We start from the raw sequence: 144,179 nt of genomic DNA on the forward strand, positions 1-144,179 counted from the left end.
GACTGAAATATGCAGTTGCATATGCACTTATGCATTTGCATTTGACCCAGGCTCTAATAATCAGTAAAGCGTTCTGGCGTCGAAAGGACGGATTCAATTATAGCCATACATTTGGAGGCAGTGGAAAATTCTCTTGTACCGTTTAATTTCTCATAGCTGAATATTTATAACGTTGTAGCGTCCGTTTCTCACTCGGGTGAGACTTTTTACGGCGGGATCGGCTCGCATTCACGCCTCGAAGTGGGGAAACCACATAAAATAAACTTCGGCCGACCATTATTGTGCCACCACCAATTTCATCACGATGTACACTCGACCGCACAGCGGAAGCCAACCCTGCGTATTCCAGTAGTACGAAACTAAAAAAACTGTGCATATACTGTAGAAATGTCCTCTCCACTTGTCAATACAAGATTCATCGAAAAACTGGTTATTTGTGGAGATGAAGATTACAGGGAAGAAAATTCATCACTGCCCCCACGGGGACTCGAATCCCGGTCCCTCGCTTTCCGGAAGAGTGCTCTACCATCTAAGCTATGGAAGCAGATAGTATCTCAACCTTGGAGCGACAAGCGAGAGTCCGGGGTTCGGGACCGGGCAGTGATGAATTTTCTTCCTTGTAATCTCCATCTCCACAAATAACCAGTCTTTCGATGAATCTTGTATTGACAAGTGGAGAGGACATTTCTATATGCATGTGGCCATCTAGTTGGCCTATGCCATTTCACGAGCTATTAGTTGATTGTTGACGCCGTCCATGTACGGTGCCTTTCAACATATATATATACGCTCCAAGGTTGAAATATTCTATCTGCTTCTATAACTTAGGGGGCGTTCAAGTATAACGTAAGCAAATTTTTTGCCATTTTTGACCCCCTCCCCCACCCTGTCAGCAAAATATCGTCATCAGCTCTACCCCCTCTGAATCCTAACTCATATTTTCAGAAAGGGTGGTTGATGACGTAACCATTATCCAAACCCCCCCCCTCCCCCCTTGTCATCAAAAGTCAGCAAATCGGAACCCCCCTCCCCATCGATGATGACGTAATACTTGAACGGCCCCTTAGATGGCAGAGCACTCGTCCGGCAAGCGATAGACCAAAGTTCGAGTCCCCGTGGGGGCAGTGATGAATTTTCTTCCTTGTTATCTTCTTCCCCACAAATAACCAGTCTTTCCATGAATCTTGTACTAAACAAACTGCAGGAACGTCACGTCACGTCTATAGTCAGCAGATGGTAGATTCATGATATGGTGCCTGCCACTATGTACATTATTCCCGGACGTCTAGTAACCCCTGAATTTTTTTATTATTTCCATTAATTCTGAAATTTTTCATTATTTGGATTGATTCTGAATTTCTTTTCATATTTCGATTAATTCTGAATTTTCATTTTTTTCGATTATTTCTGAATTTTCATTTTTTTTCGATTATTTCTGAATTTTCATTTTTTTTCGATTAATTCTGAATTTTCATTTTTTTCGATTAATTCTGAATTTTCATTTCTTTCGATTAATTCTGAATTTTCATTTTTTTTTCGATTAATTCTGAATTTTCATTTTTTTTTTCGATTAATTCTGAATTTTCATTTTTTTCGATTAATTCTGAATTTTCATTTTTTTCGATTAATTCTGAATTTTCATTTTTTTTTTTATTAATTCTGAATTGTTTTAATTTTTTGATTATATATATCTGAATGTTTTCCATTTCTTCCATTATGAATTTTTTCCATTATTTTATTCAGAATTGTTTTAATTTTTTTGAACAATTCGTCAGATTGTCCCCCGATCAGGCGCAATTCATCTCACAGATTATGTAGGAAATAACGATCAATATCATTATACAGTATATATTTCTTTATATACACAGTTCTTTACAGTACCTATATTTCTTATTCAGACAATGATAAATCAAGGAGGCTGAGAGACATAGGTATACGAATTATTGCTGTTCTACGCAAAGAAATACTGCAGAAAACTTTGAAGATTCGGAAATCAAGAAATACTCGAGAAATCAGTTGCAACTCATCTACCAGATTAACGTGCCTCTCACAGAGACCAACGCTGGAGAAGAAAAAACCGCGGTTACCCTTGTGTGTGTGTGTGTGGATGGAAGTCGGAAAGCTACTAGAGGCCCCACCCTTTTCTCTGTAACCCCCGCTCTTTGGCACGGGAAAAATAAATGGGTTACTTCATCTCATCGCACAGATTAGATGCGCCCGACCGAAGGTTAATCATACCAAATCAGAGACTCTCGGAAACTTTCAGTACATTACAAAACAAAAGAATTCTTCGGAAGGATATACACCAATCAACCCACTCTCTTAATTAAAATCCTAATGAACTTATCTCTCTTTCTCTCAGACATAACAATCGATCCTTCCTCTTCCTGTTGCAAACAATACCGAAAACGTCTTTATCATTCATCACGCCGAATAAATCAATGAAACGCGCTAGAGAACGGGGGGAAAAAAAAATATTCCGCCATTTTTTTTTTTTAATCTAATCTAACAAACTAACATTAAAAAAAAGAAAAAAAATAGTGGTCAAAGGCGTCAACACTCACGACTTTCACCAGAATCCAGTCTGGTTCGAACATTGTGGTCATTACTCGCTCTCTGGTGGTGGAGGCGCGCGTACGCCTCGTACCCGTTAGATCGCTCTGAAGGATGAGTGTGGGAGTGTTCCTCGTACACGTAACAATGTAAGGTAGATTGAATTGAAAAAAAAAAACTTTTTTTCTTTACATTCTCGGATATTATCTAGCAGAGGGGACCCACAGAAATACATTATCAAAAGCATGAATGAATTCGATCAAAAGGATCTCGGATAATGAATCGTGACCAAAAAAAACAGCAGAAAACACAGAATATCGCCTCAAGAGAAGGAACTTAATACCGTATTTTTCTCTGTATGTGGATAATAAATGATACAATCACACACAGGAAATTGAACTCGAATGAGAGAGAAAAAAAGAGGGCTTTTTTGTGACCTAATTATATTTTAACCCTAAGGACGTAATAATGAGTAGTTTTGGACTCTGGAAATGAATCGAATCTTGTATATCGGTGGACATTAACAAAGAGCGATGGTCTCGCCCACCGTACACGAAATCATCAAAAAGAACTGTTTCCTGTCCGATGTAGTCCTATTTCGGTCCCAAGGTTCAGTTTACTGTATCCTCCGTTTTGTTTCTTTTCTTCAAGTATATCTCGTTGTGTTGAGATCTGTTCCATGAGAGGTTATGGTGTCCCTTTGTGTTATAGAGGTTAGAATTATATTCAGTAATGCCTTCGATTTTGTATGTGAAGTGTCCTTGAAGTCGATGCGTGAAGAATATAATGTAGAGCTCTTTGCTTTCCTGATGGCGAGACCATTACCGTGGTATCCTTCAAGGTACTGTTCTGGTTCCAATTCTCTATAATGGTGATGGGCAAACAACGGCTCGCGGCCCGGATGCAACCAGCTTAGCTGTTCTATCTTTGCAAGAGGGATGAAGGCTATCGTAGCTGGTGTCATGATGAGAAGATAGACCCCCCGAGCTAAGAAGCCGTGGTCGAGTACGATCAGAATTTCCACATGTTTCGTCCACTTTTGCTGGGTAAATCTTCAGTCGTGGAATCGCTGTCTTTCGCTGTCCTATACCATTAATGGCAAACTACGGCCCGCTTAGAGGTACTATCCGGCCCGCCATCGATATAATAGTATAGGAATTTTCAATTTTTCACTTTTTTAAAACAATTCATTTAAGGGGATGATCCCTTTTTTACAAAGAGAAAAATATAGTTGCGGAAATTTAAATAGAAATTGATTTAAAAACTTTCGCATATGAAAAAAAAATGAAAAAATTTGCTTTTAAAAATATGTATAAAATTGTTAAAATATACTTACTATATTTATTTTCTTCACAGTTTTTTAAAGGACAGCTTATTGTCTCATTTGCAATGAAACCGTGCCAGTCTTCCAAGTATACGGCACATTCCGCCACTCATATTTATAAACATAAAATTCCAATTACCGTATCCTGTATAGCCGCCATGCAGGGAAACAGCGAGAGAGGGAGACCATCCCGCCGGGAATACCCGTATTTTCCAGCATGTCGGGAAATACGAGTCACAGATTCTGGAAAATTTTTAAATACTACATCTTTATTTTAAAAATCCACTCTATTCTCTTAACGAATGTTGTGATCCTTATTGAACCTCGCTTTTCTCGGCATGTCGGGAACAGACCAGACCCCAATATCCAAAAAGCTGATGTCCCTCGAGTTTTACGCCATGCCGTATAATGCGAGGGGAATTCGGTATGAATCAATGTATGGATATATCCGGCACATCAAAATTTTTTTCTTTTTGTTTTTTGGTACGAGAGCTTTCCATGAAGTTTCTACAATCAGGGTCGCAACGAAATGCTCTGTCAGCAGGGACAAGCACCTATTTTGGCACCCCCTTGTAATGTTGAAGGAGAGGTTGAAGGGTGAAATTTGCTTTACCCTGTGGTCCAACGCCCGGGGCACCGGAAATTGAACCGGGGATACCAAATCCAGTCAGATCTGTACTGAGTAGGATGGCGTCGTCCGGTTTACGAATTTACCTCAGCACACTTAGGATTGTGGGACGCGGGGGGGGGGGGGAATCAGATGCATTACCCTATCTTCCATGTTCAATAATTTTTTTTTTGTCATGAAAAAAAAAACAGGGTAGCATTCAGGTAAAACATTCCGGGTACCTCATCTGCAGTGCCGTCTTAACGCATGGAAGAGAATTGGGGGGGGGGGGGCCCTCTGAAAAACGAGTGATAGTTGAGTTTTTCAATAATTTTCCAGGTAGGGCCTCAGCAAAATCACTTGGCACGGGGGCCCATGGTGCTCTGAAGACGGCCCTGCACATCCGCTCAATATAACTCCTCAGAAAAAAAAAAAAAAATCCTCCTCTGGATATTTCAATGCTTGCCAACTAAAGTGAACCGCGCCATAGGTAAGTGGTTAAACTGCAATCATAACACGGATGGTGCTTTCTAGTGTTGCGTCCATGAGAATTATCACACATTAGGATAGATTTTAAAATCTCATGCACTAGAAATCTATTGCCCCGAATTATTTCGTAATAGTATCGACCTACAATGATTAATGACTGTGGACTTTTTTTCCAAGGGAAAATCAATTGTGGTGGCCATAAAGGTTGCCACTCGGGTCTGAAACAATGGCGGCAAAGTCAAGTATGATTCTCATAATGGAGCAGATCATTAGGAGAGAGGATGTAATTATAAATGTTCTCTCTCTCATTCATCCGCTTTTTTTCCCTTTTCCTCCACCTGAGACATTTCGATGTAGGAATTCCTGACCTGAATTCACTCTAATGAATATTCCGACGCATTTTACCGCATACGCACGATGGAATCCCACAAAAAAAAAAAGCAGTTCATTAAAGGATTCCTGACAGATCCTGGTTACATTAGCTTCATAATGAGACGTTAGTGGGGGGGTTGTCCATCAATTTATTCATCTGTCCATTTACTGCCGCTTCTTTCGTTCCGCGTGATGTTTGACGTAACCTGTGCTGGCATCTAGCGTCGTATTTGGAAAGTGTCGGATCATTTCCTCCCTCTCTGTTGGATTCTATATTTAAAAAAATTACAAAATATATATCCTTTTTGATATAAATTTGCAAGCAAATATTTATAGTAATATTTTTCTTTGTGAAAAATTAATGAAATATGAATAATGCCCAGAGGCGTATTTACAGGAGGGGGCTCTAAGAGGGCTACTGCGCGGGGTGGGAATTTCTGCAACAAATTTGAAGAATGAGAGATAAAAAAAATGAGAGCAGAATGCGAGACGAGAAGGGCATCAAAACCATTAATTAGAGAGCGAGGGATCAGATCCGGGAGCGACCAAAAGAGTGATCTACAGAGTGTGCAGGCATGTAGAGGGATCAAAAGAGCGATCGAGAGAGCATACTAGCATGCGAGAAACCAAAACAGTGTGCATGCACGTAAGATTACCAAAGGAGGGGCCAGGTCAGTGAGTGACCGAAAACGTGGCCAAGAGAGTGTGTAAAGGCTCCCGAGTGGTAAGATGCTCGTCTACTACCGTTGAAGGTTTCCGTCGGGTCCCAAGTTTTAACATGGGAAAGAATATGAATGTAAAATAATGCAAGATATTTTCCCCTCACAAGCTTGAGGAGATCACCGTTAGATGACGCCTTCATTTCCAGCCCAACTAGTTAATGGCAGTGAATTGCAATACAGCGATACGGCTGGAGTTGATGTTTGGTGAAATAGAAAGTGTGTAAGCGGGAGAGGCCATATGGCCCCCTTGCGGTCCTGGGATATTCTAGGAGGCCACAGGAGAAAATCAGAAGAAAGGTGGTCCACGACAGGTGGTGAAGGGAGTCATAGAGAGCTGTGAAGAGAAAAGCTTTAAAAGTGAAACATGGTTGAAAAATGTTACTACTTTCAGAATTCCTCAGATCCGTCCATAGAACCAGGGGCATCTTAACCCTTGGGTCTATGTGAACATGACCAGGGTCTTTATGTCTATAATGGAGGGAGAGGGACTATATGGGATCTGGTACTATATGATTCTCATATGTAAGAACAGCTTACATGTGAAAATCATGGTGCCAAATCTAGTACCAGCTTAGTATGAAGGGCCGCCAGAGCAACGGTTGATGTGTGGGAGGTCGATTTATTGTGCATGTTCGTTGGATCGTCCCGTATTTTACACAGACCCATTTTTACCATATAATTTGACTCATGGGAGAGATAATAATCCATCATTTGAATCTGTGCTAGCCAGGATTCTAGAGATTGGCCCGATTTATTAAAATTCCATTCATAATAAAAAAAATAGAAAGTATCTCACTCTTGGATGAGGGTAGGGGGGGGGGGCCCTGGATAGGACAGGGGAACCACGAGAAAAAAATGTGATCCGTCGGGGGCAATGAGCTGAAAAAGGTTAAGAAACACTGACCTAGTGAATGAGAAAACGAAAGAGAGGCTTAAAAACAGGCATATTATAGATAAATATATATAACCGCTCACAACCCCGGACTGACGCAAAGCAACTTATTGCCGTTACCTCAAAAGAGGCAGAGTTGTGTCGGAAAAGTGAGCAGAGATTGATAGTGGTGGCTCCCTTTGCCCCGTGCTCGCAACTATCGAATCACTCGCGTTTTTCTCCCGATGAAGACAGCCATCAACTCGATGTAACGTACAAGTCTGAAAATGGATAGCTGAACTCAATGGCCAGGGAAAAAAATTCGCGTGAGCCCAGTGGCACATAAGGGCCGGAGACCGCAGCTTGGGATTTCAAAGGAAGTGAGGAGAAGACTTGTGGGGCAAGTAAGAAGATGAAGTTGGCACGTTGAGGTGGAAGATTCGAATGATCTAAACAGGGTCGCAACTGGGGGGGGGGGGGGGGGGGAGAGAGAGCAGGTGGGTCTCGTGCCCCGGGCGCTGGATCAGAGGTGCGCAAATTCTCAATTATCATATCTTACCTTCAACATTAGAAGGGGCCGGATGACCAAACGTCTAATGGTGGCACGGATCTAAATACACAATACATGAAAAATATATACAGTCGAATCCCGTTTTAACGAATACCGTTATAGCGAAAATCTCGTTTTAACGAACACTTTTCTAATCCATCAGATAAGTTTATATCGGAACAAAGCAAAAAGCCTGGAATTCCTTTATAACGAAGTAATTGCTCCGGTCTCTTGGAGTTCGTTAAAACGGGATTCGACTGTATAACGCCTCCACTGTGACGGGAAACAAGGAAACAAAGCTTCCGTCCACAGTGCTGAGCAGTTTTGCTTCACTTTCTATATATATATATATATATATAGAAAGTGAAGCAAAACTGCTCAGCACTGTGGCCAGGGAAACACCATATATATATAATATATATATATATATATATATACACTGCTCAAAACAATTAGGGGAGCAAGCAAAAATGAAGAGAACCGTGCGAGACAGCCACGTATTGGCATACAATGGATAGTACACGCGTATCAATGCGCAATACAAAAAAAAGACGTAAAAAAATTTGGAATTAAGCTTTAATTCTTTGGAAATATGGAAAAAACATGAAAAGATGATTTAGGGCAACAATTTGGTTACATGTAAACGATAAAAAAAAGTACTGTTTAGACATGATGCGTGAGTTTTAATAGGGCGTGTGGTCTCCTCGAACAGCTAAGACTGCTGCACACCTGTTTGCCATGGATGCGATGAGGTTATCGATCAGACTTTGGGAAATACTGTTCCACTCCTCAAGAAGTGCAATCTGCAAGTCTCGGACAGTAACAGGCGGCCTTGGTCGCGCAGCAATGCGTCGTCCCAAACATGCTCGATTGGATTCAGGTCAGGAGAGCATGCTGGCCATTCCATACGCTGTATTGTTTCAGCTTCAAGCATATTCTCCACCAGACGAGCTCTATGCGGTCGGGCATTATCATCCTGGAAAACAAAGGAATCTCCAATGGCTCCAGCGTAAGGGATGACATCAGGTCGCAGTATCTCGTCTGCATACCTACGGGCCGTCAAAGTGTCATTCCGAATGATATGCAGGTCCGTACGTCCGCCTATGCTGATTCCACCCCATACCATCCAACCAGCTCGTCTGTATTGTGACCTTTCACGAACGAATGCGGGGTTATTTCGAGTGCCCCTGTCCCTCCATACCAGAACACGTCGGGTGTCACACTCCAGACTGAATCGGGACTCGTCTGTAAACAGCACTTGGCTCCAATCATGTTGCTCCCAATCTCAATGTTCAGCAGCCCATCTTCTTCGGGCCGCACGGTGGCGTGGGGTCAACGGAATGCAGACCATTGGCCTACGTGCACAGAGCCGTCCCTCATGAAGACGATTATGTACTGTTTGGCTGGACACCCTTCGTCCTGTTGCCAAGAGCAACCGTCTTTGCAGCTGCGTAGCATTCTCTGTTCTGTTTCGACGGGCTGTTAACCGTATATACCGGTCATCAGTTGCTGTAGTGGCGCGTGGCCGACCTTGCCCTGGTCGACGTCTAACATTTCCTGTTTCTTGGAATCGATTCCACAGCCTTGCAACAACACTTCTGGCACGTCCGCGACACTACGTTGTGTTTGCCCGGATTCCAGTCTGCCTATAACACGCCATGCCATGGATTCCGGTAAATCACGTTGTTGAGACATCCTCAAGTCTTGTCTCAAAAAAAATACTGCGCAATCGAATTTCACAGTTACGGCAGTAAAACAGACGTTTCTGCAACATCCCGATTTCTGCCCGTTAATTGAGCAACTTTGATTTGCATATGAAGTTTTCTTCTTCCGTTTCCTGCTAGTCTTTAAATTATGGATGATTCATTTTATGTTACTTATCGGTATACATCTTTGCGTAATTTTGTTAAAACCATGTGCTCCCCTAATTGTTTTGAGCATGAGCAGTGTATATATATATATATATATATATGGTGCGGACTATAGCCGAGAGGGTGACAAATTCTCGAAGAATCAGTGTTAAAAAAAAAACTAGCATAGAATGGGGTAAAGAGGGGCGGAAAAAAAAATTCCCCAAGTCCACAGGCGGCGAAACCATAAATCCGCCCCTGTGGCAGCGCCCTGCGCTGTTATGTGCAATCGTTAACTATCGAAGGTCATAGTAACATATCTTGCATTACACCCAGTGAGTACAGTCGCTATATTTCATAGAGAATAAGAGATACTCCAAATAGCGGCACCGAAAAGTCTGAAAAGGTTGCCAGAACTGATAGTTATCTGTAAAACTGTTTCAAAAGCGTCAGTGGAGGGAAGAAACAACGGGTTAACGCAAATGTGCTTTGAATTAGAACGTAAAATGAATCTCCATATTCATAGTGAGAATTATTGTGGAGATAGTGATTAATTACTGAATGGAACAAAATTAAATTACACGAATGGTAAGTAATGTTGAGACAGACTCTTTCCATAATTTATTTTATGAATTTTGTTTAGATTTGAAGTAGTTTACAATTTGGAGGTTTATGATCGGTCCTACGCAGGACCTATTGTTACACGTGAGAAGCTACGTGGTGATTGGCCTCGGTACGCCACCAGGATCGAAAAATTCACACCTTGGCGAAAATTTTTGGCGGTTTTTTCGCCAAACTGGTTCGTGTGCATGCCTTTTTATGCTATGGAAGTCATCTTCAACGGGTAACATGCAGAAAAGACAATAATTTTGGCGATGCTCTGCCAGCACTTGGCAAACGAATAGAAGCTCCAAACACCATGGCCCTCTGCCTGGCGAAAATTCTGCTTTTTTGGCAATTCTTCGCTAAAAATAGATCCATTCAATTTATTCTATTTCCTAAATATTGTTACGAAAATTATGTAAACAGTCCTTATTTATCATTTATCATGTCTTTTTTTTTTCGCTAGTAAATAGCCATTAGCGCATTTCTCTGTAAATCTCACAAAATTCACAACAAACTTGGCACGTTTGGCGATAGCACCGAAAAGTTGGCAACGTCATGACGCCGAAGGAAATGACGGAATCTCACGAGAATATGGCAAAACTAAACTGACCATATTTCCTCGAGAGAAATACGGGAAATTGGGATTCCAGGTACGGGAAAATACAGGACATCGCCAGTTATCGCCAAGAACAACGCCAAAAGTGCACAAAGTTGCCAAATATTGTGAAATTGAGGAAAAATCTCAATGGCGGGAAACGAAGCGTTACTGCTAATTGCATGCTGTGGATCAAAATGAATTCCATGAAATAAAACGTTCAACAAGACAAATGTGGAAGATTTAAATGTTTTTATATATAGGTGTATAATTATCATAATATAATTTATAAGTTGAAAAATAATTTCAGTCTTTGACTTCAATGAAGAATAAAGATCCAAGTATTGTCCATCATGTAAAAAACGGGAAAAACCGGAAAAACCACTTTTGCCAAAAAGTTGGGACGACCAGAAAAAGATAGAAAACCGGGACTGTCCCGGGAAATACGGGACGAATGGCCACCCTAGGTAAAACTCTCTCAAACCTTTTTTCGTCTGCATTCAATCACCGCCACAGCAGATGATCTATCTATAAGGAGTTTTTATGATGCGAGATCTCTTGTATGTGAGAGAAGCCGCTATCTCTGTTCAGCGAGTTTCGTCACATCACTGCTTGTGAATACGAGCAAACAGCTGTTCTGTACAATAAATCTGTGTTATCCTTGAAACTGATTCGTGCTTTGCCATCTCGAGTGCTTGTGAGTGAGAGATTATCCGGAACAAAAACTACATCTATTATAACAAAAAATAGATCTCTCTTTGTCGGCGGTACGGCGCAACGCACTTTGGGGGGGGGGGGATACTGTATATGTGTGTCCACGTCCACTTTACAGCCTTTATTCTAGTGGCTATACGGATTTCGTAGTCCTAGAGTCTAGGGTAACCATGCGTCCCGTATTTCACGAGACTGTCCCGGTTTTTTGGCCGTCCCGACTTTTTAGTGTCCCGGTTTTTCCCGTTTTTTACACGAAGCTTACTTGAATTTTTATTCTTTATTAAAGTCACAAAATTAAATTATTTTCCCCACTCAAATTATATTATGATAATAAATAAGAATATTAATCTCTCACATTTTTTTTGGTGAACGTTTTATTTCGTGGAGTTTATTTAAATTCACTGCAATTTGCAGTAATGCTTTATTTCCCGTATTTCTTCCGAGAAAATATGGTCAGCCTACCCTAGACTCTATATTATTACGTGGTGTTTCGACTGACCATATTCCCTTCAGAAAAATGCAAGAAATTGAGCTTCGAAATATTGGACATTGCCAATTACCGCCAAAAATTATGCCAAAAGTAAGTAAAGTCGCCAACTCATGCTAAAATAAGACAAGCCGCCAATCGTGGAAAACAAACGCCACTTCATATTTCAGAGAATTAAAAAACAAAATGAAAATAACAAATGTTTGAGATGAATATTCCTGTTTGTAGTCGTAATTATCGTAATGCAATTTCTGAGTTAGAAAGATAATTTTAATCGTTGATTTGAAGAATTAGTCAAGTTGGCTTCGTTGAAAACACGTGAGAGACATAGGGTGACCATACGTCCCGTATTTTCCGGGACAGTACCGGTATTTTCTGTTATTTTGGTCGTCCCGACTTTTTGGCAAAAGTGTCCCGGTTTTTCCCATATTTTACACAAAGCCTACTTGAATATTTACTCTTTATTGAAGTCAAAGATTGAAATTATTTTTCAACTCATAAATTATTTTATGATGATTACAACTATAAAAGAAAATATTAATCTCCCACATTCGTCTTGGTGAACGTTTTTCTTCGTGGAATTCATTTTAATCCACTTCAATTCGCAGTAGTGGTTCATTTCTCGCCATTTTGATTTTCCGAATTTCAACAATATTTGGCAACTTTGTTCGGCTTTGGCGTCATTTTTGTGCGATAATTGGCGATGTCCCGTATTTCTCTCGAGAAAATATGGTCACCCTAGAGAGACAGGGATATTTTTTAAAAATAGTCGGCACGGTCGAAAAAACAAAAAAAACCGGGACAGTCGCGAGAAATACGGGACGTATAGGCACTTGTAGTTCTGCCAGAATATAAATTTTTTTGTTTCTGCTGCCATCTAGTGAAGAAATAGACAACTGATTATAATGTCTATCAGGAAACTCCTTACAACTATAACCACGGGGAAAAAAAATTGTAAAATAGCAGTTTACGTTTGGATTAAGCACTTTTATTTCCGAGAAATTTTTATCTCTGACTCCCCCCCCCCCCCCCGCTGTTCTTCCATGAATAAATTAAATGTACAGTATTTCTCAAAGCACTCCAGAAAAGACAGATTGTGATTGAAAGCGTTCAGAAGCGCCATCTGTTATCGAAATTCTGAAACTCTACTAACAATGTCATCCTACTCATAATTCTACAAGAATGCTGCCCTTTTAGTATTATTAGCCGGAAAAGTATTTCACCTCGTACCAAATATTTCAGGACTAAACAACATCACTGGAATCAATGATACTGCTGAAATAATGGGATGGAATTAACTGCACTTCATTCTGTGGATCGGGGGGGGGGGGGCAACTTCTCACTGCGCAAAAGGCCAATGCAATGGTGGGCCGCACCAGCGGCAACACTCTCTCTCCGGCGTATCAGGCGCGCCTGAAATTACTCGGAAAAACTCACCGATAAGTAATTTGTGCCCGCCATAAGTAATATGGTGGGAGGTACATATACTTACACTTCCGGCACAACTCACTAGGTAGTAAATTGCCAATGGCGATAGAACTGAGTTGTGCTCGGTTTGAAAAAAAAAAAAGTGAACAAGATACCACTCTCCGTTTGATCATTCTTGTCGCACCACGGTCATTTTCTTCACACGAGGGCTAATTAGACCGGGACCTACAATTTATTGCCGGTTCCGAACGGCAGGCTTGTTCTTTTTTTTTTTTTAATACTCATCGAGAGGTCGGTGCGCTAACCCCTCGATGGGGGGGGGGGGACTCCCTCCGGTAGCAATCTTTTTCTGTGATCATGTCGCCGTTTCTGTTGTACCAGAACCAGAAGTTTAAAGCCCGTGATTGGCTCTATTTCGAGCCATAAGCGGGCATAAGGGCCGGGGGCCCCATGCGAATCCGTTTCTGTCGTACCCTTGTGTCAGGAAAGTTTTCTGACAAGGACGAACTGGGTCCCGAACTCGCGACACCTCTGAACACCCTTTGGTACTTTAGGCGAGTATGTTATCGGCCGGGGCTACCGCGCCCCATCTCGCCGTAAAAAGGGCATAATGCTGTAAATATGGAAAGGAAGCAATTGGATTTAACTCAAAAATAAAAGAAAGGACAAAATATACCCCTTTTCCTTTTTTTTTTATTACAATCGCATTCAAATTGGCACAAAAATATTCTTCTTTCAAAAAAATATTCCAGTGTTTAGAAATTTCACTCACTTTCTTGTCTGATTCCTGACTTTCCCTGACTACATTTTTTTTTCCTGACTTACCAAGTTGTAGGAACCCTGACATCACCACGTCCATATGATTACATAGAACCAGATTTGTGCAATACGTGTTTTCTTATTACTTGTGTTACCATTCTTGGAACAGAATATCGGTATTTCGGTTAGAGAAAGTGTTAACCTATGCCTCGACGTTATGTCGAAATTTAGTGATGGCGCTGCTTCTCTGTTTTCCACAAAAAAGCGTCCCTTTCTTGTTCAATGGCACAATATGAACTCGAACATGACATATATGAACCGATATGGCAGATTTTTTGCTCTTTGGAATTATTAAGGTCTGTGTAGCCTATATAGTCGGTTGTAATTTCCAGGTGTCATTGTGAGTTGGCATCTGCTTCGAGAAAGGTTTCGTCACTGTGAGTCATGGCCTCCATATCCTGGAGCGGGGGGGGGGGGGGGGGGTCCCCGTTGTGAGTATAACACCAAATACGCATTCAGCTACAAATACAGAGGCCACGAGAAAAAAACTTGCCCAACGAGGTTGGCGGAAAGAAATACCCATAACAAATACAACGTCACAACAGGCAAATTGCCCAACGAGGTGACTGACTTAAGAACATCATGGATCCCCGAGCCCCCTACCTACTACTGCAACACCACACATGCACCACTCGACCACCACAGCGGCTTTAAGAGAAATACGTGTGCGTATATACGAAAAGGCAGTGTGAGAGAGATGAGAACACGACTGCCAATTACTATCGTCACTAGAAATAATGAATGCAAATAGTCCGTTTATCAGGTCTGCTGCGGAAAATGACGGCTTAAATAATGATACGAAAATCAATTCATTACACAGTAATTGTGCCGAGTCGCGGGCCGCACAAAATCACCTCACGGGCCAGCTGCTGGTCACCCCGGTCTGGATCATACCCGCTTTAAAACGGATACTTTCCACTAAGTGACCCTTTTAAGGCGGATTACTAAATCCAGCGGAGTTTCCGCAACGAATAATTATCGTTATCACTAGTCGTTAATTAATTGTGACATAATAAACTCGAAATTGTTAATTAATTTACCGCGCGTGGTCTCGGCCCGCCTCGCGCTATAGTCAAGACCAGAAACGTCCGCAATAATTCCATATAATCGAATCGATAGCTATATCGGAAAGAATTACACAAAATATTAATTAAATCGGATAGGGGATTCTCAAACTTTTTCCACCCGCGGCGCCCCAGTTCCCCATTCAATGCTTCTCCGCGAGCTCCATCGGCTCCCCAGAGCTGTTTGACAAAGAATATTTCCGAAAAACCTTTTCCAGGGGCGTTGCGCAGCGCCTCTGTCAAAGGTTTGGAGGCGCACAGTTTGAGAACCAACCCACCTGACTTTAATGGTTGTTTTTAAGCTCGTGACTGCGATTAATATTTCTGGAATTTGGATAAACCTTGATGAAGAATGCTCAACCGGCAAACGGCAACCTATATCACTAAATCAATTAATGCGTAAAACACGAGCTAAAAATATATTGTGCTCACTGTTCAGTTTATTATCATGTACATTCATAGCGAAGTTCATTATAGAGTGTCAGTCAGTGGTGGTCACTATGTGTGTTCTCGAGGCGACCTTCGAAGAGCACACAAAGCCAATTAGGGTGTGGCACAATGAATTTCTTAGATATTTATTTGCATCAAATCAAAGTTTTCATCGTCATGGTGGGGGAGGGTCACGAGCCCCCCCCCCCCATGCCTACGAGCCCGCGTACGCCCCTGAATCCAATATGTGTAGACGAAATTTTGCTGGAAAAGGGAGATCAGAAATAGCTAAACATTTGCTGACATAATACTTGAATGGCCACTAATCACTAATAATGGAAAGTTTGGAGGGTGGGGGACAGCGCTAAATAATGCAGGTAAAACGGTTTACCCACATTTAACGCTGGTTTCTTGAATTTCTTTTGAATTTGAATATCTCAGTGGATATTGCACTTAAAAACGTGGATTTTTTTTTTTTTTTTTTTTGTTGGCATCAGGAGAGACAGGGCAACAATTTTGTAATTGGGTTCCTGAGCCCGTATAAAAAAGGTTAACAATTTTGTTTTGATAAGTATACGAGTCCATAAATATCTGAGTCCAACACGTTATTCGGTTACTTTTTCTAATTGAAAAATTATGCCTCCAGAACAGTGGTTTTCAACCTTTAGAAGCCCGCGGCCCGGCAGAACTACATTTTTAGCGGAAGGCCCAGTCATAAACTCGACTAACGGGAAATAAATGGAGGAAAAATGAAATGATTAATAGCCCGGCATCAGGCCCCCAGCCTGGCGGTTGAGGAAACATTGCTCTAGGATCAACGGCTCACCAGTAAAATACCATAGGCCCTGTTGCCAATGCAAATTTTTAGCCATTTTTGACCCCCCCCCCCTTGTCAGCAAAATTTCGTCAGCACTGTCCCGTACCTCCTAACGCATATTGGTGGGACCAGAAACGTACGGAAGGGGGGTATAGGGGGCCCAGACAATAAAAAAAAATTTAAAAAAATCAAAATTTCGAAAGAAAATACCTTTATATATGTTATTATAGTTAATTTCTGTTAATTTCAATGCTATTTGAAGAACTCAAAATTTCTCTTCCTAAAATTCATTGCGACCCACCCTTTAAGCCATTTAATGATAAATCCTAGGCCCGCGGACCAAATGTGGCCCGGAAGGTTATCTTATGTGGCTTGCCCCCGAAACATAATTTTGTAAACATGAACCAAGTTCACATTTACAAATCGGTTAAATGACCCGTGGAACATTTTCAGATCACTGAAGTAGGCCTCAAATATCACTTCACATTCAAAGATCGCTTAGGTAACCCGCGACACAGTTCCAGACTTAAACGATCCGTGGCACATTTAGAGCTCTCTTGAGTGACACGTGGCGCAGTTTTAGAGCACTTAAGCGGCCCCCCCCCCCAGTGCGGTTCTACATCACCCCGGAACATTCCCAGATAACTTGAGTGATCCGTGGCACAGGTACGGATCACTTGAGTGATGCGTGGCACAGTTCCAGAGCACTTAAGCGGCCCGGACACATTTCCAGAGCACTTGAAGGATCCGCGGAAACATTTAGAGATCACTAAAGTGTCTCTGTAGGGGACTTATCAATAGGGAGAATGTTAGTTCGGGTGCCCAATAACTGTCGAAAGGCTTTTTTTCCGTTTTTGGCGCACTGAATAAGATGTCATTAAGAATATTTCACATCTTCATAAAGGGTGGTAGATGACGTAAGCATCATCCAACGCCCCCGTCATTAAAAGTCAGCAAATCGGAACCCCCCCCCTCCCCACCATCGATGCTGACGTAATACATGAATGACACCCTATCTTAATTTCGATTCCACTCGTATTATCTGCATTGTACAGGGTGTTTGTAATTGAATTGACAGTACTCAGAGTCATCTGCAGCTCGATGAAACAAACGGAATGATATCAAACTTGGTGGTCCGGGGGGGGGGGGTGGTAATGAGGACATGGAAAGAAGGATTCGGCGATAAAAATTTTAATCCCAAATGTCGCCGAAAGGGGAGATTGTGGCGTTGCGCACCGTTGTGCGGTCGTGTGGGCATCGTCCTAAACCAGTGGTTCTAAACCTTTTTGACCAACTTGCACCCGCAGCCCAATTTCCCAGCACCACCTTCATTGTGTGTGCAGTGTCTATTTGTTAGAAAATTTTGTTCTTTACAATTAATTATTTACCTCAATTATCCACTAATTAGTTGTTATAAATTCTATACTCAAGATATTATTGCAAAATTAATTTTTGAAGGAAAAATACACACAGGTATATTACATCAATTAGGTCTTCAAAGGTTATATCCCCTAGAGGGGCAGAGCGGGGGCCACGGTTGGTCTGGAGGTCTTCAAAAGTCAAAGGGGGAGGGCAGGGCCGTTACTACGATTTTTGCCGCCCGGGGCAAACATAATTTTGCCCCCCTCCTCCACAACTTTAAAATTCGATCATTTTATAACGGTGTTCTTTGTTCTCACTTAAAATTTCCGCCCCCTAAATTATGCCGCTCGGAGCAGTTGCCCCCCCCCCCCAGTTCCGGCACTGAGGGGTGGGGGGGACAAAAAACACACACTCAATATGTATGTATATATATCTGTATGCATATATATATGTCATTTATAGTGTATTTTGTACAGCCGGGGGGAAACAATCGTCGCCCCCCCCACACCCAAAATGACGGGCCTGTCGATCTAGGCTACCGCGAACCACTCACATTCAAGACATTTCTGGTTTTTGTGTTTCCTTATCAGCAAAACTGATGTAAACCAAGGCTTGACAAATCTATTTCTCGATATACTCTCGCGGCATGTGGAAAAATTTTCAGCAAGCATGTTGTTTTTTTTCCAACTCCATGTCCGACGCGAACTAGCATATAAATATTCATTCGGACATGCTGCATTACTTAAGTCGGGCATGTAAAATCAAGGTAGGTGGTAGCAAATGCTGTCTTCTCTAGTGTTTTGGAAATTTCTAACTGAGCGCAAACAGAATTTTTCGAAATCAGAATTTTGAAATTCAGTTGGATATGTAAACTGCTCGCATCTCAGTAAAATCATCTATTAAATTGCCATCGTTCATGCAGGGTGTTCTGATAATGGACCGACAAACTCAGAGGGTTGTCAGTAGGCATCAAGAGGAACAAAAAAAATTGCAATGGAACGTGGTGTCGCAAAATACGCCGAGAGGGTGAAAATCGCGAAAAACGCATGTAGGCTCTGAGTCCAGAGGAGACGAAAGATGGATGTCCGTTGATCGCTGAATGCATTCATGGGTGCGCTCACCATAAAAAATTGAATTTTTTCCCCCATCATTTTAATTTTCCTGAATTAAACATTTTATCGTCATCTCGCACCCCGAGAATGCTGGGCCTCACCCCCGGTAAAGAACCACTGTCCTAGACTCTCATCGTGAGGATCCAGCAACGACAGGTCTAAACCATTTCCGATAAAACTGATCTAAAGACACCGTTGGAGTTTATTCATAGCCCGAGTAATTCGATATAAGTCCTGAGATATGAGTAGCGTTTAGAGTACAACCCGAACAATTCTCGCAACGTGACGTTATACTTCTCGAGTTTTGTGCGTATAGCCCATAGACTAAAGATATAAGATATATACAGGCATGCCGTAAAGAATTGTTCAACCATATGCAGACACCTGTTTTTCAAAGTAGGTGTTAATCGTAAAGCCATATGTAGACACCTGTCTTTTTTTCAAAGAATCATGAAGCCATATGCAGACACCTGTCTTTTTTTTAAACAATCATGAAGCCATATGCAGACACCTGTCTTTTTTTTCAAACAATCATGAAGCCATATGCAGACACCTGTCTTTTTTTTAAAGAATCATAAAACCATATGCAGACACCTGTCTTTTTTTTTAAAGAATCATAAAACCATAGGCAGACACCTGTCTTTTTTTTAAAGAATCATGAAACCATATGCACACACCTGTCTTTTTTTTAAAGAATCATGAAGCCATATGCAGACACCTGTCTTTTTTTAAAGAATCATGAAACCATATGCAGACACCTGTCTTTTTTTTAAACAATCATGAAGCCATATGCAGACACCTGTCTTTATTTTCTAAAGAATCATAAAACCATATGCAGACACCTGTCTTTTTTTTTAAAGAATCATAAAACCATATGCAGACACCTGTCTTTTTTTAAAGAATCATGAAACCATATGCAGACACCTGTCTTTTTTTTCAAACAATCATGAAGCCATATGCAGACACCTGTCTTTATTTTTTAAAGAATCATGAAACCATATGCAGACACCTGTCTTTTTTTCAAACAATCATGAAGCCATATGCAGACACCTGTCTTTTTTTTCAAACAATCATGAAGCCATATGCAGACACCTGTCTTTTTTTTAAAGAATCATAAAACCATATGCAGACACCTGTCTTTTTTTTAAAGAATCATAAAACCATATGCAGACACCTGTCTTTTATTTTAAAGAATCATAAAACCATATGCAGACACCTGTCTTTTATTTTAAAGAATCATAAAACCATATGCAGACACCTGTCTTTTTTTAAAGAATCATGAAGCCATATGCAGACACCTGTCTTTTTTTTCAAACAATCATGAAGCCATATGCAGACACCTGTCTTTTTTTTCAAACAATCATGAAGCCATATGCAGACACCTGTCTTTTTTTTCAAAGAATCATGAAGCCATATGCAGACACCTGTCTTTTTTTTTAAAGAATCATAAAACCATAGGCAGACACCTGTCTTTTTTTTAAAGAATCATGAAACCATATGCACACACCTGTCTTTTTTTTAAAGAATCATGAAGCCATATGCAGACACCTGTCTTTTTTTTAAAAAATCATGAAGCCATATGCAGACACCTGTCTTTTTTTTAAAGAATCATAAAACCATATGCAGACACCTGTCTTTTTTTAAAGAATCATGAAACCATATGCAGACACCTGTCTTTTTTTTAAACAATCATGAAGCCATATGCAGACACCTGTCTTTTTTTTCAAACAATCATGAAGCCATATGCAGACACCTGTCTTTTTTTTAAAGAATCATAAAACCATATGCAGACACCTGTCTTTTTTTTTAAAGAATCATAAAACCATAGGCAGACACCTGTCTTTTTTTTAAAGAATCATGAAACCATATGCACACACCTGTCTTTTTTTTAAAGAATCATGAAGCCATATGCAGACACCTGTCTTTTTTTTTAAAAATCATGAAGCCATATGCAGACACCTGTCTTTTTTTTAAAGAATCATAAAACCATATGCAGACACCTGTCTTTTTTTTTAAAGAATCATGAAACCATATGCAGACACCTGTCTTTTTTTTAAACAATCATGAAGCCATATGCAGACACCTGTCTTTTTTTTAAAGAATCATAAAACGATATGCAGACACCTGTCTTTTTTTAAAGAATCATGAAACCATATGCAGACACCTGTCTTTTTTTTAAACAATCATGAAACCATATGCAGACACCTGTCTTTTTTTTAAACAATCATGAAGCCATATGCAGACACCTGTCTTTTTTTTAAAGAATCATAAAACGATATGCAGACACCTGTCTTTTTTTTAAAGAATCATGAAACCATATGCAGACACCTGTCTTTTTTTTCAAACAATCATGAAGCCATATGCAGACACCTGTCTTTTTTTTAAAGAATCATAAAACCATATGCAGACACCTGTCTTTTTTTTTAAAGAATCATAAAACCATAGGCAGACACCTGTCTTTTTTTTAAAGAATCATGAAACCATATGCACACACCTGTCTTTTTTTTAAAGAATCATGAAGCCATATGCAGACACCTGTCTTTTTTTTAAAAAATCATGAAGCCATATGCAGACACCTGTCTTTTTTTTAAAGAATCATAAAACCATATGCAGACACCTGTCTTTTTTTTTAAAGAATCATAAAACCATATGCAGAGACCTGTCTTTTTTTAAAGAATCATGAAGCCATATACAGACACCTATCGTTTTTTAAAGAATCATGAAGCCATATGAAGACTCGTATTTATGGCGTCAGAGATACGCGAGAATCCCGAGACTGAATTCATCGGTGACAGAAGCCAGCACAGCTCAGCCCAAGGCCACATCACGTCCGACTGAGTCACTGCTGTCCTCACAACAAATTCCCAAAACATTTGATACGTATTAATAAAATACCGACCACACGTTTTTTTCTTCTCCTCGTCAACCAATAAATATCAGTTTGGACGATTACAGCTCATCACCATAGTCTCTTTAGCTTTATGAAACAAATGAAAAGAAAAACATTGGATGAAGGCCAAGGCTTTGGTACATTTGGTATCGGAGTTTATGCTGGGAGAAAAAAAAAATAGACAAATCCCGCCCAAACGGTCCGACCTCCAAACAAACAAAAAAATAGACTAGTATTGTGTGTGTGTGAGCTGTCCAAACAAGAAAGAAACCAGTGGGCAGCAGCAACAACAATTCCTTCCGCAATGAAGTCACTTCCACATAAGGTAAAGTGATTTCTTTTTGTTTGTTTCTTACATGAGTATGAATGGGACAGCGGCCTACTTGAACTGGGTGAAGTTACCACATCCGGGGATCGCACACAAATAACGGTGTTTCATTCATAAAATGAACCTATCAATCCAGCCGCTTATCAGATGTTCACCCGTTATCAGTTGCTTGATGTTGAAGTGTCTCAAGTACCTGAATTGACTACTATTCACGTATAAAGAGTGGGGGGGGGGGGGCAACCGCAAATGAAAGAAAGGAATTTCCAGAAAAACCTTACAAAAATAGAAATTATATTTTGAGTAACCAAGTATCATAGAAATCCCATCGGAACTATAACAGAGCTCCCGATTCTCGCCTCCCCCAGTGTAATCCCAACATTTCCTAGAGTCAAGTGGAGGCCTCATTCAGGGATGGCAAGGGCCAGTGCTTAAAACTTGACTTAGTCTCAACCAAGTTAGATGACGTCGAGGGGGACCAGAAAGGATGAACACTCAAGTTCTTATATATGCAGAATCCTCACAGATATGGAGCTGTTTTGCATTCCCACACTGCTTTTCGGGTCGAACTCTACTCCGATAAATATCCCTTTATTTTTAGGATGATGAGAAGTTGTAAGAATCCAACTCTAGCCTTTTCACATACGGTTCCTTAATCACACGTGATCTCCAGAAAAAGTCGAAAAGCATGAATCGAACCAATAGTTAGACTTGGTTTAAATACAAATACAAAGGTCAAAACAGGCAAATTGCCCAACGAATCGGCTGAAAAAAGTTGCCCATAAAAAATATGGATGTCAAATATTACCAAAGGGGTCATTCAAGTGTTACGTCACATCGATGGGAGGGGGGTTTCCGATTTGTTGACTTTTGATGACAAGGGGGGGGGGTAGGGGGGTTTGGATAATGCTTACGTCATCAACCACCCTTTATGAAAATATGAAATATTTTTAATGCCATCTTACTCGGTGCGCCAAAAACGAGAAAAATCTTCCGCTAGTCCGTGGGCACCTGAACTAACATTCTCCCTACTACTACTTAACCGAACATGTACCTCGTACACATTCCTTTTCGGAATTTCTAACGAATCGGCACATGCCGGGATGCGTGTTCTGAGTGTATGCTTGGCCCTAACGTATTTATGTTGTTGAGTTGCGCTTGTTTCGTGTTCATGCTGCCTTCTGGCTTTCATTTCTGAAGTAAGGATGTAAATGCTCGAATTTTGATGTTTTGTGAGTATCGTGTTGTAGGCCTGCCTGCTCTCTGCGGAGAGACTTTTTCAAACGGGAGATCGGCTCACATTCGTGCCTTGAAGCTGGAAAACCGCAGAAAACCAACTTCAGCCGACCACCACTGTGCCAAACACATCAACCCAATATAACAGCATAATATCACGAGAGAGAAAAAAAAATAATACGGTAATTATAATACTGTATAATGTGCCCATGGAAACGAGATTATGGTTCTCTTAATTTAAAGTACGGATAGCTTCTAGAATTATTCCCACTATGTTTATCGTACTTCTTTTCGAACGTATCAATTGTGTTGGAATTCACGACCAAAAGAGGTAAGCTATTCCATTTATCGACAACCAACCCCCTATTAGAGAGGAAACTCCCTGCGACACCACAACCTGGCATTGCCCTTTACCAATCGATACTTCTGCCCTCTTTTCGAAGCAGTTGCTTGACGGTATATTAATAACTAGAGCCCCCCGCCCCCGGATTACATGCACTAAAAAAGTGGCAAAATATGCTCTAAAAATATGCAAATATGCACTTAAAAATGTAAAAATATTCACTTAAAAATGCAAAAATAAGCACTTAAAATACAAAATGTGCACTGAAAATTCCAAAATATGCATTAAACACCCCAGAATATGCATTAGAAATTTATAAAAAAATTTATGTAAATTGGAAAATTATAAAAAAAACATTGAGTAAGCTTAAATAAACCTTTCAAAAATATGCACTTTTACTGAAAATTCTTTGATTTTATGCATTTATGTGCATTAATGCTAAAAAAGGCCGAAATATGCAAATGCATATGCACATATGCATTTGCATGTAATCCGGACTCTATTAATTAACTCATGGTCCATCCTGTCCATCCCGTTGAAAAATTTGAGCACCTCGATCATATTCCCCCCACTATCGTATCACCCACTAGTTCGCTCTTTCCTCATAATACTAAACACTCTGCCACTCATTCACTAACTACTGCATCATTTACTGACTCGCTCACTTATTGGCTCACTGACTCGCGTAAAACTGTTGTCGGCGAATTTTCTTAACAATGATTTGCACTGCGGTCAATTGTTGTCGGTGATTTTTTTTCCGTAAACCGCTTAGTCCATGCGAGAAATCATTGTTTTTTCTAGAAGTTGCCAACACGGGAACTCAAAATGAACACGCGCGTCGTAAATATGGACCTGTTCCCTCAAGAAGGCGCGCGTCTTATCTTGGGGCCAGTTTGAAGACACGTGAAGAAATTGAAAGAGAGAAATATTTCGGGGCCTCGTTTTCTTTTCTCTTTTCGCCCACACGTGACAAAGAGAGACGTTGTTGTTGTCGTCGTCGTTTTCTTGTGGTCGTGCTGATGGTGGTGGTCGCTCACACACAAACGTCGATACCCGTACAAATTAAGTGAAGGCTGGTTTAAAAAAAAGGAACGTCGGTCATCGTCTCAAGTGATGGAAGGCCGTGCCAGTCCTCAAGAGAGAGTCGACCGCCTGTTCGGTGACCGTAAGAAGTACTTCATATTCTGTGAGGGCAGCCTCTTCTTACACAAACACGAACAGACCGAAACGGTGAGTGAGTGACTCTATGTATAACTCTTCCCGCTTTCCTTACCAGTTTAATGAGCTGATTGAATCCAGCTTTGGAGGACCCGGATATGAATTGGGGGCGTGGGGGCGGAGGGCTCTGGGCAAAGCAGGAATCGGGAGGGAGGAAAAAATTTTGACCCGCCAAACTGGGGGGGGGGGGGTCGGACGCTAATCCCTTCTTAAGAGCATTATGAGTCCGTGAGGGAAATTTTTTCCGAGCCCTCCCCTGCTCAACCATAGGCGGATACGGGATAAGGATAGGGCGATTGCTTCCCTCCACTATTGCTCGTTCGAGGCGCCTGTATCCGCTTATTCCGCTCATCTGGCTTGGAATGCCTGCCTACGAATTTGCATTATTACTCTCGAAATTTTTAAAATCGGATCCTATTTTCATGAAGCCTCCTTCGGTACTAAAGCCCCCCCCCCCCGGTCGTGTCCGGGTGGACCCGTGAGTTAAGATGGCCCTGCCCTGTTCATATATTCTTCTTGCCACACGAGTAAATCAGGCCCAGATATTTAACGGGCACTACGATTCTTTCAATACCACGGTACTGACCGTCCTAAAATGATTATTTCCCCGATGTGCAGAGGCGTCTACATGAAATGAACATTGGGGGCCGGCTCAAAATCGACATTCCTCCCGTATATAACGGGATTCAAGCCATTGGCGCCGGAACCTAGGGGCTAAGACCATTTAAGCCCCCCCCCCCCAATACATTTTGCAGGGGGAGGGGCTGAACCCTACCAATAATTTCTGAAAAAACAGTGCAATGTGCACCCTCCCCCAGATCAATTTTTTCTCTTTTTTGACGCAAAATTTTCTTTTTAAATTAAAATATTGGAAGAAATGTTGTTATAATGAATATTGTTATAACGAATTGTTCATTTCTCAATGCTACTTGAAAGCTAAGGACTCAATTTTCTTTTTAAGAAATTCATTGCGACCCACACACCAAACCATACATGCTAAACCCATGGACCGCGAGCCGAATGTGGCCCACCACCTCAAACATAATCTTGTGAAGACGAACTAAGCGGTACATTTACAGACCGCTTAACTGACCCGTGGCGCAATTCTGGATCACTCGAGTAGGCCCACGGCGCACATTCACAGATCGCTTAAGTGACCTGTGGCACATTTACAGAACGCTTAAGCGGTCCGTGCCATATTTAGAGATCCGTCACGCGACAGGCGGTTTTAGAACACTTAAGCTGCCCGTGTATAGCTCTTCATCGCTCAAGTTACCCGCGGCACGTTCCCAGATTACTTAAGTAATCCGCGACATAATTAGTGACGCGCGGAGCAGTTCCAGAGCACTTAAGCGGCCCGCGACACATTTGCAGAACACTCGCGTGGCCCAGATATATTTTCCAGATCACTTTAAGTATCCGCTGAAGTGGCTCTATAGAACAGTGTTTCTCAACCGCCGGGCCCTGCCTTCATTCATACCGGCCCGCGATTTTGATTGGCCGTTTCATTTCTCCTTATTCATTCATTTTCCGCTGGTCGTGTATTTCACCAGGCCTTCGACTCACAAAAATGAATGAAACCGGGCCGCGGGCTCGAAAAGGTTGAGAACCACTGCTATAGAAGACTTATAGGGGGAATATTAGTTCAGGTTCCCACAAAGTAGGGAAAGGTTTCAGGGTTCTCTCGTTTTTTTAAGCACACACAGTAAAGATGTCATTAAGAATATTTGACGAAAAAAAGTTGACCACTTCGAGAACTGGCCGGCCCAGTTAATCCGACCATTGTCCAAAATTCAGGCTTTGTCGGCCCTTATATATATGGGTTCCTACTATTCGGGGTCATCACCACGTTGGCGTATTTTTTTTGTGACAATTATGATCATTTATAATTAGCCATAGCTAACCATAATAATTAGGGTTAACTACAGCAACCCTAAAAGTCATAGGAATCTGAATATCGATATCTTATTGATCCATGTATAGGGATGTACATTGTCGGCGTATGCCTGAATTTCGGACATTGGCCAGATCAACTGGACCAGCCAGTTCGTGAAGTGGCCACCTTCGGGATTTGGCAATAATATACATATAGTATTCTAAGTGTTGTGAGGTCTGTTACTCGCTCAGGCAAGATGTTTTTCATTTTGAAAATTTGTGGAAGAGCCTATAGGCGGCCCCACTGGGCCACCTCCTGTGGAAAATACGGGACAGTACCAATCATCGCCAAAAATTATGCTGAAAGTAAGCAAAAGTTGCCAACTATCGCTGAAATTAACAGAAAAGTTGCCAATCGCGGGAAATGGAACGCAAAAAGAAAAACCATGACAAATTATTAGATAAATATTCTTATTCATAGTCGTAATTATCATTATACAGTTATAACGACTCCCGTTATAACGACTCCACGGTATAGCAACCGTTCCCGTAAGTAAGTAATACAACGACCGGTAGGGAAAGTTCCAAATGTTTTCACATAAAATATATCCTATATGTATAAATTTCGATATAACGACCACCTAATATAGCGTCTGTTGGCTGTTTTCAACGAAGGATGGGGGTCGTTATATCGAGCGTCGACTGTATAATTTTTGAGTTGGGAAGATAATTTTAGTCGTTGATTTGAAGAATGGGAAGTTAAGTTGCTTCTTTGAAAATTCGTGATAAACCGGGACATTTTTGCAAAAAAGCCGGGACAAACAACCGGGACTGTCCAGCACCTCCTAGAGATAGAAGACCTCCGCACGGGTTACCAAGTTCATCTGCAACGTCATTAAGACTGCCTAGCAAGTTTGCCACATTTTGAACCACAGCATCCTATTTCGTTTCTTCTTATTCTGGCGTAGAATCTCTTCCTGGTTGGCTCACAAATACCACATGCTGATTGGATGTGGGACATAGAAATCGCCAATTCTGAGTCCAATTTTTTTTTTTAAGCACAACGATCATACAACTTTACCGCACACCAACTCCAATCATATATCGTCATTCCGCAATTTCCAACCAGTGGAGCTGGGTGGGAAACGAAGACTCCATCCATCGGTGGTCGCCCCAGGCTAGCACCTCCTACAGATAGAAGACCGCTGCACGGGTTGCCATAAACATCATTCAGACTACCTAGCAAGTTTGCCACATTTTGAAACACAGCATCCTATTTCGTTTCTTCTTATTTTGGCGTAGAATCTTCCTGATTGGCTCACAAAATCGCGTAGTGATTGGATGTGGGGCATAGAAATCGCGAATTCTGAGCCCGATCATTTCTTTTCCTCACAACGATGATACTGGCACGAGAAGGAAAATTTTTTCCCCTGAATATTCTCAGGGAAAATGGACTACATACTGACATCAGAAGCAGAGTGCGGAGGCCTTCTATCTCTAGGAGGTGCTGCCTAGGCTCGGTGGGTAAAGAACTTGAACTTAAGTAAAGAACTTGCTTCTGACGTTCTATGCCCGCATTCGAACCCATGGACCTAGATGGTAACCTTAGTAGTGGAAGACGAGCATCTTACCACTGCGCCACTCGGGCGCACTCAACGATGATACTGGCACGAGCAGCGGAATTTCTCCCCTGAATATTCTGAGGGGAAGATGGACTACTTGCTGACGTCACGAACGGCATGCGGAGGCCTTCTAAGAACGACGTGCGGGTTCTTCATCTTCATCCAATGCATAAATACACGCTTTGAGACGAGTTCGTGCCCGATGGGTCGTTTACGGCCTTCGTCAAATTTCTATGTGAAAGAACATGTCGAATTTTTCTTTTAAAAATAAAGACATGAATTTGTGGTATTCTTGACATTCCTGCTCATTATATGCAGCAAATAATATGAATCAGATTTTGCTGGGAAGAAAAAAAGAGCCTCGGGCACTGGAAGGAATTATTTCAGAATTCGTAGGAATCGGAATTAATGCAAAAAACGTTTTCTAGAATTTTCAATAATCGGAATTAATGCACAAGAATTTTTTCCCCCCTCAGAATTTGCGGAAACCGGAATTAGTGCAAGTTACTTCACAATTTGCAAAAATCTAAATAAATACAAAAAATTATTTCAGAATAAATGTCAAAATTAATTTCAGAATAAATGTCAAAATTAATTTCAGAATAAATGTCAAAATTAATTTCAGAATAAATGTCAAAATTTCAGAATAAATGTCAAAATTAATTTCAGAATAAATGTCAAAATTAATTTCAGAATAAATGTCAAAATTAATTTCAGAATAAATGTCAAAATTAATTTCAGAATAAATGTCAAAATTAATTTCAGAATAAATGTCAAAATTAATTTCAGAATAAATGTCAAAATTAATTTCAGAATAAATGTCAAAATTTCAGAATAAATGTCAAAATTAATTTCAGAATAAATGTCAAAATTTCAGAATAAATGTCAAAATTAATTTCAGAATAAATGTCAAAATTAATTTCAGAATAAATGTCAAAATTAATTTCAGAATAAATGTCAAAATTAATTTCAGAATGAATAGAAGAAATAATTTCAGAATGAATAAAAGAAATAATTTTCAGAATTAATAGGAGAAATAATTTTCAGAATCAATATGAGAAATAATTTGAGAATTAATAAACAAAATAATTTCAGAATTTATGAGAGAAATAATTTTAAAATCAATAAATTAAATGATTTCAGAATTAAGAAGAGAAATAATCTCAGAACCTCTGGGAAATGAAATGGTTCCTAGAATTAATGAAAATTTGAAGAGATAATTTGTAAATCAACGCGAGATATAATTTCTGAATTTTTAAAAATCAGAATGAGCGCATTTATGCATTAATGAAAGGAATAATTTTGGAATCAAAAGTGAACGAAGTTTTTCAATATGTAGGGGGGAGGGGGTCTCCCTGCTCGACTCAGGGCAGGCCCCCCCACGTCTTAAGAGTATCATGGCCCCCCGGGCCAAGTGGTTTTTCGGAGTCACTATCTGGTAAATCCTAGAAAATTTCAACCGGATCTGATTTTTGTGGGGCCCCTTTTCCTCTTGAGGGCCCCGGAGCCGTGACCGGGTAGGCGCCCATGCGTTAAGGTGGCACTGGGCACGGACTCTCTTGGCCCACCCATTGAGACGCCACTGCATGCACCACTGCGACCGCAAACAGCTTGTTGCTGTTCTCTTTCTCGAAGTCGACGATTATTACTGCGTGCTCGAGTTTTCCGCGTGTTCGAAATCGGTGAGCAAAAGGGTAATAATTTATTATGATATGCACCTGCTCATACATTGCTCAAAGCCGGCAGCCCTTAAACGGCCTTGAGGCCGCTCGGAGCTGAATACAGAAGGCATTTCTGCGGCGTGTGTGAGGTGTGTTTGTTGTGGTCAAGGCCGCGATCTTCTTCTTTCTTTTTCATTCTTTCCAAGTTTGAGCTTTCACTGCGTTGTAACCAATGCATCGAGAGATATTTCTCATCGGCCCCGGCCCGGTCGATGCTGCTTATTAAAAACACGGATAATGTTATGGTTGGGTATTGTTATCGCTTTCCCGAAAAACGGAGCAAACCAATATCATAACGTAGAGGAAATTTCCTTTATGCTTATCGGGACATCGGATAATGTTATCATTTTTTTTCCGTCGAAAGTTTTGTTTTCCCCAATGCATTATGAAGCTAAGAGGTTTAACCATACTTATTTTTCCCCCCTGTAAGTTATCGTTATCACGCCGCAAAATTGATGTAGAAGGCTCTAGAACAGAGAGGTCTTCAACCTTTTCTATTCGCGAGCACTGCCTGTACCGTACCCCCGTCATCAAAAGAAGAGCACCACCTACGGCAAGTTTAACATACGATTGCACGAAATTAGGATGATTTCAATCCTTGAATATAATTTGTACAAGGTGCTAAATTGGAATGCTCTTCAAGTGCTCGCGAGCACGAAATCGGACAGGAGCATCGGGCACTCTGGGGATTTTAGGGAGCACCGTGATGGTCGCGAACAACGGGTTGAAGATGCCTCTGCTCTAGAACAGTGGTTCTCAACCTTTGCGAGCCCGCGGCCTGGTTTCATTCACTTTTGTGAGTTGAAAGCTCAGTCAAACACACGACCTGAACAGAAAATGAATGAGGAAAAAAAAAAAGAAACGGCTATAATCACTCGCGGCCCGATATGAATGAAGTCAGGGCCCGGTAACGGGGCCGTGGCCCAGCGTTTGAGAAACACTGCTCTAGAAGGTGTTCTCTCCTCCCTCACGTCTTGACAAACATTTCTGTCGTAATCAATCAGTCCGTAGTGTGATATGCGCGCTCTGATCCATGTACGTGTGGACCTGCTTTGGCAACGGGCTTCCTATAGTGAATCCAGAATTCAGTTCTTGGCCACTTTCTTTCAATTGACCGGATTCAAATTTCTTTTTCCGAGAGACCTTTCCCAAGGGATCAAATGTATAAACGTATTGTACATTTAAGAAAGGATCCTAATTCGTGATATGTATTACACCTGGTCACAAGGGGCAAGCATGCATTTTGGCGCCCCCTGTGATACTGGAAGAGAGGTTAATTGACCACCCCTTTGATCCGGCTCTCAGGCCCGCCTGCTTCGCCAAGTTGGGTCCCGATTGTAAGTAATACGTAAAATAAATACAGGGAACACAGTAATGCGATTAAATATGATTATATGCATAAGCAGATATCACATAAGGGGCCATTCAAGTATTACGTAAGCAGATTTTCAGCCATTTTTGACCTCCCCCCCCCCTTTTGAACAAAACAAGGACCCCCATCCCCCCGTCAGCAGCTTAGAATATTTCATATCTTCAAAAAGGGGTGGTTGATGACGTAAGCAATCTTCAAACCCCCTCCCTTGTCATCCAAAGTCAGCAAATCCGAAGCACCCCCCCCCCCCGCCGATGCTGACGTAATACTTGAATGACCCCTTAATGGCATCTTACATGCCATATTACTCTTAATGCATCTTACTTGGCGTTCGAAAACAGGAAAAGCCTTTCCCTAGTTTTGTGGGCACTTCTCCCTATTGATGCGTGCTCTATAACTATCGAGCCTCTTCAGTGGTCTCTAAATGTTCCGCGGATCCTTCAAGTGATCTAGAAGTGTGTCGGTCGCGAGCCGCTCAAGTGCTCTGGAACTGTGTCGCGGATTACTTACGTGATCTGCGAATGTGCCACGGGTCACTTAAGCCGTCTGTAAATGTGTTACTTAGTTAATTTTTAATGTGATAACCACAAGTGTCCTTCATGCCGCTATTCTAGCTAGGGTGCTAGGCGGGACGATACGAATGGTTTCATAATAACCATTACACACGTAGTTTATATTAAATATATATTCTTTTCTTTTTTTTAAATATAAATATAACCAGCCAGATCGAGTCAACCAAAACACCAAGACCGAAGCTGATCCTTAGCTAAGGCTCTCTCCAGACAATCCCCCATTTAAATAGATTTAATAGATTTAATTAGAAATAGAGGGCCTCCGTACGGAGGCCCTCTATTTCTAGGTGTGCTAGTCGTACTCGTCAAGAACCCTTATCGGACGCATAGGTATCGGAACCTGGCATTTAGCCCACCCACCTCCCCCCACAATAATTTTTTACGGGTGCTGAGAATTCCCAATAATTCATGAATATACAATGCAACGCATGCCCCCCCCCCCCCCCACAACCTGCTCGGAATTACAAATATACGGGATGTCTGGCAGCCCTATTCTGATTCATCCAGTAGGTTCCTTTGCCATAATCTAATGTGGACTTTACACTTGCGAATATAATGCAGGGAGGATAAAAACTCCGTAGAGACTTTAGGAATGAATATAAACCGGAAAAATAACCAAAATAAAAAACGGTTTGCAGGGTTAGCATCGCAAGGTCACTGGAATTTTTTAAGACAGGAAAAAAACAGCCGATAGATGGCTCTGACGTACAAAGAAAAGATACGTAAATAACGAACAGAACGCCTCCAAATCGTTTATTACAGCAGTATGTGTTCCACATGATTACCACCACTGGGGATAACACATTGCAGGTGAGTCAAAAATCCAGCACCGGCAGAGTGCAGTAGGTCCACATACACGGCTTACAACGGTGAACTAATTGTGGATTAGGAGCGAAGTTCTTATAACCGTCTCATTTACATATTTCCACCGAAGTCAATCCTACCATCGCCACCTACCGGCTGTTTTTTGTTATTTTTTTCCCTGTCTTAAAAAAATTCCCGTGAACTAGCGATGCTAACCCTGCAAATCGTTTTTCATTTCGGTTATTTTTCCGGTTTTTATTCATTTTTGAAGTTTCTACGGACTTTTTGCCCACTCTGTATGACGTTGTGACGGCTAAGCGTCGCTGAAGAATTTTGAAAAATGCTTTCTTGGTGGGCCGACAGATGGCGTTTATACCTCACAGGTTTCAAGACCAGTTCACACTGCGGTTGATGGCGTCACTAGAGACGATCACCAAGACGATTTCATTTTGTGACAATATGACTTATTCGTAGTTTCCCCGAACGCGGCACTTTGTTCGTTGAAGAAAAACCGCGCAAATCAAATGCAGTCAAAAAAAAGAGTTGTTTTCTTCTTATTCATTAATTTATTCGTTTTCCTAGAACTTGATTAATCTAATTAAGCAACACCAGATCCCTCTGGCGGCAAAATATGAAAAACAAAACAAAACAGAAAAGCCCCGACAAAGTCGTGATTGTATTCCATCGGATATAATTGCGTTCAGACAGAAATAAATCTCACGATTTTTTTTACCCCTGATTTCCATGTTGCCACATTTTGGCGATTTCTCGCCAAAAACAACGAAAATAAAAATGTTGTGTTTATCTCAATCAATGACCGATTATAAGGAAAATGAGAGGGATCAGAGAGACATTAGCTGGATTGCGGCTGAAACAGGGCTCGTCCAATGGGTCGGTGTCATTTACTTTTCCTGAATTCACGTTTCCCCCCCCCCTTCTGGCTTTTTTTCCCAAATTTCTCTCCCCTCCCCCCCCCCTCCCCACGCTCTTTTCAGAGTTTCTGTCCTTAAAAGTCATTCGATTAATTTCTTCCCATTCGCCATTTTCTATGAATTTCTTCTCTCTGCGCTTTTCTGAATTTTTTCCCCTCGTCCACTCCTGAATTTTATTCTCTTTCCGTCCCACGTCTCTTCCTCAATTTAGTTTTTTGGCCTACGTCTCCTCCAGAATTTCTCCCTTTTTTCCAATTTTCCCCTCGGAATTTTCTTCGTTTTTTTGCCCACGTCCCCTCCCGCATTTCTTCCCTTCGGCCCCATTTTCTTCTCCTGAATTTATTTCCCCCCTCCTCTTGTGATTTTTCTTTTCGAAGTGAAACTTCTATAGTGACGTAAGAGTGAAAGTTTGTAAGGGAAAGGAAACCATCACAAAAAGTGGAAAACGCTTTCTTTTTCTGCATAACCCATTCCGTAGGACAGCAGTCGGCAAACCGCGGCTCACAAGTCACATGCGGCTCTTTGGCCCCTTGAGTGTGGCTCTTCCACAAAATACATACATGTTCCTCTCAGAACATGGGGGGGAGGGGCATGAAATGTTTCCATACTAAGGAACGCAACCTCTACCCTGCCAGACCATACAAGACGATGCTCCTGGGCCACCACTTCTCATGACGGCTCTCCCGAGGCCTCCTGTCTCCATCCAACATCTGTCAACACTACTAGAAGCGATCCACCGGGGTGGCACACATCTGAAGACGATGCTCCTGGACCACCACATCTTAAGACGACGCTCCTGGGCCATGAAGACTCTCCCGTGGCCACCTCTATCCATCTGCATCCAACATCGGTCATCGCTGCTGAAGTAATCCACCGGGGGCGACCATCCGTCTTAATTCTAGGTTTTTTTTACGTGCCGTAACTGGCAATATATTTGTGATAATTTTCAAATGTTTCATCCACAATAAAAATATTATGTAAATGGTGGTTAATATGCGTTTACAATAGTCGTGCGAACCGTAATATTTGATTAAGCGGGGGGGGAAAAGTTGATATTCAATTAAGCGGGGAACCTTCAACACTGTCTTTATGGGCGAAATTTAGGTTGCAGAGGATTTTATCCGTTATCCAATTAAGCGGGACGGACTGTGCTTGAAAGTGATTCTATTTCATTCGATATTTGATTGCGCAAAGAAAAACCGGGACAAAAAGGCGTCCCTAGAGAAAGGCTCCCCGAAAAAACCGGGACTACCCTAACTCTACTCATGGTCTCTACTCTGACCCCCTTGATAATTTTTCCTGGCTCTTTCTCGCCATTGAGTTTCCCGAAATTCTAACTCCTCCCACGCACCCCGCCATTCTCTATAAACTTCCTTGTCCCGTTTTTTTTTACAAATCTCTGCTCCCCCTTAAGAATCCTTAAAATTTTCAATAATTTACGCCAAGGCGTTAAAAATACTCGCCAGAGTGTGTTGTCGTAGAATAATAATAATTCCAAGTTAACCTAAAACGTGTAAAAATGCGGTTTTTATTTTGTTGTAAATAGGGGGGTGCAGCGCGTTTGGACTCTTTCAAAAGTCGTGACCATGCCTTTAAAACACCATAATATAGCCAACCCTATTTTACCTCTCTCTGTCTGCAGCTGTTATAACACTATTTATCCCCATTCTTCTTGACCATATAGAGTCCATAAAAATCTGTGTATTTGCTTGGCTGGGATACAATTACGCAACGCCAAGGGGGGAAAAAAATATATTTGGCGCGGTTTTAGGGGGGGAAGCTCATTAAATAAACAACCTTGGCGATTTTTATTTTATTTATTTTACTTTTATATTCATTTCGTCATTATTTCCTCTATTTTATTATTATTCGGTGTGTGTGTGTTTTCTCTCTCCTCTCTCTCTCTCTCTCTGAAGGCGGTTTATTTCTTCTCTTCCGCGTTTACGAGTGTCACTTTCGTAGCGTTAACATTGAGGAATCACTGTGTCTGTACAAGCGACGGATGACTGTACCAAATGTGACTCGAGTAATGCCGGATAGTGACTAGTATGTAAAGCTTTGACGCAAGCCGACCTGCCGCCACGAGAATGTCCCTTGTCTGATGTGACACTGCTTTTATTACCTACCAGAGAAGTGCCGGCTGGTGGTGAGTGATGTCTCGTTTTGCTTACCCGACTCACTGTGCTGTCCACTTCAGGCTGTGCCCGATCAAGGACACTACCTCGTCGCCGTTGCATTTCGACGACCTGGCCTCTAGTGTGAGTACTTGTGCCAGTTCTCTGACACGAAGGTGTGACTATTTCTATCTGTCGCTTAACGATAAATGCGGAGCAACCCCGATGTAACGATTCTTTCGAAGAAGTCCCTGTACGTATCGAATTGGCGTGAGTCATTTCAATGATTCCTTTTCTTCATTAATGAATCCGATTGCTGGTCGCGTGTGATTTGTTAAATCGGGGTTCGACTGTATTTATGAAATATGAGTAATCATTCTCCCAAACTTTTTGTTCCATCTCGCCCCGTTCATCAGAAATTTTTTCCTCTCATCGCCCCCAAACTCAAGTGAAACCCATAGGATCCTATGTTAAATCAGTAGATTCCATCGCCCACCAGGGGGCGATATTGCCCACTTTGGGAAAAACTGGTTTAGAGCAGTGGTTCTCAACCTTTTTTTGCCCATGGCCCCCCTTTCAACCATTTCTCATTCCTGTGGCCCCCTTTGAACATGAATAATTTTCTACCCCCCCCCCCCCCGTTTTCCCATTAGAAGATAGTTATTCAAAAATTGTCTGAAGTATAAATATTTTTGAATTTAATTTGATTAATTTTTAATTTATGAAAATAACGAAAATGCAAAATAAACATAATAGAATACAGTAAAAAAATAGAATAAATTATTTTCAATCAATGTAAACTCTGCGCTTGAAGACGGCAGAATGTCATCAAGTTTCTGCACTGGATGAAATTTGTATTATTTCCAAATTAGTTTTTTTTTTTGTGTGTATATAATTATGGTTTCATTGAGAAATGTCAGTTGTAGCTTCCAAAATACGCATTCTTATAATGATAAAAATCGTAAAAAGTGGTAGCAAGCAGTTTTGTTAATTTTATTCTCTTCATGAGGATAAAAGTAGCCACACAAATATGAATCACAATTGAAAAGTTCAACCTTCCACATCGTTTTCAACAATAATACATGTATCAACGATATAGGTTCGTGTTGTAGCCCTACTATGAATTTAAAAAAATGAACTCTCTCTCTAAAATACGTGTGAAAATTTTTTAAATATTTGTTTGAACCATTCCTTCCATAGAAATCATGTAATCAGTGACAAAACTGTTAGTGTGAACATAATGATTCGTTATCAGGACTTCAAGCCCATCGGAAAATATAAATAATCAGATTTTCAAGTAAGAAAATTATCAGTATAATGTTGACTTCAATTTCGATACGGTGAAAATCTGATATTTCGTTGGATGACAAGTTGCCTTCAAGTGGCTTTTTTGGTTCATAATGTGGCCGCTCTCTCGCAGGCGAACGAAGCAACGTGCGAGTTGGCTTAAACACAACACAATATTTTTCACATAATAGTCCGTACTATATTTAATATACAAGGCGCATAGGTAACGGGGCATATGGCATTTTACTGGAGAACCATTGGTCCTAGTGGCATACTTCCAGTTGGAAAAAGTACTCGAATAATGTGTAGTACTCAGATATTTGATTCATGTTGCCAGGGGTTACATAGTTATTAAAATAAAAATGTTAACTTTTTATGCGGACACCCTGTGCCTCAAAACCCAATTGGAAAGTTGTTTCCCGGTCTCCCACAAAAAAATTCAACGTGTCCAAGTTCAAATTTTCACTGAGATATTCGAAGAAAGTTGGAAAAAAACAGCATTAAATGAGGAAAATTTTCGAATTCGCATATCTCGGTGAACATTGTACTTAGAAACGGGAAATTATCTTAGTTGGCATCGGGAAAGACAAAACAACAACTTCTTTGGCACACAGGGACGGTATATAAAAAGTTTTTTTTTTATATATTTTATAACTATACAACCCTTTACAACATGAATGACATATCTGAGTTGGACACGTACGTGATTTGGATACTTTTTCTACTTGGGTATGTCTCTAAGACTAACGGCCCGCCAGTAAAGTACCATACGCCCTGTTACCTATGCAGCCTCCATATACACGTAAAAAAATAGTTTGCGACGAAATACAGTCAACTCTCATTTTAACGAATACCATTATAACACGGGGGAAAAATATCGCTTTAACGAAAACTTTTCTAATCCTCCGGATAAGTTTACATAGGAACAATATAAAAATCTGGAATTCGTTTGTAACGAAATTTCGTTATTACGAAGTGATTTCTCGGGTCTCTTGGAGTTCCGGTCTAGTGGGGTTTGACTGTATTTCCCCCCAAAAAAAAATCTGACATTTTTGCAGTAAAGTAATTGAACTTCAGCAATTTGATGTGAAAGCAGTCCTTTTTATAATGATTATGTCCTTTTTACTTTTATAAATTTAGGAAGGAAACAAAAGAAAGAAAGGGGTTGGGAGAAAAAAAAGAAAAATGGCCAAAAAGGGGCTCGGTTGTGGGTAAATGCCTTGAAATTCCACTTCTGCGCTCAGTTTTATGACAAAATTTGGCATTTATGAGACGTTTGACTACGGACGCGAGATTAATCTCTATATATATAGCTTTCAATATTAAAATATTTCATTTATACGAAGCACAATTTCAATTATTTGACATTTTCATTTTGACTCGAACTCCAAATCTTTGGCATTTAGACATTTCCAACTATCAAATCCACGTAGTTTTTGCAGATTGTGAAAACGCGTCGCTGAATTGGTTTTGTTGGCGTATTATCAAAACTAAAAAACCATAAATTTTAGGTTGACAGCTACAAAGAGACGCATTGAGCGGGTTACGGACATTTCAAAATGAAGACTTACGTGAGAATTTATTGCACATCAGCAGATGCAGTGAGTCTGTAATAAACGGATTTAAATTGCTTTAAATGAAGTGTTGTCATATACGCCCTTTTAGAATTTTTTTTTTCTAATGTCCACAACATTGTTCTTACAGGATAGGAAAACTGCATTGAGATTATTTGGGATGTTGCAGGCCAGTAGTAGGCCAGCAGCAGGCTTAAGTAGTAGGGCAGTTAAAAGGAAGCATTACAGTATCGATTAAAAAACTTAAAGATGTGTAGAGGAAGTCCCAATACAGGGGTGGCTTGAGCTTACCTGCCGCTCGGGTGCGAAGCCTCATGTGCCGCCCTTAATGCCGACCCTGCCAGGAGACTGATAGGGCTTTGATGAAGGGCACCTGGAGATAAACCTGATTTTTTTTTTCCAGAAGAAAGCCGCACATCATTGTTTACCGTGCAAAATGTGCGTGACCATACATCCCGCTTTTGAAGTAGAATTTCTATGGTTTTTTGTTTCCTAGAATTATTTTACCATTCTTAATAATGCCAGATAACTTGATGCTTGAAAGAGCACTTATTTTTGTGAGCCATCATCACTTATCCTGTAAAATTGATATTTAATGGGGTAATTTTTATTACGAAAAGTTTTTCATAGTTGTTTCTGGTATTTCGGGGGCCGGACAAGTGAAAACCAAATTTTTCCTTTGCCTTCATTTGACTATTGTGGAACAAATTCTGAGTGAGGGTATGGGCCCCTAGGCTGGGATATTTTCCAGGCCCCCTCCCAGTCAGATTTCTCACGGCCCCTTCTATAGTTAATTTATAGCCTGACAAAGCCAAAAAATTATAGAATTGTCCAGGACTCTTGTGGGGGCCATAACTGAGGGAAACAAAATGCACACATGCCCCTTGTAATAGAGTACAGGGGCGGCGCTTGGCCATGCGACCCATTGCGGACACACGGGGTACCGCTCAAGAGGATGCTAAATCCGGGGTGAATGGATTCATTGGCCGAAAGAAACCAAACTCGGCTCTGGAGGGGCACAAAATCCGAAATGAAAGACCGAAAAAACTTTTTTGTTAGGAATCGTTTGGATAAATTGTGAGGGAGGGGCATGACCTTCCAAGGATAGGGCTGTAAAGGGTAGGCCCGAGACTATAAATTCTTATAACTTTTCTTTTTCACTCTATAAATTAACTGTAGTAGGGGCCCCACGAAAGATTCCAGCTTTGGGGCCCTGACGGAGGAGGTAGGAGCTATGGAGGGAGCAATAGGTAGGAGGCGCAAAAAAGAAGTCCCACACGGGTACAGATTTTGTCTCGCGCCGCCCAGATATCTTACATTCTTGTTTCTGGTACTACGGTCAGAGACCTTGTCTATTTTCTCAACGTTTCCGTTGTCGAGGTACAGTATGACTCAAAAGCTTGATGTCATGTGAATTTTTACTGTGTTAAATTTTGGGGCCTTGAGTAAAAAGTCTACGCTGCTGCCCCTTACAACCTGCCGCCCGGGTGTGCCGCACCCCTTGCACCCTCGCTTCAGCCGCCCCTGTCACAATATATTATCACAGCAATGTAGTTTAAAAAAATTAAATTTCGCGGGTATTTTTTCTCATGTATGATTCGGTCTCTTGGAGTTCGTTATAACTGAATTCGACTTTAAATCTTTTCAGCAGAAGCAACGGATTGGCACCCCCTCAAAATTCATAAAAAAAATACCCCAGAGCAATCACTCTTTATTCGATTTTTATAAATATATTCCCCATCAGACCTCTCAGTGCTGGCTGAAGATAACTTTCTGCTAAATTAGATGGTTATTCGTCTGTAATTGTATGAAAACGATGGGTTTTTTACAAGCTTTCATTTTACACCCATCTACTTGGATTACATTTACTACCAGCACTCAAAAGAATGCCAATGAATGGTCAAAAAATCTTTGTTTTCTTTATGGCAGCCCTCTTTGAATGAAAAGTCTTCGAACACACACAATTTTCTGTCTTTATAGTTATTCCATTTTGCTTAAACCTCTTCTATAGTTTGTGTCAGGACCTACTATCACCTCCAAGTCGTAAAACCACCGAGATTACATGAACCAATTTTTTTTTTATTTCCTTCTTCCTCATGTTAATGTTACTTGAATGGGGAAAAATTATGAAAAAGATATTCTATGCATTTGTTTGAAATTAATTTCACAAATTTCTTCACGGCCCCCGCATCAGTAGCCGTGGCTCCCATTTTGCAAGATTTTCATCCGTGCCCCCCCCCCCCCCTGGAATATCCTAGGGCCCCCGGTTGAGAACCACTGGTTTAGAGCATACGTGAATTTTTCGCAAAGCAAAAATTTCCCAACCAGAAATTTCTCTCATCTATTCGCAAAAATAAAAATCTTCGAGTTAGTTAAATTTTTTCACAAAAAAAAAATTAATGATAATAATAATAATAATAATAATAATGATGATGATGGTGGTGGTGGAAAATTTTGCGTTCATCCAAAACAAAAGAGAATTCCAAATCCCAAAATTTGCAGCATGGGCGGCTGACATCTTACTCACTTACTTACCGAACGCGGCCAGGCTCTGTCGCTTACGCAATTTAAGCACATTGCTCCGAAGGGTATGACCCGTGAGTGAAAAATTTTATTCATTCCCCCCCCCCCTCAATTTACAAATAGCATAAATATACACAGATAGAGGTGCATAAAATCAAGCACATTTGCAAAAATCATATGAATCATCGTGACATGCGCAGATGAGTCGACTAATAATAATAAAAAAAATTAAGATAGTGCACAAAATTCTTTGGGTCGCGGGGGGGGGGGGGGTATTTATAGTGTGATCCCGGCCTAAAGAGTAGTGAGACCCCCCTTAAAGGAATCCTATGACAGTAATCAACGCGTCATTCCGCAGAACTTGTACTAGTCAAGAATCGGAGTCCTCAGCAACAAAGAGCTGCCGTTTCTGAACCTCAGTCTGGCCGATCATCGTCTAGGACAGAGGTCTTGTCGCGAGCACTGCCTATACTCATCACCAAAAGAAGAGCACCCTTACGGCAAATTTGACGAACGAATGCACGAAATAAGGATGACTTCAATAATTGAAAGAAATTTGCTCGAGGTGTTTAATTGGAACGTTGTTCGCGTGCTCGCCAGCACGAAATCGGATACGAACATCGAGCACTGTGAGTGATTCCGGGAGCACCGTGGTGCTCGCGAGGCAATGGGTGAAGATGCCTGGTCTAGGCTCTACAGCAATGGTGCTAGGTCTTCCCCCCCCCCCTCACCGCCTAGGCCCAATCCTTTCTCCGGGTTATTTATCCCGAAATTTCGCCAGTCTTATAAACTGAATGTTGTTGAAATAAAAAATCCTGAAAAATGACCATAACAAAAATTGCCAAAAAATTCGAGAAAATGCCTTAAAAACTAAAAGAAAAATTCCCCAGAAAATGTGATTAACATAACAAAACAAATTTCTTTGGAATCTAAGCCAGTAATTATATTGACTACCACTACCAAACCACACATGCACTGCGTCCATATTCCTCAACTTCTAACGAATTGGTACATGTTGAAATGTGCGTGCCCATGTTGTGTACCTAACATACTGTTTGTTTCTGCGTAATGCTTGTTATGCGTAGTCTGCTGCCATCTGACATCAAATTTTCAAACTATAAGGGAATTGTATATTAAGGATTTTACCGTTGTAGGCATGTTGCTCTCTGTGGCGAGACTTTTTAAATTGGAGATCAGCTCGCATTCGCGCCTCGAAGTTGGGAACCGCAGAAAACCACCTTCAGGCGACGGTGGGGTTCGAACCCGGCGAGTCTGTCACTTTCTTTCTTTCAAACCGAGCACAACTCAGGTCTATCACTGTCTATGGGCGATTTACTACCTAGTGAGTTGTGCCGGAAGTGTAACTGTGTGTGTACCTAACAGTACACGTGAGTGCGTACGTAGTGTTGTGTTTGGTTTTTTTTTCAGTGCCGCCATCTATATTTCAGAAGTGAAGTGAGCGATGTGTTATGATTGAATTACATTTGTACTGTTTGTAGGCCTGTTGTTCTCTGTGGCGAGACTTTTTTAAGGGGAGATCAGCTCGCATTCGCTCCTCGAGGTCTGGTGACGAAATTTTGCTGACAAGCGGGGGATGGGGGTCAGAGTTTTGCTGACAGGGGGGGGGGGTCAAAAATGGTTAAAAATTTGCTTACGAAATACTTGAACTGCCCCAAAAGTATAACAAAATGGAGGAAAAAGGAAGTTTGGCAATCCATTCCTTATCTAGAGCTTCTGATGGGTGATTTCTCGGTAGTGAAATTCCTTTGCATGCTGGCAAGAGGCGGCGTAATGTAGCTTGGTTTCAATCTCTCCACAGCTGCCATGGTTGTTGGGGATTGATTTAAGCCTTCTTCGACTGGCGGAGAACGAGCCGTGACCCGTTACAAATTTAATTACCTTTCCAGGCCAGTTATAGTTTCGGTCTTGATAGGAATTACTTTGTGGGGAGATCTGCCAGATGCCTCTGGGGCACTGCGTCCGAGTGGCGCCGTGGTAAGATGCTCGCCTTCCACTATGATTACCGTTAAGGTCCATGGGTTCGAAGCCGGGCATAGAACGTTAGAAGCAAGTTCTTTACCTGCCGAATATGGGGCGACCACCGATGGATGGAGCCTTCATTTCCCAGCCAACTCCTCTGGTTGAAAATTGCCGTATGGCGATATATGACCGGAGTTGGTGTGCGGTAAAGTAGGTGCCTCTGGGTCGTCCCACTTAGCTTGTCAGTCGAGGAGTATCTCACTGCTGTGTCTGGATTTTGCGGTGGGAGTTTCCTCTTTGGTGACTTCTTTTGCACAGCGATCAGCATCTTCATTGCTCCACAGGCCCCTCCGCGAGCTTTGACCCAGGAGAAGTCCATGTTAAGGTGTCCGAGAATCAATTGCTCAATCTTTCGGGAAGTCTGGTGCCTTGTAATCGGGTTCAGGATGGCCATTATTCCTGAGAGGCTGCCTTCGTGATGTGGGTCGGGACTTGCAGAGCCTTGTGGCCTCCCTAGTTGCTTCGAGGCTAACAATAAGCTCGGCTTGATAGACAGAGATCTTCGAGCGCAGTTTCGCTTCCGGGCTGACAGCTGCTAGTCGTCTGTTTATACGGTATTTAAGCGCATACGCAGGAGGAGGCGGATACATTGCGTTGTGTGTATTCTAGGGCTGGATAAATCGAAAAAAAATCTAGGGGCCAGAAAAAAATTTTTTGCCGCCAAAAACAATGTTTAAAATAAAAAAATGTCTAAAATAGTGATTCTTTTGACTTTTGCACAGTGACCCTCTTTCATGTTGGCAGATATGCAGCTATAAATTCCGATCATTTTGTGCTGCTTTCAGCCTGCAATTTAGTAACTACACAAAAAAAAAAATTTAGGTGCCGATACCAATTTTTTGGCGCCTGGAATCCGTCCAGTCCTGGCGTATTCGTTAATTATTGGGACTCAATAGCCTGAACCCCTGGGTTCGATCGAAAATTGGAAGAGGTAGCTTAGAGAGACGAGTCTAGTTTCCGACCATATCACGCCATTAAGAAATCGGGGATATGGCAACAACAAAAACACGGAGCCATGAATCCTGCGAGCAAAGTTTGAACCTTATAAAGTCACGGTGACGCGAAAATCAGCAAAACTTGAAATCACAAAAAAGAATTTATTAACTTCCGATTCTAACAGAAAAAAATATACCCCTAAAATATAAAGTTCTGATTCAGACACTAAATTTCTATGTAGATTGTTATATTACGCACAGCACCTAGTTATTGTTGCAATCTAACCAGCGCCAAACTTTGGCCTCACACTCCAAAAACAAAACCAAACGTGACATTGAGGTGTCAAAACAAACAAAGGGAAGTAATGGACGAGGAGAACGAGAGGAAAAAAATATGGCGTAAAAATTTTGATGTGATACGTGAATGAGTTGAGCAGTTGTTGTTGGTCGTAATAACAATTCCGATGCGTCCTGATGGGCTATAAGGAAAAACAGAAGATTCATGCACATAACTCCGAGATGAATTTACATTGTTATCGCTCATTTCAGAATACTCGGAACAATGTAAGGTTACCCAGAATACGGCTATCTGAAATAAGTGTTGCTTTACGATCTTAACTTTCGGGTAAATGGCGTTGATTCAATCAAAGTTGTACGGTGTGTACCACCGAAAATGTCCGGAAAGAATGTACGTTACTGTATTCATGGCCCCCACATCCTGGAGTAAGGCCCTTAGGCTGGAATCTTTTGCGCCCCCCAACCCCCCCACCAGACTTTCACGGGCCCCTTTATGATGGATATATAGCGTGAAAAAACGAAATAATAATGGAAATCGTACCGGGGCCCCAGGGCTGGAGCCTTGCCAGCCCACCCCTTGTGGGGGCCATGGCTGTATTGTACGGTACAATTTGATAATTCAAATAAAATATGCAGAATAGTCAACCTCTCAACAATGACCATTACGGGAAAATCTATTCTGCAATATGAAATTGGCAGGTTTCATTTCGAGGAGGGGGGGGCCATTGATGAATCTAATTTTTTTACTTGTTGCTTCAACATTGAAAAATTGCAATAACGGAAGCCCGAGATAAATCCAGTCTGAGCCCCCCCCCCTCCCCTAAAAATCTGTAAATTGTGTCCCGGGTTTTTGGTTGGTGGCGCCCTGGATTTTATTTGTTGGTAAAGTGAATACAAATGAAAATTTTTCGCGGCCCTCACAGGAAGGGATGCCCGACAAGCCTCCAGGTCGGGGGCCCCCCACGTGGAAGTTGACAGGTTTCATTCCCGCGGGGGGGGGGGGGCGGCTGAATGAATCTCCATTTTTTTTGTTGCTGTTGTTTCAAACTGTAAAATTTGCAACAGGGTAAATCCGAGGTAAATTCGGTCTGGGGCCCTACTGAAATTCTGCGAATTGGGTCCCGGGTTATTGGTTGGGGATTCTGGATGCCCTCGCGTGAGGGGGGGGGGATTGCAACAAATCTGCATTCTGGGGGACCCCCCTTCCTCCCATGCAGAAGTTGGCTCACTTCTGGGGGGGGGGGATTTCTTGATGAATCACATTGGTTTTCTGTTGCTTTAATATTGTAAAATTCTTCAGTAAGCTCGTACTTTCACATGCAATTTTTCATAGCACTCTGGGACGAAATGAACAAGATACGATATGAGTGGAAGGGGGAAGGGGGTTGGCTGCCAAAGTGGCACGAGGGCTGTGCCCCCCCTCCCCCAGTATAACATAGAAAATTTCAATTTTCATAACGCCGCCAATAAAAGGAAATGCCGCCAAAAATGAAATTCACGGCCTTCTCTAATATATTACCGGGAAAATTTTGCACCCTAACGATTTAATGAGAATTTGGCGAGATATTGGAGAATGAAACACTTTATTATTTTTCAGTTTCTCACGTGTTAAAATAACTGTTTCAAGAAATTTCATTACACTCCCAAAAAAAAAAAAAAATAGCAGTAAATCAAGAATTTCGATCGCTGATATCTCGGTGGAATTTACATTCAGTTGTGATTAGTTTCATTGGTCGAATAGTTTCACGTCGCGAAAACTTGTCTAACCCTTTTGAGTGGTACAGCAGAAATAACTTGGTAAAATGCCATATCTTCTCTAATATAAATTAGGCTTTCTTTCCATTTTAAGCGGGTGCAAACTAAGGCAGGGGTTTGCGACTGGTGTTCCGTTGGAGCTTTGTTGGGGTTCCGCGGAATCACAAACGTCACGGAACCCCCTTGAAATTCCCAGAATCCGGAGAGCTTTGAAAAAAAAAAAAACCTTTTTGTTACTGATACTCTCGTAAAGCTATTCTTTATTTCAAATGTGTCGTTTAAAACAAATCAAGACCACTTGAATGAGTAAACAACTTAGGAAACAAACACGAATACAAGGCCCAAAACAGGCAAAATTCCCAACGAGGTGGCTGAGAAAAAAATGCCCATAACAAATAAGGATGTCATATATTTCAAAAATACAGCAACCCAATTAAAAATGCAATTAACACAAATTATAAACAATATATATACATGATAAAATATTATACAATGCCCATAAGAATACTTATGGTTGTCGACTCAATTCTTTGATTCTGCAATTTTCATCAATTTTGGAATCATTTCCTTCATGGTTTTTTTTTTATCCCGCATTAATTCTGAATTTCCGTCTAATCTGGGACCATGTCATTAATTCTGAACTTCCATCTAATCTGGGACCATGTCATTAATTCTGAATTTCCGTCTAATCTGGGACCATGTCATTAATTCTGAACTTCCATCTAATCTGGGACCATGTCATTAATTCTGAATTTCCGTCTAATCTGGGACTCTTTAGTTAATTCAGAATTGTCGTCAATTATGAGATTATTTTTTCTGCTAATAGTTATGATTCCCGTCGATTCTGGAGAATCATTTCTCTGAGTAATCAAATCTCTTAATTTTTTACCAAAATATTTAATGCACGAAATAATTATTTTTTTTTCATGTAACAGAAAGAAAATGGCATAAAATCAAAACAAATTGCTATTTTAATATCAGGAAACATATAAAAAAATTCAATTTGCGTATTTTTGCTCCAGTAATATTTTCTGGAGTGATTTGGAGGGGTTTTTTTGTGGAGAAAACAGGGAAAAAATAGATTACAGTATTCTAAGTTAGATCATTATTATTATTTTTCAAAAACAATAGACGATATAGTACTTCACTAGATTATGTTAACACATCATCGCAAGCGGGGGGGGGGGGGAAGCTGATCTGACTCCGGGAAGACCAGGGCAATGAAGCGTGTGTCTACTGGTACTTCAAGGAACTTCCATTTCCGTCATATTTTACTGCATATTCGGTAGATGGAGTAGATAGTGCAACCACAGAGCCAAAAATCCTTTTCTGAGTTCCTCCCACATCAGGAAAATGATCCACTATGGCGATGGAGGTGTCTTGGTCTGGACAGGCATCATGTTGGACGGCCGCACACCCCTCCGTGTGTTTGGCAGAGTGCCCGTGACTGCTAGGAGGTATAGAGAGGAGATCTTAGAGCCCTATGTTCGACTTTTCAGGGACGCAGTTGGCCCTCGCTTCCTGTTCATGAACCACCACGCTCGTCCACGTCGGGCTCACTTGGTCAACGATTACGAAAGTGAGGATATTTGGCGTATGGATTGGCCAGCCGGATCTCCTGACCTAAACCCTATAGATCAGTGACTCCCAACGTGGGCGCTAACGCACCCTTGGGGGCGATGGGAAGTTCCGGGGGGGGGCGGTAGAAGCTACGGGTATAACATAGGATCCTGTGGGTTAGATTGCGTTGGGGGCGATGGGAGAAAAGAATTTCTGAGGGTTTTCGAAAGCAATAGACGATATAGTACTTCACTAGATGATGTTAACACATCATCGCAAGGGGGGGGGGGAGCTGAGCTGACTCCGGGAAGACCAGGGGGTCGGAGACCAGGTCGAAGAGGGTTTTCGTTGATGAGATAAAAAAGGTTGGGAGACTATGCTATAGAACATGTCTGGGGCGCTCTTGGGAGGGCAATCGCATCTCGCCATTCCCCCCTCCGAGAACCATCCCGGAACTGGAAACTGCATTGCTTCAGGAGTTGGACCGATTGCCACAGGGACTCCACAACGACCTCGTGTCCAGTATGCCGTCGCGCTTTGTGCGACCCTGTCTGACTGTGAGAGGGGACCGTACCCCCATATTAGACTCATTTTCCGTTCGATTTCGCAATGTGGATTTTGGACATTCCTGCAATGATGAGCTGTACTGACAATCATGCGTGCGTACTATAGGCTGAAACACACTACACTGACGTGACGTGACGTGACTCCACGTAATTTCAGACACGTTGTGAATTCTAATTCGCGAAAATTCTGTGACGTTCAATTTATATGACGTTTGAATCCCCTCGTCACAGAATTTCCACGAATCAGAATTTACAACGTCTCTGAAATTACGTGGAGTCACGTCACGTCAGTGTAGTGTGTGTGTGTGTTCAGTATATAACTGTGTATTCGTACCAAATTTCATTAAAAATCTGTCCACTAGTTTTTTTTTTTTTTCAGAAATTCGACATAATGTGCTAATTCCCTTAATTTTGCACACGAGTGTAAAACAGTAGAGGGTTTCTTTTAATTCCTGTTGAACATTTTTGGCGAAACACCCCGTATATTAAACACGAATTTATTTTCTGTTTGGATGCATTGCATATTTAATGCACGCCTTCCTCTTCACGTAATCGAGAAGTTTTACGCATAACAGGAAAAACTTGCAAGTTTTGAAAGGAAAAAGCCGTTTTGAGATGCATCAACAAACGAGTTTTTCGTGAAGTCGGCTGTGATCGTGATCTCTAAAAATACCTCTAACCTAATTGCGATTTCATACATTACATGAAGCTTGATTCTTGAATTATACACTGGAAAAAAAGTACGTAACAAATAATTATCTCTATAGTGCATTTTTTATTTGAATATAATTATATTTCATCCAGAGAATCACGTAACACAAAGAACGTATTGATGTCATAAATAAATTACTTTCACCGTACGGCAGGTGTTTCCGCCGCGAACAGTTTAACATCATTGAGATTATGTATCAGTAAAGCTGCCCTTAGGGGCCGTTCAAGTATTTCGTCAGCGAATTTGTATAGCTAATTTTTTAGCGATCCCCCCCCCACCCCGTCAGCAAAATTTGACGCATATTGGGATCAAAGGCGTACCTGGGATGCGCCCCTTTTCCCAGGTGATCAAAAATTTGTTATTCCGATGTAAAAAATATTGAAAAAAATTTTTTTTAATATTGAAGAAATACCTTGATATACGTGTTATTGTAATCAATTTCTGTTAATTTCAATGCTATTTGAAGGTTTAGAACTCAAAATTTCTCTAAGAAATTCATTGCGACCCACCCTCTAAGCCATAGTTTCCCAACCTTTTTTTGTCCCATCGCCCCCATCTTCACAAATTTTTCCTCCCAGCGCCCCCCAACGCAATCTAACCCATAGAATCTTATGCTATGCCCGTAGCTTCTACCACCCCTCCCCCAACGCAATCTAACCCATAGAATCCTATGCTATACTCGTAGCTAATACCGCCCCCCAACGCAATCTAACCCATAGAATCCTATGCTATACCCGTAGCTTCTACCGCCCCCAGGAACATTCCATCGCTCCCAGGAGGCGTTAACGCCCACGTTAGAAATCACTGCTCTAAGCCATATATGCTAAATCCCAGACCCGCCGGCTCAGTATGGCGCTCAGGGTTATCTGATGTGGCCCGCCACCTCAAATCTACTTTTGTAAAAATGAACTGAGAGACACATTTTTGCTGATCGCTTAAGTGACCTGTGGCACAATTCCAGATCGTTCAAGCTGCCCGTTGCACATTCAAAGAGGAGTTAAGCGACCAGCGGCACATTTAAAGATCACTCGAGTGACCCGCGACGCAGTTCCAGAAACATTTAAACAGTCTCCATGGCACATATACAGATCCCTTAAATTACGTGCGGCGCAGTTTTTGAAGTTGTTCTGCATCACACAAGTTACCCACGGCCCATTTCCATTACTTAAGTCACCCGCGGCACAAATACGTACCACTTGAGTGACGCGCTCGGCACGATTCCGGAGAATTAAAGCTGTCCGCGACACATTTCTAGAGCACTTTATCTTTAACAAATTCATTGTGACCCACTCTCTAAGCCATATAATGATAAATCACATAAAGGCCCTTGGCCCGAGGACCAAATACGGCCCTGGGGGTTATCTGATGAGGCCCCTGCCCTCCTCAAACCTAATTTTGTAAAAAATTAACTAAGCGGCACATTTACAGATCGCTTAATTGTCCCGTGGTACAATTCCAGAGCATTTAAGCGGCCCGTGGCACATTTTCAGATCACTCAAATGACCCGGGACACAGTTCCAGAACACTTAAGCGATCCGTGACACATTTAGAGATCCCTTGAGTGACATGTGAAGTAGTTTTAGAGCACTTAAGTGGTCACCCCAGTGCGGTTCTACATCACTCAAGTTACCCGCGGAACATTCTCAGATTGTTTCAGTGTGTGTGTGATCCGCGGCATATAATGACGGATCACTTGAGTGATTCGTGTCACAGTTCCAGAACACTTAAGCGGCCCGGACAAATTTCCAGATCACTTGGATCCGCGAAATATTTAGAGATCACTAAAGTGGCTCTGCGGGGCACTTATCAATAGGGGGGAATCCTACTTGAAGTGCCCACAAACTATCGATTTTATCTAGACATATCGAATCTATTTAGACTAGGATTCGCGGAAAACTTGAGAATCACCAAAGTGTCTGTATATATATATATATAGAGGGCTTTATCAATAAAGGGAATGTCAGTTCGGGTGCCCGCAAATTGCGGAAAGGTTTTTCTCGATTTTGGCGCACTCAGTGAAGATGCCATTAAAGACTATTTCATATTTTTATATAAAGGGTGGTTGATGACGTAAGCATCACATCCAAACCTCGCCTCCCGTGATCGAAAATTCAGCAAACCCCCACCCCCTTCCTCTGCTATCGGTGCGGGGGTAATACTTGAATGACCCCTTACCAGACGCATGACTATAAAGTCCGCTTCGGGTTAACTTTGCGGTGAAGAGGAAGCTACGAGGGAACCGCATCACTCGTTGCTATGACAACGAAAGCCTCTTAACCAATGTATCGATGCGCGGCCTCGGTAAGGTGTGGCTGATTCTCGCCAATCTCGCAGGAAAAATATTTTTTACGTGTAACGTAATGCTTGTAGAAAAAATTGCAGTCAGTCAGTAACATTTAGCTAATGAAACAAAAAATCATTGTCGATACTTTCAGAAATTATAGTGCGGTTTTTGAAATCGTTTTTTTTATTGAAAAGTATCTTAATCTGTAAGTATTATCTAATCTATAAGTATTATCTAATCTATAAGTATCTTAATCTACAAGTATCTTAATCTATAAGTATCTTAATCTGTAAGTATTATCTAATCTATAAGTATTATCTAATCTATAAGTATCTTAATCTGTAAGTGTTATCTAATCTATAAGTATCTTAATCTACAAGTATCTTAATCTATAAGTATCTTAAAAGTATCTTAATCTCCTCCTATTAACCCGGTTTTCACGTTTGAATTTGGGAATAGCCCCAAATAATAATAATGATAAGGCAAAATTTAGAATTCTTTTACTCACTTTTCTTGCCGAAATTTCCGTCGCTCACCCACCCGGACGCATATACGTCGATGCCACTTGTTATCACTACAGTTTTAGTCATTTTTTACGGATTCCCATGCTATGGAATCCTCACTTGAAGTTGTAGAACTATCGGATTCTCTATTACTTATTAATTGTTGTTGCTCCAACATGTGTTCCATCTGCAATCCAAAATTCCTCTTCTTTTTCAATTATTGTCAAAAAGAACGGAGAACGTTTTAGCGTAGGGTGACCATACGTCCCGTATTTCCCGGGACAGTCCCGGTATTTTCTCTTTTTTTGGCCGTCCCGGCTTTTTGGCAAAAGTGTCCCGGTTTTTCACGTATTTCACACGACACCTACTTGAATTTTTATTCTTTATTGAGATCTTTATTTCTCTGATTGACATTATTTTTCAACTCATAAATTATTTTATGATAGTTACAACTATATATGGGATATTAATCTCCCACATTTGCTTTGGTAAACTTTTTTTTTCATGGAATACATTTTAATCCACTGCAATTTGCAGTAATGCATCATTTCCCGCCATTGTGATTTTTCCGTTATTTCAACAATATTTGGCAACTTTGTTTGGTTTTGGCATCATTTTTGGCGATAATTGGCGATGTCCCGTATTTGGAATTCCGATGTCCCGTATTTCTTTCGAGGAAATATGGTCAGCCTATTTTAGCGTGTCTATCTCTGGTGAAAAGAAAGATACAACTGTCACAGGAGGAAAAAATACACTGCAAGCCTAAACCATTGTGGGTCTCTCTCTCTCTCTTGCTTATTTATATTTATCTGGAGAGACACTGAAGGGGCATCTGGAGGAAGAGCCTCTGCTGTGGGGGAGAAGATGGCGTTGGTGTGGGTGAAAAATAGACATTACTTATGTCAACACCCTCCGCTATCGGCTATTGGAATTCAGAAACCACCCCTATCCCACGAACACGGCAAGAAATAGATAATTTAAAAAAAAGGGGGGGGTGCCTGGAACCGTAACCTACACCCATAAAGAGAGCCTCTCACAACGGTATCGGCACTGTCGTGAAAGAGGGACTTTTCCTGTAATCTGTGAGTTCGTTATATCTGAATTCGTTGGAGGTTACTTTCGGGAGAAAAAAAAACCTGATTGAATATTCGTCTGGGTGTGTAGGCCTATAACTACATGCAAAACTGAATGGAAAAGTGTATTGGAAAATTCAACAAAATGACGAAATAATATATATATATATATAACCAAAAAAAAAAGCACGGCAGTGATATTGGCGGGGTAAATTTCTTGGAAATCGCGCCAAAATGTTCTTCAGCTCGACATGGGTTTTTGATAATGGTAACCAATATTTTTCTAATTTAATAATTTTAAACGAATATACATTGGTTCAAAACGGTATTTTTTCAGTATCTTTTTCGAAATCATAAAAAAATTTGAAATATTCTATATAAATGATCATCAGAAACCTCCGATGTATGGGAACTATATTTTGCGGCGAAGGAATACACTCTCTATCTTTCTCTTCACTGCAAAGTTAACCTGAAACAAACTATAGGTCCGTCTCAACAATTTCGGGGCACCAAAAAATATGTTTGGCACCCAATTTTATATGTACTGTGGGGGAGACGAATCTGCATCCATTATTTACGAAAATACAAGAATGATGAGTAAGTAATATGCCCATACTAAAAATTCTAAACGCACTATTCAATGACAATTAACATCAAAATTGATGAAAATTCATCACTGAAGGTAATTCTAAACTGATGAGGCACTTCTCGAAAACAATGAAAATTTTAGAATGGTGGAAAAGATATATTTTCTTCTCAGAGTCGATAAAAACTCAGAATTAATCAAAGTAACAGCTCCAAAATTGATGAAAATTTATAATTAACGGAGGGAAAAAATTTAGAATTGATAGAAATTTTGAATTTTCTAATTAAAGAAATAATTTTAGAATTTATCAGAGAAATACTTGCAGCATTTATGAAAGTTCGGAATTATAAACTGAAGATCCAAAAAAACTAGTACAGGCATGCGTATGCAAATAAAGAGATATGGAACCAATCAGAGTACGGCGCTGCGGTCGGCAACGCCTATATAACACAACAAGTGTCTGGCTTAGTTGTTAGATCGATTACTGCTGCTACAATGGCAGGTTATCGAGATTTAAGTGAGTTTGAACGTGGTGTTATAGTCGGCGCACGAGAGATGGGACATAGCATCTCCGAGGTAGCGATGAAATTTGGATTTTCAAGTACGACCATTTCACGAGTGTACCGTGAAAATCGGGGATCCGGTAAAAAATTGAATCTACGACATCGCTGCGGCCGGAAAAAGATCATGCAAAAACGGGACTGACGAGAATCAGTAAACGTGACAGACGTGCAACCCTTCGGCAAATTTCAATGCTGGGCCATCAACAAGTGTCAGCGTGCGAACCATTCAACGAAACATCATCGATATGGGCTTTTGGAGCCGACTCGTGTACCCTTGATGACTGCACGACACAAAGCTTTATGCCTCGCCTGGGCCCGACAACACCGACATTGGACCGTTGAGGACTGGAAACACGTTGGCTGGTCTGACGAGTCTCGATTCCAATTGCTTCGAGCTGATGGACGTGTACGGGTATGGAGACAACCTCATGAATCCATGGACCCTACATGTGAACAGGGGACTGTTCAAGCTGGTGGAGGCTCTGTGATGGTATGGGGCGTGTGCAGTTTGCGTGATATGGGACCCCTGATACGTCTAGATACGACTCGGCCAGGTGACAGGTACGTAAGCATCCTGTCTGATCACCTGCACCCATTCATGTCCATTGTGCATTCCGACAGACTTGGGCAATTTCAGCACGACAATGCGACACCCCACACGTCCAGAATTGCTACAAAGTGGCTCCAGGAACACTCTTCTGACTTTAGACACTTCCGCTGGCCACCTAAATCCCCAGACATGAACATTATTGAACATATCTTGGATGCCTTGCAACGTGCTGTTCAGAAGAGAGATCTCCACCCCCCCTCTTACTCGTACGGATTTATGGACAGCCCTGCAGGATTCATGGTGTCAGTTACCTCCAGCACTACTTCAGACATTAGTCGAGTCCATGCCACGTCGTGTTGCGGCACTTCTGCGTGCTCGCGGGGGCCCTACACGATATTAGGCAGGTGCACCAGTTTTTTTGGCTCTTCAGTGTATATAGAGGTAGAAAAAAAATTCGGAATTGATGGAAATTCAGCATTAATGAAAGAAATAATTCCAGATGGTGGGAATAATTCCAGAATTAATAAAATAATTCCAGAATTCATGAAAGAAATAATTCCAGAATTCATGAAAGAAATAATTCCAGAATTCATGAAAGAAATAATTCCAGAATTCATGAAAGAAATAATTCCAGAATTCATGAAAGAAATAATTCCAGAATTCATGAAAGAAATAATTCCAGAATTCATGAAAGAAATAATTCCAAAATTGGTGAGAATTCAGAATCTTTAAGGAAGAGAAAATTTCAGAATTGATGAAAATTCAGAATTAATGAAAGAAATAATTTCAGAATTAGTGGAAGATATTAATTTCAGAATTAATGGAAGATATTAATTCCAGAATTAATGGAAGATATTAATTCCAGAATTAATGGAAGATATTAATTCCAGAATTAATGGAAGATATTAATTCCAGAATTAATGGAAGATATTAATTCCAGAATTAATGGAAGATATTAATTCCAGAATTAATGGAAGATATTAATTCCAGAATTAATGGAAGATATTAATTCCAGAATTAATGGAAGATATTAATTCCAGAATTAATTAAATAAGTCCAGAATTAATGAAAGAAATAATTCCAGAATTAATGAAAGAAATAATTCCAGAATTAATGAAAGAAATAATTCCAGAATTAATGAAAGAAATAATTCCAGAATTAATGAAAGAAATAATTCCAGAATTGGTGAGAATTCAGAATTTTTAAGGAAGAGAAAATTTCGGAATCGATGAAAATTCAAAATTAATGAAAGAAATCATTTCAGAATTTACGGTAGAAAATTTACAGAAATGATAGAATTCCAGAATCGATGAAAATTCACAACTAACGGTAGTAAAAATTTCAGAATTGATGAAAGAAATAATTCCAGAATCGGTGAGAATTCAGAATTTAACGAAGAGAAATTTTCAGAATTGATGAAAATTCAGAATTAATGAAAGAAATAATTTCAGAATGGATGGTAGGGAAAATTTCAGAATTGATGGAATTTCAGAATTGATGGAATTTCAGAATTAATGAAATAATTACATAATGAATGAAATAATTACATAATTAAATAATCCCATAATTAATTAAATAATCCCATAATTAATTAAATAATCCCATAATTAATTAAATAATCCCATAATTAATGAAATAATTCCAGAATTGGTGAGAATTCAGAATTTAAGGAAGAGAAAATATCAGAATTGATGAAAATTCAGAATTAAAGAAATAATTCTAGAATTGATAAAAGAAATAATTCCAGAATTAATGAAAGAAATAATTCCAGAATTAATGAAAGAAATAATTCCAGAATTAATGAAAGAAATAATTCCAGAATTAATGAAAGAAATAATTCCAGAATTAATGAAAGAAATAATTCCATAATTAATGAAAGAAATAATTCCATAATTAATGAAAGAAATAATTCCATAATTGGTGAGAATTTAGAATTTAAGGAAGAGAAAATGTGAGAATTGATGAAAATTCCTGGAATCTCAAGGGCGTAGCGAGGAGGGGGGGGGGGAGGGGGACTTCGGGGTCTGGTCCCTCCGAAATGTGACGAAATGATCGTAAAAAAAGGGGAAAAGATGGCCAAATCTATCGTTCTTTCGCTTTGGTTCCCTCCCCCCCCACCGAACGAGATTTCTGGCTACGCCACTGCTTGGAATTAATGCAAAAAGTAATACTGTATAAGAATTTACGAAAGCCTTCAATAATTTACCGTGAGTGCGGGGCGCGGTGTGGCCGCACCTGTCGTGCACGCATAAGGGCGGCCCGTATTCAAGTAATAATTATTATCTGTATTGTAGATGGTTTTTTTCCCTCGTGGGATCCGTCCATCTTCGAGTCTGACTTTCCTCAAGAGATGGCGCTTTGAGTAATGGGATTTTCTACAATTCAATCGTCTATCGGTTAAAGATGTAAAAAAAAACTACAAAAAATTCAAATTTTCGCAAAAATGTTTATTCTCCACGTGTTAGAAAAATGAACCTCATATTTTGCAATTAACCAATGGGAAGTTTTTTTTTGTTTTTTTTTTTAAATTTTGAATTCAGATTTTTGAAATTTATACATTTTTCAAGCTTTAAAAATTCATAAAATTCCATAATCAGACATTCAAAGTCCATTTATCATTAACGGAGTTCAATTGAGATTCATTGATTCTTCCTTTTGAATTATATCCTTTCCTTCATTTTTATGCTGTCTTTTCCCACCTTTTCTCCAATTTTCGTATTCGAACATCTCGGCGAATATTCCACCCAAAAACATGGGACTGTTCTTCGTTTTCCTCAGGAGAGACAGGGCACCAACTTTCTAATTTGAAGTTAGATGACGGTGTGACCGTATAAAAATTTAGACTTTGTATTTTCTTACAAACACACTGTACTTCACTCTCAAAACTGGTACAGGGTAATGAACGCCTTTTGAGCATTTTTTTAAATCGAAATTGTACCTCTATGACGGACGGTTGATGAGATAAAGGCCGCACTTACAGGACACCCTGTACTCATGATTACTGGATATTTGAATAAAAGATTTGAGAAGTTTCAAAACTACTTTATACATGTTTATTTTCAGACTACTTTTCCCTAAATTATACCTTTTTCGGCTCTTTTCGTGATTTTTTCTGCATATCTTTTCCCTTCATAATATATAAATATTATTTCAAATGCTAACCTTCCATAATATAAATATAGAACAGGATCTAAGGAGAAATATAAAAACGATTCTTTTTGGCATATTTTCCTCGAGAAGTAATGCCCAAAAATAGATAATTTCCGAAACATTTTGAAAATATCTTATTGATGATGATGATAAGCTCGATTTTTTTCATTCACTCATCTCCACAGAGCAAATAATATGTGTACTTTAGATCAAAATTGATCTTCGAAACAAACTTATAATTGTATCGTGTGAATCCCGATAGTCCTCTTTAAGGGAGAAAAATAGCATGTACTTATATATATATTATGGTTTCAGTCGAATTATAGGGCGGTATATTTTAAACTATTATTACCATGATTATGAGACTATCTCCTAAAACGCTTCACTGACAGCGCGGTGCTAAAAGTTTTCACTTGGCTTTTTTATCTCCATTATTGAGGAAAAAACATTTTGTTTTTCCCAAAATTATAATGGATTTCACTGCATTTTAAAGGAGAAAAAAAATTAAGTCATTTTCTCAGATGGCGTGTATAGAATTTGAAAGTATGTATATTATATGAAATCATAGTTATATGGGGAGGTATAATCCTTTTTTTTTTAGATTATTTCGGTACTGGACAAAAGTTAATAGATATCACGCCGAATTTCTATAAATAGACTGGTATTTTGCGTTATATACTGCAAAAAATGTGGAAAAACTACTGATTTTAAGTATGCAATATTAATAATTTAATAGTTATACAGATTCTGATTTCGAATTTTTTGGCTAATTCTAAATTGTACTCATGAAAGTGTAGTTTGAGGGCTACAGTTTAAGAAACCTAGCTTTTATGCAGTGTTATAAACTTTAAGAACTTTTAGCGAGAAGCTATCCATTCTTAGAATAAGACAACCATAATATTCTTTATGGGCATTGTATAATATTTTATCATGTGTATATACGGGGTGATTATAAAAAAACTATCCCGAGATATGGGCCCCTAACTATCATACCATTCACAGAAACTGAATGAAATTTTGGCATAAGGTATTTTGAGGTATGCGCTCAAGAATGATATGGAAAACAACAGTGTCACTCTAACAGTTACGGTTACAGTGAGAAAATTTCGAAAACATCAAATGGCAACACCAAGTTTTTTGTATTGGAATGCGATCTCCATACTGAAAAACACTAAATAGCGTTGGAATGGCACCTGTAGCACGAAAATCCCCGGAGCTAGGCAAGGAAAAAGGACTTTGCTGTGCACCAGAGCATTAATGTTCGTTTCATTCGTCACACCGTTTCTTCGATCCCAGCCTGATCAGTCCTCCACAAGGTCATGTGGAAAACACAATAAAATGCTTTATTTTATGCCGCTTCTCTGTCCTTATTGGTTGTCCTCACTTTTAGCCTATCTACCGCCGGTGATTTTCATGCTACAGTTGCCGTTCGAACGCTATTTAGGGTTTTTCACAATGGAGATCACATTCCAATACAAAAAACTTGGTGTTGCCATTTGATATTTTCTCACTGTAACCGTAACTGTTAGAGTGACACTGTTGTTTTCCATATCATTCTTGAGCGCATACATCAAAATACCTTATGCCAAAATTTCATTCAGTTTCTGTGAATGGTATGATAGTTAGGGGCCCATATGTCGGGATAGTTTTTTTATAATCACCCTGTATATATTGTTTATAATTTTTGTTAATTGCATTTTTAATTGGGTTGCTGTATTTTTTGAAATATATGACATCCATATTTTTATGGGCATCTTTTTCTCAGCCACATCGTTGGGCATTTTGCCTGTTGTGGCGTTGTATTTGTATTTAAAATTAAAAAAGTAAAATATTGTTGTAAAAAAAGTGCAGAAAACTGAATCAATTGAATTGCAATTTCAATTTCCCTGTTCAGTGTAAGATATACTACCACCTAAAACAAAATAGATAAATAAGTAAAATTAAAAATTTATAGAAACAAATAATTGAAAATCGAAAAAGGGAAAGGTTAAATTAACAGCACAAAAATATGAATTTTTAAAAATGAAAGAGATAAATTTTAATGAAATATAAATGACACAAAAAATTTAAAAAATAATAAAGATAAATAAAACGAAAAACAACAAAGATAAGTAAAACGATAAACAATGAAGATAGATAAAACGAAAAACAATAAAGATTAGTAAAACGAAAAATAATAAAGATAAATAAAACGAAAAATAATAAAGATAAATAAAACGAAAAATAATAAAGATAAATAAAACGAAAAATAATAAAGATAAATAAAACGAAAAATAATAAAGATAAATAAAACGGAAAACAACAAAGATAAGTAAAACGATGAAGATAGATAAAACAAAAACCAATAAAGATAAATAAAACGGAAAACAATAAAGATAAGTAAAACGAAAAATAATAAAGATAAGTAAAACGAAAAATAATAAAGATAAATAAAACGAAAAATAATAAAGATAAATAAAACGAAAAATAAAGATAAATAAAACGGAAAACAATAAAGATAAGTAAAACGAAAAATAATAAAGATAAATAAAATAAAAATAGGGAAAATTAAATGATGAAATTGAAAAAAATATATATATAATGATAAAAATGAAAAAAGAAATAAATAAAAAAATTAGAGAAAAAATTATAGCTGTTATCTTCAGTTGAAAAAATAAAAAGTTGATGAAAGAAAATTTCATTTTAGAAATGTTGCAAGGAAAAATTTTTAAAAATGAGACTAATTTACAGTATGGAAAAAAATTGCAATTAAAAGAAGATGAAAATCTTGAAAAAAAAAATACTAAATCGATAAACTGCTAATAATGAAACTTTTGCATATTTTTCATATTATGCACAAAAAAAAAATGTCATGATTGTTGAAATTGGACTTGGAAGGGGGAATCTAAATTACAAATTTTTATACTGTATCGGCGCGAATGGCGAAAATTACATATTTCTTTTATTGTACAACAACCAGTATGGGATCATCATAACCCTCTGTTATTGGTTTCGATTCAATCAATAAAGAAAGTTTTAATTTCTATTATTGTTGTCAATAGCCTACATGTTTTTAATAAACTGAATTGAAAATTGAAAACAAGGACGGCAGAGAAAAAAAATTAATTGAAAAACAGACTAAATAGAATAAAAAAAAACCAATAAAATTAGGAAAGAGCACAACTTTATAAGAGACTAGCTGATACCCGGCGACGTTTCCCGCCTTGTAAAAAATGTATATATGTATAGCTTATTAATTATTTCTTAATCAAAATATTTCTACATTAAGTAAGAAAAAATTACTTTCATTTTTAAACATTTCAATTAAAAACTTCAGACAATTGCTTGTGGCTACACAATATTTTTGTTTGTCCATCTGGTGTGTAGATGTACAAATTTTTAGGATTACCAACACGCGAACAGGCGACGAAAAGCTGTCCGTGTGAAAAACAGGGCTCAAGTAAGTTGATACCTGCCACTGCTAACAACTGGCTTTGCGCTTTGTTGATTGTCATGGCAAAAGTTAAATGAATCGGGAACTGTAATCGCTTGAAAGTGAATTTCATTTCTTCAGTGATAATTGGGATACGTGGAATGTGAACGTGTCTTCTCCTCCGGAACATCCAGTTAGAATCGTTGCTTCAATGATGTAAGTGTGCAATTTCTTCACGCAGAGTCTGTTGCCATTGCAGAGTATCGGTGTCTCCAAATTTCTTAAAAGCAGGTTGATACCGGTTGAACTCACATGTTGGTGGATAATGATAACTTTTTGACTTCGTACCAGAGTGTTAGCTTTGTGCCAGAGTTTTTTAAATTGAAACTATACCTATACGATGGGCGGTTGATAAGATAAAGGCCGCATTATCACTTACAGGCCACCCTGTATATAGGCTAGCTGAAATACCCGGCACTTCCCGGATTTTCTTCAATTACTGGGAGGACTGGAAAAGTGACAAACCGTTATAAAGGAATAAACTGTTATAATAACAGAATTGAAGGTGTGACAAACCCCATTGTAAAGGCATATACTCACGTCTGAAACGCATTGTTGGGAACCACGGTAACCAAAGTAAACGTTCCGAAAGTGATTGTCGAGGCCCCAAAACCATTGTTGCCCGACAGTTTTTCGCCCATTTCGGGCATTTACCCAGCTCTGACGAACTTTTAAAGTAGCCTACGGTTCAATCCCGGTCCTGTTTGGTATATATGCAAAATCTGGCGACGATCGGTCTAAAACTGTAGATTTGTATAAAGAGCATACATACATACATACATACATACATACATACATACATACTTTCACATTTATATATAAGATAATAAAAAAATGGCAGAAAGGGGAGAAAAATATTTCTCCGAATTCATTTATGCACCGGCTGAGAAATTTCTGATTGTAATGTTATGAATGGATGGATGGAAATCAATTTTCTTCGATCAGTTACTCATGCATGCCTGTATGCAATTCATATTCCATCGAAAAATTCAATAATCGAATTTCAATCCATATAGATATTATGACAACAGAGCGTTTCGGGCTGTTTCTATTATTAAATAGAGCAATGATAAAAGATGAGTTTTTTTTTTTGGGTCGACCTCAAAGACCTTTACAAGAATTTGTTTTTCTGTTCAACGTAATTGTTACCAGTGAGGTAAATTAAACCTACTTTTTGCGCTAATTTTGGTTACCAGTTTTGTTGATCAACACTCGCATGCTCATGATGAGGTCAATTTAAGTGGGTTGGTGCATGATCTCGGCTTCTCATGCCTTCCTATGGGAAAAATCTCGTTTTTTCCTTTAAGAAAAATTTAAAAATTTAAAAAATTTCTATACATTGACTCTAGGCAATCAACTTTTTTTTTTCTCAAATAGTATTGATATTTTTAGACAATTTAACACGAGCATTTAGGATTCTAATTGTTGGTTATTTTTTTCTTGAATTTTAACTTCAACAACATTCAAATTTCTCAAAAATCCCCAAAATTTACCCATTTTTTGTAATAAATTTTTTTTTAAATAATTTTAATAAAAAAAATCCTTGTGTTAAAGTGTGTATCATTATAATGTTGAAAGCCATGCAAAGTTCCAAGACATTTGAATGAGCGGTGCTCGAAAAAAATATTCCTTATCTAACAAAAAACTTAGTTTTGAGAAAAGAGCATTTTAGTGGAAAATATTAGCGCATGCGTAATGCCCGCCAGCAATTTATATACTAAAATACATTAAAAATATTTCTATAGTACAGATAGAACAAAAATACTTAAACACCATTAGACGCAGAAAATTTCATAGCATTTAAAAATTGGAAAATGTGTTTTTCGAAAAAATAGCGTGCACCCGCCAACTGCACAGCTCGAATTTTATTAGCAAAGTATAATTGGACGGCTTTTACATGAAAAGAAACCAAGTGCGCCATTAAATCAAAACTGAGAGAAAAATCTATTTAAAGTTATCTTCGATTCAATTATCTCTTCAGTTTCGTAGTTGGTTCGAGTGCACACAGACGGCATCACAGCCTATAGGTCACTTGGTTTCATTTAGATAAAAAAAATCCTACCTCTTTCAATAGCTCAGATGTCTCGGTATATCTCAAAAATATTAAAAATGGCACTGGGTTCCTTTTATAATTATAAAAGCCGTCCAATTCTAGGGATACTTTTGTGTCTTAAAATTCTCTCGGGGGTTTTCCTATCATCTTTTATATTATATATATATATTTTTTAATTTTTAAATATGGGTTATTTCACATTTTTTCATTGTGAAGAGTAATGGAAATTGTATTTTTATGTCTTTTTTTTTTTATCATTTATCGACAATATTTGATAGATACTGTGCTTTCAACAAGTTAATGCAAAAATATTGATTCAAAATCCTTGAAAAATGGGCATAAATTACTTTTTGAGTTGGTTCTTATTTTTTGTATTTTTAGTAAATTCGAAGAATTTGTTTTAATTACAAATACTGATTAAATTAAGTTTTTATTTTTCTGATGAATTTTATTAGTTTGAACATAAAATTTATATCATCGTTTTTATTATTATTATTGGTAGCTTTTATATACAGACAAAAATCTAATTGGGGGCAAAAATGACTTTCTTGGACTTTTATGGAATTTTTTGATTGTTTTCGGCACCCAAGGCCTCTTTGTCTTAATGATCATTTACCTGCCGATCTTTTGCTCTAACACTCACATACTCTCCTCGGCACCCATAGCCGCGCTAAGGAGTGAATAATAGCTGCTAACACCTCTCTTGGTGGATCCCCGCTCGCAACCCCGGACTGATGCAAAGCACCTTACTTCCATTACATCAAAAGAGGCAGAGTTGTGTCGGAAAAGTTAGCAAAGATTTATAGTGGTGGCTCCCTTGCTCGCAAGTTTCTAATTACTCGCGTCGTTCTCCCCATGAAGACCGCCATCAAATCAATGCAACATACAAGCCATTTGACAAAAATGGATAGCTGAACCCAATGACTGGGGAGAAAAATTGCACGTGCGCCCAGTGGCACATAAGGGCTGCAGACCGCAGTCTGGGATTTCAAAAGACGTGTGGGCAAGTAAAAAAGGAAGTATGCATGTTGAAGCGGGAGAGATTTGAGAATGGTCTAAATACACAATGTATATAAAATATATATACAGCGCCTCCACTGTGACGGGAAACGGAGAACCAAAGCCTCCGTCCACAGTGCTGGGCAGTTTTGTTCCCCCTTTCCTTTTACGGAATATGCAATATCTGATCAGACGGGTATCTTTATGCCCGAATCTGGATCAGACGTGCATCTGTTCAAGTTTCGACGACTCTATCACAACCGTAACGCTCTGTCCAAGTCTCGATCAAACAGACGTGCATCTTTCTGAAAAGTCTCGATCAGACAAGTGCGTATCGTTCTTCCCAAGTCTCGATCAAACAGACGTGCATCTTTCTACCAAGTCTCGATCAGACAAGTGCGTATCGTTCTTCCCAAGTCTCGATCAAACAGACGTGCATCTTTCTGCCAAGTCTCGATCAGACAAGTGCGTATCGTTCTTCCCAAGTCTCGATCTTTCCAAGTCTCGATCAAACAGACGTGCATCTTTCTGCCAATTCTCGATCAGACAAGTGCGTATCGTTCTTCCCAAGTCTCGATCGTACTAATGTGTGTCACCCGGAAGCCGTGACATACATTTTGAGGATCCTCTTCTTCGCGACATTGCTTCGTCCTGATATTGGATGTCAAATTTTTCAAATATTCCTGCACCATGTTTTCCTGTTGATGAACAAGGCGGTGCGTCGATTGCGAAATATGAGAGAGCATTTGCTCCGAAGTTAGACCGATTCGTTCGTTAGGCAATTTTGAAAGCATTCTTTATTTTCATTAATTAAAAGTAATTCTAACACAATCGAAGATCCTTTAACGCCAACCGTAATTGGGAATTGACGAGTGTCTTACTTCGGTGCTAAAGGAGGCGATGTGAAAATTGTTATCGAAAAATATTTTTAGGATAAAATTACACAAAAAATGTTTAGAAGTTACGTGATAAAATTGAGTTTTTTAGGCTAGTATGTTAATGAACATCGGAAACAGGTACGAACGTGGGAAAATTGTAAAAAGTATTTCTCTTTCAAAGTCTGAGTTCCCTCATACACTTTCCCAACGTCTACCCCGGAGCTATTTTTCTACGTTTTAGTGACACGTAACAAAATGTTTCACAAGGGTAAAAAAAATACTACGTAATGGGAACATAGAAATGCAGCAAAAAACATCTCTTTTTACTTCATTATTATGTTGTTTTTTTCTCCCATTCTCTTCAGGAGACAGATAGATAGATCGCAATGGAGGAAACATCCATCATCTCTCTGTGAAATTCTGCTCTGGATTTGTCAGAGCGTGCAATCGCTGAAACGCCGTGAATTACTATATATATTGGGAGTGGAAAAATGGCCGGCCAGCCATCCATGAAGGTTAAAAGCCCTGTTAAAAGACCTAAAATTATGATGATAATAAAACACCGAAACTAGTTAAACAACTTTCTTTTGGAGATAGACTTTGGTCGCACGTTTGTTTGGCTTTCAAAAATACGCACTTATATCTTTTGTTATAATATTGCATACTCTGCATTGATATTCTTCTCTTTCAAATGTCGTTTCAAAACTTAACAATGTAAATGGCGAGGAGTTATTATGTAATTAGGGCACTTCCATTACGGACCTGCAGTGGTTGTGTATATTCGAAGAGCGGAACTGTTCAACATTATGGCCGGTATAAAATTATACATTGTGTCTTACAAACTCTTTAAATGGTAGGAAATTGGTGCATTGGGGGATTCGTTTATGCACCGAATGTGATTTTGAATCATTTCAATCGTTTTATGGGTATTAAGTTGTCTCCCGAAGCAAAATCGTGTTTCAAAAGAAACCATCAAATACTATACACTATCCTATTGAACTCTATATTCGACGGAAATGGTAAATGAAACGAATTGAGAAATGAAGGATCGACCACACCATCTCACTTAATTGTTCAGGATAGACGTGCATCATTCTGTTCAAGTGTTCGATCAGACGAACGTGCACCATTATGTTCACGTCTCGATCATACGGACGTGTACCATTCCAAGTTTCGAAGGCTCGGTCAGATACTCATCATTCTCTCCCAAAGTCTTGAAAATCGATCCGACGCGCATCCATGTTTCCGAATCTCGATCTCGGACGGACGTGCATCATTCTGTCCCAGTCTCGATAAGAAGGACGTGTATCAATCTGTCCAAATCCCGATCAGATAGACGTGTATCGTTCTGTCTTGAAGAATCGATCCGACACTAACCATTATCTCTCTCTCTCTCTGTCTTGATTGGACTCGATTGGACTATCATTCTTGTGTGTACGAATCTGATCAGCATTGCATTATTCTGTCTAACTGTCTTGAAGACTCAATCAGACGTGCATCATCCTGTTCAAGTCTTGATCAGACATACATGCATCATTCTCTCTGAGTCACGAAAAACGCTTTATAAGTAATTAAAATTTCGAACAGTTTAATGGATATTGTTCAACGCATTTCAAAGATTTGGTCTCGTTTTCCGCGTTGATATGGGAAACGTGGGTGTGTTTTGGTGGAACTGGTTTAGCTTTGTAAAATTCGCCAAGCCCATGACCGACATAATACATCCGCCTAATAACCGACAGACCTTGAAAATAAGCCTATAGTTAGTAGCATATCCTCTTATTGTGCTTTGTTTGTAATCTGTTTTTCCCTGCTGAACGAGAGGGATCCTTCAGTCGACGGCAATAATGATGTCATTGAACATCGCACAATGTCATTTCCAGCCGTAGGTGGTAGCTCCTGTCGCCGGGAGTTTTATAGAATTAATTAACATCATTTTTTGTGACTCGATTCTAAATACAGTGAGATATTACAAAAAGTGAGATTGGAATGTCTCGTTCCATTATTGGCTCTGGGATTCTGGCGAAATTAGTTATAGACCAAAAAAGGAATTTCGCTTGAAAACAATTTAAATTCATCGATAACAAGCTGTCTCAACAAATAAGACGTCATGTTGAACATCATCATCTACACGGCTTTTTCCTACCAAATATGATTTTTTTAGTAGATTAAACAAGTGCAAAATCATTCTGAGCCGAGTAGCTCCTGTCACCCGAAGTTTCATCAAAAGGACAATTAATTAGTTAACATCATTTTTTGTGACTCGATGCTACGCGCATCCATGCTTCCGAATCTCGATCCCACGTGCATCATTCTGTCCCAGTCTCGATAAGAAGGACGTGCATCATTTTGTCCCAGTCTCGATAAGACGGACGTGCATCAATCTGTCCAAGTCCCGATCAGATAGACGTGCATCATTCTGTCTTGAAGGATAATGTTGTAATGTTGATTCTCAGAAAGTTTGCAAGTTCACGAACTACAGGAATGGTAGAATAATTCTTCTAGTCAAGTAGGCCTAGATGTTTTCGTGACATCGGAGCCCGAATCTTCAATAGAAAGTCGCAGCTCTCTGAGTAGAATATCCGGCATTCATGTACAGGGTGATTCCGAATTCATGGGAAAAAAACTTTGAGGTGTGATAGAACACTCGTATCATCTGTCGCAGCCCAAGCGATGAACCGCTGAAGGTGCTGTCGCTGTACGCATTAAGCGCTAGTTTTCCCCACTTAGCGTCATTTCTATGGTGGATTGCACAGAAGGGATGGTTCGTTTTACGAATCGTGGAAGCGCAAAGACTGTACGCGAGGAATTCTTTTCGGACAAGGCGCGTACTAGATTGTAAACCCTTGGGGGGATTTCTCCGGTGTCTGTGCGAAACGGGCGGTTTTGTCAGCGACATGCAGGATACAGGGTGAGCCAAAGAGGGCGAAGACACTCACTACAAGAAGCCCATTTCTTGCAGACACTGTAGCAATCTCAAAAAAGAGTGTTTCGTTCGGGAAAAAAAATACTTGTAGTATATTTTGAGCTTCCAGAGGATTCCCGTCCACAACACTCTACATGAAATGAATATATGTGACTGTTGATCTCTTCTGTGCAATCTACATACAGGGTGTCCTGGAAGAGCTAATGCGGCCTTTATCTCATCAACCGTCCGTCATATAGGTATGATTCCAATTTAAAAAATGCTCAAATAGTGTTCAAAAATTACCCGGAACAGGCTTTGAGAGTAAAAATACAGTGTGTAACAGGCGTTAAATGCGGAAAACCCGTTTTGCCCGCATTTAACGCTGTTCTTTCCCAAATTTTTCCTCCGTTGAGAGTGAAAATACAAATACAACGCCACAACAGGCAAAATGCCCAACGAGGTGGCTGGGACCATACTGTGTGTAACAGCGTTAAATGCATAAAATCCGTTTTGCCCGCATTTAACGCTGTTCTTTCCCAAATTTCTTCTGTTTTTTTTCGAATATTACACTTATAAACATGAATTTTTTTTTTTTTTTTTTTTTTGGCATCAGTAGAGACAGGACAACAAGACCGTATAAAAAATGTAGGCTGTTTTATTTTGTTGCACACTGTATTTTCACTCTCAAAGCCATTTTACGTTCTTAATTATGTCAAACTTCTCGATTCATATTCCAGCTGGTGTAATTCATCATTACTGACATTTATATCCTGTAAAGAGGAAGTATAACGAGGCGACTTTTATCTCAGAAGTTATTTTTAAAGGGGCATTTCTAGTGCACTCTACAGACTGGACGCCGAATTCTTAATTTCCCTTCATTTGACCATTCCAGAAAAATCACTTGATTAGGCCATCAAATCGCACACTTGACCTAAATTTTTGTTTCCTGATATATTTCTGAACCAAGTTCTGTATTTTCCCTCAAGTCTACTCAACATCTGTATCGACTCAAAGATATGGCTCAAAGGCATGATCTCACGTGCAGAGGTGTATTTACGGGGGGGGGGGGGACATGGTGGGCTATGGCCCATGACGGCAAATTTGAGAAATGAGTGGTCAAGAAAATTAGTATAAGGGGGGAGAAGGGCGCAGAAATTTTAAAAACCATAAATCCGTCTCCTCCCAGAGAACAAAGGACTAGGTTGGTCAGCAACCAAACGAGTGGCCTAGAGTTTGCGAGCATGTCAGTGACCAAGCGAGTGATCTAGGGAGTTTTGCAAACCCGTGAGTGGCCAAAACAGTGTGCATGACCAAAAAATGACATTAAAAACAATGTTAATGAAATAAATTAAATAATAATACAAATAAATTAAAAAATGACATTAAAAACAATGGACCATGTCTGTGAGCGACAAAAAAAAAGTGACCAGGTGAGAAGAGGGAAACAGTGACGAAAAAAAAGTTACCAGCAAACAGAGGAACGTTTACAGGCTCAGCGGGCGGAGATAAGCCCCCCCCCCCCCCTCAGCGTCAAAGAATGACTCGACTGATCTAATGTATATATGAACTGACATCATCATCATCGTATCCCCCCCCCCCTCCAGACTTCCAAGTCTATCACCACCTATGGCCCACAGTCAGCTAGCTCAACCATAAAATCCGCCTCTGATCATGTAAATGTTTAGTACTGGAAGTGTTAAAAAAAATGTTGGTGCCCAGGGAGCTGCCGCCCCTTGCATTTCGCCTAAGTCCCCCCCCCCCCCGCCAAGAAGGATTTAAGGGGGATCGCCTGGCAGTCGAGTGGTTAGGGAACTAGCCTCTCATTGTGCAGGTGTGGGTTCCAATCCCGGTTCGGGAGTATGGATGTTTACTAACACTAACAAATTCCCTGGACGGATCATGCTGATCCCTTGGGAATACGTGAGAGTGGATCACGTTATTATTTTCTTTTTTTGAAACAAAATTATTCGGCTCACACACGAGTGCATGCTGCATGTTCGTCCATGACGTCCGCTCGTCGTCTTACGGCTTTTGAAAACTTCTATAGATCGCAGTACAGAATTCATTTCCGGGAAACGAATATTTCTGGTATAGAGTCTGTATCGCGACGTCGTATTCAGATTGAAATTTCCTGATGGGAATATCAGATTTTTTCCGATGATAGAGGACAGGACACACGCATACAAGCAAACAAGCAAAATGAATAATCGAGGAAACGAGAAGCGACCCGTGAGAGAATGAAGATTAGCTCCACAGAGGCTGACTTTTTCCCTATTTTTGTGAAAAATAAAATGAGTTTTTCATCCACAAGCTTTAAGGATGGTAAAGAAGAGAGAAGCTTTTTATACATCCACAATCCACACAAGCGTGACTTGGAATCATCCAACCTAATGGCCCCTTTTTCTTTCTTTTTCCACCGAATGAGAAAAAAAAAAAAGGGCCACCATCATCACTACCACCGTAGTGAACGAACCGGCTTGTCACTCTCGCTCTCGTAAAGTTACCACGCACCGAACATCAATCGCTCTGCAATGGTTACGCACGCGATGCCTAGTGCCCTCCTCTGGCGAAAGTAGACGGCCCGTCATCAATAGCCCATAGGGACGTGGATGACAAAAAACGTGAGGTTCCAACCCGATTTGTTCATACGAATATGAGAGAAGAGAGCTGAAGTGCCGCGCAAATCTTAACGTGATACAAGATCGCAATACAAGGATGTCTACATAGCCGTATAGAGTTTGGTCTGGACGATTTTCTACTGACTTATGTGTTCGGATATTTACGTCCATGTGACGTAGCGAAGTCTTTTTTGAAGCTTAAGCGCCGCTCAAATCTTAACATGATATGAACATTGCAACACTAGGATGTCTACATAGCCGTATAGAGTTTGGTCTTTACGATTTTCTCTACTGACTTATGTGTTCGGATATTTACGTCCATGTGACGTAGCGAAGGTTTTCTTTGAAGGATCGTATTTGAAAAGGATTCTTGGGCAAACGAAAACATCATGTTCGTCCCGTGCTGCGGACAACAGTACTACACGTGGCAGCACGCGAACTGCTGGACGTTACCGATGCCATCTAGTGCCGTCGCCGGTTCGTGTCCCGTTCACGATGCGACCGTGCGTAAGTCCAAGGAGAAATTCCAGGCGGGATCTGGTGATAAGTTTTCTCCGAAAAAGGCTTGCAGGGTGAGGCTAAGACAGATAGGGATATTAGAATGGCGATCCGTTTTTCCGCCTTGTTTCAAGAAATTGAATCACGAGAGGATTATTCACGGACTGTGTATGTTTCTCTTTTTTCTTTAGCTGAGTTCGAGCAACTTGAGTTCGAGCCCGGGGAGCAGCAGCGGCGACCACGGCGACGGCGTCCAGCACAAGCAGAATTTCGTGCCCGTGACGACACTCGAGGATGAGTTGGCCGTTCGGACGGTGGAATTCCATCCATCTGGGGAGTATTACGCCGTCGGATCGAATAGCAAATCTCTACGCATTTGCGCTTACCCAAATTGGCTTAAAGAGCTCAGGTGAGTTGAACACGTCGTGTCTCGTTTATTGGAGTCGTAGTCTAATAACCTAATAGCAATGTCTTGGCCATAATTGATTTTCATTTCCGCGTGATGTCGTATATTGGGGGGGTTTGTGTGTGTCATAATTTGCGCAACGTAAAAATTTTATTCGACGCCACAGCAAAGTCTCTGGTCTCTTTTAGTACATACAGGGTGTCCTGTAAGTGCTGATGCGGTCTTTATCTCATCAACCACCTGTCGTGGAGGTAAGTTTAAAAAATGCTCAAAAAGTAGAGCTGGGAATCGATCAAAATTTTTAACTGGTTAATCACAAAATTGTAATCGATTAATCGAATATTTTCAAATGTAATTTATTACTTTATGAAAAAAAACATTTATTGATGCCCAAAAAATATATTTTATTCATTTCACTCACCTAATTCACTAGATGTAAACTAATTTAGGAATATATTAAACAATTAAAGCAATTAAGGCTGCACGCTTGAAATAATGCTGAACATTTTTGTCAGATTTTTTGGAATTTCTTCAATTGCAATTTTGTACATCCCGCATTATAAGAAAACGTACATTATACAAACAAAGAAAATCCATTCAAGGGATAGTTGTTGATCCAGGCTAGTGAACACAATTATTGTTGAGTTAATTTTCAATCACGAAAAGAAAATAATAATAGTAAATCTTCACTATGATTTGGCCTGCTTCTTCTAAGAAAGTTAGCTGGATTGTGAATTCCTGACGAGGTGGTCAGAACATTCCACGGTCTACTGTCACATAGGGTTCACCGTGTGTGAGTTACGAGCATTACCTCCAGCGAAAGGCAGGTTCCCAGTGGAGTGGTTCAGGGTTCAGTCCGACTCTGTTTACCCCGTTCACATACGATATATTACCCAAGCGGTATCACTAATACCCACATTACAATATGCAGATGATGTAAAGCTGTTTGCCACAGATGAAAATATAATGGGCTTACAAAATGCATGCCATCAGATTCTTCAGTGGAAGCTCACGAAACAATCTACCGATCTCTACTTCAAAGTGTGGATCACTGCATCTGGGCAGACATGCTGACCGTGACCACTTTCGGATAGGCACAAAGAACCTTTACAGCAATTTAATATCTGCTCAGATTTTGAGCATATTAATCAACGGTTCTCTGGATTTTGCCGATCATTATAGGGAAATGGTTTGCAGGGCTGATACAACTGCATATTTGCTAGGTACGGCCTACCGTAGATGTGACTCATTCACCCTAGTACATGCTTTCCATGTACGTGTCCGGCCCACCGGTCAGGAGCACATATAAAAGCAGACATAAATGCTCTTAGAAAAGCTCCAAAGATCTTTTACAAAACGATTGCCAGGCCTGGGCAGACTGTACTACTCTGAGAAGCTTGGAGTTATTGGTCTACATTCCCTAGAAGGGCGTAGAATTGTTTCCGACTTGGAAATGTGTTATAAAATGGCCCATAACATGTTATATTTACCATCTGGCGTCCCATTTTTTGTCATCACTGACCGCCGGGTTAACCCGCGGAGAGACAACCGTATCAAATACAGATCCCGAGGGCCAGAGGAGGCTGCTTCAGATGCAGATCAGCCAGAATATGGAATAGACTACCATCACACCATCTACCTTTTTTTTTTTTTTAAAATCGGTCATAGTCCCATGTTTCGAAACAATTTTTAATATCTTCATACTGCTAGTTTCTTTCTCTAGAAATTCCTTCCAAATAGTAGAAAAGGCAAAAAATTTTGGTTTTGTCTTCTAGGCCTGGGCGCACTCCAGTTAGACACGACAACTTTACACACGCTTAGTCATGGTCGATTTTTTATTTTTTTATTTTGTGTCACAGTGTATTTTCACTCTCAAAACTGGTACAGGGTAAATTTTGAACGCCTTTCGAGCATTTTTTTAAGTCCCTGGGGGTGGGCTGACAAGGCTCCAGCCCTGGGGCTCGGGAGAATTTTAATCATTTTTTTTGTTTTTTCACGCTATAAATTCATCATAAACGGGGGGGGGGGACGCGTAAAAAATTCCAGCCTAGGGGCCCTGCTTCAGGATGTGGGGGCCCATGCGAAGTGGAGGAAGTGAGTGATTTTTTAATCCAACGCATACTTGATTTTTGTATAATCCAGGGACGGGAAACTTCTCAACTTATGACAGGATTCATTTCCCTTGTAATTTTTTAATCCGATTTCTGAGCGTTTTATTTTTTTAATGCCCCCGCAGACCGGATCACGAAGCCAGAGAACCGAGCATACTGTTCAAGAAGCAAAAGCAGCACAAGGGATCCATCTACTGCCTGGCCTGGAATGCTACCGGCGACTTGTTGGCGACTGGATCAAACGACAAGACCATCAAACTGATGAAATTCAATCCGTCCACTTTCCACATAGAAGGTATGCGAAGTGATTACATGATTTCTTACGACACACAACGTGATTTGTTTTTTCTTCATCTTACGATGGATCCCATTACTACTTAGCATTAGTGATCTTGACATTGGCGTGGATTGCTCTAACGTTGTCCGGAAAGTTAACCGAAAATAATTCACAGCCAGGAAAATTCACCGACCAACAATTCACCGAATGGAAAAATTCCTTCCATTGGAAAATTATTTCACCGACATCAGAGTTCGACACGAGTAAGTGGATCATCGAGGGTAGCAAGTGAACGAGTGAACAAATGATTGCGCGAGTGAGTGAGAGTGAATGAATGATAAGCGAAACCAGCCTGTCACTAGAGCAAGCTCACTCTTGCTTGCTCATTCAGTCAATATCGCTCATTCACTCACTGGGTTACTCATTATATCACTCACTCACTATGTCACTTACTCTGTTACTCCCTGACTATGTAGCTCATTGTCACTCGGCCACTCGTTACATCCTTCAGTTCACCACTGGGTCGCTCATCATAACACTCACCAACTCTAATCACCGTGTGTGTCTCTCACTCACTGACTTACCGTATCATATACTGAATCACGGACTAGGTCATTCCTCTCTCACTCACCAACTCACGTCGAACTGTTGTCGGTGAATTTTCCGTAAATCTTACTCTAACACTCTTTTTACTCCTTATTGCACTAGTCTTGACTTTTCTAGGCCAGTGCCTCTCATTACACACGTGATTAGGGCTGTGGAATGTGACACTTTTACGACTTGTTTAGTTATTAAGTTATCCATTTCGTGTTTATTTATTAATTCTTAAAGTACAACTGTTTTTCATCAGAAAACTTTTTATTTGACTTTGATGGCAGGTATACATTATATGACAGATATAATATAAGAACGTGCATCACCATACTTAACCAGAGGCGCCGACATGAAGAAAACTTTGGAGGGCGGATCGAAAGTTGCTGGTCGTCCCGTATATATGGGACTCAAGGGCGTATGCAGGAGTGTTAGGGTGCATTGCATTGGGTTTCCCCCCCCCCAGAAATTATTGGGAAGGTTAGGGCTCAGCCCTCTTACAAAATGTATGCACCTATGTACTCAACGGATTCCCAGATATTTTACCTTCATCATCACACGTATTCGTGAGTAATAGAGGCACAAATGATGGCATATTCTGTGAGAAAATGCTGTTTTCGTCATGTTCCTAGAATTTCTGAAAATATGTTAATACCGCGCTAGAGCTGCATTATGACGCTGTGGAAAAGAACAATTGAACGTGACGTCGTTAAATATGCCTCATACAATTCTTAAAGATTTACATTGACTTTTTTTTGCGTTTGCACCCGTGCCAATTTCAGCTCTTTATTTCCACGAGTAGCATTGAGTGGTACTAAGTAGTCCAGTATCACATCACAGACCCTACAAATATTCAATCGTTACTCTTCGCTCACAATACGAAATATGAATGGCATCACTAATTTCAGTCACTGTGCGTTCGTGTGAGCATCGTGCTGGATTCTCATCGTATGAGGATCCGGGTGCTAACCCTTGTTGTCGGCACACTGATGGTCGGCTGTGAAGTTGGTTTACCTCCGGATTCCCAACTTCAAGGCGAGAATGCGAGCCAGTCGCCCGTTCGAGAAAGTCTCTCCGCGAAGAGCAGACTTACACAACACGATACTTACATATCATAAAAATTCGAGCATTTACCATCTTCACTCCAAAATATACAAGACGGATGGTGGCACCAGCAAGAACACGAGACAATCACGACTCTGACAACATGAATACGCTGGGAGCCACACGTACCCCCGGAACCGACACCCTTCCGGTCATAAGTAGGCGAGAGTCACACGATTGGTGTGTACCAATATAGTAGGCGGATATATACAGAAGGGGGGGGGTGTCATCGCCCTATCCCTTCTGTATTCGCCTACTATGACCGGAAGTGTGTGCCCAATTGTCTGATGCCACCGTTCAACGAAAAATTTGTATTATTGTCATAGCTATCATCATCGTAGCTAAGTCATCGTATAGCCAGTTTCCTGTACACGTCTTGTAATTACAACTGATCAGACAAAAGATACTTTAAAGGTTTTCAAAAACAGTTGCGTAATTAATTCTTTTCCAAACAGATACAGCTATGCCCTTAACGATGCACGGAGGTACAGTGAGGGACATGTGCTTTATGGAGGACCTCAGCAACCGCTCAAATCTCCTGATCAGCGGCGGCTCCGGAGACAACAAAATCTACGTCACGGACTGCGAAACGGCGATGCCGTTCCAAGCGCTGACTGGACACACGGGTAAGGTGACAGTTCTGTTGTATGGCTGCACTACACGTCAGTTGTGATGTTTCATATCCGATGTGCATCCATATACGTTACTCAAATTCGGAAACAATTTTCTTAATATTTTACGCAGGTCAGATTCTATCCTTGTACACCTGGGGAGGAGTGATGTTCGTGAGCAGCTCTCAGGACAGGACCGTGCGCTTCTGGGACATGAGGACCCGAGGTTGCGTAAACCTCATACCAGCTAAGCCAGCTGGTGCCGGTGGACCTGGTGAGACAAATCTTTTGGATTTTCAAGCCATGAGGACTTAAACATGCAGCCAAAGTAACCATTGGCGCACGCAAAGGTGGATGGGGGAGGGGATTATAATCACCCCCACCTCCGACCCGAGCTTATGTTATTCTGCAGGAAAAAACGTAGAACACCCTCACCTGAGAAAATCCTGCTTACGTCTATGCAAGTAATATAGTATTAATTCTTCAATATGTTTACATTGAAAGAACGCAGGTGTTCGGGGGATATGATCGAAGGGTTTAAAATTTTCAATTGGATGGATAGGATGGACCGTTAATAACGCCGTAAATCAACTGCTTCGACAAGGGGACACCAGTATTAAGGGAGAATTCCAGGTTGTGGTGCCGCAGGGAATTTTCTCTAATAGGGTTGTTAATAACTGCAATAGTTAATTACGTTTAAAAAGAAATACGATAAACACATGTTGTGCGGTAAATCGAGAAGCTATCCATACTTAGAATAAGACAGCCACTCCTTAATATTTTTCATGGGCAGAGTGTATTATATATTTTACTTGCTATAATACCTGGCGCTGTGCCCGGGGATACATTGAAGAAACAATGAGGCTTTGCGGATCACGTGATATCTCCCTTTTTCTTTGATGGACATACAAACCGTGTCCAAGTTAACCAATATGGCGACTTCCTGCGCGAATCATTAAATAAAGAAATCTAGATTCAAAGACGTTAGAAATGAATATTTTTCCTTTTTTAAAGGGTCGTTAGGCATTTCGATCCGCTTCGCCCCGAACTTCAAGTTATCCATCTGCCTATTTCTACTTCAAAAAATGCTTAATCAAAGCTGTGGAATTTCTTCGATGTACTTTACGGACCCATAATTTTAAAACATCCTAATATTACAAACCTGTTTAACCGATCCTAAATATTACCAACTAGGTAATGAAACGTTACAGCAGTTGGATACATGCGTGGATTTAGGTTTTGCAATGAGCAGCATTCGGGATTTCACTGATCATTATCATGGCATAGTCTGCAAAGCTAATAGAATTTCATATATGTTATGTACGGCATACCGTAAGTGTGATGCGCTGTCATATGCTTTCTGTGTGTACGTTCGCCCGACTCTGGAGTTCTGTTCGCAAGTATGGAGCCCTTACAAAATCAAGGACATAAAGCTCCTCGAAAAGCCACAGAGGTCGTTTACTAAACGAATACCTGGCATGAGCGGCCTATCTTATTGCCAGAGACTTCAATTTCTGGGGTTACACTCGCTAGAATGGCGTAGAATCGCTGCAGATTTGAAGATGTGCTACAAACTAGTCCACCAAATTGTTTATCTACCATCGAGAGAGCCTTTCTTTGAGATCATAGACAGGCGAGTTAACCTACGTAGGCATCGCTTCCAAATAAGAATACCAATGGCTAGAAGGGATTGCTTTTTCCACGGATATTGATGCCGTGTGGCGAGAATATGGTACAGTCTTCCATCAGAACTTGTATGCGCCCCCTACGCAAGATTTGCTTCCGCTATTGAAGATTTCGACTCGACTCCGTATGCGAAGTGCTTCCCGTTCTGACTATTATTATTATTATTTTCTTCCAGTATAAGTGCATTTCATGCCTTCTGGGGTTATTGTAAATAAATAAATTATATACAGGGTGATTATAAAAAAACTATCCCGACATATGGGCCCCTAACTATCATACCATTCACAGAAACTGAATGAAATTTTGGCATAAGGTATTTTGATGTATGCGCTCAAGAATGATATGGAAAACAACGGTGTCACTCTAACAGTTACGGTTACAGTGAGAATAATCAAATGGCAACACCAAGTTTTTTGTATTGGAATGTGATCTCCATTGTGAAAACCCCTAAATAGCGTTCGAACGGCAACTGTAGCATGAAAATCACCGGCGGTAGATAGGCTAAAAGTGAGGACAACCAATAAGGACAGAGAAGCAGCATAAAATAAAGCATTTTATTGTGTTTCACAAATTTTCCACATGACTTTGTGGAGGACTAATCAGGCTGGGATCTCAGCCGAAGAAACGGTGTGACGAAGGAAACGAACACACGGCAAAGTTCTTTTTACTTTCCTAGCTCCGGGGATTTTCGTGCTACAGGTGCCATTCCAACGCTATTTAGTGTTTTTCAGTATGGAGATCGCATTCCAATACAAAAAACTTGGTGTTGCCATTTGACATTTTCAAAATTTTCTCACTGTAACCGTAACTGTTAGAGTGACACTGTTGTTTTCCATATCATTCTTGAGCTGTGAATGGTATGATAGTTAGGGGGCCCATATGTCGGGATAGTTTTTTTATAATCACCCCGTACATGAATTTTTATGCAGTTGAATATCAAAAGACAATACGGAGACATTAATTTTCATGCTTGAGAAGATATAAATAAAAAGCTGAAACCAATGTTATTTCATGTTTATCCAACCCAAAAAAATAGGTCCGGCTAATTATGTACTTCATATTTAATCTCCTGGGCTTCGTATCTCTCTAAGCGAACTCAATACTTCAAAAATCGAGAATTCGATACAATTACGAAATAAGAAATCTAAATTTTTATTCGCCCCCCCCTTCTCTAACTTCCAATTAAAAAAGTTGTTGCCCTGTCTCTCCTGATGCCAAAAAAAAAAGTTTCCAATGGAAATATTCACAGATATTCGAATTCAAAATAAAAATGGAAAAGATGGAAAAGAACAGCGTTAAATGCGGAAAAACCATTTCATCCGCATTTAACGCTGTTCTTTCCTAAATTTCATACGTTCTTCGAATATCTATGAATATTTCCCTTGGAGACTTGGAGAGACAGGGCAACAACTTTTTTTAATTGGAAGTTAGAGAACGGGAAAGGGGGAATAAAAATTTAGATTTCTTATTTCGTGACACACTATACCGTAAAACCTCTCTTTTGCGGACACCGTCGGGCAAAAAGTTTGTCCGTGAAAGAGGGGCGGCCGTTAATCGGGGGGGGATTTGAAATACATAATTTTATTATACACGGGATAATTATTTCATGGCCGTTAAAGAGGGGTAACCGCATCCGAGGGGGGTGTCTCTTGCCCTCGTTAAGAGGCGTTTTACTGTATTTTCAATGTCAAAACTGGTACAGGGAATTTTCGGACGCCTGTTGCGCATTTTTCTAATTGGAATCTTACCTCTACGACGAACGGTTGATGAGATAAAGACCGTGCTAGCACTTACGGGACACCCTGTATGGTTTTTGTAATTGTATTTTTAATTGGGTTGCTGCATTTCAGAAATATATGGCATCCATATTTGTTATGGGCATCTTTTTCAGCCACCTCGTTGGGCATTTCGCCTGTTGTGGCATTGTATTTGTATTATATTGATATAATTTTTTTCTGCTCAAAAAGCTATCGACCTACTAATCATATTCTCGTATTTCAGGAAGCGCTGTCGCATCGATTTGCGTCGACCCTTCCGGGCGACTTCTGGTCGCCGGTCAAGAAGACTCTTCGTGTCTCCTCTACGACATGAGAGGCAATCGAGTTCTGCAGACATTCAAATGCCATACAGCTGACGTGCGCAGTGTCAGGCTGTCACCGAAGGCCTTTTATCTGCTCACTGGCTCCTACGACTGCAAAGTCTCGCTGACAAACCTCCAAGGTAATATAGTACTCGGACGGTGCACTTACAGGGCACCCTGTACATCTGTAACTGTAAGACCAGTCGACGACCAGGCTCTGTCCCTAATGGGTTATAAGCCTTTCACCCCGAGGGGTTGGGCCACGCTGGAACCCTGTACATCTGGCCCTTCTCGTACTATTCGGGTGGGCTTTGTGACTGATGAGATGGGGAGAAACGGGTTGGGTTTCTGCACCTAATATGGCGTTCTGGACTTCCGTGGGAGTCTTGACTAGTTTCCGACATGAACGCTATAAGTCTGAGATTCCCGTTAGAAAGTTGATGTTGGGGGAGAGGGGTTCTCAAGGTAGCAAGCAACATCGCATATTGCAAAGGCTGTCCACAATGAATCAATCTGTATTTGTGGAACAGAACATCGTGAATGCAAACTCCGAGCTCATACGTCCTTGGCTGTGTGGGTGATGAAATAGCCACCGCATTTATAGCATTCTTTGCATTGTAAAATCTCAAGCAGGGAAGCGAGACCTGGGCGGCCGGACCGCAAAACGGGATAAAAATGTTTTGATTACATTTTGACTTCAGCTTCTTAGCAAAGCAATACCTTAAAATTCAGTTCAAGATAGAGAACCTCTAAAACTAACCTAAAAGGTCGAGGGCCTGGGTAGATAATCAGTTTTCTAGCCCTGAGAGCCCCAAATCTTCGAGTGCCTGGGGGCTCACTTGCAATTTTATCACTGGGAAGCGGACACACTTTGTCCATATTTATTGGCAAAAGACATTTTTTATGACTACGAAGGAGTTTTACTGTCGTTCTCGTTCACCAGAGTACCCATGGACACCTTGGAGTATCGGAAAACCCCGGTTCAGAGGGGCCGAATTTTTTTTTTTGCACCGGGCCGCAAAATACTTAGACCCGTCCCTGTCTGTACATCCCTGAAATGTGAAAAAGAAAAACGACTGACTAATAAGTTTTTTGCCCTATCACCCTCGAAATACCAATTTTTGTTTTTTTTCCAAAAGAAATTTCTGGCAACATCCCCTGAGTACATCGATATTGGGAGAAACTGGTGAGGACTTGAATACACAGAGGGACACAGGGGCGTCGGAAATGTTTCGAACCTGTGGGTGCTCGTCTTGAGCTTTATATTGGAAATTACGATTTCTCAATAAATTCTGGGGGTGCTCAGACCCGTGCCACAAATTACCGTGGGTGCTCGAGCACCCACAGCACCTCCGGCGCCACTGGAGGGACATACAAAGTGATTTATAATTACGTGAGAGTGTGTGCAACGCAAAAAAAATTCTACAAAAACGACAATAATTTCGTTTCCATTTGCATCAACTTTTGACATGTGTATCTCACCAGTCCAATTTTTCCTATTCCAGGTGACTTGACACAAGAATTACCGAGCGTGACCGTCGCCGAGCATTCCGACAAGGTGATCCAAGCGCGATGGCATCCGAAAGAGTTCACTTTCATCACCACCAGTGCCGACAAGACGGCGACCCTATGGGCCCTGCCGGCTACGTAGAATCGTAGGAAACGCTTCGCGTTGTTTCATATGCATACCATTGATGATTTTACTGTCAAAACGCATGAAAATAGATCGCTGGATTCATCACGCCCGTCTCTATCCTCTTACTTTTTCTCTCGAGTACACTTTTGATCACAATCTCGTCCGCACTGGATAACTCAACCGGCCGGATGATTGAATTAGAACGCTAATACTAGATGGAAATGTGAGGTTTATGCTGCGTTTCTACTTGAGCCTGCTTTCGTAGCGAACAGACACATTTAGAGCTAGTACTCCATCGAATTACTGCATTGCCTTCTTGTAGAGTCGCTGTAATCCATAGACTTGTACCATATAGAGCATACTTCCAATTTTGTATATACAAAATAAAAACAAAAAAACAATGTTTTATTTCTTTGAAGTACTAAATGCAACTAACACCGGACAAACAAATTTTGACAAAATTTCTACGTCCGAACCAAAAAAAAAAAGTCATTTTTCCAGCAAATTTGGTGTGCTGAACCAGCGCGATAGAAGGCCTCAGCAGTCTGCTCGTGACGTCAGCAAGTAGTCCATTTCCCCTCAGAATAAAAAAATTCCCTGCTCGTGCCAGTATCATCGAAAGAAATTTATGGCAGGGCCTATCTGTTTGCAGACATCTGCTGCCTTCAAAGCGGGAACCCTTGGGGAGCCCATATGGAGAGAAAGACGAGTTCGTATGTCTTGTGTGGAAATGTATGTATGTCAGTTGGAGGAAAGTTTTGACAAGTCCGGGAAAAAAAGGTTTTTGAAATTCAAAATTATTTAAAGGGTTTAAACTCGACATGTTCTTCCGAGCCGGTTAATATTATTAAATATTAATTGATTTGGGCAGAGGAAAAACAGTATCATATCGTTGGGCGGAAATGATCGGACTCAGAATTGGCGATTTCTATGCCCTGCATCCAACCACCATACGATTTTTGCAAGCTAATCAGGAAGATTCTACGCCAAAATAAGAAACGAAATAGGATGCTGTGGTTCAAAACGTGGTAAACTTGCTAGGGTAGTCTTGATGACGTTACAGATGAACTTGGCAACCCGTGCGGAGGCAATCTATCTCCAAGGGGCGCTATCTGAACACTAATTCACCGCACGAATTAAAAAAAATCTGCGTGAGAATCTCGCGCGATAGAAGTGAAACTTCTAGGTTTGACATGACTAGATTCACCTCAACTTAATTTTAATTACTTAAAATTGAATTTAGACAATTTAAATAAGATTGATCTTGTTGACCACATATTTTTCTTAAACTTGTGACTCACTTGATCTTATTCACCCGTTAAACCCCAAGACAGAATCCGCCCCGTAGAATTCTAACGAGTTGCGTCATATGGAATCGTAATTAAACGTTAATGAAGTTAGTTTCCCAGCGTCAAAGATTGAGTCGGCTGATCTAACGTATATATGAATTGACATCATCATCATCAAGCCCCCAGACTTCCAAGTCCATATATCTCTGCCTATGTAATTAACTAATAAATTATGTATCTATGTTCAAGTCAGAAAAGACCAGCAGCTGTAATTTTGCGAAATGGTGGTGAGTGTTCAAGTCTGACCAATGCAGCTCCCATTTTTGGCCAAGACTTTCTCGTATAGAGCGCAAGACAAGGCTTATTAATTATGCGTATAATTACGGTGACCATACGTCCCGTATTTACTTCCCGGGACAGTCCGTTTTTTACGTGACGCCTACTTGGATTTTTATTCTTTACTAAAGTCAAATATTGAAATTATTTTTCAACCCATAAATTATATTATAATTACAACTATAAATAACATTAATCTCCCACATTTGTCTTGGTGAACGTTGTTTTTCAATTTTTTTTTTTTCGTTGTTTTTTGCAATTCATTTTAATCCACTGCAATTTGCAGTAATGCTTCATAACGTTTTGCCGTAATTTCAGCAATATTTGGGAACTTTGTTCACCTTTGGCGTCATTCTTGGTGATGTTCGTATTTCTCTCAAGGAAATATGGCCAGCTTACATATAATACGCTTTGGCGCAAGAACAAAATCCATCTACTTTTTTTGCATGTGTAAGCGCCATCTATTACTTTCGGAAGAAATGAAAATAAATTCACTTTTGCAGTTGCACTTATTGCTATTAGATGGCGCTCAAAACTTCAAAAAAAAAGGATAATTTTTTTTCATAGCACAATTCCAGTATCCTCCAAAGCATAGTGCAAAATTACAAGATCTACTATAAATAAGTCAAGGTGAGATAGATGGTTTTACTGTGCTGTCCATCCTTTTTTAAAGGGATTTTTTTTTTCACATTTTGGTGTTCAATACCAGTGTAATTGCTTTTAACAAATGCATCACTTTTACTTTTATTTCTAACTCTTTGCTCAACTTTGTAAATATTTTTTATGCCTCTTTGCATGCCCTAAAAATACAGAAGACAATTGAATGCTATTGGGTAGCATCATAATCACCAAACCTAGAATAGGCCTACATATCCAACTGCTTTGTAATGAAAACTAATGTTTCACCTATACACAAAATGTGGACTTCAATTTTGAATGAGGGGATGTTATTTACTGTCCAAGACCATGTGAAGTAATAAATACAACATTTTTCTACCATCCGGACAGAAGTTTTTGATGACCCTTAAAAAAAGCAAATGGAAAATTAATAAACTAAATTGGTCCAAATACACCCCTAAAATAACCTTAAAAACAATACAATTTATGCTTTGACAGAATCATTAAATGCAATCTACACCATTTGCAATATATCGATGATTCCTTGCTCAATTACACAAATTTTGTTCATAGAGGATTTGGTAAAAAAGTAAGACATTTTACCGAAAAGTAACGAGTGAAAGCCCTGCAGAATATGTGTTTTGTTTCTACAGGTAGATCTCATTAAGATAAAACCAATTATGCTCCTCTGGTTTTTGTGTACAAAACATTTTTTAATAATTCATATATATATTACGTTTTGTTGATCAATTTTATGACTATTGTAAGAAAAATTATAACAATCTACTTTTATCATCCTGCCATTAACTGTTTTATACTGTAACATATTTTTGCCAAACTTCCAATACCAGCATTAACAAAAATGATAGCCTTTCTTTCCAAGGGACTTTGGTCATTCTGATAGGTGTCATAATCTACAGGATTTCTTTTGGGACATGCTGAAGGAGGGAGATCTATTGACTATAAGTCATGCACTTTCATAACTAAATTGTTTTACGCTTTATATCTCGAGAAGCTTGAAATGCAAATAAAAACCAATGGTGCACTTGACAGGCATTTCAAGGCAAATCCAATATTACCCCGGTTTTCATAATTCTCCCAAAGTTTGCAACTAGAAAAGTTATCTCGAAAGGTTTGCATTGCATATAGATGACGTTGGTATCATGTTAACAATTTTTAACGACAAATCTGATGATACCAATTTAATTATGGCATTACCTACCATGTGATGCAAGGCACAAAGAACATATTCACATCAAAACTTGTGGCCGGGTCACTAACACAGCCTACACCATTTTATTTTCATATTTCCAGCAATGTCAAAACATGAAGATATGTTTCTCAACCTCAAGACTTATTGAATAGCTCAGTGGTTCTCGAACCTTTGTCACCCACGGCTCCCTTGGCCAATTCACAGTTCAGACCTACTAACCTTCACAAGGTAAAAATCCTGTAACTTCCGATAGGCACCCCCTTTACTCAAGCCAAGAGTGGGGATGCAGGTGCATCTAATTTCCTAGGTGTTGGACTAAAGCTAAATTTTTGCTAAATTCTTCCTTCGACCCAGACACCTTCAACCTTGCACACAGTACCCTATATCTGAACTTTTAATAAAGCCTGTGGGACACTACACTAATCATGTGCTGTTAAAAGTTCAGCAGGCAATGTGTTGACAATCCCTGCTTTAACCCAGGGCCATCTTAAGAGTATCATTGGTACCTGGGCTAAGTGGTTTTTCTGAGGCCCTCACTGGCAAATATACACACTCACTATCGGAAATTTCAACTAGATATTTTTGTGAGGGCCAACCCCCCTCCTCTTCACTTGAGGTATCAAGCAAAGAAGGCACTGCTTTAACCACTTCTTGAGAATTATACAAGAAAAAGAAAGATGAACGCTCGCCTCGGTTGGAAGAGAACCTAATTGTAGTTCTAGGGCAGATAATATGTTCTGAAGCCATGACAACTCTTGCTCTACGGCTCCCTACATTCCAATATTGTACAGCAGTGGTCCACAATCTTTAGATTCCGGGAAGCAAGCATACTTGCAATTTTTTCATGCACAATTTTCCGAATAAGATGGCGTTTTTATTCCATAAACAATAGTACAGTGGTTTGATAGTTATTCTTGGGTGCCAATAGACACTAGGGGATTGGGAAAAACCTGTTCCAGAGAGGACCACAAAATACCTAGGCCCGTCCATCTGCAATGATATTTTTTGAAGATATTTTGAAGCCACTATAAAACAATATTTTGCTCCATATATATATTCTGCTTCTCTATTAAATTTATTTTTAAACTCCTCACCAATTTTTGTCACTTCAAGGGCGTTCAATAACATCAGTATACTACATCACCTACAATTGGAAGGGGTTTATGAAGTTCTTCACTGATTATATTTTGATATTCCAGGATCAGCGAAATATTTGATTACACCCTGATCCGAGTAAAAAAATTGTTTTGGGCGAATGTACAACAATTTATTGTTTGCGTTTTATTTGGCTAACCACATTTGCGATTTGGCACAATATCAATAGGGAGAGACAACGCCAGCTATATTTTTTTTTTGTCCCTTTGAATAAAATTTTAATATAGTTTCAAAACTATCCTACACTTCAAAATAATTAGCCGTGGCAAGTAAATATTAGCTCAGAATTTCTAAATCCTTTTGTGGATTTCCTGCAGCGCGGTAAAGTTTGTGCTCTCTCAAGTCTGAGTTTTCACAGTACTTTCTCTCATACCCATCGTGTTCGGACGGTTTCTCTTTTGTGTGCACTCCAATGCGACTCTTTAAATATTGATTCCGCAGGAACTTTTTATCACACACAAATATCACTCTCAAATGGTTTTTCTCCACTATGGACACTTCTGTAATGATCATTGAATGATTTAGATTGAGCAAACTTCTTATCGCAAACATTGCATTGATACAGCGTTTCCCCGGTGTGGATACGTTTGTGATTAATCAAACCGGACATTCGTGTAACCCTTTTACCGCAAATATCACATTTGTGTGGTTTTTCTCCAGTGTGGACTATTTTGTGCCTACTCAAGTCTGAGCTCTTTGTGAACTTTTTGTTGCAAACGTCGCACTCGTATGGTTTTTCTCCGGTGTGAGTTCTCATGTGCCGCTTGAGATCTTGCTTTCGTAGCAAATTTCTGCCACAGACATCACACTCGAATGTTATCTCTGCTTTGTGGACTGTCATGTGACTCTTCAAATCTTGCTTTCGAAGAAACTTTGTACCACAAACATGACATTCGAATGGCATTTCTCCGCTGTGGACACTCTCACGTTTGATTAGTGTTGAGATTTCGGAAATATTTGCACTAGCATCATACTTATATGATTTTTCTCCATCATGGGTACTTTTGTGATGATTGTTTAATGAGGCGAAATGTGTAAACTTTCCACCGCAAATATCACACTCATACGGTCTCTCTCCGGTGTGAGTCCTGATGTGACTCTTTAAATTAGACTTATGTGGAAAACGTTTACTGCAAAAGTCACACTGGTATGGTTTTTCTCCAGTATGCATTCTCAAGTGACTCTTGAAGTTGTTGCTTTGTGAAAACCTTCTACCACAAATATCACACGTGTATGGTTTTTCCCCAGTGTGGATTCGTACATGCCTTTGTAAGCAAGGAAACATTTTAAACCTTTTGCTACAAACACCGCACTCATATGGCTCTTCTCCAGAGTGAATCCGATTGTGAACAACCAAAGAAATACGCCTTGTAAAACTTTTCCCACATGTATCGCATTCAAATGGTTTCACTCCGGTTTTTTTCTGTGAGTTCGACAGTGAACTTTGAGGAGACATGATCACTTTCGAGAATTGTATGTCTAATGTATTCTCGACAATTTTCTTCAAAGAGATACCAGTGTTGTTGATGCTGCTTAGGTAACTATTTATCCACGCTAAGCCTATGCGTCTTACAGTATTATAATAATTTCCAATGGAACCCTCACATTTACGTATCGCTTCAAAAAAGCATTGTCCTAAACCGCATTGAATTACTTAGAGAATGTACAGACCTAAAATAAGTCGTATATTGTTTACACATTCACAAGATTGGTTGGCTTCCTTCCATTCTATGCTTCTCAAAGTGATTGCTCTGATGCGGCACGATGGGAACCTGTTAGGAAAAATACTAATATCAATATAACTGATGATAACAGCAGAAATATTATGTACGATACATTAAAAGTTACAATTTACCAGACATGGTAAAGCAAAAAAATGTTTCGAAGATGTGCAATCTGAAACCATTCTACAGTCGCTAATATAAAGCATGTGGCTCTAGTACTTTATTTCAGCCTATATTTGAGTACTAAAACATATCGGTTAACTTAAAAATGTGAAGCTTCATATATCTTACTCCCAAAGCCGGAAACTGGCTAGTTGACCCAGCCAATATTCAAAATTTTGTGGAATTTCAGACATTATAGGGAAGATATATAGAGTGTCAGAGACCATCCAAACTCTGCAGAGCCAGATTCCTTGCTTGGAATACATAAAAAATGCCCAAAGAACTGTACCTGCATGACCCATAGTTTGAGAAAAAGGCGGAAGTAAAGTATGATGTCATATCCAGACAGTGCTATACCAAACAACAGCTTGGCATCATTCCACAGCAAGTGCATGCATGCCTCGATATGCACTATATGTGGATATTTTGAACATCTTCCTATGTAAACATATGCAAATACCGATGTTCATATTTCCAATAAAGTTTTTTTTTTCCTTGCACCAGAAACTATGGGTCGTACAGGAACAGTTCTTTGGACATTTATGTATTCCAAGTGAGGAATCTGGCAGAGCAAAGTTTGGGCGGTCTTGATGGGACACCCTGTATATAGCTGGAAATATCTATAATAATCAATGTCTTAAGATATCAATACTCCAATTTCTTTGATTAGGATTGACATTGATAAGCATAATTGACGCACTTACTTCAGAAATCACATAACCGACAAAAAATTTGAAATTGAGTTAATACTGGTATTTTGTAGTTAATTGATAGATGCGTCACGTATCAAGGGTGCACGTGTGTGTAGAGCCAGTAGAGAAATAGGCTTTATAAGCGTGCGTAAGTTAAGACGCATTTCGTTCGCTAGCACACCTCGGCGAATTTCTTGGTGCTATTTTGCTGTAATTGGTTAATTTCAAATTGTAACAGTAAAAATGAGTAACCAACAACGTTTAGATGATGGAATGAAGTGGCGAATTGTGGGGAGGCTAGAAGCAGGCCAATCTCAAGTCCAGATTTGTAGAGAGTTCAATTTAACGCCCAGCGTCGTGTGTAACTTATGGAAACAGTTCCAGGATCCATCGAGAGAAAGCCTGGGCAAGGTCGTCCAAGAGCAGCGACGGCCAGAGAAGATCACCATTTGTCGATTATAGCGAGGCGTAACAGGAGTGCTACAGCTTCTCAGCTCTCTCATGACTTGTATGCAGCCACAGGAACCCATGTATCAAGGATGACTGTTTCCAAAAGACTTCATGAGAGAGGGTTGTTTGCAAGAAGACCTGCTGTTTGCGTCCCGCTCACTTCTACGGACAGGAGAATCCGTTTATCATGGTGCAGAGAGCATAGAGATTGGAGTATGGATCAATGGGCGACCGTTCTCTTCACTGATGAGTCCCGGTTCAGCCTAAGCACCGATTCTCGTCGTACGTCCATATGGAGAAAACCAGGGACTCGCTACCTACCCTGCAATGTCCGCGAAATCGACCATTATGGCGGAGGAGGTTTAATGGTCTAGGCAGGCATCATGTTTGATGGCCGCACACCTCTCCATGTCTTTGAAAGAGACACTGTGACTGGTGTGAGGTATAGGGATGAGGTCTTGGAGCCCTATGTTCGCCTTTTCAGGGGTGCAGTTGGCCCTGAGTTCATTTTAATGGACGATAACGCGAGGCCACATAGAGCTCTTCTGCTGGACAATTTTCTAGAGATAAAGGATATTCGCCGGAGGGATTGGCCAGCCAGATCTCCAGACCTTAACCCTATAGAGCATGTCTGGGATGCTCTGGGGAGGGCAAATGCAATGGGGAATGAAAACAGCATTGCTGAACGAGTGGGACCAATTGCCACAGGAAATGATAAACTGCCTTATTTCAAGTATGAAATCACGCTGTGAGACCTGTATATCTGTAAGAGGGGAACATATCCCCTATTAACCAATTTTTTTTGTTTATTCTGCAACCGCTGTTTCATACCTTCCAACTTCAACGAGTGTTACATACGATCATGCATGTGTATTACAATTATTGAATGGTTATTTGTTTTGTATTGTATCAATGTATGTACATATCAAATTCATTAAAGTCAGTACAGTAGTTCTAGAGATAATCGACCAAGTTTGCAAATTATCTTAATTTCTTACACCAGTGTATTTCATATCTTCAAAAAGGGGTTGGTGATGACGTAAGCAACCTTCAAACCCCCTCCCCCTTGTCATCAAAAGTCAGCAAATCCGAAACCCCCCCCACCCCCACCCCGATGCTGACATAATACTTGAATGACCTCTTAGGAGAACATTCTCATCGAGGAGAATAATCTTTAGGAGAATATCCTCTGGAAGGACTACTATTTATAAATAATGTGAGAATATATTCTTGATGAGAATATTTCCCGGTTAATAATATAAATATATATATACAGTATAATATCCTTGAAAATATTCTCTGGAAGGAGTACTTTTAAAAATTACTGGAGAATATTCTTATCGAAAATGATAATTATTAAAGTTATTTGTAATAGTCCTTCCAGAGAATATTCTCAAATATTCTTTAGATGAGGATATTCTTTAGTTATTTATAATAGTAGTCCTTCCAGAGATTATTCCCAAGAATATGTGTAACAACATATGCATTGTGATAAATAATCTTTATAAATAACTTGAGAATAATTCTTATTATTTTATGATAAGAATATTCTCTGGTAATTTATAATAGCAGTCCTCTTCCAGAGCATATTCTCTGTCCCCTATCTCTCTTCCCGTCAAGAAGACAGGGAACACTGAAGTTTGTAGCCCACAATATTTGAATTGCACAACTTTTAAAGAAATACGAGTGATACAGAATTTAAGTGTGTGTGCATTGAAGAAAACAACAGTTCTGTATCTTATTATAATGAAAGTGATTATATAAGAATAGCTTCCTTTGTCAATCAACGCTGAGTTTTATGTTTTGAACTAATTTCTGAAAATGTATCTAATTTTAAATAACTTTTTAAGGTTTCTGAAATCTTCAAAAACCTCTTTTAAAACCTCTAAACTAAACTAAACTTCTTTAAAACCTCTCATCATCATGACCAGGAGACCTCGAACTAAAAGCTGTAATTAAGGAGTGATTGAACCAAAAATTGTTTTGTTGTAAATGTTTCAGGCGATGAAAAAATTGATTTATATTTCATAATATATAAACAAAACTAGTAAAACAAGTTTCATTATTTAAAAGAAAAATGAATATTCTCTATTTTTCTCCAATTTTTACATCCAGGAGAATATTTTCAGAATATTCATCTCGTTGAATATTCTCACCTCGCATCTCTACCACAGACTGCTCAATTCTACCACATGATTTTGAGTTGGCCGACATCTGAGAAGTTGAAATAAGATTCCAACTATGAAGAATAAAGAATATTACATATGATTATTTTATTTCTGCAAAAAATCTGTAATTCACCAAAATAAAATTCCATTATGTTAAAAACTCATCTTTCTTGATATTTACCGCTCACCGAACACATTAATATCACAAAAATGGTAAAAAAAAAAAAGTGATGCAAATTTATTTTATTGCAGAAACAGGAATTTCTTTACCTTCCCTGAACTATAAATATATCACGTTTCCATTTCATGTATAGAACCATCCTTCGCATTCAGGAATTTTTTTTTGTAAAAAAAAATACCTGCTTTTACTAAAGTTAGATATTCTTTCCTTGATTATCTCAAAATTAGAAATTCCGCACTTATGGGGTTTCTGAAATAAACGTTTCAATTATAAACAGCCATGATTATCGCAAAAAAATACGCCAAACCGACGATGATCCCGATTCAGACCTCTTCTTTGGCTAGGAATCTCTAGCTATCTCATGAACTGGCTGTCCAAAGCCTGGCCAAATTTTGGACATTGGCCAACTCAACTGATTTGCCATTTCGTGAACTGAACAGTTTTGGGCTTTGGCAGAAACATATACATATACATTGAAAAAAAAATTAACACATAGTTTAAAATCATCATGCCCCCTTCAAGTACAGGATTATTTAGAAACAAATCTGGTCGATCTATATTTGAGGTATCCGCAATCAGAAATAAAAGTGGGGGGGGGGTGGATACAGTGCAATAGATTTCTCTTTCAAGCAAGGTCAACCAAATCAGGGTTGTCAAAAATTTACTCCTCATGTAAACCATTTTCCCCCACTCCCGAGACAAGTTCTTTAGCCTAAAAAACCCGGGTTTTTTGAGGAAAATTTTTTTCGAAGAAAATGTGTTGTGTGCGCTTCCAGGTTAAAATTTTATTTTAAGGTTAGTTTATGTATTCCAAAAATTCCTGCATAGTGCCGTGTTTTAAAAATACACAAAAATATACATATTTTAAGGATTTTTTTAAAAAGCAAAAAAATTTTATAAATTTCTTGGAATCACACACACACACTTATATATATATATATATTGTCATGGGCGGAGGTACGGAGGGGCGTGGGGGGGAGGAGGGTAGGTGAAGTCGATTGATCTAGTGTATATATAAATTGACTTAATCATTGTGCCCCCCCCCCTCCAAACTTCCAAGTCTATCTCCGCCTATGTATATGATATATAATTCTTTTTTTTATATAAGTATTTAGGTGCGAGATTCACATATTAAATTGTACAAGAAACCACAAACAGAAAATGTAACCATGAACTTAGATACGTAATGTATGTATTATATATGATAAACTTATCCAAAAAAATTATTGCTTATTAGAACAAAAAAGTGTATTTTTTCTCCGAAACCAGAAAACCAGAAAATAAGCCTTAGCTTGATTTGCCAAGATGATCGTAATATAAGACCCGACCCCGAAAAAATTGGCCTGTTAAAATCATGAGCCAGATGAAGGCATTCTGTAGGTCTGTCGCTATACATGACTGGTTATCTTGTATAAAGTGGTATTAATATTACAATAATGTTATTGACACATTTGTATTTAATGATAATTCAAGTTATTCTGTAGTTTTAAGTTCCCAAAAATGACTAATTTCGACAAGTGGAGAAACACCTCCAGAGTAATGAATCCTCACAGTATGACTGCTATCTCCTCCTCTCAACCAGATAATTTTTTTCAATTACTACTGCCCTTTTAAAAATATTTCGGAACTTAATTTAATGAAGCAGGGATATTCATCAACAGTGAGGAATTCAAGAAAAAGAGAAGCATGTGACCCCGAAAGTTTGGATTCGATTAAATAAAAGAAAAAATTTCATGGTTCTGGTTACATAGCTAAAGGTTTTATTTTCGACGAATCAGGACATTTTTGGATACATTTTCTGCAGGGTTTGAAAAATTTGGAGAGAGAAAAAAAAAAATTCAGGCACCATCCTTATTTCTCAGAATTTTCATTATTCATTTATTTTGTCACAAACTATCATTTTGCTGCAGTTCTGCATACAACTCAAGGTTCAGACGCAATTACGCAGAAGTGGGTGTTGTTTGCATGTGAACAATTATTCCCTTATTGTATGTTCAGTTTTATTCATCAAACACATAGTTTAACATGCCAAAAATGTATATTTAGACATAATATAGGATGAACATACATACGTTAGATACGTTAAAGCTGTGGAAAAAGGAAATTCAATTTTCCCCATTTCGCCCAAAAAATCCCGGTTTTTTTTTACAACCCTGAATCAAATCCTCGTCCCTTCACCCCTCCGCATATGTGTATGGAAAGATTAAAAAAAAAACCTTTTCTCAGTTACAATAAAGCTTCGTGATGATAACAGGCAAAGAAGACAGGGAGAGGTGGAAATTATTTCTTCTATACGCGTTGGGCCAAGATACCTCGTCCCTGATCGTTGAGGGGTTGAAAATCAATATAACTTTCTGCACAAGGCTGAAGCTATGGGAAAGAGGTTCACCAAGGGGGTCGACCCCCTCCCCCAAATGTTAGGAAATGACTGACATGTAAGAAATACCTTGCTTAAGTATATTGTTCTCTCATCCCCCCCCCCCCCTTAGCACATATACCAAGTCATATTCTTTATACTTTCAACTTGCAGGCAGGTGACGCAAATAAAAACCCTTCCTTTGTTATCACATATGTATTGTTACGAAAATTATGTAGTCATTATTTATATTTTAAAATGTCACCCTTCACCTGTAAATGACCAATATCACATATCTCTGCAGATCTTGCCAAATTAACAACAGACTTGGTACGTTTGGCGAAGGCTATAAGTATCAATGCCCTGATGCCAAAGAAAAAAATGCAAAGATGTCACGAAAATTGTCGAGATTATTCTAGGTTTCTTTTGGCATCACTAAAATGGAGCAATTTGTAGAATTTCAGACATGAACGAATGAATGCCAGGGTCTCTGCCACCGGACTTATCCCGTTACTGAGATCTCTTCCAGCCCAGCTTCGTGGCAGAGTCTGGAACAAAGAGAGTGCACCTAACAGTCTGAGTGTATAGCTAGTGTTGTGTATGATATTTCAGTGCTGCCATCTATACTTCAAATTGTGAGTGAAGTGTAACGACTGAATATTTGTAACGTTGTATGCCTGTTGCTCTCTGTGGCGAGACTTTTTAACGGGGAGATCGGCTCGCATTCGCGCCTTGAAGTTAGGAACCACAGAAAACCAACTTCAGCCGACCACCACTGTGGGGTCCGAACCCGGATCCTCACATCACGAGTCTGTCACTATAACCACTCGACCACCACAGCGGCTAGAATTTTAGACAAGGTCTTATCAGCAGATCGCTTTCTATATTTATAGATCATGTTTCAAATCGCTGCTTGTGAATATGTGTATACAGCGGTTCTGCAGAATAAATTGTACTGTCCTTCAAATTGCTTTGTAGTTTGCCATTTCGAGTGCTTGTGAGAGACATTATTCAGAAAAGTATGTATGGTTACGATTAAGTTTCAACGTTATTTTGAAATGTGATCTAAACTTATAGCGGCAATAAAAACACAACAAACTAGGCATTGTTTCATTGCTTTTGACATAGTTTTGTAGCATTTTTCGAAGAAATACCTCCCCCCTCCCTTGGGGGCAATGGAATGTTCCAGGGGGACAGTAGAAGCTACAAAGGATCCCATGGGTTAGATTGTGTTGGGGGCGATGGGAGAAAAAAATTTCTGAAGAAGGGGGCAATGGGACAAAAAAGGTTCAGAAACTGGTCTAGAACAGATTCCCAACATGGGCGATGGAATGTTCCGGGGGGGGGGGGGGAGTAGAAGCTATGGGTATAGCATAGGATCCTATGGGTTAGAATGGGTTGGGGGTGATGGGAGAAAAAAATTTCTGAAGGGGGTGATGGGACAAAAAAAGGTTGGGAAACTATGGTCTACAACAGTGATTCCCAACTTGGGCAATGGAATGTTCCAGGGGGACGGAAGAAGCTACGGGTATAACCCCCAAAGCAGAATGTGCCAAAATTTGGCCAAAGAACAATTTGGAAGAATTTGAGGAAAAAGTACAAAATAGCACTATTACATGTATGGAAATTTTTATCGCAGAACATTTCCAGTCAGGAGGGATCGTCGCAGAACAGTGCTAAACATTCTGCTTTGGGGGGTATAACATAGGATCCTATGGGTTCTATTGCACTGGGGGCGATGGGAGCCCCAAAGCAGAATGTTTTGCATTGTTCTGCAATGAGCCCTCGAATGACTGGAAATGTTCTGCAGTTCTCATAATAGTGTTTTCTACATTTTTCTTAAAATTCTTCCAGATTGTTCTGCAATAGCACTGATTGTTCTACGACGTACGCAACAGACTTCGGCATATTCCACTTTGGGGGATGGGAGAAAAAAATTTCTGAAGAAGGGGCGATGGGACAAAAAAGGTTAGGGAACTATGGTCTAAAACAGCGGTTCTCAACCGTGTTCACCTCCCAGGGGCTCCGCGGCGACTCGAGAAAAAATGAATTAGTAAATTTGATCGATAAGTAAATAAGAGGCCTGGCCTACAAGGCTCTACTATAAAAATTATGCACAAAAAAAGTGTTCCTCGAGTAAAACCGGACTCCGCCAATTATATACTGAAAAGGGCTCCACGAGTCAAAAAGTTGAGAACCGCTGGTCTAGAACATAAAAAATAGAATTTTATGGTTTATTTGTCTAAGCTACTCATTACCTGTGCTCAATTTGCTAAACGGAATAGAGCTGCTTATTCAAAATGTGTACGATAGGGCATCAGAGTTAGGTTTTTGATTTCAGAAACTAAATCAGTGTTAAAACAATCAAAAAATTATTGTCGATGTTGTCAAATAGTTTTTTTTAACCCGATACGTTAAATAACAAAACAACACTTTTATATAGATTAAATGGTTTTATATTCAGAGTTATACAATTACGGAGTACAAAATCCTCCGTAATGACGTAAGCTACAGAAGGGAGGAATAATAATCAAAGAGAGAGAGACGCACTGGAAATGGAACAACGGCTGCTTAGAATTTTTGAAAAAAAATGTGGTGAACAAAAGAAAAACCCTGTTTGGTGAAGCCAGCGCCATCTAGTATCACCCAGCGAAAACTGAAAAGATGTTAAAAACTACGGCAACCCAGAGCCCCATTATGACGGTCTTGGCGACTTATCACGAGGAAAAAGTCGCCAAAGTCATGGCGGACCATACTGCATCTGTTCCTATAAACAAAACTGGTAAAACAAATTTCATTATTTAAAAGAAAAATGAATATTCTCGATTATTCTCCAATTTTTAAATCCAGGGGGGTGGGGGGAGAATATTCTCATTCCCTGAGAAAATATTCTGCGGAGAATATTCTCACCTCGCATCTCTATCAATACGTCAGGGGCCATTCAAGTATTACGTCATCATCGACGGGGGAAAAAGGGGGGGGTTCCGATTTGCTGACTTTTGATGACAAGGGGAGGAGGGGGGGGGGGTTGGATAATGCTTACATCATCAACCACCCTTTATGAAATATTTTACATGGCATCTTACTCGGCGCACCAAAAACGAGAAAAACCTTTCGATAGTCTGTGGGCACCAGCGATTATTAAGCTCTGTAGGACACTTATCAATAGAGGGATATCTCCCTACAGAGCCACTTTAGTGATCTTTAAGTTTTTCGCGGATCCAAGTGATCTGGAAATGTGTCTGGGCCGCTTAGGTGATCTGGAACTGCGCCTCACTTAAATAATCTGAGAATGTGCCATGTGTAACTTGAGTGATGTAGAACCACACTGGGGGAGGGGGGGGGCACTTAAGAGCTATAAAACACGTCACATGTCACTCAAGGGATCTCTAAATGTGTCACGGATCGCTTAAGTGTTCTGGAACTGTGTCCCGGTTCATTTAAGTGATCTGAAAATATGCCACGGGCCACTTAAATGTTGTGGAATTGTACCACTGGACACTTAAGCAATCTGTAAATGTGCCGCTTAGTTCATTTTTACAAAATTTGGTTTGAGGAGGGCTGGCTACATCAGATAGCCCCCAATTTTTGATCGCCGGAGAGGAGTCCCCCCCCCCCCCATACGTTTCTGATCCCACCAATATGCGTTAGGATTCAGAGGGGCAAAGGTGATGATGAAATTTTGCTGACAAAGGGGGGGGGAGGGAGGAGTCAGAGTTTTGCTGACAAGGGGGTTAAAAATTTGCTTACGTAATACTTGAACGGCCCCTCACCCAAAGAAAAAGATTGAATAATTGTTTTATTGGAATAAATTGCACTCTCTCATAGACATCACACGCTCTAAACATGGCTCGCGCTGTTATTATGCGATCGAAAACAAACAAAATGGCTTACCGAAAACGCTTCGTGGGGTTGGAGATATCATTCGCTCTCTGGCGGGGAATATTCTATCAATGAATGCGGTGATCCATCGAGAATCAGTTAATCTAATCCTACGGATGACAAAAAAAATTGAGTTGGAACAACAGCACAGCCATTGCGACTACAAATGGGCGATCCGCTCTTGAACCGTCTAGAAGAGCGGCTCTTTTCAAAGAGCGAGCGCGATTACGATTTCTGGCAGTATCTATCGATATTTCCGACATTAGCTGCCCTCAAAACAGGCCCGCGGGGGACCAATGTGAAGAGTAAGCCAAGGGAGGATTGTCTGTGTTTTTTGTGAAGTGCTGCGAAAGTCGGGTTTTCCTAGGAGCAGGTTTCCTGTGCCGCGCGCAACGTGATTCGCCCAACGCGACACGCCGTCCACTCACCAATAAGAAAAGCAGCATGACTGTTTTCCTACAGAGCGCGATACGCCTCACGACAGCGCTTTACGTGGGGCGTAATTGGCCGACTGTTTCTGGGGGAGTCAAATGCGTCGCGGTTTTGTCGATATTCTCTTCCCTCTTGTGTGTTTTCTTTTCCTTCCCTTCAAACCGGAGCATGCAGACGACAGAGTAGCTGATGCCAAAGCCATATACTTTATATAGCCGACCTGATGCGCATCTATAGGAAGACATAAACGCGTAGCGGGGTTATGTAACACCTTTCTGTCGGCGCTAAATAGTCTAATTCGGTTCACGCTGCGGAACAAACCTATTCCTAGGGAAACCCGGCTTTACCTCTTCGTCAAGCAAAATTTCCCTTTTTACTATATTTTTCCTCACACATTCCGAAATTTGTGCTGCCATCTATCGATGGAAGAATGTAATCAAGTACTTTACACTAGAACAGCATTGCTTTGCATTTATATGGTTTTTTTTTTCAATAAAAATTCTTTTGTTTGCTGAACTCTCAAAATTTCCCACAAACGACAAGAAATTTCACATGTTGACCAATTTTTCCCACGAATATGGGAAATTTCCCACGAGTTACCATCACTGGGCGCACGGTTCTTGAAAAAAAGAACCGCGGCTCAAAGGCTGTCAAAAGAACCGTGACGGCTCATGAGCGGAATATGCTCTCAGCTGTAGCATCTAAGCAGAGTTGCCAGATTAGCGGTTTTCTCGCCAAATTGGGCTGGTTTGAAAACGGTTATCGGCGGGAAATTTTTGGCTGTGGCGGTTTTTTTGGGCGGCTTTTGTCAACCGTTTTTTTTTTTTTGGGATGACAAATTTCTCGGTTTTACTTTTTTTTTTTTTTTGCTTTTGAGAGCAAAAAATTTTCTTTTCATTCGCTTTCAGTTTTCTCACATACTTGGTGTTTTTTCTTGACAACGGGGAGACCTGTGAAAGAAACCATGGCTCCCCGTAAAGGTAATGCTGTGATAAGGCTACAGCCATACTTCCTAGCAGTGCCGCAACTAAATATTGTGTCACCCGGGGCAAGCCTGCATTTTGGCGCCCCTTGTAATGTAGAAGATGCAGTTAGAGGATTAATTCGGCGCCCACTTCTGGTTCAGCGCCCGGGGCACCAGACCCGCCTGCTCAGGCCCGTCATTTAGGGGGCCCTGGCTTTTGAAAATACACTAAAAATGATATATATATATATATATACACACACACACATACATACAATGAGTACATGTGCTTTGCCCCCCCCCCGGAAAGAGTTGCAATGGCGGTCCTGCGCCTGCTCCCCCTTAGTTGCGGGCCTGATGCTTCCTAGAGATAGTTATAGCCGGAAGCAATTACTCGTGTATAAGCCGAGCTTTTTTGTGGAAAAATTCGTTCCTCAAGTAGGGGGTCGCCTTATACTCAGGTCAGTTTTTGATGAAAAAATATTGACCCCCGAAATCAGTAGTCATTTTTGTAGCAGAGTTCGGGAAACCGGGATTATTGGTATGGGCTATGTTCAAATCCCACAGAACCGATAATGTCAACCGAGGCAAAGAATTTGAAAACATCATTGGCTTTGATACCAGGTGGGCTAACGTTGATTGTACAGCCCTTAGATGTGAACATCAACAAGCCTCTCAAAGACTGTTTGAGGAACTTGTGGATCGAATGGATGAATTCCGATGAAGAAATTGCAGAAAGTGGTGCCTTGAAGAAACCTGACATTGGCCTAGTGTGCCAATGGATACATGAGGCGTGGAATTCTGTTTCCACCGAAATTATCATCCGATTCTTCAAAAAGTGTTGCATCATCAATGCGATGGACGGAACTGAAGATGAGATCTATCCTATTTGAAAGTGACAATGGCGATGAGATAGCCCAGATGAAGATAAAAACGAAGATGCCGCACCTTATGATGATCTGATGGGTTACGATGAGCTTGGAGACTCAGAAGAAATGGTTTAAAAAGTTTGAATCATTTTCTATTGTAAATTTCCACAAGCTATTCATTTTGCATGAAAATATAAGAATTTTTTTTTCTCTGATTTGCACGGATTTTTTGGGGGTCGGCTTATACACAGGTTTTAAATTTATTGCGGTTTTGGTGGTCCTGAAGTAGAAGGGGGGGGGGGCGGCTTATATACGAGTCGGCTTATACACGAGTATATACGGTATTATTATTATTTTCACTTGATAATGTCACTATTGAGCTCGTGAAAAATCTGACCCGGGACTCGCCAAAGCCAAAGATCTCATATTGGGGCCATGAAAGAAACATATGTGAAGCACAAGGGTATAGCGGGGGGGACTTGGGGGGGGGTCTAGTCCCCACCCCGCAAATGTGAGAAAATGACCGAAAGAAGGGAAAAAGATGGCCAAATCTATTGTTTTATCACTTTGATCTCCCCCCCTCCCCCCCCCCCCAGTGCCGTCTTAACGCATGGGCCCATCCGGGAGCCTCAAGAGAAGAGGGGCCTCACAGAAATGAGATCCGGTTGAAATTTTCTAGGATTTACCATGTAGGGCCTCCGAAAAACCACTTGGGCCCGGGGCCCCACGATACTCTTAAGACGGTCCCCCCCCCCCCAGAACGAAATTTCTGGCTACGCCCCTGGTGATGTATTATATTTTAGCTATTCGGGGGGGGGGGAATGACCGAAAATGACCGCGTGTGTGTGTGGAGGGGTATATTCAAGGAGGGGTGTATATATATACAGTCGAATCCCGCTTTAACTTTTTAATCCCCCAGATTATTTTTAAAATATAAAAATCGGGAATTCCTTTATAACGAAATTCAATTGTAACGAAGTGATTTCTCTGGTCTCTTGGAGTTCGTTATAGCGGGATTCGACTGTTTATGGTCTGCTGAATTTAGTAGGACCTGCACAACAGAGAGGGCAAAGCCGCCTTAATGCATATGACCTCATAAAGTGACATTTGATCATTTTCGGTTGCAAGCATGCACATGTGAACCACATATTAGGCGGAAGGAGGGGTTGAAGGGGGCTCAAAAAAGCCCTTTTCCCAGAGGCCCATGGTGATCTTAGGATGATCCAGAGAGAGGATCATGGGCCTTCACCTAGGCTAAAGATGACTGCCCATAGAGTTCACATACTTTTTGAATTAATTGCACCAAATTTCTCATTATCACGAGGCCGTCTATGCACTTTCGGACGTAGCTGGGTGGGTCCTTGCGTTAAAAGGAGGAAAGGGTATCGAGTAGGTAGCCTGGACTTTCACAACTTTTCCCAGAAATAAATTTATTCAATAAAAAAAGTCTTAATTTTCTCCTGAATGGGACTTCAGGACCCCAACTGCCTGCATCCCCCCACAAAAAACGTACAGCGTTTTGCATAATAATAACCTTTTGAAGGAGGGGACACGTGGGGGGGGGGGGGAGTTCTACTCCCAAATCGACGTTCTTCAAGAGTTCCTTGGATTTTTAGGGGTCGAAACAGATTATGCTGGTTCTGACGTGGGCCCTTTCTTCAGGAAATTTTTTGCAAGTTGGTGCTTGCAAGGTACTTCTGTGAGCCTAATAAAAGCTACAGCGGCGTATCCGACCAGATGCTCTTCTTTTGTCGGGTCGTGATCGTTCTCTAGGTAATCCTCAAAATATTCTAGCACTTTTCCTATCATTTCGGTGGCATGGCACCTATCCTCTGATATGCTTAGAATATTCTCGTCATACTCCTTGAATGAATCCAGATAGATCATGAGTCTTGTCTTAAATACGAGGCGCACGTCCTCGAATTTAAGGGACAGCCCAGCAAGTCTTTGTAAAAGGCCTAGTTCTTCATCACGCGAAGGGCGGGGGGGGGGGGCGGCATTCCAACAGGGCAGATTCACCTTTTTACAGAACACCAAGACTTACCCGTGTCCTCAGATGCAGTTGTTGGTGGTTCCTTATTGGAAACACGTTAGAGTATTTTTAGGATAGAACTTTAGAAAAGAGCGGCCTATCCTGGCGGCAAAAGATTGAAAAAAAGAGAAGAATTTTAGGAAAGAGTCAGTCGTCGTCTGTTATACGCAGTGCCGTCTTAAGGCATGGGCCCACCCAGGCACGGCCCGGGGGGCCTCACAAAAATGAGATCTGGTTGAGATTTTTGAGAATTTAGCATTCCATACGCTGTATTGTTTCAGCTTCAAGCATGTTCTCCACCAGACGAGCTCTATGCGGTCGGGCATTATCATCCTGGAAAACAAAGGAATCTCCAATGGCTCCAGCGTAAGGGATGACATGAGGTCGCAGTATCTCGTCTGCATACCTTCGGGCCGTCAAAGTGCCATTCCGAATGATATGCAGGTCCGTACGTCCGCCTATGCTGATTCCACCCCATACCATCCAACCAGCTCGTCTGTATTGTGACCTTTCACGAACGAATGCGGGGTTATTTCGAGTGCCCCTGTCCCTCCATACCAGAACACGTCGGGTGTCACACTCCAGACTGAATCGGGACTCGTCTGTAAACAGCACTTGGCTCCAATCATGTTGCTCCCAATCTCGATGTTCAGTAGCCCATCTTCTTCGGGCCGCACGGTGGAGTAGGGCCAACGGAATGCAGACCATTGGCCTACGTGCATAGAGCCCTCCCTCATGAAGCCGATTACGTACTGTTTGGCTGGACACCCTTCGTCCTGTTGCCAAGAGCAACCGTCTTTGCAGCTGCGTAGTATTCTATGTTCTGTTTCGACGGGCTGTCAACCGTATATACCGGTCATCAGTTGCCGTAGTGGCGCGTGGCCGACCTTGCCCTGGTCGACGTCTAACATTTCCTGTTTCTTGGAATCGATTCCACAGCCTTGCAACAACACTTCTGGCGACTCCAACAGCGTCCGCGACACTACGTTGTGTTTGCCCGGATTCCAGTCTGCCTATAACACGCCATGCCATGGATTCCGGTAAATCACGTTGTTGAGACATCCTCAAGTCATCTTGTCTCAAAAAACAATACTGCGCAATCGAATTTCACAGTTACGGCAGTAAAACAGACGTTTCTGCAACATCCCGATTTCTGCCCTTATCTCCTTTTTCTGGTTTTTGACGTCACGAACTTTGATTTGCATATGAAGTTTTCTTCTTCCGTTTCCTGCTAGGCTTTAAATTATGGATGATTCATTTTATGTTACTTATCGGTATACATCTTTGCGTAATTTTGTTAAAACCATGTGCTCCCCTAATTGTTTTGAGCAGTGTATTACGCATTACTTCTCGCACAACTCATGTGGTAGAAAATTGCCAGTGGCGGTAGATCGGAGTTGTGCTCGGCTCGAAATAAAAAAGAAAGAAATAAAAATCAACAAATGTCATTAGAAAATACAAACAATCCTAAATGGAAAGGTCAAGAATGCATCTAATACAGTTTGGAATACTTTCAACAATGGTCTCCATGGCCAAGAATGAAAATTGATCCTCGTGACTTCAAGTCAACAGTCGTCGTAATCGTATTGTTTGGATCCAAACAATGAGTTCAATTGCCTATAAAAGAAGCCCTATTCCGTACCCACTCCAGACCTGCTTCCATCGTCGGCAGTCCATCACTAACTACAGGAAATGGTAGACGAGACGAGATCCAATCCAAGCGAACGGATTTGGTCCGATCAGATGGCAAGCTACGAGTTCTTTGGTAATCATCCGTGGGAATTACGTTTTGCCAGATGGACAACGTGGTTTGGCGTCTGTCGAATTGAGCTGATCGCACGTGGTTGATCTCTTAGCGGGGGGACGTCACACCATAAATGGTGCTCCCGTGTTACCATAGATGGTGCTCTCGCGTTGTTTCACCAGTTCCTGTGTGATAGGCTCATCGATGAGGCAATGATCTTTGTTGTAAAACGATCTCGAAACCGTACCTGAAGATTATCGACTGCCGTTGTTTGAATCGTTCTCTCGGAGTGATCCGAGAGCGAGTGCCGGACCAGAATACGAGTGGATTCGAGTTCGTAGGGCTTAGGTGAGACTGCGTGGAACGCGCCTAGGATTGCATTTGTTGCACCGGGGGAAGGATATGAGGATTGATTCTCATTGGTTTAGGTGCTCTCTCTCAAGGATGACTCCTTAGTTATCAGACTGAGTGATTATCCGCGAGTTGAGAAAGCGATGCAAAATAGTCGTGAAAAAAGCTTGTCTATTTTTTTTTTTATGTTCGTGAAGTTATCCATTCACGACTGTTCAGACGTATCTACGGATTATGGGAAACTTAACGTGACTATTATAACTCTTGAATATTCAACCATTATCTTATATCCGTGAAAGAAACATCGGTTTATTTGCCATTGGATAGTCGTCGACTTACGACCGTTATTCATTCGGAAACTACGAATTGTGCAAATTTAACTTCATCCCTGATTTTCCTGAAGAATGTTAACTGTAAAAACATCAAGCTTGAACAACAAAAATGTATTTTTTTAATGGAAATGTCGGAAAAGGCCGAGTTACGAGTGAATTATCTGAATGTCCCACATACGAGTCATTTGCAGCACAAGAACATTCCTTTCAATGTAGTTAACTCCAGTTCTGAGAATTTCTTAGGAAACGCCATAGAAAACAAGCAAAAGTGACCCTCGTGGTTCATCGTACGGTTTCCTATAGGTTGCCATTTTCGTGATTTTACCGGTTCTCGGTGATTAGTGACTTTCGTTTCATTGGATTAATCTCTTCGGTGGTTTCTTTGACTTCCTCAAACAAGAGTCACGCATGTGATAACGGAAAAATGATTACTGATTTATTTCGTGAGAGCACATGTACACAGGTTTTTTATACCAGCACAACTTCCTGCAAATTATTTTTAAAGCACCATTCATAGATTATGATCGAACATTGTATTTTTCGAGGCTTGAATGTGAACTGATCTTTCCGTTAAAAGTCTTTCAAACCTTCACACTTTATGCATAGCATTAAAAATGCATGGCAGCACTGAAAAATTCACGTGCAACATCATATCCGCACTGAAACTATTACGTACACATGCATACTTCTTGCACAAATCCATTTGGTAGAAAATTGCCAATGGCGATAGACCGGAATTGTGCTCGGATAGAAAGAAACAAAAATCAACAAATGCCATGGCAAAATACAAACAATTCTAAATGGAAAGATAAGGAATGTGTGTGCTTCTTTAATAGAATCATCTCCATTGCCGAGAATGAAATTGATTCTCGTGACTTCAAGAATAGAGTCAACGGTCGTTGCAAAGTATCTCAGCACCAATGAAAGTTATTTAATTTTATTCGAATATTAAATCATATTCGAATGTATGGTGCATACATTCGAATTGAATTTATCAGTTTTTCTCATCGATGTGTAGACGCCTACGGGCCGCAGGTTGAGCCAACGCCCAACACCCGTTATATGGAAATCATTATGGTCGGAATAGGATACGAATACAGGCCAGAAAAGTGAAATTTAGGCGCAAATATATACAGTACCACTTTTTTGTCTTTTGTTTGTTTAGGATTTATCATTAATGGCATGGGAGGGGTGGAGGGGAGTAAAAAGTTATACTGAAATGGGAGGGGGCGGAAAAGAAGTTTTATAAAAGAACTTTTCTAAAACGTTTATAGTGTAATGCCAGCCTAAGGCCGGGAAAATGCAACCGGTGATATTATTGGTTGAATTTTTCAAGTTTTATCAAAGAGCTTTTACAAAACTTTTATAGTGTAATCCCGGCTTAAGACGAAAAAAAGAAAAATATGAATAACTAAATATATGTATATAGGTTTTCGGTGCAAGCCAACCTGTCGGGACTCTCCGTCCGTCTCAAAGGCGAAATTGTTTTCGGCACGTGCGAACCTGTCAGGACCCTCCGTCCTTCTCGGAGGCGAAATTGTTTCCGGCACAAGCCAACCTGTCGGGACTCTCCGTCTGTCTCGGAGGCGAAATTGTTTTCGGCACGTGCGAACCTGTCGGGACCCTCCGTCCGTTGTTGCGCGCAATGAAGAAAAAATACATGTGTAATTCGCATATTTATAGGACTTCGTGGCGCTGTTGCAATTTATATATTTCACGCTCTTCGTTGTGTGAATGCGTTTTTCCGCTTTACGTAGCAGCTGGCTGCCTTTTACATGTTAACTCGATTTTAGTTTTTTATTATTTTGTTAAGTTTAAATAATGTTTTGCTTACATCGAAATAAATGTCAAAATTAAATTCTGATCACGTTCTTAATTCTTGATTGCAAATATTTTTAAGATGGAGTCGGATAGTGGCCAAAGGGACAGTTACGACCATCAAGTTATACTGGTGATTGCTAAAGGGGTTAACTCGGTCGAAGAACTATATGTGGATTTTCAAGCAATAGTCAAGTGGTAAATCAACGGGGTCTTTTTTTTGGCTTTTGATTGGATTTTGTCACCGAGCGTTGATCGTTTATCGCGGGTCTGATTGCCATTGGCAACTTTTGACCATTTTTTAGTACAACTGCAATTAATATTTACATATATTTTTAACAGTACTTAAATTTTTAATATTTAATAGCAACTATATTTATACTTGATAGTAATGTAATTATATACTATTCTGCTAGTAATATAGTTCTGCAATGTGTTATAAGATCTAATTTTTTTTAATATTTTGGAATATATACAATTATACACTATTTTGGTAGTTTTATTAAATTGCTTCTTAATGGATCCTTCCAATGATAATTCTGATGATAATACTTCCCCGGGCGAAGAAATTGCAAAATATGCTTTCTGGTCCCCGCCATTTTGGGCGATACGGATCCAGAATTATGGTTCACTCAAACGAGTTGCAATTTATTGTTGCTGGCATTAATGCTAATAAAACAAAATTCCATAATCTGATCGCTGGGTTAGACATTAAGATCCTAACGTACGTGAAGGATTTATTGTGCAAAATCCTCCGATAGCAAATGCGTACGAAACTTTAAAATTTCGAATCATTCAAAATTTTTCTCAATCTGAAGCTTCTCGATTCAAACAATTGCTGCAGGATTTGCAACTTGGAGATAAGCGACCATCTCAATTACTTGTCGAAATGCGGCAATTGGGATCTGGGAAGATCGGCAACGATCTTTTGCGCACGCTCTGGTTGCGGAGGTTGCCTAGCAATATGCAACAGATAGTATCAGTAAAGTTCTGATACATTGGAAAATCTTGCTCAAATTGCGGATAAAATAAACGAAGTTCGTATTTGTACACCGCCTTTTTCTACTATTGGTGGAGGTAAAAATACATTCGAGTTGCTTCAAATTTCGATTAGGGATTTAACCGATGAATTTGAAAGACTCACTCAATCCAGAACTAAGCAATTCCGATCTTGGAAAAATAAATCTAAATCTCGTGAGCGGACAATATTTGGGGATCGATTAAAAAATGGTAAGCTTTGTTGGTATCATTTTCGATTTGGCAAAAAAAACTAGTAAATGTATTTCTCTTTGTCAGTGGCAGGAAAACTAAAGGGCATATCTCTGTTCTAACGGCGGCAGATTTAGCCGTTTATTTGCCTACGACAAGTTAACCAGTTTCAGATTCGTTGTCGATTCAGGCGCGACTGTTTCGTGTTTTCCTAAGAACTTGACCAATTTCAAACAATCTGAAAATTTACAATTATTTGCGGCTAAATTTTGACACATGGCACAAAAAAAAAAAAAAAAAAAAATAGACAGTGGCGAATTTGGGGTGATTTTCATCTCTTCAATGCGGTCACAATTCCCGATAGATATCCTCTTCTTCACATCTAGGATTTTGCTTATTTTTTAAATGGTAAAACTATATTTTCAAAATTGGATTTGGTAAAAGTGTATCATCAGATTCCGATTGAATATGATGGCATTCAAAAACCAGCTGTGATAACTCCACTAGGATTATTTGAATATGTCACGATGTATTTTGGTTTAAGAAATATAGAATTATTAGGGTCCTAGATTTTTGTTTTGAATATCTAGATGATTTACTTGTGGCATCAGTGGATGAACAAACTTATAAGGCTGATCTTGAGAAAGTGTTCAAGAAACTCGATTAGTATAGCCTCGTCATACATGCGGACAAATGCATTTTTGGCCAGCCACAACTGTCACTTTTAGGTTTCAAAATTTCATCTGCAGGATTATCACCCCTTCTAGAGAAAATTAAAACACTTCTTGATTATCCTCTTCTCAAGACAGTGATAGAACTTCGTCGTATCCTAGCTATGACAAATTTTTACCGTAAATTTTTCCAGGGTGCCGCTCAAATACAAGCAGAGTCGTGTGAGTTGGTAAGAGGAAAAATAAGCAATGATAAATCAGAAATTATTTGGTCTGACGTTACTAAGTTTTAAAGAGATGATTAGAAATACAGCTCTTTTAGTTTATCCTAGATTAGATTCTCAGATATCTCTTATGGTGGACGCAAGTAGTATCGCTGTCGGAGCTTGCTTACAGCAGCATTGTAATGGTACAATTGAACCATTGGAATTTCTCTTCCAGAAAGCTTACTCCTGCTGAGCTAAAATATAGTATGTTCGACAGAGAACTTGCTTGCGGTATACTCGGCTATCCGTCACTTTCGACACATGTGTTTTGCTTTTTCATGCTACAAAATAACTGCAGAAGGGCCCCCATGAAAAGTCTAACCTGGGCGCCCCCTCAAAAGATCCCATCCTGGAGCAGGATCCTTCAAAGGGTCCTGCTCTAGGGTAGTGGCCAGCCCAAGTGGTGCAGTGGTAAGATGCTCGTCTTCCACTATGAAGGTTGTCCATGGGTTCGAATCTAGCCAAAAGAACATCAGAAAAAGTTCATCTATCGAGCCTGGGGTGACCACCGATAGACGGCGCCTTAATTTCCCACCTAACTCCGCTAGTTGGAAATCGCCATATGGCGATATATGACTGGAGTTGGTGTGCGGTAAAGTGCAGTCGAATCCCGTATTAACGAACACCGTTAGAGCGAAAAAATCTCGTTTTAACGAACGCTTTTCTAATCCCCCCCACATAAGTTTACATAGAAACGGTACAAAAACTAGCCCTGGAATTCCTTTTATAACGAAATTTCATTATAGCGAAGCGATTTCTTCAGTCTCTTGGAGTTCGCTGTAACGGGATTCGACTGTAGTAGGATGTAGGGGGCCATGCCTGGATGAGGGTAGAGGGGGGGGGGGAAAGGACGTTTCATGTGAATTGCCGCTGAGAGAGGAAAAATAACCAGAACAGAGATTGAAATTCAGAACTAACACAAGTAATTTTAAAATTCATTAAGAAATAATTCCAGAATTGATGAAACTTCCCGAATCAAATCAGTTGAAGCTCAGACATCTTTTTTTACTGAGAAAAAATATTTAATAGACAAGTATATGTGGTGTATATATATATATATATATGTATTTATTCTCCTAATACCGTAAGTGCAGGGCTGCCCAAACAGCGGGGCCCGATGCGATCACACCGGCCACTCATCCCTGAGGGCGGCTGTGGGTTATTGTAAGTATAAAATCGGGGCTAAAAGGGCGGCGACACACCTGGGTCTGGTATAAGTGGCCCCCAATATAAATTGAAGATGCTTCTTTCCTCAATTTTCTAAAATTACAAAAAAATTCTCAAATGATTTTAATGTTTCGTTAAATGTTTCTATATTTAGCTGATTTTAACCCCCCCCCCCACGTGACTTTCCCCGTTTCTTTCTTTTCCTCCCCCCCCCCCCCCACTCTACTCTCCTCTCTTCAAAATCCCCGGATTTTCCAAGGGAAGCCAGTCCACCAATCATAGAGCTTAAAATTTCCCACTCGAACAATGAGAGAGAGAGCAGACGACTTTTTTTGCTCCTGTATGTATGTGTCTCGCAGCAGTATAAGCAAATTAGTTAGAGCTCCCGGATGTGAAAGATGGCCCTCGATGACCAATGAGAAGGCTTGAAATTTCCCGCCAAATTCTGGATAGAGGGAGAGCTGACGATCGAGGGATCCCACTGCGCAGTTGAATTTCAGGCGTCATCAGTGGCGTTTGTGCCTCCCGCGAGCTGTTGTTGTTGTTGTTGTTTGTCAAGAGTTGATTTATTCGGAGGAAAAATTAATTTTAAAAATCTGATTTTTACTTTTACTCTTCAATTTCTGGTGAGTTTTACAGTTTATTTCCAAATTTATTTATTTCGTAAATCAGTGAAATTTATTGTAAACAGTGCTCTGAATATGCAAAGTCGTCTTTTACCAGACGCGGGGCTCAGTGCAAGAACAAAGCGGGACCGGCCGGGACGTCTTGGCATTTCGGGGGACCCCAAAAATCTTTGGGGCGTTGTCTTTTTATTCCCAATGTTATATATGTATATATATTTCAAGGAGGAGGGGGGGGGAATCTTGTAAAAATTCGAAAATTATAACCTACTGGAAGAAATAGTTCCAGCCGTAGGCGAAGATAGACTTGAAAGTTGGGGGGGGGGGGTCATGCTGATGGTGTCAATTCATATATACGTAAATGCATTAGATCAGTCGGCTTTACCTTTGACGCTGGGGCAGTGCCGTCTTGAGGTACGGACCGAGGGCCTCACGAAAATAAGATCTGGTTCAAATTTTCAAACATTTGTCTGAGGCCCGTGATGTTCTTAAGACGACTTTGCGCTCCCCCCGCATCCATGGTTCCAGGATCTTAAAGTTTCGAACTGATAAAAGAAATACAGTAACTCCCCCCTTAACGGATACCCTACAGATGCAGTAACCCCCACCCCCTCTTCTACGGCCAAATAATAATTTCCCCAGTGTATAATTAAAGTAAGCATTTCAATCCCTGATTAGCGGTCACTCCGTTTTTGCGGAGTGAAATTTATTTTGCCCACCGCAAAATAGGTTTTGCTGTAATTCCAGAAGACATTAATGAAAAAAAAAAATCCAGAATTTCATGAAAATTCAGAGTTATTGAGCAGAATTAATGGATTAATTCCAGCATGAATGAAAGAAGTATCCCAAGATTAATGAGAGAACTATCTCCAGAATTAGCGAAAGAAACAATTCCAGAATTAGCGAAAGAAACAATTCCAGAATTAGCGAAAGAAACAATTCCAGAATTAGCGAAAGAAACAATTCCGTTATTGATGAAAATCCAGAATAATTGAACGAAATTTCAAAATGAATGAAAGAAATAATTTCAAAATCAATAAAATTAAAAGAAATCCATAAATGAAGAAATGTGAGAATCGCACATAATGAAACAATTCCAAATTTGAGGAAAATTCAGAATTTATGAAAGAAACAGTTTCCAGAATTGATGGAAAGCTTTCAGGAACTAGGGGGCCCCGTTTGATTCTGGGCTTTGGATCCACAACTAAAAACAAAATCAATCGCCAATGATCAAACATCTATTTTGATGTGCCCTCTATTTCGAGTTGAGAAGAAAGTTAATTTGGCGATTAGTTCATATGCTTTATATTTTCTTTCCTTCTATTATCATGAGTGCTGGGCCTTCTCTAACTGTGATGCTCCTCTGTGCAACCACACCTGTCGCACGCCCCTATGGGCAGGTCTAAGGACATGACCCTTAAATTGTAAAATTACGGAAGTATTAAATTGTAAGTAATAATTTCTTAAGTATTTATAAATACTTTTTTTGTAAGTTAATTTATTATGTATGCATGCGTTGTAAGATTTAAGAACGTAGCCTATTTAGTTGATAAATGGAAGTTTTTTTTTTTTTGCGTGCTCGGGATATTCCACATGGAAAAGGAATATCAATTTCCTTTTAAATACTCAATGCCCCTTCTATTGTTATTCTAATTAGCATACCAGTGCCTCTTTTCCAGCTTTGGAAAACGAAGGCCCTCAAATTTTTAGGGGCCCCAAAGCAATTGAACATACTTGCTAAGCTTCTACAGTTCTTCCTGAATGGCAGTTTTGTGAAAGTAATCTTAATATAATTGTTACACAACAATACTTTGTAACAATTCCTTGGAGAAGAACACTGTATGGGACCCCCAAAAAATTAATGTTTGTGGTGGGTCAAAAGCCCCCCATCCTGTGTACAACCATCACCAGTTATAATACTGATATTGCTGATGTTGGTTAAACAAGTTATTCTGAAATTATTTCTTTCATTAAATAATGAGTTCACTTTATCACTTTAATTCGAAAATTATTTTTTACGTAAATTTAAATCCATTTTTTTTTTTTTTAATTCTGGAACAATCTTTCATTAATTTTGAATTTTTCATCAATTCTGGATTCATTTCATTTAAATATCAATTTACGCTAATTATGAAATTTATTTGCAGTAAATAGCAATTCGAATTAAATCTGTAATTATTATCTTTTATTAAGAATTTATTCTTATCAATTCTAGAATATTATTTTTCATTTAATATGAATTCATGCCTGTTCTGAAATTATTTCATTAAATATCAATTTAAGTTGATTCTGAAATTTCTTTCAATAAATAATCAATTTGCATGAGTTACGAAAAGTGTTTTCTCTCAGTATAAATTAGCCTATCCATTGTTATGAGCTTATTTTTCTCATTGAATATCAACTCTCATAAGTCTTATTAAATTATTCTAAAAAAATTATTTCTCTCATTAAATACTATTACTAATTCTGAAATCATTATTCAGTTATACGCAATTGAAAGTGGCTATTTCTGGTGAAAATAAAGACACAACTGTCACATAAAAGATGAAAGCCCAAACCGCTGTGGAATCCCCCCCCCCCCCCATTTGTTTTATCTGAAGAGACACTAAAGGCAAGGGGCATCTGAAGAAACAGGTGGGTTGAAGATGGCGTCTGGTCCGTTCGTGTGAGTGGAAGCTGCGACTCTGTCAACACTCTCCATGATCGGAAACTAAAACTATCCCATAAACATGGCAAACAATAAATAAAAAAAAGGAGGACATAAAACCAAAATTTCTGCACCCATAGAGGGCCTCTCATAACAATATCGGTGCTCTCGTAGGAGAGAAACACTGAAACACTTCTTGTAATCTATGAGTGAATATCTGAACTCACTGAAGCCTATTTTTGGGAGAAAATAAAACTGATTGAATATTCGTTTTTATGTAATCCTATAACTGCATGTAAAACAATGAAAAATTGTATCGTTATGGAAAATTCAACCAAATAACGAAAAAAAATATACATATACAGTATACAATTGTGTAACGGAAAAAACACTACAGTAATATTGGCGGGGAAAATTTCTAGGATATCGTGCCAGAGTGTCGTTGCCGTTGCTATGGATTTTTGATAATGGTAACCAATATTTTTTTATAATTTAAAAATTTTAAACAAGTAAACATCGGTTCAAAACGATGTTTTTTCAGTATTTTTTTCAAAATCATATAAAAAAATTGAAATATTCTGTATAAAGGTTCATCTTAAACCTCCGATATATGAGAACTATATTTTGCGGCGAAGGAATACACTCTCTACCTTTCTCTTCACTGCAAAGTTAACCTGAAACAGACTATAGTCTTTTTCGATGCTGACCCAATTGTTCCACTACTAAATCATATACAGTCATATCCGCAGAATCTGATATTCCCGCGTAAATGGATAAAATCCTTTTGGTGCCAAAATTTTTCCATAGACAATCTTAAAGTTCTCCACTCAATATATGAGAGATAGTTTAAACGATTTCCCCCCCCCCCCTGCTTAATATAATTTCAACTACTTTTCCCTGCTTAATCGAATATTATGCTTCACATGTCAATCACTATACACACAATGTTTTTATTGAATGAAACAGAGAGCAACATATATTTTCCATGAAAAGGTGAAATTAAAAAAAAAATTGAGCGTAGATACTGGCCTCCCAAGTATATTCAAGTTGCATTAATTACGCACATTTAATTATTTTATTTTTGTTCTCTGTTGGGCAAATAGAGGGCGTTAACTTTCCTGATGAAAAGTCTTAGGTCCTGATGAAAAGTCTGTGACCATTGCAACTACAATATAATTTTCATCTCATTCTCTTGATTTTGAGAAGCTTTATTAACATTAATCCTTCGTCAGTTTTGAATATACAGACCACACTAACGTAGTAAAATGACAGTTGAATTTATCCCCATAATTGGATACCCCACTTAATCTGATATTGTGTGCTGGAATCGTTGATATCCAATTAAGCTGTACCGACGACATCTTATTTTCACTGGTCAGTAACTTTTTAAATAGACTGGGAGAGAGAACTGGCAAACCCCCTCCCTTCCCGGACACACAGTAATTCATAGTGCACAACACTTTTGGGATAACCAACAATGTGCCTGGCCTTCAGGCCCTTACACGTTTTCCTTACTTATGTCTAGATGTGTCGAAAATGAAGTTAAGATCTATAACACCCCTTAATATAAGTTAAGTAGCCCCACGAAAAAATTATTAATACTGATAGAACATTATTAATTCAGAGCTTCGCACTTTCAAGGGGCCCTGCACTCAGTGCATTAGAAATGAAAAATTAGAACAGTATCAATAAAGGCACAGAAAAATCGTCAGTCTAGTAAAGTTGCAAATTCAGAGAAAAGCAACTAGTCAATAGGAAGTAAAGTTGCCGATTACAGCCAAAAAAATTGCCAAAAGCAAGTGAAGTTATCATCTATCGCTAAAACGGTGGGGAAATTAAGGGCTATTGTAAGTCGCAGTGGACGAAATCGTAACTCGCCACAAAAACATGTATTTGAAACATATGCAAACAATGTTTTTATTTGCTCCTTCTCACGAAATTGGACAAAAAAATGCAAAAAAGGTTATAAAAAATGTCAACCAAAAAAATACAGAAAAAATCTTATTGACATTGTTTTTACCTGCTAGTAAATGAAATATAGTCAGCAGTGAAATTTGTTGAAAATTCATGGTGAAAAAAACATAATTTAAATTTACCCATGTTTAGAGATGGGCACATATTGTAGAGGCATTTTTCCCATTTCAGCAATTAACTAGGTATTGACTATGGAGAAGGAGGGGGGGGGCGACAACAGATTTCTTCGTTTTGCTACAGCAGGAGATGCATTTTCAAAACAGTCTTCAGATCAAGCATTACTCCTCCGCTGTAAATATTACATATCTCTGAACTGAAACATATTGTAAAGTGAAAATGATTTCAGTCATATATTAAACAATAAAAGATATAGGTAGGAGAAGGGCATTTAATAAAAACACTCGCCTCTTTTTTTCCCGAATAAACCTAATTTGTGAATTTATTTAAAATTCTAATTGATATGATAGGACGTTCAAGTGATATTGTAAGACTTGAACCAAGGTTTTCTAAATATTATGAATGGGGAAAAAAAAAGCTGGGGAGCATTTTAATTTGGCTATAAACTACTTGTAAAAGATATTAAAATGATGAAAATGTGAAAAGAAACTATATGTATTATTGAAGAAAAAAACACAATTTTGCTTTATGATGCAAAGTTGCATTAAGATTTGAAAAATGGGCTGGGGGACAGCCAGGAGGAGAACATTTCTTTGACAAATGGGAATTTGTTCAAGCAAATTTTAAAAAGTTATTGATGAAAAAATAAAAAAACTGGCTACTTTTTTTCAGAAACATGGATACAAATAGAAGGTATATTTAATGTAAACTGTTGGGCACACAATTCTGGCCAATTTTGTGAGAATGAAATATACAGGCTGCCTCAAATTGTTTGCACAACAGATATCTATGTAACCGTTGACTTTAAAAACATGCTTTCAATTACAAAAAGTTTCCAAATGACGTAGTTTTAATATCTCAAAATTTGTTTGAAGGGAAAATGAAATGTACGTGAAAAAATAAAAAGAAATTATAGCGTTTTTTATACATTTTCCCGTGTACTCACAAACTCAATTATAAAGTTTTTGTCCTGTCTTTCCTGAGGCCAAAAAATAAAAATTTCCACGTTTCAAAGTGCAATATTCATTGAAATATTTGGAAAACGAAAGAAATTTGCGGGAAAAAAACGTTAAATGTGGGTAAAACGGTTTTTCCGTTTGGGGAAGTTACATCACCATAGATAAAACAGAAAAAAAAAATAGAACCTCATTGATCTTGGCAATGGCTGACATGCTTTGATTGATTGGGCATTCTGATAGACATAACCCAAACGAAAAAGTCTCTCACTTATAGTACAAATTATACAAAAGAAGTCATAAATAGCAAATAGATAGAGGAATTGCAAGTGCATGTACTGAGAACGTGTTTTTTTTCTGTGAGCAAGGATCAAGAATGGGAGCCTCACTGACACTGATAAAGCATATCATGAAAAGAATAGTATCAATTTTTAATGCAGGGGTTCAGAAACATCCAAACATTATAGGCACCCTTTCAGAACATATAAAAACAATTCTATTTAATTATTGATGATGTAACTAACACATATATGTGGCTTGATATGACAAAGAATTTTTATTTACATTTGCTGGGTATCGATACTTTTCTAGCGGCAGAGGGGGATGCGCACCAGACCTCATAGACTTCTGAAGGGCCCGGAAAAACGCCAACTGTAAAGCTTTAGTCCCACGAAAGTGGGCTGGAGCACTCTTGGTAAGATAATTAAAGTTAATAAAAGTCTAAAGATAATAAAAGTCTTTGTTGAACATAACCGCAAAAACCACAGCCGGTGTGAAGCAATCCCTACTTGTTCAGTTATTCACAAAGGAAGACGCTCGTTCCGCTGCCTTTTGTATTGAAAGCCATAAAAATTATTGCTTGCCCGAGACGACCACGAATCCTGACAAAGACTTTTATTATCTTTAACTTTAATTATCTTACCAATAGTGCTCCAGCCCACTCTCGTGGGACCCCCGCATAACAAGATAAGTTGATACACCACCAGTGAGGAAGAGAGGAAGCTCGCTGACTGAAAAGATACCCCTGGTTTCCCGTGGAACCCGCTTATAAGGAGGAGCTCGTTTCCAGCAAAAATGCTTGTTCGATTCTGTCACTCGTTATACCAGCACTAACAGATTCCCTGGACAGATCATGATGATCTCTTGGGAATACGTGCTGATCATTTATAAATTAAATTTATAAATAAATTAAGTGCGGAAATTAGTTTTAGCAAGCATAAATAACGTTAAATTGGATATCTGACCGATTATTTTTCTTCAGTTTTTTCCTAGCAACTTTTAAGATTTACAATGGAGCTAGAACGCATACGAGTAATAGAAGTATACCCAATATATTGTATATATGTTTTTGTTTTCTTATAAAATATACAATTTGAATAGAGCACAGCATAAAAGCTGAAGGAAAAACTTGAAGAGAAGCTGGAATGATTTGATATCTTTCAATTCGAGGTGACTGACTCGAGGTGACAAAACTTCTTGAATTATTATATATGTGTCAAATGTTTCAAAGTAGCAAGATTCGTGCGAAATGTTATCCTACATTAAAAGGAATCTTATACTTATCAAAATGTTGCGATGAAGCAAACAAAAATGACTGATTTTTTTAAAAGGAATCTATTAAAGGTGAATGACTAATTTATTTTTCATTTCCCGTATTTTTTTCGTTTTCTGTCCCATTTACGAACTTGTACTCTACTACGAACTACTCAAGTTTGTACAGATTCTTTAAAACGAGCGTCTGCAATATATCTACGGGAGGCACGGATAGATGTCAGACTTTATAAATGTATGGGGGAGGAAAGAAAACAGGGGTGTAAAATCTGGAGAGCTTTGTTATGTTTGTATTTCCCCCCCCCCCCCATCGCAGTCACAAGGAACAAATCATAATTATTGCAGTCGCTGTAAAATAGAAGAGGTTTGGTGTAACTCTTCCCCTAATTATAAAGGGTGCATAGATTACAGCACGAAAGACATTTTACTGGTGAACAGTTTATCCTAGAGCAATAGTACCCAACCTCTTTTAGGTCGTGCCTCACCAAATCTTATCTAAAATTCTGATATCCCCCACCGTGGGGGGGGGGGGGGCACGGTGAAATTAAGTTTCATAAAGTTGTTTTTTCAGAGATGTAAGAACCATTATTTTTTGCTTTGCCTCTTTAAATTTTAAAACCAGGGGGCTCTTTGCCAACCCCCCCTCCCCATTTGTCTACTTGTACTTGGTAAAAAGCCATGGGTTTTAATCAGGGGTCCTCGGAGAGACTTCAGGAGGGTCCGTGAGCTTGAATGTGAGTAAGCAATTAACTCATTTTTTTCTACATTGTTATGTACAGAATATTATTTTTTAAAAGCGTGGCCTTCATTTGTATATATATATTGGTTGCATTTGCGCGAATGTAACTGTTACGATTATTGGTTGAATTTTTCAAGTTTTATATAAAATAACTTTTATCAAACTTTTATTGCGTAATTCCGGCCTTATACACAGCTTGTATTTTTTATTATAATAGCTATCTGCACTTTTATCTTCCGTTCTCTAAGAATTTCTTTACTTTTCATAACTATAGTGAACATATAAAAACGATATATATTTCTGAAGTAAGTATGTACTGAAATTGAAGGAAACCACTGTTTTTAATTTAGAGGTCCAACAAACATCCAGTATACATTCCATATATAGATTTTTTTTTTTTCGGATATGCAAAGAGCATTGACAAATGGAGCTAAGGATTATTAATTTCAAGAGAAGTTCTTTTTGAAACATACAACATTCATGTGAGGCGCTTGCCTAGAAAAGACACTCAACTACCATGACAAAGGATGTTCAGAAACGCAATGAGCTTGATACCAAATCTTCAATCCTTTGAAGTAGTGGTTCCCAAACTTTTTCAATCACGGAACACTTTTTAGCAGAAAAGTTCATCGCGGAGCACTTTCGTTCACAGCGATGCCGGAAGTCGCGCTCGAGATGTATGCAACTGACATTTAGATTGTTGAAATCGGGACGCATGGCATATATTCAAAGGTATCCCCTTTTTCGAAAAGTAAAAATTAAATAATTTGATTTCCAGTTATTAGGCATCCATATTTTTATGGACAATTTTTCAGCCACTTCGTTAGGCATTGCTGTCTTTTATGACCTTTGTATTTCATTAAATACACTAAAACGGGGTAACTTTGGAATAGTGGGTTATTTTCAGTTTTCGAACTTTCCACTTTTTATCGGTTTGCAGCTACTGATAAAACGCATGGCATTGCCTGAAAATTTGACTGCCGAAAATAATCCGCTGTCCCAAAGTTTGCAGCCCCAGTCCCGAAGTTTATCCCGGTTTACAGTAGTTCTTTACCAAGTCAAATTTAACTACTCAGATGAATCGTGTGTAGTTATCGATGTCAGAACATTTTAATCATATTACCACCCAGCTGAAAGAAGAATGTAGTCTGTATATGGGAACAACACAATGCACACTTCACCAAATAGGCTTTAGGAGCCGAAAAATCATATCATTACTGCGAGCAAGTCATTGCACTGAACGTTTTTCTGAACCAGAGTAGATTATTCATAATGAACATTTCAATAGGAGCTATAAGCTAGGAAATACAGTGAATGGATTATAGGAAATTAAGAGCAAAGAGCATGGAATGACTTGTCCCATTTCCAACTATACTAGGTTGTTACAAACCTGAAAATATCGTAGAGCTCGTATGAAAATATGATCCGGTATGACAAATTGAAATCGTATGGCATAGGGTGAGGGAGGAGCTGGGATCAGAGACATGTGTACCCCATTGGTGTTTTTTAGTGGAATGCATGTTACTTCAGTATTGTAATAGTGATTAAAATGCAATGAAAAACGGAGTTATTTTTATTCAAATAATTTCGCGAAATATATTGATAGTATATGTCACGTGGCATTTTATTATTTTTATGTTCCAGTGATTACGAAAGGGTAAATGCATGGATCCAACTCTGGAAGAAACATACTGAAAATTTTTCACTTGCTGGTTTGCTCCGATACATTTTTTCAAAAAGAAGATAGTCCCAGCTTCAGCCTGGAATAAATGTTCAGGTTTTGAAATATTTAGAAATTTTTTTTCTTTTCATTTTCCAATCTCTTTGCTGAGCACCAAAAAATCTTTATTGGAACATAGTTTGGGAACCCTGGCGTTAAGGAATCATTGCTGACAAAGACGTAGAGCAAAGAGTTATGTTGTGAAGAGAAAAACTGTCCAGAATCAGTTGTATACTGTATTTTACGTTCTAATTTGTCGTATGTATCAAATGACCGTAACGTGGCTCAGATGTGAGAAAGATTGAATGTATTTAGAATCTACTGTAACACATATTTTATTTTCAGGTTTCTCAAATTCAAAATCCAGCTGTGAATTAAAATCCAAAAGAGGAATTGTGATATGTAAGTAGGCCTACTACATATTGAATTTATGATCTTGTGTTATGTTTTGGAGAAGGCATAGATGTGTGTGTTGTCCTTGTCTTGTAATTTGTGTTGTGATGTCTCGTGTTGTGTGAAAGGGATGAATGTGTGTGTTGTCCTTGTCTTGTGATTTGTGTTTTTTGTGTTGTGATGTCTTGTGTTGTGTGAAAGGGATGAATGTGTGTGTTGTCCTTGTCTTGTGATTTGTGTTTTTTGTGTTGTGTTGTCCTTGTCTTGTGATTTGTGTTTTTTGTGTTGTGATTTGTGTGTTTTTTGTGTTGTGTTGTCCTTGTCTTGTGATTTGTGTTTTTTGTGTTGTGATGTCTCGTGTTGTGTGAAAGGGATGAATGTGTGTGTTGTCCTTGTCTTGTGATTTGTGTTTTTTGTGTTGTGATGTCTCATGTTGTGTGAAAGGGATGAATGTGTGTTTTCCTTGTCTTGTGGTTTGTGTTTTTTGTTTTGTGGAAAATGGATGCATGTGTGTGTGTCCTTCTCTTGGGATATGTTTTTTTGTGTTGTGTTGTCTCCTCTTCTGTGAAGTAGATAGATGAAAGCTTTGTGTTTATTTTGTCATGTCTCACATTGTTTATTTTTTCTTTCCTTCTATCAAATACCATTTGAGCTACTGATGAACAATTTTGGTATCAAGTTCTCATCTGTCATTCATGAGGGTTGAAGATATATAAAGTTTGGAAAGTGGAAGTATATCGTTATAATTTCATCTTGGTAGTTCTACAAGTTTCTCAATTGTTCGGGTATTTGGGAATGGCTGGGTAAGTATTTGCTGAATTTCATCATTATATTTTTGAATGACTTCGTTTAATCAGTTTTCTCTCTCTGGGTTTTTGTAGTTTTAAATATCTTGAAAGTTTGCGGTTTATTTTTCTCAGTTATAAGCTAATATTCCTCAGTCTGTTTCAAAAAGTGAATGAGATAGGATTAGAATTTCAGCATTGTATAACATAACGTTCCTCAGTTTTTGTGTATTGTTGAGTAGGATATCTACTTCCAATAATGGTAGGCGTTGGTACTTTCAAAGTCCTCTCCATACCATACTTGTTTCTAAATGAACAAAATGTTGAAATTTTTTCAAACATCATCTACAGGGCATAAATTAGTAAATGGTTAAAAAAATTATTTAATTTGAAGGAATTGGTGATTTGCATGCAGTTTGCGAAATATAGTTATTCTCACATACAGGGTTTTTTTGCATAGATTTAGTTCAAATTGTTGGCGATAGAGTGAGCTACACGAAAGCAAGTCACTGAAAATATGCAGATCAGAGTCCTATAGAATGCAGGGGTGTAATATTAACATCTCATTTCTGAATTTTCCTGTTATTGGCCCTTACATAAATTTTTCGTTTTCTTTGTGATGTTGACCATTGGTGGATGAAACACAATAGGTGAAGTTTTTTTTTTTTGTCTCAGTCATGAGTAGCCACCTGAAGCTATACAAATGTGTCGTACACAGAAGAGATTGAAGAAAGGTTCAAGTCCACAATTCTGTGATTTTGATCTTCAGCCTACATCAACAAAAATTTTAACTAATTTTTTTCTGATCCCAAAAATCCCCCCCCCCTCATAAAAATAACTTTTCTGCATGCACACACACACACAAACTGGGTTCAACTCTACCACATCTTTCAATTTTCGAAAATTTTTAAACTGTTTCTAATTTATGTACATACCATTAAACTGTACATACTGTTTTTAGTATGTACAGAAACTATGTACATACTCCAATTGAATTTAAAAGTAAAAAAAAAAAATTCATTGTTAGTATTGCACATTTTCTACTCTCCTTTCAGGCAAGACGGGTTGAGAAAGTAGATATCTGAATTAATGGAGAACCAAGAGACTATCACTAACCCAAACCAGGCACCATCACACAGATTGATTTAAGCACATTGTCTCATGGGAACTGGGTTATCAAGTGAGGATAACCTGCCTCCGGAGATATATTAAAATTACATCACCCGCCATCACTGGCAACAAATACAATTTTTATACATGGGCAGGTGCAATCATGGACCTCACATCGTGAAACAGGGCCCCAGGCTGGGATCTTTTGCGGGGGCCCCGACGAGACTTCCACGGGCCCCTTTATGATGAATTTATAGCGTAAAAAAACAAAAAATTTTGAAAATCGTACCGGGCCCCAGGGCTGGAGCCTTGTCAGCCTACCCCTTGTGGGGGGCCATGGGTGCAATCATGCACATCGCCAGTGAGTTCCAGCTAATAGAATCAAATCAAAATAAAATGTGTTAAGTAAAACCAATCACATGTATAAAATTAGCAGTAAATCAGTATAAAATTAGCAGTAAATCAGTATAAAATTAGCAGTAAATCAGTATAAAATTAGCAGTAAATCAGTATAAAATTAGCAGTAAATCAGTATAAAATTAGCAGTAAATCAGTATAAAATTAGCAGTAAATTAGTATAAAATTAGCAGTAAATCAGTATATAATCAGCAGTAAATCAATAAAAATTGTCAATGAATAAAAAAAATCTGCATTAAATCCGCAGTAAATGAAATAAATTCAGAGTTTATATTCTTCCAACCGGTACCAACTACTTCTCGAACCGGCAAGCATTTGCAAATTTCAGAAATGGATGGCCACTTCGAAAATTTCCAAGAATTCACAGACGCTGTAACACTTACGATGCATGTACAACCTGTTTTGTACATATATATGTGTGTGTGTGTGTGTGTGTGTGTGTGTGTACGTACGTACGTGTGTGAGTGGGTATGTACGTGTGTGTGTAGGTATGTACGTGTGTGTACTAGGGGGCTCTGCCCCCCTGCCACCTTTGGCGGCCAAACACTTCCCCCCCCCCACTTCTCTTCACAACATATCTTGTTTATTTCGTCCCACTTCATCAGCGTGCTATGGAAAGGGGCATGTGAAAGCACCAACTTACTAAAGAAGTGAATTTAGCAATGATAAAGCAACAAAAAACAAATGTGATTCATCAAGAACCCCCAGAAAACTTGCCCATGGGGTCACCAGACTCCAATTCTCTGAATTTTAGTGGGGCCCCTGACAGGATTTATCTCAGGCTACCGATGTGTTGCAAATTTTACAATGTTAAACAACAAAAATCAATGAGATTCATCAAGGGACACCCAAAATGAAACCTGTCAACATTTCCATGGGGCCCCGACCTGGAGGCTTGTTGGATCTCCCCGGTGAGGGGCCATGAAAATTTTAAATTTTCATCAATTTTACAACGAAAGAAATCCAGGGCCCCCATCCAGTAGCGTGGACCCAATACTCAGATTTTTAGTGTGGAATCCAGACTGGATTTATCTCGGTATTCCGCTGTTGCAAATTCTACAATGTTAAGCAAAAAAAAAAAGGAATCAGATTCATCCAGGGCCCCCAAAATGAAACCTGTAAACATGGGGGCCCCCGACTTGGAAGCTTGTCGGTCATCCTCCGCTGCTAATGCCATGAAAAATTTTCATTTGTATTCGTTTTACCAACGAATAAAATCCAGGGCCACCCACGAAATTACCCGTGACCGAATTCGTAAATTTTATGGGGACCCCAGACTGGATATATCTTGGGCTTCCACTATCGCAAATTTTTCAACGTTAAGCAGCAAGAAAACAATGAGATCCATATCAAGGGCCCCTGGAAATGAAAACTTTTAAGTTCCCCATGAAGGTATACGTGTAATCCCCCCGGGTATCCGGACCCTGTGCTTTGGGAGCACTGGTGTTACATGTATATTATACATATCTCTCGGCATTACCCCCCCCCCCCACAAGTGCAGGGGTCACAGCGATTCCTATCGCTTTCTGATTTTTCACACTATGTTAACCACAGAGGGGCCCCTGAAAAACTGGTTTGGGGGCTCGCCATCTAAATTCCAGCCTGGGGCTCTGCTGTAGGATGTGGGAGCCTCTCGGTACATACACATAACATGGTCCCGATGGGTCAAATGGGTCCTGATATATGCTGGAGTGAAATAAAAACTGGACACAAAATCGTTACAGACTTCCGTAACACAAAAACGTAACAGATTTCCGTCACCCATTTCCGTAACATAAAATCGTCACTAATTTCGGTTGCTTAGAAACAGGCCCTTTTAGAGTTTGACTTTACATTATATAGTAGATATGCACATAACATGGTTTGAAGTACTTGTCGCGATACCACTTGGGATTTTCGAATTTTGGGTTATCGTGGAAGATCACATAACTTTGGCTTAATACTAATTGCAAACAGGCAGTGTTTGTGGGAAATTGGAGAAGGTCCGAATACTCCAGTTTCGTCTTTTTAAAATCTATTCACTCTGCATAGTGCCTGTGGGGGGAAAACTGGAAACATTGAAAAGTTGGTTATCACTTTTATTGTACATAGCACAGAATTTACCAACATTTCAAGCTATAACTATCCCGTGGAGATGCATATAAAGGAATTAGGTACCCCTAGAAATTAGTAAAGGTTCGTCTACATACTCGTGTATAGCGTTGTTTTTGGGCAATTTGCTGTGCTCTCGTATGATTAGAATCAATTGCGTATTTACGGGAAGGCAAGTTCGGAGAAGTGTCAAATTTGAGGAATGATTGGCCAAAAAATATAATACGAGAAAGATAGCAAAATTTGTGTAGACCACCATAAATGGTCAGTGTGTGACCTAGATAGTTTGCAAGCATGTGAATGAGTAAAAGAGTGCTTAAAATGCTAAAGTAGGTCACTCTTTTGGGCATTCACATAAAGCGTGTGCAAGCATGTGAATGGAATCGTCAACAGTCGGTACATCAAAGAGAACATCGTTGCGTCTCTTCTCCATGACGCTGCCTTCGCAGCTAGTTTTTTCGTGAGTGGAAAAGAGGAGAGAGAGAGAGAGAGACTATATCGAATTTGGGGGCGTATTTACTCATTTTCTCATGAAAAAACCGAACAAGCATACATAGACATTTCCTAAGAGGCACTCCTTACAAATATTCAGAAATGAGTTTGATGCAGGCTAACCTTCTAGAACAGTGGTTCTCAAACCTTTGTCATGCGCGGTTCCCTTTCTCTAGTCAACAATGATCCACGACTCCCCAGAATATGCTAGCACACAACTACTTCGATGCTTTGAACAGGCACATATTAATGTCGCCAGCTCACAACGACGCCTCTGACAAATGTTGGCCCCATCCCTAGAGGCTGAGACACACACTGAGATTCACTGACCCAGAAATGTACAGAAAGCGCGTATCCCCCCTTGGAATGCGTGCCTAAAGATGGGGGCATGCCTGTCTAAAGATGTGTAGGAGAGAGTTGCAGACCCCAATGCGTAGGAAGCATGGTCTGATGGGGGGGGGGGGGTAAGGAAATACAGTGAAAAAATTGTATTAGTGACATAAGGGGAAAAACAGAGTTGAACATTCCCCCTCCTCACGAGGAGTCTGTATCCGTATACAACAATTGCATAAGAGGCTAAAGCTTATCAAGCGTACGTGTTATTTTCTCTTCTCGGTAGGTTCTATTGTTTTTTTATTTGTTGGGAGATGGCGTCGGTGTACGTTTTTGACTGCTAAATAACTTTCATATTGGCTTAAAGGGAGTGGGGTGTTCTCATCCTCTGCTTGCGCCGATTGGCTAATGAACCTTCTGGAACATTGCACCGTAATTTATATTTTCCGTGTTGCAGCACCCAGCAGCTCTGATCAATCAATCTAGACCAGTGGTTCTCAACCTCGAAAGCCTGCGGTCCGGTTGGATTATTTTTTGTGAGATTGGGGGGCTCATTCATAGATACGATTAATGGGGAAAAATGAGACAGTAAATCATTCAGGGCCAGGTTTAACTGATGTTGGGGACCGATACCGGGTGCGGCACGGCCGTTGTGAAACACTGATCTAAGACAATTCGGAAATTAAATGGGACACTGAGACAGGATGTACGGAAAATTCAACGACAACAGTTCGTTTGATAGTCTTAGTAAGTGATTGAGCAAGTAATGACCGAACGAGTGAGTCAGTGAGTGATAAAGTAGTTAGTGAGTGACCTAGTGAATCAGCGAATGAGTAATAGCATGAGCGACCTAGTGCGTAAGTTAGTGAGAATGAGCAACCGAGTAAATGAGTGACCTAGTGATGAAGTGGGTCACTTCCTCAGCCACTGAGTCATTTGCTCACTCACTGACTTATTAGCTCACTCTCATTTGCTTATTTTCTCGCTCATTGGCTCTCACCCAATCACTTAATTGCTCATTCATTCGCTCAGTTGCTCACTCCTGTCAAACTGTTGAATTTTTACAACGATGAATTTTCATAGTGATTGTTGTCGGTGAATTTTCTGGACACGCTGGAACAGCATGAGAGGATATGGGGGGGGGGGGGTTATCACCTCAATTTCTCATCCGTTCCAGGGAAAAACTGTATTATTGACACAATGCAAGGGCGGAGGTTGACATTCGCCGCCGCATCCCCCCACCCCCGCCTATTCGATAAGCCTGTATCCGCCGGTGAGGGATAGGCTGTTCATCAAACAGACGTGTTCATCACACACACACACACAAAAATAATCCGTTAAATATATATTATAAAATTATATATATAAAAATATATATATAAATTAATTAATTTCATTTGTATTCGTTTTACCAACGAATAAAATCTAGGGCTCCCAACCAATTACCCGGGACACCAATTCGCGTACTTTTGGTGGGGCCCCAGACCGAATATATCTTTTGCTTCCGCTATCGCATATGTTATTTATATATATTCTTTCTCGCAGGCAGGCAGAGCCCTTAGGCTGGAGTTTAGATGGCGAGCCTTCAAACCAGCTTTTCAGGGGCCCCTCTGTGGTTAATTTATAGTGTGAAAAATCCAAAAGTGATAAGAATCGTGGTGGCCCCTGTCAGAACTGCCCTTGCGCGGGGGTCATGCCGAGAGGTATGTATAATATGCACACAACAGCAGTGCTCCCAACACACAGGGTCGGGGTACCCGAGGGGGATTGCACGTATAAGTTTTCATTTCCAGGGGCCCTTGATGGATCTCATTGTTTTCTTGACTTCATTGTTTCCCGACAAGCTTCCAGGTCAGGGCTCCATGGAAATGTTGACAGGTTCTAATCCGGTGTCCCTGGATGTATCTCATTGATGGGGTTTTGCCGTACGTGATGAATCTCATTTGTTTTTTTTTTTTTGCTTTATTATTATTTTTATTAAAATTCGCTTCTTCAGTCAGCTGGTGCTTTCACGCGTCCCTTTCCATAGCACGCTGATGAAGTGCGGCGAAACTAGTATGAGCCCCTCTAGTGTGTGTGTGTATATATATAAAAATGTATTTATTATAATTTTAATATTTCTTATCACACTGAAACCCCTCTTAACGGTCACCCATCTTTTACAACCAAATAATAATTTCCCCTTATATAATGTATGAATTTCAATTTCCCCTTAACGGTCACTATTCTTTTATGGACGAATTTTTTTGTCTAGCCAGTGACCGCAAAAAAAAGGTTTTACTATATCATAATAGTTATATTTTTCTTATATTATTTTATCTTTTTCTTGATCAGGAGCTGGATGGACAAGACAAAAGTGGACGACCATGCTGAATTTTGGTTTGTAGACTTAGGTGCAGAACATGTTGTTTGAGGTCACCACAAATCTCTTGGAACAGTTGTTTTGGAATCGAAACTCGAACTGGTAACTGTTTACTGTCTCTGTTATCCGATTTTCATGTTTCCTCGCCAGTGTTTTGAACATTGTGTGAACGGACGTTTCGGTCACACCACTGGACAAATTTGTGATCGAACAATAACCTCTTTTCGGACGTGTATGTATTTTGTGAAGCCATCGACTGTGTAAATACCTGTGATATACAGTATATATTTGGTGATGTCTGGCATAAAACAGAATCTGACCAGCCGCCAAGAAAATCGGTGGCATTGGTCGCTCTTTGTCTCTCGTGTTGTTTTGAGTAATAATTTATTAGTGTCCTATTGCCAAACAGGATCCAAGATAAACGATGGGGTTATACTTGCTGGGCGACTATTTTTGCTTGAATGTTTGTTGAGGACAGTCGCTTGGAAGGGCCTGACTGGGCCAGGAATTAAATGAATGGTAAAAAAAAACAATGCATTTTTTTTTCCTTCACCTGTAAGAGAGTAGGTGGTTAGGATTATAAGGTTGTTGAATAATGAACATCAGCTGGATTTTTTTTTGTCTAATAATACAAGGGGCATGGTGTCTGTGGACCAGAAACGTGTATGAGATTTAAGTTGAATGAGAATTTTGTGTGGTTGTATTCTTGATTATGCGTATTTCCATGTTGTATCGTACTGTGCAGTATTGTCATAATTATTTTTTTTTGTAATAATTGCTATTATTTTGGGTTGTATTTTTGTTATATTCTTTATCCGCATATTTTTAGCACCATTTTTTTTTTTTCCGACCGTCACTTTGGGCATTTTGCTTGTTGTGGCCTTAGTATTGGTATCGCGGAATTTTTTGTGAATTGCGTTTCATTGCGTATTGTATCGCGTATTTTGGTGTAGCGTTACTATGCGGTATTGTAAAACTGCTGTGCATCACGTATAGCGATGTATTATTTACGTATTGTTGGGTGTGGTGGTTGGATATCGTCTTCTGTGTAAATACACGATAAGAGTTGGTAAAAATTATCGTGCTGCATCGCGTATTGTGCTGTATCTCGTATTGGGGCGGTACTGTAGTATTTTTGTGAATCGCGTAGTATGCGCTTTATTACGTATTCGGTGCTAGTAGCTTAATTATGTAGCGTATCTCGTATAGTGGTGTATCGCTTATTGAATTGTGATCTTATGCGTATTGTGCTCTTTCTAATGCGGATTAAGCATTATGGTTAATCGTGCATTGGGATGTGATGCGGTGTATCGAACATTATGGTTCATTTCGTTGTTGGAGTATAAAGTGAATTTTTGTTTATCGTGTATTGCATGGCGAGTTATAATCGTTATTGGTGGGGGGGCACATGGTAATGTAGTCATACGATTATTCTGTTTTTAATTGTATTCGCGTCCTGTTATTACCCATTCGTCCAGGGGAAGGTTGTTTTTTCTAATTTTTAAAGGAATTGTATTTAGCAGTAATAAAAAAAAGACATGCTTCATTTGCATCAAAAAGTTTAGATTTATCATGAAAAATCAATAGAAAATCCGTATAAAATACATGAGCAAGACCTGGATGTTTTTGACCTACAAAATCCTGAAACATGACCCAAAAACTCGGATAAATACCTTAAAAACTAAAAGAAAAAATATGAAAAAAAAACTTAAAATAGAGCAAAAACACACATTTGTGTAGAAACTGCACACTAGTTATTATATTGACTGGAGGTAAAAAAAAAAAAAAATATTATATAGTTTGTTGCAAATCAACATTCTTAACATTAGATTTTATCAACAATTGCCAATGGAATTTTCGAATTCATAATTTATGAGTGGGTTACAAAACAAAATTTCTGAAAAGACAAGATAGCATCTGATGATATTGAGAGATGCTTATTGGGTATTTTGGAGACGGGAAGGTGAGAGATCCGATATCTACTCGCAGTGTTAATTTCTCTTCGATTTCAATACTTTTCTCGTAAAGACGTCAAAATTTTTTCTGCGGGCTACACGTCCAATTTTGCTTTATTTTTTTCGAATTCCACGATAGCAAATAGGCCTACCCCACTTTTAGCACACTGACTATCTACAAGAATTGAATGGTGGAAACTTTGCTGAAGATTGATCTTATGTTCGTCGTCAGTTCTTCAATATTCCCCAGGCAAAAATAAAGCTTACGAAATCTTACTGTATGCAGCATTCTTATGGATAAGAATCATTCAACGTGAACTTGAAGATTTTCAAATTCTCCCTGTATTATGCAAGTACTATATCAGCTACCTTAATTACTCTTCCCCCCAACATCTATATAGGAACATGAATTCACATTCATTTATTGTCAGCTCTTGGAATTTTTACTGTTATACATACTACTGTATATTAACTTAGTATCGATTTTAAAATTTGTTATCTAGAAAGGCAGTTTTCTTTACGGCAAAAAAAAAAATTTTAACGTCCTTTTTATTTAAAAAATTCAATAGTGAGAAAATATTCTAAAAAGTGAAAAAGTTTTGAAAAAAAAAAAAAAAAAATGCAAATTTCATCAACATCTGGGTCATGGTCAGGACTGAGTGTTGGTATTTCAACCCAAAAATAAAAATTTCTCCACAAATGGTGATAGACCGGAGTTGTGCTATTTGAAGTGTTTGCATTTCTTGGCAATGTAGTCAAATAGTAAATGAAGTATATCAAGGGCATTTTTGCGTCATCTGTCAACTCGACATATATGTGACAATGACATGAGTGATGAATTCTAAGCTTTGAATAGGCTGACTATATTTCCTCGAGGGGAATTGGGATTCCAAATAAGGGACATCGCCAAAAAATGACTTCGAAACTAAAAGTTGCCAAACATCGGTGAAATTACGGAAAAATCGCAATAGAGGATTACTGCTAATTATAGTGAATTAAAATGAATTCCACGAAATAAAACTTACACCAAGACAACACAAATTTTAGTAGGGTGATTCCATATACAGTCAGACGTGGTTATAACAAGGTTGACCATATTTGATCTTAGAAATACGGGATATTGCCTATTAAGGCTGAAAACGATGCCAAAAGTCAATCGAGGGAAATGAAGCGCCACTTCAAATAGCAGTGAATGAAAAAAAAAAAAAATGAATATTTATTACGCCTGATGAATATTCTTGTTTGTACTCTTATTTATAGTAATGTAATTTGAGTTGGGAAGGTAATGCGAAGCGCTGATTTGAAGAAAGAATTGAAGGATAAAAAGACAAAGTTCGCGTCGTTGAAAATACGGGACATTTTTGCGAAAAAAAAAGTCTGGACAGACATGCCTCGGAATTGGAATGTGACGGTCGGCCTGTCTCTTATAAAAAATAGGATGAAATCTAGTTCTAAAAAGAAAAGATTCAGGGAATTTTTAAATTTGGCGGTAAATTTAAAAATAATAGTGAAGTGAAACCTCCACAAAATTTTTTTAAAATCTGGGTTGGAATTGCCTATAGTATAATGTTTGACTCCCTATGATAAATCCCTCTATAACGATATTTTTTGAAATGGCTAGACCATCTACAGTTTGCTCAAAAATCGCCACTTAACAGTGAAGAGCTGAATTTAATAGATCAACTAATACATAACTATGTGTGATTAGTTGATAATTACATTTATTATTAAATATTATGTGAAATAAGTACTTAAAAATTCTTTTTATGAAGATGCAACTCCGATTCAAGAGATGCTAACGTCATAAATATGGTAGGAACTGATAATATGCAGTCAAAATCTAGAATTAATGAACATTGTTAGAGCGAAAAACTTTTCATAGACCAGGAATTCCTTTAACGGAGTTAGACTATGCATTCTCTCAATATAACCTCTCTACAAAGACATTTTTTCCTTGGTCCTCAAAGTAATAACATCTGAATTTTTAATGGTCGTTTGTTGAAGCTCTTAAATAACGTTACCTTCATGGAAAAAAAAAAAATGAAGCAAAACTAAATGCTATTTCTTACAACAAATACTTCAGCTTTTTAAGTACAATCTTTGGCAGAAAAATATTTAGATCTTAATATTTGAATATTACCTTCTGGTGATTTATTTTCTCCATCTCAGACGAGGCGGAGAGGAAAGGAAATCCAACAAACTTGTCGAGCACAACAGTAAAATATATTTTCATTTCATGTTATTAACACAAACTGCTCGAGGGTGGTAAATACATCCAAAAACATAACATGCCATTAGATATTATGTATGTGGCCGTTCAAGTATTACGTAAGCAGATTGTTAGCCATTTTTGACTCCACCCCCCCCCCCCCAAAATCGGCAAATTTTCGTCATCACTTCCCTCCTCCTCTTAACGCATAGTGAGATCAGAGACGTACACGGATTTGGTTGCACAGGGCACTTTTTCCACAGGTAAAGAAACGAAAATGTTTGTGTGTGACAGCGACGAACTGTTATGTGAAAACTAGAGGTGGGCTTTCTTTTTAATAGCTCTTCGGAAGCTGGTTTTCGGCATAAAGAATTGACTGAAAAGTAAGTTTTCCCCTTTTCCAAGGGTTCTAGGCATATAATTCCAATTTCTTTTTGTTCTTTTTCCAACAATTAGTGTGCAGAGCAAGTGATCCTACCACTGTTCACATACGACTCGGTGATCGAAGTCATGTCACTGAATAGGGAGACTAACAGATAAGAACTTCCTTGCTTTTCCCTACAAATTATATCCCGTATAATGCACGTAAATATTTAATTTCTTCCCATTAAATCTATTTGCACCGTAATGTTTGTTAAATTAAAAACACTACATAAAATAGCTATGGTCGGTGAAAAACGATGTCTTGTAAATTCTTAGACATTTCCCTCTTAAAACATTTTTTAGTTGCTGTTTTTGAAAAACGTTAAAAGCGGGATCCCCCCCCCTTTTTTAGACGAATATTTTTGACCACCCTAACGTCAAATTTACCACCCCTCTCCGAGACCGTCCATCCCAAGATGGTCTCTCTGGGCGGTCATGTCTGTCTGTTAAGATCCCCGAAAAAATAATCTCAAAAGATATCAAACTTTTCCATCATCAATAGTAGACTAGTAACGAAAGGGCCCAACAATATCATTTACATTGCCTCTATAGAAATATACAATAAAAAGGAGAAATATAGAATTCGGGACAAAGCCATGTGGAGAGAAAAGAAATGCAAAGTAACTGAAAATGCTTCCGGCATGAGCTGAACGGAAAGGGACTATCCGTCTCTTTACTAACCACTTCATTTTCGGCACTTGAAGGTTGTTGGACCACTTCCGTCCCAAAGGTGAAATAATTTTTGGCCAGTGCGAACTTGCCCAGACCTTCCATCTCTTCTCCCAACTTTCCGCACTGCAAAGTTGGTTGCTGCTAGCTCCCAGCGGCGAAATTGTTTTCGGCACGTGAAAATTTGTCGGGACCTTCCGCCTCTTCTATGATTTTGTTATTTTCGCGGTGCAGCGACGGACCCTCCGTCTTTTCGCCAATGATTTCGTTTTCGGCACAGCGAATGTTGCTGCGACCGACCCTGCCGCCGTCCAAGCGGCAGAATTTTTTTCGGCACGTCCAAAACTGTCGAGGCCTTCCGTCTCTTCCTCGATGATTTTGTTTTCGGAAATGTGAATGTTGCTGTGACCCAAATTTAAATAAAATTTTTATTTTTCCCACTCTCCCTATGCTATTCACTCTTCTGCGCTCACTTGTTCACTAACTAGCTCATTCAGTACTTCTGGGCTCACTAACTTGCTCATTAAGTGTGACGCTTGTGAATGAGCAAGCTTGTGCTCATTAACAGTGACGCAATTGGTCACTGTTATGCTCTTTTGCTCAATCGTTCACTATGTCTGCTCTCAATTGAACTGCTATGCTCATTCACTTGATCCGTAACTTGCTGATTCACTCATGCTCGCTTACGTGCTCGTCCAATACTTTTGATCAAAAAATTGAGCAAGTGAGGAAATCGGTTATCAAATTAGTGCTCATTAACTCGCTCACTAGCTAGTCTGAATTGCGTGGCGGTGACCGAAGTGGTGTGTGTGAATAAATAGACCGCACTGAAACATGTCAGGTGCATCGGCGTCCGAACTGAGACGGTACGTCAAATCCGACAGCCGGATGATAACCAATTTTTTTTTTTCCTATTCAACGTCATTATAACGGGATTTGACTAATATGAAAATTTATTCGATCTCTGTTGAAACGAACGTCAATGGACAGAAAATTTGGTTCACCATATGACCTTGTGACTTTCCCCTTTAAAGGACGATCTTGTGTACACCCCTGACGAGGGTGGGGGAAATTCGGATTATAATGAGATTTTCTAAAGTTATAGTTTGTAAACTGCTAGGCTAGTACTTTCTTGTTTCTTCTAGTACTTCCCCACAAGGAAAGGGCTGACAGGGCTCCGGATGTATTTTTTTCACACTATGCATTCTCTGTGGAGATTCCAGCCGCAGAAAGTGGGGGCCGTGGTCAGTGCCCTATTCACTATAGAGGTTAGGCCCGTTAAGGATCCCCGCCTAAGTGTCCTGATTCCAGTTCAGAGAATCAGAACACAGTAGTACTGCCTTGGACGGAGGGGGTGGGCATGATAGAGTAAATACTATATGATCAAAATTCTTTACACATCACTAATCATGATCACTATTCAGTTTCGGTTCATTGGGCATCAAAACATTGCTCCAGAGTTTAGGAGCCGTGGATCCATATTGTTAGAGGGTTTTTAAAGCTACAGGTATGTATATATCATCTTTCTCTTTCCATGCACGGTCGGACTTGGGCAGGTGCGAAGGGTGCAACCGCACCGGGCCGCGAAACATCAAGGGCGTTATAACTGGATTTTATTCCATTGATTACGTGATATCTTTTAAAATTACTGCTTTAAAAAAAGTACAACCTAAAAGGTTATAATCAAGGTCCACGGGTTCGAATCCGAGCAAAGACATCAAAAACAAGTTCTTTACTTACCGATCCTGGGCGACTTCGTTCCCCACCCAACTCTAATGGTTGGAAATTGTCGTGTAGCGATACATAACCGGAGTTGCGGACGGTTCAAGTATTACGTCAGCAAATTTTTAGCCATTTTTGACGACCTAGTCAGCAAAACTCTTGACCCCTACCTCCTAATGCATATTGTTGGGATCAGAGAACTACGCTGAAAGGGGGGGGGGGGGGTTGGTTCTGGCCTCACCCCCCCCTCCCCCAGGTGATCAGAAATTTATTTTTTTAATGCAAAAAATATGTTTAAAAAATTAAAATTTTGTGTGTGTGTGAGAGAGAGAGAGAGAGAAAATATCTTAATATGTTGTTGTAATCAATTTCTTTTGATTTCAATGCTATTTGAAGGCTAAGAACACATTGCGACCCACCCTCTAAGCCATATATGCTGAACCCATGGACTGCGGACCAAATGTGGCCCGCCACCTCAAACCTAATTACCACTAAATTATAAGTTTTGCGTATTTTAAAATTATTGTTCATCTATGCAGCGACGTTGCGCCATTAGTGCTTTTCAACGCGGAGACCATTGGGGGCGACACCAACTAACAATCAAAGAACAGTGATTTCAGCAAAATTCAGCAGATGGATGCATAATGTGATCCTTTTTTTTTCTCCCACAACTAGTGTTCGTTTCATTGGAGACAATGTTTTTTTTTTTAACTTTCCTTTGTCAAAAACAACGTCAAAAGGTGTACGTAGACCAATCATTTGATTCATTGATGGACATGCCTTTGCTAGTTGATGCGAAGTACCGAGCACTGAGTTCTCATCTTCCTCGTCTTAGTTTTTCTACTTGGAGAGATTGATGGACAAGAGAACTTAATTTATTTCGTTGTTTCCCAGTGCAAAGAGACTGTCGGACGACTTACAAATAGCATTTCTGAGGCGTTGTGAAGGATAGTGATAGGAACCGAGAGACACCCAGGCTAGTTAAGCTCGTGGTGTGGAGCTTTTCAACATATATATACGCTCCAAGGTTGAAATATGCTATCTGATTCTATAGCTTAAATGATTGGGGATTTTTGATAATGATTTGGGGCTGAGATACTTTCATATGCGAATGTATGCACCACACATTGGAATTAAATTTATCAGTGTTTTTCATTGATGTTTTTCATATGCGTTCTGCTGGCCGGAGGTTGAGCCGGAGCCGCAACTAGGGGGGAAAAAAGCAGGTGGGTCTTGTGCCCCGGGCGCTGAATGCAACCTTCAACTGCTTCTTCTACATTGCGTGTAGGTGCCAAAATGCGTTCTTGCCCCGGCTGAATAAATTGCGGACCTGGGTTGAGCAGTTCATCCCCCCCCCCGTTATATGGGGGGGGGGGGAGAAATCCCGTTGATTGTGTACAGAGGCGTTCAACAGGTGCATACCGTTTAAAAGTAGTGAAAAAGGCATTACGGATCGGAATAAATACGAATACACAGGACAGAAAAGTGAAATTTAGGAGCAACTACACACAGTACCACTTTTTTGACTTTGGTTTGTTTATGATTTATTAGTAATGACATATTGGAATTTGAAGGGGCGGCAAAAACATAAATACGGCCCTGGACGTTTATTGAATTTCTTTTTTTTCCCCCCTTTCTACCGTCATTTACCGTGCGGATCCCCCCAGTAAAACACGTGTTCGTGCAGGTACAGTAACATGAAACGGTTTTTTATTAGTCCAAAGTTGTCCTTTTACAAATTTTCAACATTTATTATTGCTATTAAGAATGAACAGGTTGACTTCTGCTGGCTTCGATTTTTTTTATTTGAGTGTAACGTGTGCCTCGCAACTGGGGGGGGGGGGGGCGCTGCAGACGGGTCTTGTGCCCCGGGTGCCGTACTAGAGGGGGCGCCAAAATTCATGCTTTCCCCGGCTGGCCAAGCATCTAGTTTCGGCCCTGCCTCGCAACATCATAAACACAGTGCTGTTAATTTGGAAGAAAAATTACTTTAGATTTTTAAAAAACAATAATCACACACGTATTTGCAAAACCCTACTAGATGGTGCTTTCGAAGCATCACACCACTAAGGATTTATAATTAACGTTACTATATTCCAAAACAGAGAGGAGGATGCCTGCGCGCGCAACCTTGATGACGTCATTTGCAAAATTGTCATTGTCAAAAGAAATCCGCTACAACAATAATTTTTCCCATCTAAAAGAGAATAGCTATATATGTTCCAGGAATTTGATAAATCTGGTTATTATGCATATAGTTACCAACCATTTTTATAAGTTTAATAATTTTGTTTTTCACATTTATCGGTGATTATGATAAATCGTCAATAAATTATTCAAATTTAACGGAAATTTTGCTCAAATGATGTATTCGATCAGTGATGTGTTGTTTATGTTAAAAAATGTTGATAAATGTGAAGAAAGTTTACATTACAATCAGTGCCGTAACTAGGCATTTGCAACAGGTGCCCCCGCACAGGGCCCAGCCTAAATGCGTATTGTTGCAGAGGGCAATTGAACGACTAGTTATGGGCCACCAGACCTCAGCAGCCTTCAATGAGATCCAGCAGACTGGCAGCAGTAAGAAACATAGAACAACAAGGGAGTGACACGGGCTTTGAATGAAATATAAATATGTCGTTACCCCGCCCGCCCGCAAGGGGATTTGCCGGCGAATTGAATTCAGCCGGCATATATCAGCTCAGGACTACTGGCTAGGGTTTACAAGCAAGTATCGCTGCTGATCATTAACCACTTGCCCAGGCGCGAGCATCGTCATCTTTACCTCTAGAGGGCGCTAACGAATGAAAAGTAAACATTTAATTAAATCTGAGCAAACGATATGGCTTCACGCGACAGCAATATAAAATGTGTAGATACGTAATCTAGTTCAGTTACATAATATATGTAAACTAGGTTACAAGCAAAAACATTGAAATAAGAGCTTTAAAAAAATAACTTCAAAAAAAGGTTATAAGTGAATCAAAATTTTAGGATTTGTATATTAAAAAATTCAGCTCGATATTTTTCTCTGTAATTGTCTATTATTTCTAGTCATTGACATATGAATATAGGATGAAAAAATAAAACAAAAACCATGCATTTTCTGTACAGAAAAAGATTAAAAACCCCTCAGGCAAGTGGTTAAAAAATAGATTCAACATCAACTCTGCTCCGAAATGGTAACACATTGGGTTGATAATCTTTAAGTATTGATTATATTATGTTAGACTCAGATTGATTATAATTACAAGCAGGACCGCAACTAGATGAGTGGTCACAAGGGGCAAGCATGCATTTTGGCGCCCATTGTGATACTGGAAGAGAGGTTAATTGACGCCCCCTTTGATCCGGCTCTCAGGCACACCTGCTTCGCCCAAGTTGGGCGCCGATTCTAAGTAATACGTAAAATACATTAAATACAGGGAACACAGTAATGTGATTAAATATGGTTATATATATGCAGATATCACAATACATAATACAAAAGCAGAGTTTTTATGATAAAATTATTTTTCTAAAATTCACTAGAGAATACTGCTAGCGAAAATTTCCTATCGGGTCAATAAAACGCGTCAACCTTAGATATATATCTCGACATATACTTTGTATTATTCACCAATCATCAGCTCTCGCTAGAGAAAATTACCACCGTTCTATAATTTTTCCCTTCCCGGCTTTTGTGAGAAAATGTATAGACATAAAGGCACTAGATGGCAATAAAGAAAATACACAATAATATGTGTGCGCTATCTATATATTGTAATTATGCTACATGAATGTTACGAACAACATAATTTTATTCGTAAAATTTGAAATTTAATAATCAATCACTAGTTTTTTTCCGTTGACAAATAAAACAAAATAAACCAATTAGCACTGCAAGGAAAAAAAACAGTTTGTTTCATAAATTTCAACATTTAAACAAATTTATTTATTATATATAAATTATGATGAACCTGTCTCTCTATCAATCAAGGATCCCTAATCAAACTTAGGACCTATGTTACACAATATTTTTACGGATGATTATCCGCATGTGCCTAAAGGAATTTTATCTTTATATGCTGACGATGTCCTCATGATAGGGCAGATTCTTAGGCTGGGATTACACTATAAAAGTTTCATAAAAGTTCATTGATAAAACTTGAAAAATGCAGCCAATAAGGGCATCGGTTGCATTTGCTCGAATGTAACCTATGAGCTTTATTGGTTGGATTTTTTGAGTTTTATAAAAGGGATTTTATCAAACTTTTATAGTGTAATACCGGCCTTAGCAACATCCAGGAGCTGATGGAAGAAGTGGAATACTGGAATTTAGTAAATAGGGCCAAATTAAATGTTTCAAAGTGTGTTTTTATGTGGCTGACAAATAGAGATTCCACATAATTCTTACTTGTTTATTGAACATCAAGCGATTGACCCAAGCATAGTGACTAAGTACTTAGGAGTATACATAGGCACTCGCCTAAATTTCAAATATCATGTCGAGCAAGTGACAAAAAAATCCCAAATTGCAATGGAAAGTCTCCTCCGTTTTTGCTACCTAAAGTCACATGTATCACTAAAGAACAAGAAAATTATGTATGAACAAATTATCAGACCTGTTCTTACATATGGTGCACCGGCTTGGGCTTTCGCTCAGAAAAGCAATATTTACAACCTCCAGAAACATCAAAATTATATTCTCAGGAGATTCGCGGGTGCTCCAAAATACTTCAGACTAACCGACCTGCACGCTGATCTTCAAATTCCATCCATCCACAAATATATAAAAAAACTTGCCAAAAAAGTACTTTGAGAAGCAAGATGCTTCAGAAGTGAATGTTATCAGCTCAGCATCCAACACTACCCAGCTGAACAGAAATTAGCACAGCTAAGACCAAAGAATATCTTGGTTACAAATTTTAGAAAGGAATTTTAATTGTCGTAGAACAATCAATAATGGTTAATGATACTGAAGTTATGATTGAAAAGACCTTGTATTTTTATTAATAATGTACCACAGCATAGTATAGATAAATATTACTATAAATAAATTTCATCAAATTTTTGCAAAATGCTGGAAATGTTAATCACTACCAATCAATTCAATTTTTAGCATTGGTAGAGTGAGAATAGTTTATGTAAATAGTGTCATTCATAAAATTGAAAATTAATTGAAAGGTATATGATATGAAAGCTTGTGAATTATATAACCATTTGTTATGTGACCTAATCAGCAAAAGTTTTTTTAACCTAATATAATTGTCAGATGTTCAAAAGTTACATAATATGATTCTGATGGGACTATGAGGAGTGCATTAATGTTCTGTAAATTCTAATGACCATTTTTATAACCTTCTACTCTATTTTACAATTATTTATCTTTTAAATATGTTTGTCAAATGGTTAGAAATCACATTGAATGGTTTTGGTGACATTGTTGGAGTTTTAATGTATATACACATATCATTTTTTGTCTAAATAGAAATATAATGCAAAATATGCTGCAAACTTATGTTGTAAAACATTGGTAATTTTTGTAATTTGTGGCAAAGTGGGTCACTGTGAAACTGATTTGTTCAATGTTGTAGATATTGAGAATATTTGCAATTGATAAGATTTATTTTGAAAGTAAGTGTAATCTGATGGGGTAGAAGATGTTTTAACCCCTGAATACTGTTAACAGTATATTGATATTGTTTTGCATTAGTGAGAATATTTTATATATAAGGGTTATATATAATTTAAACAAAAAATTACCGATGGTTGTTTTTAAGCAATCGTTTTGAAATTGACTGATCAATATCTCTACCTAAGTAGAGAAACCAAGACGAAGAAGACGAGAGCTCAGTGCTCGGTACTTCGCATCAACTTGCAGCGGCAACGGCGTCTCTCAAATCAACGTGAACTAAATCACCCTTTAAATCGAACTGGCATATTTCCTCGTGCTGTTCTAAACGGTTCATGAAGAAACAGATTTCAACGGCAATGACGAGTTATCTGGCTCTGGCCTCCGTTAATGCCTGTTACAAAATACATATGTTAAAATTCTAGTCATTTGGTGCGATTATCTTTGTTGGAGGCATTTCACAAGAGAATATAATTATATATAATGCTAGTGAAAATTTCCGATCTAATCAACAAGACCTTAGATATATTGACACGTATTTTTCGTTTATTTGTATTATCATCGCTATAATTATCACAACCCAGGAAGGGAAAACATTCTATAATTTTTTCCCTTCCTGGCTTCTGTGAGAAATGTATTGACATAAAGAAACTAGATGGCAGTTAAAACGATATGCGACAATAATATGTACGCGCCATCTATATATATTCTAATTACGTTACATAAATGTTGGCAAACTACATGATTTTATTAATTAAGTTTAAAATTAAGTAATCAATCACTAGTTTTTTCTTATATTAGAAAAAAAAAACAAAATGAACTAATTAGAAGTGCAAAAACACATTTGTTTCGTAAATTTCAACATTTGAAAAAATTTGTTTATTATATATAAATTACTTTGGGCAGCGGCTGGCAACTCTCACTTAATACAAAACGTATAAACTTATTACGGTAATGGATGGGCATGATTTCCTCGTGTCTGTTCTTTCATTGTAACAGTTTGTAAAGAAAGAATCGAACCTCCATTAAATCCTCTTAGACAGACCATTTGGAAAGAGGGTTTAATGGTTTCTAATTGCTGTTTAAGGTATCGGACTACCTTTCTTGTCACTTCTCTTTAAAATGGTTCTGGAATGAACTTTATACTACATTTTTTGATAGAAAGTGTCTCGAAATGGTGAAAACAGTGACAAATTTTGTTGAAATATATATATATATATTTTCTATGAAAAAGTCGTTTTTATGTCAAATTTTAGGCAAAATTCATGTGATATTCGAAACGATTGCAAAAAATCATATTAATGAAATGCTTTGTGATTTTCACAGTTCATTTAGCTAGTAATGTTGCAGGTTATGAACCAAAATTCAAAGGATTGCATGATATGTTCATAAGTTATACCAAAATATGTTTAAATACGTGTGAATTTTTTGAAATTTCATCCTACATTTTGTCTATAAAACACTGTAATTCAAAACATATATGTGATAGACCTTAGATTTTGGTTCATAACCTCAGCAATATATAGCAAAATATCACATTAAAATTTCGTAAGGATGCAATGCACCAATTTTTACAAATCATGTCACAAAGTCAAGTAAAATGTCAAAAATAGCATTCTTCGTAAAACACGTTTAAAGTCTTTATTCGCGTATTACTTGTATGTAAAAACGCAACACTAAAGTGAACGTAACTTTGATTCTAAGCATCATGTAAACAAAACAAGGCCAGTTTTGGAATCGCAACAAATAGGGCTTTTATAAAAAAATAAAAAAATGAAAATCCATATTTTCTTCCAAAATGACGTTTTCAACGTAGTCGGACACCTTCAAAGGGTTAATCGTGTATCTCTATGATGGAGATAAAGAGTACCATGTAAACGTGTTTTTTAAAACAAGAAAGTGGACTTAACTAAATTAGTACTATATGTGTTTGTTCAAAGCCTTAACAAGTTAGTGTAGTATGCAGAGACTGACAATAATTCGGAGACACACACTATTCATCTCCATACACGAAATGCTCAGCTATGCAAGATAATCCAGATGTTTAATGCATCTACATCAAGTTTGAACATTCGATGTGCACTAGAGCTTTTGCGGATACAGAAAAATCACTCTTTCTATGAGAGATAACTTTTTAAAAATTTCTTGTCGAGTGTGACAACCAACCCGTATACGGGGCAAGTCGTCATAGACCATGGGATACGTTGTCATACAACATTTCTTAGGCATTTACTCATTATAAAACATTGAAAATGGTAAAACTAAATAAGCTTTATAAAATTTATCATGAATTCTCTTGTCTAACTCTATTTTACATTCAATCTGTCCATCAAAATAGAGGAAAAAGAAAGCTCAAATAATTGATTAGTATGTAGATATTTTTTATGTATATCGCTTCTTTTTTTTGCTTGTTAAAATTATGAATGTTGATAATGTAATTGTTGAACTGCAATTTGTTCGAATTTTACTTGTGGCCGCTTTTGAACAGTGATTTCGGCTATTGTGACAAGCTTTGCCACTTGTAGACAGTGGCATCTTAATAGAAAGTAGGGGAGGGGTACACACAACGGGTCTCGTACCGTGTGAAGTGGAATAAGAGCCTCCAAATTATTGAGAACTTTTATTAATGCACATAAGCAACATTTTAAATAAATAAATTCAACGTTATTATGTTTACGTTTTTTTTTGTTGTTGTTAATTTTATTGTATTACGTTTATTTTGCTTTTCCCATATTTTCATAAATTAAAAATTAATATAATTAAATTCAAAAATATTTATATTTCAAACAATATTTGAATTATTATCTCCTAACGGAGAAACAGAAGGGGGAGAAGGAAGAAATTAATCATGGTCGCAAATTGGGGGCACAGAAATGAGAAATCGTTGAAAACGATTTCTCATTTCTGTATAATCACAATTCTGTCTCATTCTGTATAATCACAATTCTGTCTCATTCTGTATAATCACAATTCTGTCTCATTCTGTATAATCACAATTCTGTCTCATTCTGTATAATCACAATTCTGTCTCATTCTGTATAATCACAATTCTGTCTCATTCTGTATAATCACAATTCTGTCTCATTCTGTATAATCACAATTCTGTCTCATTCTGTATAATCACAATTCTGTCTCATTCTGTATAATCACAATTCTGTCTCATTCTGTATAATCACAATTCTGTCTCATTCTGTATAATCACAATTCTGTCTCATTCTATATACAGTCGGCCCCCCGTATTCGCGGTTTTTTTCCTTCATTGGAAATTTTTTTTTGGAAACACTCAGCAATCGTCATTCACGTGTTTTGTTTACAAAATTTGAGTTGTGTGTGTTTAGGATGGCTCATTTTTCAAGTGCTACTGATAATGCTTCGGAAAGACAAAAAAAAAAGTGAAAGGTTTACAAGAAAAATTGGATATTGTAGCGTAGTGGTGAACTCATTTTTGCCAATGAGATAACAAATCATTATTCTTGATTAAATGATTTTTAATTTTAAATAACAATATATGTACATTC

At 39.3% G+C, this 144,179-nt stretch overlaps 1 protein-coding gene and 1 long non-coding RNA gene across 4 annotated transcripts; one reads left to right on the plus strand and one right to left on the minus strand.

Moving 5' to 3' along the window:
• Positions 1-24,551: 24,551 nt before the first annotated feature.
• LOC149068371 (WD repeat-containing protein 47-like) lies at positions 24,552-82,086 on the plus strand. Of its 3 annotated transcripts, none has more exons than XM_089251546.1 (7): positions 24,552-24,795; positions 71,368-71,585; positions 73,819-73,988; positions 76,121-76,291; positions 76,410-76,550; positions 79,964-80,182; positions 81,548-82,086. In XM_089251546.1, the coding sequence occupies exons 1-7, from the start codon at positions 24,679-24,681 to the stop codon at positions 81,691-81,693; spliced, it is 1,182 nt and encodes a 393-aa protein (XP_089107672.1). In that variant the 5' UTR covers positions 24,552-24,678; the 3' UTR covers positions 81,694-82,086. The 3 variants fall into 3 exon arrangements, with proteins under 3 accessions (XP_089107672.1, XP_089107673.1, XP_089107671.1); XM_089251547.1 differs by lacking the exon at positions 24,552-24,795 and adding an exon at positions 35,621-35,939; XM_089251545.1 differs by lacking the exon at positions 24,552-24,795 and adding an exon at positions 70,976-71,250.
• Positions 82,087-84,049: 1,963 nt separating this feature from the next.
• LOC149068372 (uncharacterized) lies at positions 84,050-98,091 on the minus strand. The gene is made up of 3 exons (XR_016195196.1): positions 97,917-98,091; positions 91,474-91,556; positions 84,050-88,061 (listed from the first exon to the last, which is right to left on the minus strand). It is a non-coding gene; the product is annotated as an uncharacterized LOC149068372 (long non-coding RNA).
• Positions 98,092-144,179: the final 46,088 nt, after the last annotated feature.

Source organism: Pholcus phalangioides, unplaced genomic scaffold (genome assembly GCF_987345545.1).
Source record: "Pholcus phalangioides strain wild (caught in Gottingen) unplaced genomic scaffold, Ppha-v1.0 ptg000027l_1, whole genome shotgun sequence".
In the NCBI taxonomy this organism is placed as follows: Eukaryota; Metazoa; Arthropoda; class Arachnida; order Araneae; family Pholcidae; genus Pholcus; species Pholcus phalangioides.

What these genes read in the sequence shown, in the direction of transcription:
- LOC149068371 (XM_089251545.1), top strand. Translation starts at nt 71,068, where the DNA reads ATGTTCGTCCCGTGCTGCGGACAACAGTACTACACGTGGCAGCACGCG. An exon ending in AGCTGGTGCCGGTGGACCTG is followed by an intron (nt 76,551 to 79,963) that starts GTGAGACAAATC and finishes CTCGTATTTCAG; the next exon opens with GAAGCGCTGTCGCATCGATT. An exon ending in CTCGCTGACAAACCTCCAAG is followed by an intron (nt 80,183 to 81,547) that starts GTAATATAGTAC and finishes TTCCTATTCCAG; the next exon opens with GTGACTTGACACAAGAATTA.